This window comes from Notolepis coatsorum (assembly GCF_963971535.1).
Source record: "Notolepis coatsorum genome assembly, chromosome: 18".
In the NCBI taxonomy this organism is placed as follows: domain Eukaryota; kingdom Metazoa; phylum Chordata; class Actinopteri; order Aulopiformes; family Paralepididae; genus Notolepis; species Notolepis coatsorum.
Window position 1 is genome coordinate 39,967,700 of NC_140182.1, and position 144,179 is coordinate 40,111,878.

The 144,179-nt window shown below is 43.6% G+C and overlaps 7 protein-coding genes across 13 annotated transcripts in view; 3 read left to right on the top strand and 4 right to left on the bottom strand.

Moving 5' to 3' along the window:
- Positions 1 to 9,731: 9,731 nt before the first annotated feature.
- LOC311245335 (uncharacterized protein) lies at positions 9,732 to 28,602 on the top strand (the record flags this gene model as incomplete). Its single annotated transcript, XM_084335178.1, has 5 exons — positions 9,732 to 9,863; positions 24,020 to 24,718; positions 24,896 to 25,066; positions 28,283 to 28,384; positions 28,468 to 28,602. 5 exons carry the CDS (start codon positions 9,732 to 9,734, stop codon positions 28,600 to 28,602), a joined length of 1,239 nt encoding a protein of 412 aa, XP_084191304.1.
- Positions 28,603 to 30,468: 1,866 nt separating this feature from the next.
- Positions 30,469 to 41,649, bottom strand: LOC311244709 (protein regulator of cytokinesis 1-like). Of its 2 annotated transcripts, none has more exons than XM_084334361.1 (15): positions 41,506 to 41,649; positions 41,021 to 41,153; positions 40,811 to 40,933; positions 40,457 to 40,696; positions 38,717 to 38,887; positions 38,206 to 38,355; positions 37,506 to 37,653; positions 37,257 to 37,393; positions 34,866 to 34,961; positions 33,911 to 34,057; positions 33,311 to 33,421; positions 33,101 to 33,208; positions 32,411 to 32,578; positions 31,658 to 31,695; positions 30,469 to 31,057 (listed from the first exon to the last, which is right to left on the bottom strand). In XM_084334361.1, exons 1-15 carry the CDS (start codon positions 41,514 to 41,516, stop codon positions 31,024 to 31,026), a joined length of 1,815 nt encoding a protein of 604 aa, XP_084190487.1. In that variant the 5' UTR covers positions 41,517 to 41,649; the 3' UTR covers positions 30,469 to 31,023. The 2 variants fall into 2 exon arrangements, with proteins under 2 accessions (XP_084190487.1, XP_084190486.1); XM_084334360.1 differs by having other exon boundaries at positions 32,411 to 32,593.
- A 168-nt stretch (positions 41,650 to 41,817) lies between these two features.
- On the top strand, positions 41,818 to 67,882 carry tmem276a (transmembrane protein 276a). Of its 2 annotated transcripts, XM_084334882.1 has the most exons (5): positions 41,818 to 41,897; positions 47,616 to 47,712; positions 65,694 to 65,807; positions 65,899 to 66,036; positions 67,067 to 67,882. In XM_084334882.1, the coding sequence occupies exons 2-5, from the start codon at positions 47,676 to 47,678 to the stop codon at positions 67,312 to 67,314; spliced, it is 537 nt and encodes a 178-aa protein (XP_084191008.1). In that variant the 5' UTR covers positions 41,818 to 41,897; positions 47,616 to 47,675; the 3' UTR covers positions 67,315 to 67,882. The 2 variants fall into 2 exon arrangements, with proteins under 2 accessions (XP_084191008.1, XP_084191007.1); XM_084334881.1 differs by lacking the exons at positions 41,818 to 41,897; positions 47,616 to 47,712 and adding an exon at positions 64,782 to 65,184.
- On the bottom strand, positions 46,895 to 57,621 carry spi1a (Spi-1 proto-oncogene a). Of its 3 annotated transcripts, XM_084334886.1 has the most exons (5): positions 57,433 to 57,621; positions 55,967 to 56,060; positions 55,719 to 55,900; positions 53,231 to 53,411; positions 46,895 to 47,965 (listed from the first exon to the last, which is right to left on the bottom strand). In XM_084334886.1, the coding sequence occupies exons 1-5, from the start codon at positions 57,454 to 57,456 to the stop codon at positions 47,646 to 47,648; spliced, it is 801 nt and encodes a 266-aa protein (XP_084191012.1). In that variant the 5' UTR covers positions 57,457 to 57,621; the 3' UTR covers positions 46,895 to 47,645. The 3 variants fall into 3 exon arrangements, with proteins under 3 accessions (XP_084191012.1, XP_084191011.1, XP_084191010.1); XM_084334885.1 differs by having other exon boundaries at positions 53,240 to 53,411; positions 55,719 to 56,060; XM_084334884.1 differs by having other exon boundaries at positions 55,719 to 56,060.
- Positions 67,883 to 75,265: 7,383 nt separating the features above from the next.
- fibina (fin bud initiation factor a) lies at positions 75,266 to 76,916 on the bottom strand. Its single transcript, XM_084334660.1, has one exon. It carries the CDS (start codon positions 76,844 to 76,846, stop codon positions 76,226 to 76,228), a length of 621 nt encoding a protein of 206 aa, XP_084190786.1. The 5' UTR covers positions 76,847 to 76,916; the 3' UTR covers positions 75,266 to 76,225.
- Positions 76,917 to 77,702: 786 nt separating this feature from the next.
- Positions 77,703 to 103,189, top strand: slc5a12 (solute carrier family 5 member 12; the record flags this gene model as incomplete). Its single annotated transcript, XM_084335179.1, has 14 exons — positions 77,703 to 78,056; positions 80,455 to 80,520; positions 80,685 to 80,736; positions 82,408 to 82,475; positions 82,779 to 82,933; positions 85,117 to 85,257; positions 85,756 to 85,885; positions 86,006 to 86,094; positions 89,626 to 89,738; positions 100,043 to 100,110; positions 100,222 to 100,308; positions 101,043 to 101,224; positions 102,551 to 102,654; positions 103,044 to 103,189. The coding sequence occupies 14 exons, from the start codon at positions 77,703 to 77,705 to the stop codon at positions 103,187 to 103,189; spliced, it is 1,755 nt and encodes a 584-aa protein (XP_084191305.1).
- Positions 103,190 to 114,892: 11,703 nt separating this feature from the next.
- ano3 (anoctamin 3) overlaps positions 114,893 to 144,179 on the bottom strand; it is a gene marked incomplete at both ends in the record, with an annotated part of 99,535 nt that continues 70,248 nt past the window's right edge. For all 3 annotated transcript variants that reach the window (XM_084335321.1, XM_084335320.1, XM_084335319.1), the window contains 18 exons: positions 114,893 to 115,075; positions 116,813 to 116,918; positions 117,706 to 117,795; positions 118,104 to 118,251; positions 118,531 to 118,683; positions 118,857 to 119,011; positions 122,453 to 122,550; positions 122,850 to 122,907; positions 123,227 to 123,338; positions 123,443 to 123,479; positions 124,132 to 124,296; positions 125,307 to 125,447; positions 127,214 to 127,296; positions 132,891 to 132,951; positions 133,489 to 133,585; positions 137,185 to 137,319; positions 138,699 to 138,820; positions 138,959 to 139,014. In XM_084335321.1, coding sequence (XP_084191447.1) covers positions 114,893 to 115,075; positions 116,813 to 116,918; positions 117,706 to 117,795; positions 118,104 to 118,251; positions 118,531 to 118,683; positions 118,857 to 119,011; positions 122,453 to 122,550; positions 122,850 to 122,907; positions 123,227 to 123,338; positions 123,443 to 123,479; positions 124,132 to 124,296; positions 125,307 to 125,447; positions 127,214 to 127,296; positions 132,891 to 132,951; positions 133,489 to 133,585; positions 137,185 to 137,319; positions 138,699 to 138,820; positions 138,959 to 139,014 — 2,000 coding nt within the window. The remainder of the gene's footprint in view (positions 115,076 to 116,812; positions 116,919 to 117,705; positions 117,796 to 118,103; positions 118,252 to 118,530; positions 118,684 to 118,856; positions 119,012 to 122,452; positions 122,551 to 122,849; positions 122,908 to 123,226; positions 123,339 to 123,442; positions 123,480 to 124,131; positions 124,297 to 125,306; positions 125,448 to 127,213; positions 127,297 to 132,890; positions 132,952 to 133,488; positions 133,586 to 137,184; positions 137,320 to 138,698; positions 138,821 to 138,958; positions 139,015 to 144,179) is intronic.

Genomic DNA, 144,179 nt, shown 5'->3' on the forward strand with positions numbered 1-144,179 from the left:
TTATCACCAGTGAGGGTAGGAACTAGAAGCATTATCACTAGTGAGGGTAGGAACTAGAAGCCGGTATCACCAGTGAGGGTAGGAACTAGAAGCCGTTATCACCAGTGAGGGTAGGAACTAGAAGCCGTTATCACCAGTGAGGGTAGGAACTAGAAGCCTTTATCACCAGTGAGGGTAGGAACTAGAAGCCTTTATCACCAGTGAGGGTAGGTGTAACTGAGGGGTACAATTCCCTGACTGTATTGAATAAGTATGGTATCATTAAACCACTACTGCGTTATGTACATTACTACTGGCCATACAGTACACAGGTATATGTGATGAACACCCCCACAATAACACGGCTTCACAAGAAATACTATTTGGAATATTTATTATTATAGCAACGGTAGGTTACAGAATGATAATTATGAATTGCGCTTGTAAGGCGAAGAATGTGCATGAATAGGTCAATAGCGTAAAACCATAAGTATATTACGAAGGGGATAATTAATACCACCTGTAGCATAAGAATTATATATGGTACACTAGTAGGTCAGCTGGAGATACTAAGGGGTTCCCTCCGGTTGTAAGCCAGCAGGGGGGAGGAATGTTCGAATGCAAAGTCTGGATCAACGGGGAATCAATAAGCTCCAGCTATGGGAGGCGGTACATTACTCCCTTGATCGGCAGACGAAAGCAGCAGCTATAATCCAAGTATGCGCGACAGCATAGGTGAAAGCCAGCCAGCCTCTCCTAGAGACGGGCTCGAGTGATGCTCCTCACGGGTAAATCCCACACAGCAGCGGGGTAGACGGTTCTCTGCTCCAGCAGCCACAGTACCAAAGCAATAATCCAGCCGGAAAGGGCTCTGCATTCACCGGTGTAGATTCTCCGGTGCACGGTACTTCACATTAACTAGGTCGAACTTGACGTTATTTCACTAAGCTCTGACACTTTTACTATCCTATTCGCACGCGGTTATAAGTGCTCTATTTAGACGCAACGTTGCTCACTTCACTTGGTCGTTGACTCGTGATGAAGGTTTTTACGTTTGAGGGTAACTCGTTTCTAGGTTAACTTGACTTTTGGCTAAGTCCTGCTGTATCCACCTGCGACGTATTTATACGTACGGTGAATAATCTAGTACCAACCGCATTTCTGTCTCGTATTCCTGCGCAAACCTGGGCATGTTCAGGCATGTCTTAGCGGTGACTTTGAACTAGACATTGGGGGTATGGCCGTGGCGCCTAGGGGATCGCTTCCAATAGGAGAACGAATATTATGGTCTGTCCTGTACCAGGTAAAGGGATATTCCGTGTATATGTACAAAGAATATACAAGGGATATCAAACGATATACAAATAGTATACATGGGATCTCAGGCAATAAATATATATATTCGGTTTAATCTGACCCTTTGTAACAGTAGGAACTAGAAGCCGTTATCACCAGTGAGGGTAGGAACTAGAAGCCTTTATCACCAGTGAGGGTAGGAACTAGGAAGCCTTTATCACCAGTGAGGGTAGGAACTAGAAGCCTTTATCACCAGTGAGGGTAGGAACTAGAAGCCTTTATCACCAGTGAGGGTAGGAACTAGAAGCCTTTATCACCAGTGAGGGTAGGAACTAGAAGCATCACCAGTGAGGGTAGGAACTAGAAGCCTTTGTCACCAGTGAGGGTAGGAACTAGAAGCCTTTATCACCAGTGAGGGTAGGAACTAGAAGCCTTTATCACCGGTGAGGGTAGGAACTAGAAGCCGTTATCACCGGTGAGGGTAGGAACTAGAAGCCGTTATCACCGGTGAGGGTAGGAACTAGAAGCCTTTATCACCGGTGAGGGTAGGAACTAGAAGCCTTTATCACCAGTGAGGGTAGGAACTAGAAGCTTTATCACCAGTGAGTGAGGGTAGGAACTAGAAGCCTTTGTCACCAGTGAGGGTAGGAACTAGAAGCCTTTATCACCAGTGAGGGTAGGAACTAGAAGCCTTTATCACTAGTGAGGGTAGGAACTAGAAGCCTTTGTCACCAGTGAGGGTAGGAACTAGAAGCCTTTATCACCAGTGAGGGTAGGAACTAGAAGCCTTTGTCACCAGTGAGGGTAGGAACTAGAAGCCTTTATCACCAGTGAGGGTAGGAACTAGAAGCCTTTATCACCAGTGAGGGTAGGAACTAGAAGCCTTTATCACCAGTGAGGGTAGGAACTAGAAGCCGTTATCACCAGTGAGGGTAGGAACTAGAAGCCTTTATCACCAGTGAGGGTAGGAACTAGAAGCCTTTATCACCAGTGAGGGTAGGAACTAGAAGCCTTTATCACTAGTGAGGGTAGGAACTAGAAGCCGTTATCACCAGTGAGGGTAGGAACTAGAAGCCTTTATCACCAGTGAGGGTAGGAACTAGGAAGCCTTTATCACCAGTGAGGGTAGGAACTAGAAGCCTTTATCACCAGTGAGGGTAGGAACTAGAAGCCTTTATCACCAGTGAGGGTAGGAACTAGAAGCATTATCACCAGTGAGGGTAGGAACTAGAAGCCTTTGTCACCAGTGAGGGTAGGAACTAGAAGCCTTTATCACCAGTGAGGGTAGGAACTAGAAGCCGTTATCACCGGTGAGGGTAGGAACTAGAAGCCTTTATCACCAGTGAGGGTAGGAACTAGAAGCCTTTATCACCAGTGAGGGTAGGAACTAGAAGCTTTATCACCAGTGAGTGAGGGTAGGAACTAGAAGCCTTTGTCACCAGTGAGGGTAGGAACTAGAAGCCTTTATCACCAGTGAGGGTAGGAACTAGAAGCTTTATCACCAGTGAGTGAGGGTAGGAACTAGAAGCCTTTGTCACCAGTGAGGGTAGGAACTAGAAGCCTTTATCACCAGTGAGGGTAGGAACTAGAAGCCTTTATCACTAGTGAGGGTAGGAACTAGAAGCCTTTATCACCAGTGAGGGTAGGAACTAGAAGCCTTTATCACCAGTGAGGGTAGGAACTAGAAGCCTTTATCACCAGTGAGGGTAGGAACTAGAAGCCTTTGTCACCAGTGAGGGTAGGAACTAGAAGCCTTTATCACCAGTGAGGGTAGGAACTAGAAGCATCACCAGTGAGGGTAGGAACTAGAAGCCGTTATCACCAGTGAGGGTAGGAACTAGAAGCATTATCACCAGTGAGGGTAGGAACTAGAAGCCGTTATCACCAGTGAGGGTAGGAACTAGAAGCCTTTATCACCAGTGAGGGTAGTGTGGTATAATATAATGTCCTCATGTAAATATACTCCCCTCCCCTGTGTCCCCCTTACCTGTGCCCCCCCCCCTCTCTGTGGAATAAGACATTCCCCTCCCCTTTCTCCCCAAACCTGTACCCCCCCCCCCCCCCCCATTTGACCTATCAAATGGGACCACACACCCCCCCTTGTTGAACTATATAGGGCTCCTCCCGACCACAATCGGGGTCTTCTCACCTGGGTCATTTCAGCTGATCACCTGGGGGAAGCCCTCAGCCATTCTCTCTAAATATTCTATCTGTTTGGTTAATAAACCTTTGTTATTATCCAAACCTCGGTTGACTGAGAACATTCTTCATCTGGATATATATGACATACATGACATACAGATAGTCAGTACTGCTACATCTATACATTTATGACATACCAGATTTGCAAATTCAGTACTGTTTGTGATACAAAAGGAGTCAAGAAAAGGGAGTATATACATTTGACGTAGAAACTGTACATACACAACTATCATCTCAGTTACAGTAAATTACAACTATCTCAGATCACTTGAGTGTTTATGTTGCTTTAATTTAGAAGCCTTTGTCACCAGTGAGGGTAGGAACTAGAAGCCTTTGTCACCAGTGAGGGTAGGAACTAGAATCCTTTGTCACTAGTGAGGGTAGGAACTAGAAGCCTTTGTCACCAGTGAGGGTAGGAACTAGAAGCCTTTGTCACCAGTGAGGGTAGGAACTAGAAGCCTTTATCACCGGTGAGGGTAGGAACTAGAAGCCTTTATCACCGGTGAGGGTAGGAACTAGAAGCCGTTATCACCAGTGAGGGTAGGAACTAGAAGCCTTTATCACCAGTGAGGGTAGGAACTAGAAGCCGTTATCACCAGTGAGGGTAGGAACTAGAAGCCGTTATCACTAGTGAGGGTAGGAACTAGAAGCCTTTATCACCGGTGAGGGTAGGAACTAGAAGCCTTTATCACCGGTGAGGGTAGGAACTAGAAGCCTTTATCACCAGTGAGGGTAGGAACTAGAAGCCGTTATCACCAGTGAGGGTAGGAACTAGAAGCCGTTATCACTAGTGAGGGTAGGAACTAGGAAGCCTTTATCACCGGTGAGGGTAGGAACTAGAAGCCTTTATCACTAGTGAGGGTAGGAACTAGAAGCCTTTATCACCAGTGAGGGTAGGAACTAGAAGCCTTTATCACTAGTGAGGGTAGGAACTAGAAGCCGTTATCACTAGTGAGGGTAGGAACTAGAAGCCTTTATCACTGGTGGGGGTAGGAACTAGAAGCCTTTGTCACCGGTGAGGGTAGGAACTAGAAGCCTTTGTCACCGGTGAGGGTAGGAACTAGAAGCCTTTATCACCGGTGAGGGTAGGAACTAGAAGCCTTTATCACCAGTGAGGGTAGGAACTAGAAGCCGTTATCACCAGTGAGGGTAGGAACTAGAAGCCGTTATCACTAGTGAGGGTAGGAACTAGGAAGCCTTTATCACCGGTGAGGGTAGGAACTAGAAGCCTTTATCACTAGTGAGGGTAGGAACTAGAAGCCTTTATCACCAGTGAGGGTAGGAACTAGAAGCCTTTATCACTAGTGAGGGTAGGAACTAGAAGCCGTTATCACTAGTGAGGGTAGGAACTAGAAGCCTTTATCACTGGTGGGGGTAGGAACTAGAAGCCTTTGTCACCGGTGAGGGTAGGAACTAGAAGCCTTTGTCACCGGTGAGGGTAGGAACTAGAAGCCGTTATCACCGGTGAGGGTAGGAACTAGAAGCCGTTATCACCAGTGAGGGTAGGAACTAGAAGCCTTTATCACCAGTGAGGGTAGGAACTAGAAGCCTTTATCACTAGTGAGGGTAGGAACTAGAAGCCTTTGTCACTAGTGAGGGTAGGAACTAGAAGCCTTTATCACCGGTGAGGGTAGGAACTAGAAGCCTTTGTCACCGGTGAGGGTAGGAACTAGAAGCATCACCAGTGAGGGTAGGAACTAGAAGCCGTTATCACCAGTGAGAGTAGGAACTAGAAGCCTTTATCACCAGTGAGGGTAGGAACTAGAAGCCGTTATCACCAGTGAGGGTAGGAACTAGAAGCCTTTATCACCAGTGAGGGTAGGAACTAGAAGCCTTTGTCACCAGTGAGGGTAGGAACTAGAAGCCTTTGTCACCGGTGAGGGTAGGAACTAGAAGCATCACCAGTGAGGGTAGGAACTAGAAGCCGTTATCACCAGTGAGAGTAGGAACTAGAAGCCTTTATCACTAGTGAGGGTAGGAACTAGAAGCCTGTGTCACTAGTGAGAGTAGGAACTAGAAGCCTTTGTCACCAGTGAGGGTAGGAACTAGAAGCCTTATCACTAGTGAGGGTAGGAACTAGAAGCATTATCACCAGTGAGGGTAGGAACTAGAAGCCTTTATCACCAGTGAGGGTAGGAACTAGAAGCCGTTATCACCAGTGAGGGTAGGAACTAGAAGCTTTATCACCAGTGAGGGTAGGAACTAGAAGCCTTATCACCAGTGAGGGTAGGAACTAGAAGCCGTTATCACCAGTGAGGGTAGGAACTAGAAGCCTTTGTCACTAGTGAGGGTAGGAACTAGAAGCCGTTATCACCAGTGAGGGTAGGAACTAGAAGCCTTTATCACCAGTGAGAATAGGAACTAGAAGCCTTTGTCACTAGTGAGAGTAGGAACTAGAAGCCTTTATCACCAGTGAGGGTAGGAACTAGAAGCCTTTATCACTAGTGAGGGTAGGAACTAGAAGCCTTTATCACCAGTGAGGGTAGGAACTAGAAGCCTTTATCACTAGTGAGGGTAGGAACTAGAAGCCGTTATCACCAGTGAGGGTAGGAACTAGAAGCCTTTATCACCAGTGAGAGTAGGAACTAGAAGCCTTTATCACCAGTGAGGGTAGGAACTAGAAACCTTTATCACCGGTGAGGGTAGGAACTAGAAGCCTTTATCACCAGTGAGAGTAGGAACTAGAAGCCGTTATCACCAGTGAGGGTAGGAACTAGAAGCCTTTATCACCAGTGAGGGTAGGAACTAGAAGCCTTTATCACCAGTGAGAGTAGGAACTAGAAGCCTTTATCACTAGTGAGGGTAGGAACTAGAAGCATTATCACTAGTGAGGGTAGGAACTAGAAGCATTATCACTAGTGAGGGTAGGAAGGCACATCACATCCAATGCTAATATATTCACAAACCACTGCTTCAGTTTGTTCCTGCTTTCTTCTTGACTGTGTTTTGTCTTTTTTAGTCAAACTTGTCTAACTTGACAAATGTAAATGGTTCTTGGGAGTTTAAATAAAGGTGTGTGTGTGGGGGTAGGACACATGCTCAAATTGTGCTGGTGGACTGTGGTAATAATGGTAATATTGAGAAACTGTATACATGATGCCCCCATTTCTCACATGATGAGGCCTGTGTCGTCCTCCAATTAGTCTCCTTGGTTGCATCCATAATGTCATTAGTGCTGCTGATGCAATCAACAGGTTGTTTATATAGAGCTCTATGCAATTTATGCCATCAAGGCATATAATAATAATGATGAACTTTAGTTGTATATCACCTTTCATACAGGACTTGCAGCCCAAAGTGCTTTACAGCAGTAAGAATAGACATACAAATTTACAGAATGAAAATAGTGCAATAAAATAGCTCTAATTTACAATACAATAACACAGTGGATTTAATGAGTATTAAGTGGCAGAATGCATTAAAAGTACTGGCCACTCCACAGAGACGGCCCTCATAGCGGTCACAGAGGCTCTTCACTTAGCAAAAGCGAAAAGACTCCTCTGTCCTGATTCTCCTAGACCTGTCTGCAGCCTTCGACACAGTCAACCATCAGATCAGATCCGCCTCGCAGGAATAGGAGTGGCTGGCTCTGCGCTGACATGGCTGACATCTTACCTCAACGACCGCTCCTACCAAGTGTCATCTAGCTGTGGCCGTGTCCCTGACTGCCAAGAACCTTGGTGTTGTCATTGACGACCAGCTGAACTTCTCCGCTCACATCGCAGCGACAACCAGAACCTGCAGATTCCTCCTAACCTCGTTCCCAGCTTTATCTCCTCCTGAGCAACGTCAGAAGGATCCGCCCCTTCCTGACAAAAGAAGCCACCCAACTCCTCGTCCAATCAACAGTCATCTCCCGCCTCAACTACTGCAATGCACTGCTTGCTGGCCTTTCCGACCACCGCCACCAAGCCTCTTCAACTCATTCAGAATGCCTACCGAAGTCAGCTCAAACCTACCGAAGTCGGCCCATGTCACCCCACTTCTTAGAGACCTGCACTGGCTCCCCATTGCCACACGAATCCGCTTCAAGGCCCTGGACCTGGCATATCGTGCAACGAAAGGAGTGGCTCCCGCCTACCTCCGGTCAATGGTCTCTAACTACACACCCTCAAGACCCCTACGCTCTGCATCCTCTGGCCTCCTCAGACCCGCTCCGGGAGGGTCATCAAAGAGAAGCCGCCTATTCTCGGTCCTTGCCCCACAATGGTGGAACAAACTTTCCACCACAATTAGGACAGCCGAAACCCGACCAATCTTTCGCCGTCGACTGAAGACACACTTCTTCAATCAATATCTGAAATGAAAAATAAAATAAATAAATTACCTTCTTACTGTCATGCACTCTTCCTAATATACTAACATACACTCAACACTGTAGCACTCAAGTCTCAACACGTTGATGAACATTGTTACTCAGCAGAGTTGTACCCTTCCTACTGACTTGTCGTAGTAGTAGTGTAAGTCGCTTTGGATAAAAGCGTCAGCTAAATGACTAAATGTAAATGTAAAAGGCTAAGATGGCGAGATACGCTTTTAGCTTACTTTTGAAAATATTTAGTGAGCTAGCCTCCCTAATGTCTAGTGTTCCATAGCTTTGGTGCGTAATTAGCACCAAAGGCTTGGAATTATCCCCATTATCTTTGCAAAAAAGATTATTTAGTTTTTGCACCGATATATCTCAGCTAGAAGACATATTAAAGCATTGCAACATGTTAAATCAGGATATTGCCAAAACAGCCACACCTCTATAGCCATCATATTTTATGTTGCTGGACTACCGTATTTACAATACTGTTGTCAATGTTACTGTTATATTTAATCTAACCAGATAAATTGCATATTGAAGCAGTATTTGCCATGGCAATTGGATGAGAATAGACTATTTTAAATGAAAGCCACATAATTGTGTAACCAAAAACAAAACTCAAATCTGTCATATGAATCTAATTCATATAATGAAGAACCATACTGTCCAAACATGTTTTAAATATTGTGATATGTTTTGTCATATAACCTAAGACCTACATGTTGCTATTTGAAAACGGCTCATCAGATGATGTCAGAGGCTTAGTGATGAAGAGAATTAACCTGCCTGATTACATTTATGCATTAGCCATTCACTCTGTCTACACACCTGCTTCCAAAGGCTGTGGACTTGTGGGCAACACAAAGGTAAGTGCCTATATGAAATGCAATAGAAGTCTGTTCAAAATTCACCTTCAAAGCTGTCTAGTATATGATTTATTCTTTTGTTCCTGACGGCCCTTTCATGTGTAATTCTGTCGCCATGAACCCCTCCCTCCCTCCCCTACTGTATCTGTGACATTGAGATGGTCATTTGGGCTGAGACTGGTCTAAGAACCAGGTAAAACTAGAAGGGATGGTTTTTGATTCTCTGGAAATAATCACTAAATTGTCTAAAACGTGAAGACATTCACCATGTCTGTTTGTGTGGCGTTTACCAGGGAACCAGTTTAAGATCAGATATTCCTTTAGTGATCCCCTTGTGGAAATTTGGGACATAAATATAGGCAATACAATTAAATCTGAATATAGAAATATGAGAAAAATAAATAGTGTAAACAGTACAAGGGTCTGAATATATATTATGATAAAGTAAGCAGTAGACACAAGGTGCAGGTGAGGGTCTGAATATATACTACGAGTAAAATAAGCATTAGACACAAGATGCAGGTGAGGGTCTGTACCCTAACTGGCATAATATAAGTTCTAGTCCATGCAAGTTTCCACCTGGTTCTTAGATTACTTTCAGCCCAAGGAACAATTTCTTTATCATGTGAAGACAAATGTAAAAGACCAGTGGTACTCTCTGAAGCCAGTTACCCTAGACCAGTGGTACTCTCTGAAGCCAGTTACCCTAGACCAGTGGTACTCTCTGAAGCCAGTTACCCTAGACCAGTGGTACTCTCTGAAGCCAGTTACCCTAGACCAGTGGTACTCTCTCAAGCCAGTTACCCTAAACCAGTGGTACTCTCTCAAGCCAGTTACCCTAGACCAGTGGTACTCTCTCAAGCCAGTTACCCTAGACCAGTGGTACCCTCCCAAGCCAGTTACCCTAGACCAGTGGTACTCTCTCAAGCCAGTTACCCTAGACCAGTGGCAATCGCTCAAGCCAGTTACACTAGACCAGTGGTACCCTCTCAAGCCAGTTACCCTAGACCAGTGGTACTCTTTCAAGCCAGTTATCCTAGACCAGTGGTACTCTCTGTATTTCTGGTGGCAGCGTGAACATGAACAATCTGGAGGAGGTTCCATTCCAGACTCCGCTGGGCTCCCTGGAGGAGCCTCTGAGAGAGAGAGACCTTGTGACAGCTCCTGACATCATCGTCCCAGATTGCCTCCAGATACTGCGAGACACTCAGGTCATCATAATATCATTGTTACCACCATTACATTTTATTTACAATGCTTTGCTTAAAAACCCAATTTTGTGTTGTAATATTTATATAATATACTATATCAGTGCCTTGCAAAGGTATTGAGACCTTCTTCTTGAGGCAGATTCTTACATCTGTACAGAAAAGAAAGCATTACCTCTACAATAACTAGTTACAAATGCTTGAACGTTGTTATATTTCATTATACTGACATCGCGTCTCGCTCTGCCATAATGAGATATCGTCTCCATGCACCTATTGTGCACATGAAAAAGTTGACACATGCATGTCACTTGCACGTGACCACGCCTACGCCCATGTGTTCCTTCAAAACACAGGAAGTGGTTTGATTGATTGATTGAAAACTTTATTAACAGATTGCAGAATGGGTACAATACAGTACAGCTCAATACACACAATTGTTAAGGGGATGCAGACCAGAGAAAGACTTTCGTCTTGTTTCCACCAGGGTCCCCCATTTTCAATTCATCAGGACATATATGACATACATGACATACAGATAGTCAGTACTGCTACATCTATACATTTATGACATACCAGATTTGCAAATACAGTACTGTTTGTGATACAGAAGGAGTCAAGAAAAGGGAGTATATACATTTGACGTAGAAACTGTACATTGGAGGAGGTTGGGTGGGGGGGGTTGGGTACACTGGGATATTGACAACCATACTGGGTAATTTACATTGGAGGTGGTTGGGGGGGGGGGGGGGGGCACACTGTATAAACAAGCAAAACTGTACATTGAGGGGGGGGAGACTCTGTACAAACAAACAAAATTGTACATTGGACTATTGACAAAACCATACTAGGTAAATGACTGTACATTGGAGGGGGTTGGGTTAGGATATTTACAGGGGCCAGTGTTGAATTGCAGTCTCCCGTAGGTGTCTCTTGAGAGAGGTTTTGAAAGTGGGTAGTGATCCACATTCCTTTACAGCTTTGGGTAGGGCGTTCCACATTGATGTGGCATAATTGCGAAACGTGTTTAGTCCCTTATTTGAGCCGAATCTGGGTTTAACATGATTTGTGGAGCTCCCTCTGGTGTTGTGATCGTGGTATTCACTGACCTTTGGGAAGTATTTTGCCATGTACATGGGTACCTTGGTCGTGTAGTGTATCTTGTAGACCAGGCCCATTGCAAGTTGCTGTACTCTGTCATCTACTCTAAGCCATCCTAGGTTGTCAAAGTGGGCAGGGGTGAGGTGGGTTCTAGGAGTAAGGTCAAGCAGTAGTCTGACCAGTTTGTTTTGAGATGTTTGTAATTTTGTTTTTAGCGCCTTTGAGGTGCTTTGGTACCATGAGGTGCAAGCATAGTCGTAGTACCCCTGAATGAGTCACGCTCATGCCCTTCTTCGTCTTTTTCCAGCGTGAGATTGTTCATAATGCATTTCAACCAGTGGAAGTTATTATGAAGCGAAAGGAGAAATTACACAATGTTGGACTTTCGCCGGAGATTCGCCAGCCCCCGGACCCTTCTCGGCGTATCCAGACGGAACGGCGGCCCTATTCTGGTTTGTCCTCGATTGGCAGTGGACCGACGGACTTCGCACGACGGTCGAGCCACGTCGTGCTCAGGTAGGGCAGACACCGGCAGGTTTTGGTACTAGCATGTTCACTACTGCTCGTTGTCCCGTGAGACGACCGGGTGGTGTGATGAATGAATGAATGAATGAATGAATGAATGAATGAATGAAAACTTTATTTAACAGATTGCAGAATGGGTACAATACAGTACGGCTCAATACATACAATTGTTAAGGGGATGCAGACCTGAGAAAGACGTTTGTCTTGTTTCCATCAGGGTCCCCCATTTTCAATTCATATAGACATATATGACATACATGACATACAGATAGTCAGTACTGCTACATCTATACATTTATGACATACCAGATTTGCAAATACAGTACTGTTTGTGATACAGAAGGAGTCAAGAAAAGGGAGTATATACATTTGACGTAGAAACTGTACATTGGAGGTTGGGTGGGGGGGGTTGGGTACATTGGGATATTGACAACCATACTGGGTAATTTACATTGGAGGTGGTTGGGGGGGGGGGGGGGGCGGGGGGCATACTGTATAAACAAGTAACACTGTACATTGAGGGGGGGGGGGGAGGAGACACTGTACAAACAAACACAATTGTACATTGAACTATTGACAAAACCATACTAGGCAAATGACTGTACATTGGAGGGGGTTGGAATGATTGGGTTAGGATATTTACAGGGGCCAGTGTTGAATTGCAGTCTCCCGTAGGTGTCCCTTGAGAGAGGTTTTGAAAGTGGGTAGTGATCCACATTCCTTTACAGCTTTGGGTAGGGCGTTCCACATTGATGTGGCATAATTGCGAAACGTGTTTAGTCCCTTATTTGAGCCGAATCTGGGTTTGACATGATTTGTGGAGCTCCCTCTGGTGTTGTGATCGTGGTATTCACTGACCTTTGGGAAGTATTTTGACATGTACATGGGTACCTTGGTCGTGTAGTGTATCTTGTAGACCAGGCCCATTGCAAGTTGTTGTACTCTGTCGTCTACTCTAAGCCATCCTAGGTTGTCGAAGTGGGCAGGGGTGAGGTGGGTTCTAGGAGTAAGGTCAAGCAGTAGTCTGACCAGTTTGTTTTGAGATGTTTGTAATTTTGTTTTTAGCGCCTTTGAGGTGCTTTGGTACCATGAGGTGCAAGCATAGTCGTAGTACCCCTGAATGAGTGCTCCTGCCAGAGTCTTCAGGGTGTTCTTGTTTACCAGAGAGGAGATCCGGTACAAGAATCGAGTTCGTTGGTTGACTTTTTTTATTACATTGGATGCCATTTTGTCACAGGAGAGATTAGCCTCTAGGATGGACCCCAGGTAGGTAATTTCATCTTTCCTTGTGACAATATTGTCACCCACTGTAACTGAGAAGCCGTCGGTCTTGCTGAGTTTGTTATTTGAACCGAAGAGAATGGACTCTGTTTTGCCCATGTGTAATGATAGTTTGTTATCAGCGAGCCATATGCAGATTCTGCCTAGTTCCGAGCTGAGGGTTTTTTCAACCTGTAACTTGTTCTTGTCAGAGACCAGCAGGGCTGAGTCGTCCGCAAACAGGAACAAGTTGCAGTCACAAGCTGACGACATGTCATTTGCATAAATTAGGAACAGTAGCGGTCCTAGTATGCTTCCTTGTGGAACACCACAGCTCACTGTGAGGGGGGGGGATAGGGTACCGTTTACCTCCACCATCTGTTCCCTCCCCTCAAGGTAGGATTGCATCCAGCTCACTGATAGACTATCAAAACCAATTGCTTTTAGCTTGTCAATCAGAATGGAGTGATTGACCGTGTCAAAGGCCTTTTGTAGGTCCAGCATGACCATGCCGCAGTATTTGCCTGCGTCCACCTCTTGTTTGATGTGGTCATTCAAATAGAGAAGGCATGTGTCAGTGGAGTGGGATGTTCTGAAGCCAGATTGGAATTCGTAGATTAGATTTTTTTCCGCTAGGTACTTTTCGACCTGTTCGTAGACTATTTTTTCCATGACTTTCGAGATGGAGGTGAGAATAGAAACAGGGCGGTAGTTGCCTGGGTCTAATTTGCTGCCCTTTTTGTGCAGAGGGGTCACCCTCGCAATTTTGAAGTCCTTGGGGACGTGTCCCTGTTTTATGGAGAGGTTTATTATGTGTGTGATGATTGGTGTGATGGCGGCTGCTGAGTCTCTGAGGAATTTGGAGGGGATGTTGTCATGGCCAGTGGCCTTGTTAGGTTGGAGGGCGCTCAGTTTATTGAGTACCTCATCTGTTGTTACCGTTTCCAGCTTGAAGTCGTCCTTGCGGACCCCTAGGTTTTTGTAGAAAGCTACTATGTGTTCTACCCCATAAAGCCCTGAGTGGGAGGGTAGTTTGTTTACCAGTGTTGTGGCTATGTTTGTGAAGAAAATGTTTAAGTAATTGGCTACATCCAGCTTGTCTGTGATGAGCGTGTTGTCAGTTTTTATGTTTATGTTTGAGAATCTGGTTTTAAGTTTTTTACTGCATCCTAGTTGATTATTGAGTAATTTCCAAAGTTCACGTGGTTTGTTTTTGTTTTCCTCAGTTTTGTCATTGATGAAATTCTTTTTTGCAGTTTTGATCATGGAGTTTACGTCGTTTCTTAGTCTGTTTCTTTCTAGTTTGAGTTCAGTCACGTGGGCTTGGAGTTCACTGCTCGTGCTTTTAGTAAGCTTTGACTGACTTTTACGAAACTCAGAGCATTTTTTGTCTCTGGTTTTCATAGCGGCCAGTATTTCGGAGTGCATCCACGGCTCAGCGCGATTTTTTACCCTGGTGGTTCTTAGGGGGGCCATGTCGTTTAGTATTGCTGAGAATTTGGTTTTGAAACCAAGCCATGTTTCGTCAACCAGTGTACCATTGAGTTCATCTGACCAGTCCAGACTCTCCAGTTCAAGGTTGAAGGCCTCGCTAGAGTAGGTTTTGAGGTCTCTAGATGTGACTGTTTTGTGGCAGCCAGCCTTTTGTTTTAGTTTTTTTCGGGTACAGAATATCATATAATGATCACTTAACCCACATGCTATAACCCCTTTATTTGAGATCTTGGACTTGTCGGAGGTCAGAATGAGGTCAATGGTAGTCTGAGTTGATTCACATACACGTGTGGGTTGGGTGATTAGCTGGCTGAGGCCATGCAGATCACAAAACCTACTGAAGGCCTTGAAGACGGGTGCATCTTTTCGTTGCATATCCGTGTTCCAGTCTCCAATAAGAATTTTGTCTACATCCTCAACTCCAGCTAAACACCCATCCATTGTATCATAAAAGCCACTATGATCTGGCGGCCTGTAGACTGTGCCAACCAGTAGGGATTTCGCCCTTTCGAATAGGATTTCCACCCATACAGTTTCAATTGATTTATGATTCAGGTCATTTCTGTTGATGAATTTGGTGTCCTTGTGTATGTACATACAGACACCACCTCCATGTTTGTTCCTATCATTCCTGATTATTGAGTAGTTCTCAATCTCTATCTCTGGATCTTTTACAGAATCGTCGAGCTTAGTTTCTGTGTTTGCTACTTAGTTTAGTGATGGCGTGGGGGGCTGTGTATTTGGATGAATGTGGTCAACATGACACGTTGTTAAATGTTTTTCCAATTATCATGGCGCGCGCAGCTACTGCTAATGCTAATGCCTTCGGGATGCCGCTCCCATGCGTTTCGCGGGGACTATTTCCAGTTTCCCCCCGCTTAACCCTTACATTACTGAAGGTCATCTGTCGGGGTCCCTCCTTGGGTGCGATTGCCTCGTTGGTAGAGTCAGGGTGCGATATCCCGACTCCGCGAGACGCCTTGCTCGCGCGGTTGGTGAGACCAGGCGATGCACAGCGGGAGGGACCGGGCCACCTATCTACGATTCCTAGCGGACCAGCGCCAGTTGGCGGCGGGGGGGCGCTTTGGGATTTTTACCACGTATGGCTACAGAAGTGCCATATGTCGGCGTGGATGGAGAGAACGCTGAGGGCGGGGCTTGTGTTACAGTTTGCACACCCCCACCCTCCGTTTTTGGGTTTGGTACAGACTCTATTGTCAGAGTCCGCGGCAGTGACAGCCCTGGCCGAAGAGCTTCGTTCTCTGGTGGCGAAGCAGGCCATCAAGGATCCCATGGGAGGACGCGATGAGTGGCATTTACTCCCGATATTTTCTGGTGCCCAAGAAATCGGGAGGTGTCAGACCCATACTGGACCTGTCTGCGTTCAATCGGTTGATTGTGGCAAGAAGGTTCAGAATGTTGACCGTCAAACAACTGTCAAGCGCTGTCAGAGTGGGAGACCTCCATAGACCTGAAGGATGCGTATTTTCACATCTCGATCTTCCCTCCTCACAGGAAATACCTACGCTTCCTGTTTCAGGGCATAGCGTACGAGTACCAGAGGCTGCCGTTCGGCTACTCTCTGGCTCCTCGTACCTTCACCAAGTGCGTGGAGACCGCGCTGGGACCTCTGCGTCGTCAGGGGATACGCATTTTATTCTACCTAGACGACATTCTGGTCCTCAGCCGGTTAGAGGAGATCGCCAGGTCAGACTACTACTTGCTACTAGGATACTAGGCTAATAGCAGGCTACTAGGCTACTGGCTACTTTGCTACTAGGCTACTAGGATACTAGGCTAATAGTAGGCTAATAGGCTACTAGGCTACTGGCTACTTTGCTACTAGGATACTAGGCTAATAGTAGGCTAAGAGGCTGCTAGGCTACTGGCTACTTTGCTACTAGGCTACTAGACTATTAGGCTACTGGCTACTTTGCTACTAGGATACTAGGCTAATAGCAGGCTAGGAGGCTACTAGGCTACTGGCTACTTTGCTACTAGGCTACTAGGATACTAGGCTAATAGTAGGCTAATAGGCTACTAGGCTACTGGCTACTTTGCTACTAGGATACTAGGCTAATAGTAGACTAAGAGGCTACTAGGCTACTGGCTACTTTGCCACTAGGCTACTAGACTATTAGGCTACTGGCTACTTTGCTACTAGGATACTAGGCTAATAGTAGGCTAAGAGGCTACTAGGCTACTGGCTACTTTGCTACTAGACTATTAGGCTACTGGCTACTTTGCTACTAGGATACTAGGCTAATAGCAGGCTACTAGGCTACTGGCTACTTTGCTACTAGGCTACTAGGCTAATAGTAGGCTAATAGGCTACTAGGCTACTGGCTACTTTGCTACTAGGATACTAGGCTAATAGTAGGCTAAGAGGCTACTAGGCTACTGGCTACTTTGCTACTAGGCTACTAGACTATTAGGCTACTGGCTACTTTGCTACTAGGATACTAGGCTAATAGCAGGCTAGGAGGCTACTAGGCTACTGGCTACTTTGCTACTAGGATACTAGGCTAATAGTAGGCTAATAGGCTACTAGGCTACTGGCTACTTTGCTACTAGGATACTAGGCTAATAGTAGGCTAAGAGGCTACTAGGCTACTGGCTACTTTGCTACTAGGCTACTAGACTATTAGGCTACTGGCTACTTTGCTACTAGGATACTAGGCTAATAGTAGGCTAAGAGGCTACTAGGCTACTGGCTACTTTGCTACTAGGCTACTAGACTATTAGGCTACTGGCTACTTTGCTACTAGGATACTAGGCTAATAGCAGGCTAGGAGGCTACTAGGCTACTGGCTACTTTGCTACTAGGCTACTAGGATACTAGGCTAATAGTAGGCTAATAGGCTACTAGGCTACTGGCTACTTTGCTACTAGGATACTAGGCTAATAGTAGACTAAGAGGCTACTAGGCTACTGGCTACTTTGCCACTAGGCTACTAGACTATTAGGCTACTGGCTACTTTGCTACTAGGATACTAGGCTAATAGTAGGCTAAGAGGCTACTAGGCTACTGGCTACTTTGCTACTAGGCTACTAGACTATTAGGCTACTGGCTACTTTGCTACTAGGATACTAGGCTAATAGCAGGCTACTAGGCTACTGGCTACTTTGCTACTAGGCTACTAGGATACTAGGCTAATAGTAGGCTAATAGGCTACTAGGCTACTGGCTACTTTGCTACTAGGATACTAGGCTAATAGTAGGCTAAGAGGCTACTAGGCTACTGGCTACTTTGCTACTAGGCTACTAGACTATTAGGCTACTGGCTACTTTGCTACTAGGATACTAGGCTAATAGCAGGCTAGGAGGCTACTAGGCTACTGGCTACTTTGCTACTAGGATACTAGGCTAATAGTAGGCTAATAGGCTACTAGGCTACTGGCTACTTTGCTACTAGGATACTAGGCTAATAGTAGGCTAAGAGGCTACTAGGCTACTGGCTACTTTGCTACTAGGCTACTAGACTATTAGGCTACTGGCTACTTTGCTACTAGGATACTAGGCTAATAGTAGGCTAAGAGGCTACTAGGCTACTGGCTACTTTGCTACTAGGCTACTAGACTATTAGGCTACTGGCTACTTTGCTACTAGGATACTAGGCTAATAGCAGGCTAGGAGGCTACTAGGCTACTGGCTACTTTGCTACTAGGCTACTAGGATACTAGGCTAATAGTAGACTAATAGGCTACTAGGCTACTGGCTACTTTGCTACTAGGATACTAGGCTAATAGTAGGCTACTGGGATACTAGGCTACTGGCTACTTTGCTACTAAGACACTAGGCTAATAGCAGGTTAAGAGGCTACTAGGCTACTGGCTACTTTGCTACTAGGCTACTAGGCTAATAGTAGGCTAATAGGCTACTAGGCTACTGGCTACTAGGATACTAGGCTACTAGTAGGCTAATAGGCTACTAGGCTACTAGCTACTTTGCTACTAGGCTAATAGTAGGCTAATAGACTACTAGGCTACTGGCTACTTTGCTACTAGGACACTAGGCTAATAGCAGGCTAAGAGGCTACTAGGCTACTGGCTACTTTGCTACTAGGCTACTAGGATACTAGGCTAATAGTAGGCTAATAGGCTACTAGGCTACTGGCTACTTTGCTACTAGGACGCTAGGCTAATAGCAGGCTAAGAGGCTACTAGGCTACTGGCTACTTTGATACTAAGACACTAGGCTAATAGCAGGCTAAGAGGCTACTAGGCTACTGGCTACTTTGCTACTAAGACACTAGGCTAATAGCAAGCTAAGAGGCTACTAGGCTACTGGCTACTTTGCTACTAAGACACTAGGCTAATAGCAGGCTAAGAGGCTACTGGCTACTTTGCTACTAGGCTACTAGGCTACTGGCTACTTTGCTACTAGGCTACTAGGCTAATAGCAGGCTAAGAGGCTATTAGGCTACTGGCTACTTTGCTACTAGGCACTAGGATACTAGGCTAATAGTAGGCTAATAGGCTACTAGGCTACTGGCTACTTTGCTACTAGGACGCTAGGCTAATAGCAGGCTAAGAGGCTACTAGGCTACTGGCTACTTTGCTACTAGGATACTAGGCTAATAGTAGGCTAATAGGCTACTAGGCTACTGGCTACTTTGCTACTAGGCTACTGAGCTATCTGCACATCTATCATGTGCTACTATGATCTGTAGATAGCCCATGTATACCATATAAATATTGTCATTTAATAAAGAATTATTAAATCAAAGGTATCTGTATGTATGTTATTCCCACTAAGAGTCCTCTACCGTTAAGTGAACACACAGCCACAACATCTATCATGTGCTATTATGATGTGTAAATAGCCCATGTATATCCATGTAAGATAATCGTACCTATTTAATGTCATGAACTAAGCATCACGTCAGACACAATCTATAAATCAGAGTCACTACAGACAGATATCATTCTCTGTCATCGAGAGAGAGAGAGAGAGAGACAGAGAGAGAGAGCGTCAAATGACACGATACAACGAAACCCCACTAAGCCATGAACCCTAGCCCGTTCTGTAGAGGACCCTGGCGTGGTGGCTCCCTGACCTCTCTCTCTCTCTCTCTCTCTCTCTCTCTCTCTCTCTCTCTCTCTCTCTCTCTCTCTCTCTCTCTCTCTCTCTCTCTCTCTCTCTCTCGTGTGTGTGTGTGTATTTGCAGATCCTCCACACACACACACACACACACACACACACACACTCGCGCTCACACACATAGGGGGGCATCTCCGGTGCCATGGCCGGTGGCCGGCCGCCAGCCCCCGGGAGAATGCCCCTCCGGCAGGACACCGGACTCCGGCCCTCTGGAGGTTCCGTCCTGGCAGGGCGGTTACGGCGCTGTCCGTGATGCGCCTGCTCGGTATGATGGCATCTGCTCAAACTGTGGTCCCTCTTGGCCTCCCCTTCATGAGGAGGATACAGAGGTGGTTTTTCAGTATGGTCTTGCCCGCTGCCCCCTACTGCGTCGGTCCGACACGTCCCCCCCATCCCCTGTGAGAGGCAAGTGGAAGCAGCTGAAGGTTCCCGTGTCAGTACCGGGGTCCCCATGGGCAGCAGGCCATCACACGTCACGGTCTTCACCGACGCCTCCCTCATGGGATGGGGGGGACGTGTCGGACCGACGCAGTAGGGGGCAGCGGGCAAGACCATGCTGCCCGGTCTGCACTACATATCAATGTGTTGGAATTGAAGGCAGTGCTTCTAGTCCTCAAGCAGCTCGGCCACCAAGGACAACGCAGGATCTCAGGGCTACCGATCAACTGTTTGTTTGTTACGGTGGCTCTCGCGCGGGTAAGGCGCTGTCCAAGCAACACCTGTCACATTGGTTATGCGAGGGAATTGCCCTCTGCTACACTTTGGCCAGACAGGTTCCCCCCGCAGGCGTCAGGGCACACTCCACTTGTGGAGTGGCGGCCTCCGCTCCCCTGTTTGGGGGGGGCCTCGGTGGAGGACGGTGGAGGCTTCTTGGTCCTCCCCGGGTCCTTTTGTTAGGTTTTACCTCATGGACATGACTGGGGGCTCTGTCTCCCAGGCAGTCCTAAGGGCCGGGACCTCTCCTGCTCCCCGCCATTAGGTGGGCTAGCAGGTGTGTGTGGGTGTGGACCATGGAGTGCTCTGTCACACATGGTCCTGCTTGCACTGTGCGTTCTAGGGTGACTGGTCCCTTTTTCCGCACATTGGTTGTAGTTGACTGCCCCCCCCCCCCTCGTTAGTGAGTAAAAGGTTTTTAATCACACTGGGATGTTCTGTAGAAGTAGACCAAGAATAATATTTGTATATTGGAATAAACCAAAGATTAATTCAAGTGGATTTGGACCTAAATTACAAAATATGGAGCAAGGCAAAAGTTGAGAAAAGGGGCAGGTTCAAATCGTCATTGTGTGTTTTACTTACTTACTTACTTACGCCTTTTACCCCGTTTGGGGCATAGGCCGTCAACAAGGGTTCTCCAAGCATCCCGATCCTGAGCCAACCTCTCAAGCTGGCCCCAGGTGTGTCCCATCTTCTTGGCATCGTCTTCCAAGTCTCTGCGCCAGGTGTTTCGTGGTCGGCCTCGCTTTCTTTTCCCTTGGGGGTTCCACCTGAGAGATTGTCTTGTGATGCTCAGGGATGGTTTACGGAGTGTATGGCCAATCCATCTCCAACGCCGTTGGAGAATCTCTTTCTCTGCTGGCTGTTGTTGTGTTCGTTGCCACAGGTCTTTATTGCTGATGGTGTTAGGCCAGCGAATCTGGAGGATTCGGCGCAGACAGGTGTTTAGGAAAACTTGTAATTTATTGGTTGTTGTGACAGTGGTCCTCCAGGTCTCAGCGCCATAGAGTAGGACTGACTTCACGTTGGTGTTAAATATCCTGATCTTGGTTGTGATGGAAATGTCTCTTGAGCTCCAGATGTTTTTTAGTTGGAGAAAGGCTCCTCTGGCCTTGCCAATCCTGGCTCTCACATCAGCATCTGTTCCACCTTGCTTGTTAACCATGCTGCCCAGGTAGGTGAAGTTGTCTACCTCTTCCAACGCTTCTCCTTCCAGAATGATGGGTGATGTGTTGTCAGAATTGATTCTCATGACCTTGCTCTTCCCTCTGTGGATGTTAAGCCCAAGCCGAGTAGAGTTGTCAGCGATGGTACTGGTCTTTTCCTGCATCTGCTGCTGGGTGTGAGAGAGAAGGGCCAGGTCATCTGCAAAGTCGAGGTCTTCTAACTGCGTCCATAATGTCCATTGTATGCCATTTCGTTTCTCTGCCGTGGATTGCTTCATGACCCAGTCTATTGCCAGCAGGAACAGAAATGGTGACAACAAACAGCCCTGTCTCACTCCAGTTTTTATCTGGAAGGCGTCGGTGGGTTGACCGCCATGAATTACCCTGCAGGTCATCCCCTCATAGGAGTTCCTGATGATATTTCTGTACTTCTCTGGCACTCCGTAGTGTCTGAGTAGCTTCCAGAGGGTCTCTCTATTTACGCTGTCGAAAGCCTTTTCATAGTCAATGAAATTAATGAATAGGGGTGAATTCCACTCTAATGACTGCTCCAGTATTATCCGCAGTGTTGCAATCTGGTCTGTGCAGGATCTGTTTTTGCGGAAGCCCGCCTGGTGGTCTCGTAGCTGTGGGTCGACTGCGTCCTTCATCCGGTCCAGTAAAATCCTGTTGAATACTTTTCCTGGGATGGAGAGTAATGTGATCCCTCTGTAGTTTGCACATTGCACATTGTGTGTTTGAATCTCCCTAAAGCTCAACGCCCATTGGATCCGGATAGTAAGGTTGATTTGGACATGACGTCACTAGGCGGATCCAGTGTTTCATTATAAATATGGGGCCACAAGACTGGGAGATCAGATCAGAGAGAAAGGCGAAAGAAGACGACAAAAGAAGACAAGACTGGACACCTCGTCGATTGAGGACGAATCATATTCCCGCTGCCATAGAAGTGATCACGGAAGACTTTGGCTGATAAGATCAGCAGACATTTAAGTTTGGATGCCGAGAAGAACTTGAACTGTTGTACACTATACATCAAGTGTTTTTGAGAAGCTACTATTGATTGCTTTTTGTGGTCAATAAATCAAGAAGACGTTGAGCGAATGTGTGGACATCCATTCTTAACAAGAATACTACATTTGGTTTGACAACAACGCAAGTATAGTGTATCAGAAGAAGATACGATAGCGCCTTATAAATAAAATGCATTATTATTATCATCCAGGAGGGAAAAGACACTTTGGATAGTAGGGACCGCATCTCTGCCTGTCCTGGCCAGGAAACACTTTGCAACTGTGATCTCCTCTGGCGAGGGATTGCAGCAATTCCACTGAGAGAAACTGGTCTGAGGCTGGATAACATGCCTGTATGCCTCTCATAAGTTGTTCTCCAACTCATGAGAACCTGCTCTCAAGCTCTTGCAGCATTCTGTCGAGGACTGGATAGAACATGTCTCAGCTGATCTCCTGAGCTGAGGTCTGAGCTTGTGCCACAAGATGACTCAACTACATACTCGTCCATCCCTTTCTACTTCCTCCTTTGGCTGGTAGTATGTTCCTCAATCCCAAGGCCATTACATATGGCCTTTTTTCCTGTCATACATGTCCACTGCCATCTCTGAGGTGCGATAACCTTTGAGTGTGTCCTGCACTGTGCTTTTAAATAGTACAGAACTAGAGCTAGGTGGTCTGTAGGTACTGTATATTTATTTCATAAATAGTGTTATTTATTTCATTAATAGTGTTAATATTTATTTCCTGACTTTTTTTTCTGTGAAGATCCCAGAAAGGGTTATTAATATTTGGTTATGTGTGGCTTTCTGGAAAACAATAAATGTTTACGTTTAGGCACCCCTGCGATCGTCACACTTTTTCTGTTACAAACTGACCCCGGCCCCCACCAGAGAAGGAAAAAGTTATGTGGCCCTCACAGGAAAAGGTTTGGGGACCCCTGCCTAACTGCTCCCGATGAGAAGGTTGGCACCTTTGCATGATCGCCTTCGCTGTCGGTGTGTGAATGTGTGAGTGAATGTGAGAATGTGACGCATAAGTTGTAAAGCACTTTGGGATAAAAGCAGTCCATTTACCAGGTCACTGAGTTCAAGTTCCTGGGTCTCAGTGTGAGTGAGACCCTGTCCTGGAGCACCAACACCGCCTCAGTGATCGGAAAAGCTCAGCAACGCCTATACTACCTAAGGAAGCTGAAGCAAGCTGGCCTGCCACGAAATCTCCTTGTCAACTTCTACCATTGTGCGGTTGAGAGTGTGCTGACCTACGTTGTGTGTCTGTGTGGTTCTCCAGCTGCACAAAGGCAGAGCAAGAGGCTCTACAGAGGGTGGCGAAGGCGGCAGGCAGGATCGTCGGGACTCCTCTACCAAACATCACCTTCGTCTTCACCTCCCGCTGCCTCCACCGCTCCAAGTGTATTATCAAGGACCAGTCTCACCCAACACATCACCTCTTTCAGCTCCTTCCCTCAGGGAGGAGATACCGGTCCATACATGTGAAGAGTTCAAGATTTATGAACAGCTTTTTCCCCCAAGCAGTCAGACTGTTAAACTCTCACTGACTGTCCCCTCACGTGCACCATGCACTTTACCTGGACTTGATAACCACTATGTTTACCGCTCATCATGCACTTTATTATTTAAAATATTCTGTTATATGTACAGTGTTATGTGTTACATGTATATATGTATACTACGGTCTGTGGGAGCTCCCCTGAAATTTCGTTGTATACTTGTGTGCAATGACAATTAAAAGTCTATTCTATTCTATGTGGTTTTTATTGCAGTATGAGTTCACCCTGGAGAACTGGGTCTTGACTGGGCTGCAGTATGATTACCACACGGGAACACAGCCAGTCCCTCATGGCCGTGGCGTTCCCCCATCCTGCCCTCCATACTGGTTGACCTTCAACACTCCTCAGCAGAGTCGCTGGGCCAGCTGGAAGAGCAGTGACCTGTGGGAACCCGACCCTCGACCCCGGAGCTACAGCCTGACCCCTGTGGATGCCCGCCGTCTGCGCCACCGCACCGCCAAGCCCTTCAACTCTGACGTGGAGGACGATGCCAGTTATTCTGAGGATGGCGCCGGTTATTCCGAGGACGACGAAGGCGCCGTCTCTGAGGATAAGCCGTGTCAACCTTCCAGGGGCAGAGAGAGGCTACGGAACGTTGCGTCAAAAGACCCGCTGTCCAGAGTGAAAGAGCTCCACAACCTCGGCCCCTCCCCTCACTGCTCTCCTCGGAGCCTTGGCCGCCAGAGCGGAACCTCCTCGGGAGAATGCGGACGAGCGCCGCTCTCCGCGCCGGAGCAGACAAGCCCTCTGCGCCATGGGCGGAGACGCGGCAGGAAAAGGCAGAAGTTGTTAGGCTCCGCGGGCAGAAAGACCACCCTCGCGTCGCAGCAGGCATCCCATCCCGCACCTCCACCCAGGCCTCAGCAGGCACGACCCTCCTCAGCAGGACCCGTCAGGAGCCACAGGCAGCAGGTGAGCCGGTTCCGACCCGCTGCCCCCCCCCCCCCCCCCACACTTCTCTCAAACGGTAATTCCATGCTTACTGTCCTCACGCTATAATCACTATCAGACAGTAGGTGGCGCTCCCCCACTACACCGTTGGTGATTTAGCCTATCCTGACTCCATGTTGCTTTGTTCCCCTTTTACAGACGCGACGGACTGCCAGCTCCCATGGGCTTTTCTGTGACTCATCTGCAGAGCTGCTGTCGGCTCTCAGCGAGGAGGAACGGGAGATACTTGAAGCCATCACTGAGCAGGGCTACCTTCTAGGAACAGCTCTTTGGGCGTTACAGAAGACAGGGTATCGGTGTCCAGAGAAGGTAGGTACTCTGACAGGGAGCATGTCTATGTTCCCCGCTTGATTGATTGAACATTTTAGACCACCAGCCCTGATTCCAAACTCTAACCGTAACCAACTTCAAAAGAGGGCCTAAGCTTAACCAGTTCGAAACAAGGCGGACATTAATAATTAATAAAATTGTAAAAATGTATAAAATGTTCAATCAATTAAGCAGGGAACATGGGACCCGGGGAACATCCCTTCCTCCCCTCTCCTGTGTGGCGCGGCAGGCCCCCCCCCCCCCAAGTGCTCCCTCCCTCTGTCTCTCCCTCTCTCTGTCTCTCCCTCTCTATCTCTCTCTCTCTCCCTCCAGAGCAGTGGTTCCCAACCTTTTTCCCCCCAGGGACCCCCAAACATCTCTGATGAAATTCGCGGACCCCCTCCTAATAAGATACCATACATTTTTTTTTTTTTTTCATTTTAATAACAAACTGCTTATACACAGGCATATGCATCACAATTAGACCCACTATGCTTCTTTGACTTGTGCCTTCAATCAACAAATCTCATCTTGCACCATATGCATTTCAAAATGTTTGGCCAATATTCAAATGCTGTATTCATCCTCTCAAATCAGGCCCTAATGGTGAACGGTTTGCATTTATGGAACAAATCAATGCAACAAATTAAACTAAATATGAGACAGGAAATTCCAATCAGTAGCAGAGAGAATCTGTCCTAGCTGGGTTTAATACCTTTTTTTTGTCATTTTAATAACAAACTGCTTATACACAGGCATATGCATCACAATTAGACCCACTATGCTTCTTTAACTTGTGCCTTCAATCAACAAATCTCATCTTGCACCATATGCATTTCAAAATGTTTGGCCAATATTCAAATCCTGTATTCATCCTCTCAAATCAGTCCCTAATGGTGAACGGTTTGCATTTATGGAACAAATCAATGCAACAAATTAAACTAAATATGAGACAGGAAATTCCAATCAGTAGCAGAGAGAATCTGTCCTAGCTGGGTTTAATACCTTTTTTTGTCATTTTAATAACAAACTGCTTATACACAAGCATATGCATCATAATTAGACCCACTATGCTTCTTTGACTTGTGCCTTCAATCAACAAATCTAATCTTGCACCTTATGTATTTCAAAATTTTGGCCAATATTCAAATCCTGTATTCATCCTCTCAAATCAGGCCCTAATGGTGAACGGTTTGCATTTATGTTGAATGAAGTAAGAATCCACTGCAGTAAAAATATCCTCACCTCGAGTGGTGGTAGTAAGGTTGACTGACATGAGAATGTCCTGCTTCAGATCCTCATTTTCAATATATTGCACATAAACGATGAGCACAGCCTCGTCTGCGACAGTTGTAGTTTCATCAAGTTGTATGGCAAATGGACCCTTTCTAAGCTTTTCTGACAGCTGCTGCTCGCAATCACTTGACATCTTATCAATTCGGTATTTCACTACATTGTTCGAGAGTGGTACTGATTTTAGTTTATCCGCCACCTGTGGGCCGCACAGTTTCTAAACCATTTTGATGCAGGCTGGTTTGATGAGCTGCTCGCCAATATTGTGCGGTTTCTTTGCTTTTGCAATTAAAAGCGAACACTCAAAGGAGGCTTCGGTAGCCTTCTGTAAATCACTGCCACCCCTGCTCCACGCTACTCTAACATCAACAGGCTTGTTCGCCTTGAGAGACTGTTCTTTCCTCCGAAAAAAGTCTGGATCCTTCCCAACGGTTTCTGGGTGCTTAGACGCCTGATGTCTCTTCAGCTTGCTGGGCTTCAGGCTCGAGTTTGCCAACTTTTCTCCACAAATCACACACTCAGGTCGTTTGTCTGGTCCCTCAGTGAAGCCCATGGTGATGTAATTTTCGCGATTGCTGTAGGTCCTAACTTTTTTTGCAGATGAGCTGCCATCATCTCCTTTTCGTTTGTCACACATTTTCGCCTCTGGTGGCTGACTGCAGACGAGCCGAGAAAGTTAACTAGCGTGCTAGGCTAGCTACAGAAAGTGATACAGTCAACTGATTCGCGTTTTAGCGGCTACCCGGTAGCCTTACTGTTAACATTCAAAAATCATGTCTAGATGTTTATTTATTTATCTTTATTTTTTTATTGTAGTGGAGAGACTATTCATGCTTCTGATGATAAAAAAAAAAAAAAAAACGACCTCAAATCATCTGTGGTCTGGCGGACCCCCTGCGCGGACCCTTTTAGGTCCGCGGACCCCAGGTTGGGAATCACTGCTCCAGAGTATGCAGAGGTGTCAGGTTTCAATCTGCCTCGCAATCTATTGATTGTGGGGACCTTTCCTCTAGCATCACCATCACACCAAACTTATATTTTCAAATGAGGGAAACTCTTTGAACGTTAGCCTAGTTCCACACTTTTGGTCACCCCATGACCTGGCCTTTCCTCTAGTACCACCCTCAGGCCAAAAGCAATATCAGGATATCTCCAAAAGCAATGGCCAGATTACCATAACATTTTTGTTTTGTACATTCATGACCCCAAGATGAAAATCATCAAGGTAAAACCTTCCATTTTCAAATAAGCACATTTCCTGACCCGTTAGTCGTCCCAAAACATGCTATGAATATTCATGATCCCCTGGGAGAAACAAGTTGATTTGAGCCGTGACCTTCTCCAGCACCTCCATGTGGTTTTAAAGTTTGAGACTGGCAATAATAAATCAAATTTAAAAAATCTTGTTTCTGTCAACTATCCAGTAAAATGCATGTGAAAGTAACAGCAAAGTGTGGAGATTGTAGCCTTGGCAGAGGTTTGCACTCTACTGAGCGCATTCTTCTAGTTGACATGTGAAACTAAATCTAGAGCAAAAACATCCTAAACATGCCTAACTTGTGTTATTGATCTTTATCTAGGCCCAATATCAGGGCTTTCCCTCAACAATGGTATAAGGGAGCGAGCAGCGCTACCATGTGGTTTCTTTTATATATTACATTTGTTTGCAGTGAAAGCTTGGTCCTGTGTGCAAGCGTGCATGTGTTTGTCTTCAACATTAAACTATTGTGCAACTGTATGACACTGTACTTCAATAAATAACTTATTTGGAACTTAGCCTTGTTTGCTATTTGATTGAAATTATGTTTTTAAGTTGCAGGATGCAGGAAATGACAGCAAATGGCTTTCATTATGTTTTCGCCTCCCCGGTAGGGGGCACAGCCACCCTCCACATCCTAATGTAGGTGTCCTCTTCCCCCACAGATCTTGAGTTACTTGGCTGCAAGTGATCGCCTGTGTGAGTCCGGCTACGACGAGGCACTGGTGGAAGAGGCCCTGGAGATGTTCCAAAACTGTGAGAGCAAGGTGACGAGTCTCTTCAAAAACACCAAACAAGAACATGTTCATATTTAGTACTGTGCCAATAACACTTGCTTCTTACATTTCAGGCTGTGGAGTTTCTGCGCCTCCTGACACAGTTCAATGAGATGGGCTTCCAGCAGAGTGCAATCAAAGAGGTGCTGCTCATCCACGAGAACCACAGAGAGAGGGCTCTTGAAGAGCTCATGACACGCATGACTTAGATCAGGGGTTCCCAAAGTGGGGGTCGCGAGCCGCCGTTTTTTTTTTTATGCAGTCAGGCCACTGAATTTAGATGCAGGCCAGGCCAGTGTTTCTAGTTGCAGCAGCGCAATAGTTAGATAACCTAGGTGGGGAACAACCAGGAGATCACTGCAACTCACACAAGTTGGAGAACTATCTCTCTCTCTCTCACACACACACAAAGGGAGCCGCACTTACAAAAAACTGTTGTTGCTAATCATTGACACATGCTAGCCTGTAATAATCCCCCCCAGAAAAATCTACTTTGCATTTGATACATTGCAAATATATGCCATTACACACACTGGCATTTAAAGGGTTAGAATTATAAAATGAATATGTGGTGTTATGATCAGGGCTAAAGTTGAATAAAAGATTGCATTTTTTTTTCAATCAGACATTACAAAAAAAAACAGAAAATCCATCAAAATCAGTGTTGTTGTTGCGGTTTAACAATAATTTGTGATGCCATCACAAACACTGGCAACAAAAATGTCCTGGTGGGGGACCCCCAGCTTAAAAGTGGCCTAACTGGGGCTATATTTTGCACTATTTCCTGGCCTGAATGATTTCCCCAGTCCGGCCCTGGTTAAAAGCCTCCAATGCTTATTAGTGTGTGCGTTTGAACATTTGCATGTTTTAACCATGCATTTCAATTTTTTTTACCCCCTATAATAGTGGGGGTTGTGGCTCTCCGACACCGTTATTTGGGGGTTGTGGCCTGAAAAGTTTGGGAACCCCTGACTTAGATGAGTTAAAAGTGCTATAGATAACAATCTAATGTAGAGTAATACTTTAATACAAAATAATGCATCCAGAGCTTTTAGAAAAGGTGCAAGAAAAAAAAGTGATTTATTAATTTATCATTTTTTTTGCGAGTCCAAAATGTGTGCCGTTTACATTTGTAAATGCATAGACGCATCCCGCATCTACTTCGTTTCCCCATGTGCAATGCAGCTGTTTGGATGAATGACATGCTGGTGCTCTAGTGCAACATCTAGTGGCTGAATGTTATCCAGGGGCACAGCGCCACCATGCGTTTAAAAGTGCAGTGAAAGCTTGGGGCCAGTTTAGAAACTTGACACACCATTGTCTAGTCTATTGAAAATTGTATTAATAGATTGGGAATTCAATACACACAATTGTTAAGGGGATGCAGACCAGAGAAAGACTTAGTCTTGTTTACATCAGGGTCCCCCATTTTCAATGAATAATGAATTGTAAGTAAGGGTGCAATTAGCACTGCGCAAATCCATTCTTTGTGGATCCCACCCTAAGTGTGTTATTATCAATACTTAGAGCTATTTTGTTTCACTTGTCTTAGACGGAAGATTTACCTGTTAAATACACGATTGCTCGGCCCCGTCTTTTCGTGTTCAACGTTGAACTATTGTGCAACCTTATACACTGTACTTAAATAAATAACTTACCCATGTGTTCCATTTAATTGAAAATCGTTTAAGTTGCAGGAAATTACTTTTATTGCACAGCCCCCCTCCAGATCTCCCCCTAGTTGTGACTCAGCACCATACATACCAATGGTTACAAGCAGCCATGCTGAAAGACAAACGTTCTGTGGCCTCTTATTGGTGAAAAAGTTGATTCCCAGCTCAACCCATCCTGAAAAATTTATGTTCATTCCACTGTAGGTGAAAGCGCTGTCAGTCTTAGAAAAGGGCTTAGAGTTATTCAAACATGAACAAACATAACCAGAATTATATATCAGTCCAGTTTCTCTCAAGTGAACTGCAGCAAAGAAACATTTCGAGGTTGCCACCTGCCAACAGACGTTAATAAATGAAATACATTTAACATATTACTTGCCCAAAAATTATACAGTCAAGACCTCCATTTTTAAAACTTGTATTTGAAAACATTTACATAAAAATTACATTATCATAAAAACAACAAATCATTCCAGCCGAATATATGGCAGATCTTGGTGCACAGATCTTTAGCTTCCCTATCCCTAATAGATTAAAATAGTGCTAGCCATTATGGCTAATTTAGAAATGGCTAAATGTCGCCTAGTAAAGTGGAAAAATTTACTTTTATAGATCCAGTGTTATTAAATAGTACTTGTAAATTGCTTGCCGTTGTATCTAGCGAAGAAAATTGCCCTTTCACCAACCTGGAAGAACAAAACCATGGAGTATAATGAAAACTGTATGCCCAGTACTAAAACCAGTTACGTAACATGATTCTCAAAGGCTCAGCAACTTACAATTCTTAATATATTTACAAAGATTTACAAAACATCTTTCACACTGAAGTTATATGCAAAAAAGGTACAGGAATGTCCTAAAAAGGAGACTATAAAAAAATTACAACTAAACACAACGAGCTGGACGACTGTGCAAATCCTCTGACCAGTCAAAGGTGAGTGACAGTGGAGTTAAGCTTCAAATGAGATTTTGATGCCTTGGAGAGATCGCGCTGTAGAGGGAAAAAAACACTTTATTAATATATTGTTTGTTTAATACACTTAATCCATTATCTATTGCAGTTTGTGGTTGCAATTATTCACAAGATCAACTGTAATATATATATATATAATTATTAGGGATGGCCGATATTATATATATATTATGTGTTATCGGAAAATATCGGTAAAAAAAAACAAAAAAAAACACAACAATATTGCATCCAGTGAAATTATTAGTTACCTGAAATTATTCCGTTTTTTTGGGGGGGAAACCCTGCATATATCGGTATCGGTTGATATCGGTAATTAAGAGTTGGACAATATCGGAATATCGGTAAAAAAGCCAATATCGAGCATCCCTAATAATTATACACACAATATTCTTGTGAAACCATAGACAGAGTCGAGGTAATAGCCATGCTGAATGCGTTTGTGGCAGCAATCAAACATTTTCATGGTGCACAATCTTTGTGAGGGTCTGAAAATCCCAGCGTAAAACACAGCCCAGATCAAAGAGGTGTTAGTTGAAAACAAAAACTCCGAAGCAGTCATACCATTGACATGCAAATTTGGTTAGCTTGGTGAGCCTATTAAGATATATTCATACAAACCTTGATATACCGGTAGATTCAATGTTGCCAAAATCTTTCTAGAAATAAGAATATAAACAAGGATTGTTAACAGTCAAATCAGAGGCTCCATCATGAAATACAATAAAAAAGGTTTAAAAGAACAGACCTTTTGGTATATAATATTTATAACCACAGTTATCAATGTCACCTCTGTAAATCCAGTATTAAGGCCACTATGGTGCATAATGTAGACTAAAGCTTCAGCACACTACTTATTCAGTGGAACATTAAGTTAGTCAACATCTTAAATGTCCACCTCAAACAAAGTTAGGCCAGGCACTAATACTTTATTTTAGTGAATCACCAGTTGCTATACCTTGGTATAATTACAGTAAACAAATGAGACCTGGGTACGAGTTAAAACAAATCCCTGCATCCAACCTAGTGATATATATTTTGTTGAAACTTAACTGAAGCTATATATTTTATATTTGTGTACTTACAAAAATAAAATACAATTCTGCAGAAAGTTTTAGCTTTCAAGTCTCTTTGTGTAAGTAAAACTAAACATTGAACAAACCCCCTAGAAACCACGCTGAAAACAAACTCAAAATGATAATATCCCCGATACAGAGGTGAAATTGGTGCAATTGTAATTCAGGCAAAAACCTTACTTGCCAAGTTGTCAGTATATTCCTAAACAGTGGTGCAAACTAGCAACCAGCAGCCTGACACCATTTGACTGGATTGTGTTTTGCTGGGTTTTCTAGCAGCCAAATACCAGATCATTACCTCAAATTCCGAATAGGTGCTGGCGACTGAGTTGATGCTGTAGGTGCGGTTGGACTGGGGCGGCTTCTGCAGGCCACGCAGGGGAGTTCTGCGGCTGCCCATGTGAGAGATGTTCTCCTTGTTGCGGTCCAGCGCATGGGGCGTCTTTGGGGTTCGCAGTCCAGGACCCTGGAATGGAACAGACTACTAACGTTTCTTTTGATAGAAGTCTTATCGTATAAGTCAGCTGTGAAGCTTTTAAAAATGGGAGGGGAAGAGAGTGAACTATAGGGCTGTGCAATATGGACAAAAGCTATCACAATATGGGATGTTTCACATCTCAATAACGATATACATCATGATATAGTACATTTTCTGTAAATTCAATGAAACATTTGTCTTTACAAAATAACCACACAAAACATCTGACCTCAGCATCTTTCTACCACAGCTTTCACTTATCTTGTGCAAAACCAATCATTTCAGAGTAGGTATGATTAATTGGAATTAATCCACTTGATAAAGTAAAATCAGATGCAACCAAATAATTCGTCTGTTATTCCAGCACATGTGTGCGGGGTCGGGAATTAAGTCAACTAGTGACGTAAAGCCATTCCGATGTTTTTCTTTCTCTCTTAGTGATAGAATAGAAAATTCTCTTTCATCCCACGATATATTTAGTCATCTGGAACAACCTTCGAGTGAACTAACCTTGCTGATAGACAAGGGTGGTCTGAGGACTGGGGACTGGCAGACCGTTCCTCCCAATCCGGAACGAAAGGTGGTGTTTGGGGTGGAGATGCATGTGCTGGCATTGACCTGAGGGGTTTCAGGAGGAGAGGGGACAGCTTTCATACCCATGACTCACAGAATGTAAAACGACTTTAAAACAGTGACATAACAGACACCGTATCGTCTTACCTTTCTGACTTTGCCAGACGTGGGAGTCACTGCCATCCTCCTTTTGGACGGTGTGCGTAAAGACGTTCCATAAAGCATGTCCACCTCAGTCTGTTTGCTTTTTTTCACTTGCTATTTTACAAAAACAAAAATAATAAAAGTGAGTCCCAAATAGACGCTGGACCCAAACAGGTGTTTTTTTAGAAGCTGGTCTAGGTTCAGCGTTTATCTGGTTGCCATTGATCCAGGTTTTAATCACTGCATTAAGGGAAAGTCTCTTCAGCCATCTTCTCCTAAATACCACTGGGGATCTGGTGCAGTTAAGTGTTATTAACTAAATAATCCATAGGATTATTTTGATGTGTACATGCTGGTACATGTCATACAAGTAATATTCATACATGCTGGTACATGTCATACAAGTAATATTCATACAATTTGATATTTCACATCTTTGCCGACCTTATAGACAGCCGTCCTAAATAAAGGACGAGTGAGTTCAGTGATTGAGGCAAATAAAAGCCTGGGCTATCAATTTACGTTTTACGGTAACAGTCTAAGGCTCCATTTCATGGTAAGAAAATGTAGACTTAAATATTAGTCTAAAAGTAGTTAAGTTACCCTTTCCAGTTTCTCCCTCTCCTTCTCCACCTGGAGTAAATCCCATTGCTGGCACACGTAGTCGAGGAACTTCTGTCCGTTAACCAGGAACTCTCTGCCATGCTCCTCCTCCCACTGGTCAATCTGGACCTTCAAAGTTTTCTCCAGCTGGAACACGGAGAGCAACACTCGGGTCAACACAAACTAAACTAATTGAAGCAACAATAGCTCTCGATTTTCCATAATAATTTTAAACTATTGCCAGTGGTGGGTTGCTTTCTTTTGTTGTGCATTCCTTGCGTCGGTTGACAAATTCAAATAAAGATGGGAGACTAATTTGAGAAATAAAAAAATAAAGAAACCAAACACCCCCACCTGCAGGCTAGTCCTGCTTCCTGCACTGCTCCACTCCTTGGCTTGATTTCCCACCCCCCTACTTGCTCTAATGTGTCACATACGTGCACTGCACACAGCCATGGTTTTCTATGAACAGGTGTCCACTCTGTGCTGAGAAGGGCGCTATACAAATAAAGTTTTACTAACTCATGTAGCCTGCTCATCTTAACCCTTTCACTGCCACACGACAGAAGGTTAACCCTTTACTATCACACAACCGACGGTCGGCAGTGAAAGGGTTAATGTTATACCAATGCCCATGTTTTTGTCCTATAGTTGTGCTTCTGCTTCTTCCGATTTGTCCATCATAACCTTTTCTTGGTGTATGCATTTTATCCTACGTCCCTGAGATAGATAGGTACTGTACTTTATTTGATGTCCCCGTCTAGATAAGACTGCCCTCTGGGATGATTAAAGTATCTACCTGTCCCTCATGTGAAAGAGGGGGGGCAATGTCCTCACATGATGTCATTGGATGCCTTCTGATTATATTTATTTACCCCCCCCCCCCCCCCCCCCCCCCAGACCTACGCATCTCTAAACCGATATCAACAAAGGACTTCTAGAAACATCAGCTCACCTTAGGCAAACTTTTCTGCATCTCAATTCTCTGCTTTTCCTCTCTAAGAAGGTGTCCGCCTCTGTTGTTGTACCTAGCGGGATCGTTGGCCTTTTTCTGTGGTGTAAATATACATGCAGTAAAGACGTTACAATAAAGCATTACTAGCCTATTTAAATATGTGCATCCGGTAAGGAGTTACTATAAACATTACTAGCTTATTTAAATATGTGCATCCGGTAAGGTTCAAGTTCCTTTAATAGTTGTCATACAGAAGTACAGAATACTTTTATACAAAATGCTTCTTACCGTTACGCTCCAGAGACTGTGCAAGACAAGATAAGTATGAAATAAAAGATAAGTATGAAATAAAACATAGTATAGCATGTAAATTAGAAGTTAAAAAAAATGAGGTCACAGTGTTCAGTTTAGACATATGTACAATGTTCGATGCAGAATTGACGTAACCGAGTTACCATATAATATACAATACTGTGCAGTGTACTAATATACATTATACAACGGCATGCAAATTTCTCTATTCTGATTGGCTGAAACAGTCCATTTACACGTATGTATCCTTCATAATCCACGCTCCTGGTCCCAGGACCCGCCCACCACCGAATCACATCACTCCGCCGGATCACTCCGTCGGAAAAAACAAGATGGCGGACAATAATCTTTAACAAATGGATATGTTGATAGCGTCATAACGACTAAATATAAAGCGATTCTGTCAAGGGGAACGTGTTAGTATTTTAAACAATGTTGGATGATGTAATTGATGGGTCTTGACTCAATCTAGAACAAAAGAAAAATCGCGGATTGATTGATAGATTAATTGATTGATTTAAATTTCTTCCTTCCTACTTTCCGACTGCAGCGTTCTCTCTCACACTCCGACGCTGGCGTACCCACAAACACACACATACACACACACACATACGCAGACACACACTGTGACACACACACACACACACACACACACACACGCACACACACACACACTCCTGTCTGCAACAGCGGGGGAGACAGACTGAGAGAGAAGCAGCGCTGTTTTAAGTGAGCATGGTCTATTGAATTGATTGATTGGTTGATTGCTAATTTTATTACTGTACCCCTGGTTTCCAACTGGTTAAGTTTAGGCTAAAAGAAATAAATAAAAAAATAGGGCGAAGAAAACGTTTTTTTCCTATAGGGCAAAGAAAACGTTTTAATAAATTTTCAATCAATCATTCCAATAATACACAGTTGGATGTGTTAGTTGGTTGGATGCACTTCAAGCTGCTTCCACATGAGGCAACTTCTCTCAATCATTCCAATAATACACAGTTGGATGTGTTAGTTTGGTTGGATGCACTTCAAGCTGCTTCCACATGGAGTTGTGGGAACTACTTTTTCTGGCGGATGGTTTTTTCAATAAATCTTCGATTAATGTGTGTTTATTGTATAGAAATAAGGTTGGATGAATCTGGCAGTTGTATAAAAGCTTTACACCACGTGCAGTCGTGATTTGTGACCAATAAACCATGCCTAGGGGGGTCTAACGACCCTCGGCTGCGCCTCGGGCCTAACAACCACCCCTAGGCATGGTTTATTGGTCACAAACCACTCCTGCGTGTGATGTAATGCTTAAATACTATATAGTGCAAGGCAGAAATGGGATGAGGTGCAATTTAGGTACAATTTACAGTAGGTGTAAGAGTTGTAGTGCAAATCCTTTATCAATAAATATAAAGTGTGTTTGTGTGATCTAAAGTGTGGAGAGTGGGTGCTGCAGTGTGTTGTTTGTTTAAGTGAGTGTGTGCGTGTGGGTGTGTGGGTGTGTGTGCTGTGTGCATTTGATGGTTGTTGCATAGTGTTTATTGTTCGTTTAGCAGCCTGATGGCCTGGGGATAGAAGCTTCTTCTGAGTCTTTCTGTGCTCGCCTTAAGACTCCGGTATCACTTGCCTGACCGCAGCAGTTCAAAGAGGCAGTTGTTCGGGTGGCTCGAGTCCTTAATAATTCTCTTAGCCTTAAACATTACTAGCTATTTTAAATATGTGCATCCAGTAAGGAGTTACTATAATCACTGGCTTATTTAAATATGTGCATCCGGTAAAATAAATAAGTGTATTTATATATCGCTTTTCAATTTGTTCCTCACATTTTTACCCACTCACACACTGATGGTGGAGGCAACCAATGCGAGGTGCCAACCTGCTCAGCGGGAGCAGTTAGGGGTGAAGTGTCTTGCTCAAGGACACTTCGACACGCTGCCCGGGAATTGAACCGGGAACCTCGGGATTACCAGACGACTGCTAAATTTTGTGTTTTCCAGAATAAGTATTGGAGTAGTTTTACGAGTAGTTTTATGAGCACCGGTATCGGGACATCCCTAGTTCAATATGCATTATGTAGATAGTACTCACATCAAGTTCCAAGAACAAGGTCCAGCTCTCTTGCCATCTTGTGACACCCTCAAAGAGCTCTCTGTGCTCCTCATAATACTTCTTGAGATCCAACACCTCAGCCTCATGCAGGTTCAGAAGCTCCTCTGTGAAATCATCTTGGGGAGGAAAGCAAAACATGCATTAAGATCCTCCCCACTCTGTCAGACAAACTGCATATTTCAGAGCGGATGAGGTTAAATGTAACGCTGCAGTAAAAAAGCCACTCACCACTGTAATAGGGGATGAAGGCCTGGCGCTGCTGCGTGCTGTAGAAGCCCTTCTCCCAGAAGAGGGCCAGCTCTGCTCTGATGGCCTCCACCACGTTCTTCATGTTCTTCATCTTAAGCACCTCTAGGCGCTGGGCCTCGGCTTGTAGCTGATGAGACAAAATGACACATACGTGTGTGATGAGCAATGGCCTCCCCTTCTCGTGAATAATTTGGATGCATGCGGTGAAAGAAAATACACCGTTACCCCAACAGAAGCGACTCCCATTAGTCTCTGCCCGCTGGCTCAAAAGCTCCTATACTGAAGATAGTGATATTTTGCAATATAATTAAAAATATTGACCTAGCGAAGCCTTTTGGCATTTATACTGTAGGTGAAACCATGACCATAAATAACATTTCAGACTGAAGCCAGAGCCACACCAAGACTAGGCAAAACATTCAATAATAGAAATAAATAATAAATAGAAGGCATTTTGAACCAGGTAGCATGACTACTTCGGCAGTCTTTATATTCCAACTGCTCTATGCCAAGACAAAGACGACGTTATTACAGAACCTGTAACTATGTATTATTTACAACCGATGGGGCATACAGACCCTCATATTACCCTGCTCATACTACCTCCCCCATGCTGCTACAACTCCTGAATTTCCCCAAAGGGGATCGATAAGGAATATCTTATCTTATTCTTCCTTACCGTCTCCATGTTCTTCTTCTTTGACTTGTCCATGTGTTCATACATGGCCTCTCTCTCCTCCTGGGGAATCTTGAGTCTCTCCCACAGCTCCCGGATCTTCGTGCAGTACGCTGAACAAAGCAGATCATTCTCAGCCTTGCGTTCTTCAAGCTGGGGAAATAATAGGAAAGTATAATAAAGACTGCATGGCGCTTTGGCAGTTACAGTATATGTAATTTTAATTGGTGTTAACGGTGTAATGCCGTCAAACAGTGAGACAAAAGAGCCCCTCTTGGTAATTCACTTTGGGTTGGAGTTTGCTATTAAACTTAGACTGAATTTCTCCAGACCTCGACAGAACCTGAGGTGTGACCAGCAATTGCAACCCCTCCCCCTGTCACTCAACTCCAACATCAGATCAAAACATGTAGACAAAGTGCAAAACCAAGAGGGGCTCTTTTGGCCAGAGGTCACCGTTTGACGGCATTATAGATTTGACCTGTTAAGCAATGCCTTTGTAAGGAGACCACACCTGAGAGAGAAGCAGTTTGAGGGCAGCGATGTTGACATTAGAGAGGCAGAAAGCCTCCTCGTCCTCACACACAACATCCTTCTCAAAGCTGGTGTCTGGAAGCTGGTCCAGATCATGCATACACAAGACAATCCGCTTCTTTATGTCCACAAACTCACAATGACGATGCTCCTGAGAAGATCATGAAAACAAACAAGTATTATTAACCACTGTAGTTTCTATAAAACAGTATGTGCTTAACAGGCCTAGCAGGACCCCCTCACCATACAGTCAGAGATAAATCCATAGGGAAATCTTTAGGTCCAGAGGCACCTTGTTTTTTTTTATATATATATATTTTTCCCCCTCTATTTTTCCTCCGATTTTCTCCCATCCCAATGTTAGTCGTATGCCTATTCCCAATCCCCTTCCTGGTCGCTGCGCACTTACCCCCCACAGTCAGATCATCTGGGAGAGTGGAGGCTATCACGTGCTTCCCCCGACACACGTCCAGCCAATCAACCGCTTCTTTTCACCTGGCAGCGCGGATCCTCCCTGAGAGGGCGTAGCGTGTGGAAGGATCACACTATCCCACTCAGGTCCTATCCGCGCTTAGCAGGCGCCCCGACCGAACTGTAGGAGTCGCTGTTTACAACGACCCGGACCCACCCCGCAAGCTTCTCCCACCCTCTAATACAGCCAATTGTATTAGTGTGAACGGCCAGCCAAGCTGGTGACAACCCCGGAGCTGTGAGCTGGATTCGAACAGGCGAATCCAGCTCACAGCTCCGGGGTTGGTGACGAACGCAATCTCCGCTACGCCACCTAACCGCCCTCAGAGGCACCTTGTAAATTATAGATGCACTGTTTAGATATCCCTAAGAATCTAGGTGTGGCCCGTGACGAGCGGACTCTTGAAATTCCATTTGATCACTTGTATTCTTGTTCCTTTGAAAGTACCACTGTAGACTATAGCCGTTCTGTCAATACACCACTGGTACATTGATTATTCATGGGATGAGAATCTGCAAGGGTAAATTCATAACCTCATGCACCCGGAGACCTAAACAAAGTGCATCTACAGGGCGGCGCAGCGGTCTAAGCACTCGTCACCAACGTGTGAGACACCGGTATCGAATCCGGCTGTCAGCGTTGCCTCCGGCTCGGGCCGGCCGTCATACTGACTCAATTGACAGTCAGCGGGAGGGAAGTCAATGGGTGGTAATCTGGTCGTTGTAAACAGCGACTCCTACAGGTCGGTCAAGGCGCCTGCACAGCAAGGACAGGAGATGTCGAGGGTAGTGTGTGAGCCTCCCACACGTTACACCTCGCCAATGAGAGTCCGCACTGGCAGGTGAAAAGAAGTGGCTGGCTGACCCCGCATGTATCAGAGGGGACATGCGATGGATTTTTCCACCCTCCCTACGACCGACCAGTGGGGGGCACAACATGCGAGCAACGATCAAGACAGGGGAGGGGGGAATTGGCACGACTCAATTGGGATGGGAGAAAAACAGAAAAAGTGCATCAAAAAAAATAAAGTGAATCTACGCTGCAAGGTGCCTTCGACTTCAGCACCTAAAGATCTCCCTATGGACTTATCCCCGGCTGTGTAAAGGCCAGGGTCTATACCGGCTAGAACAGGCCCAGTCAGAAGAGTTTCCATTGACAACATGTAATGCATCATCAAATCACAGAACAGTCTCCAGCTAAAGACGTTGCGGGCTAGACATGTGGAGAGAACAGACTGAACAGTGTCACCTTCTCTTTGGTTTGATTGTCGAGGTAGGTGCGATAATTCTCCAGTTGCTCCAGTGACGGGACTGCGTCTGCGTCGATGCAGAAGGGGGCGGCGCACATTATGTCACACAGCTCATGGTCCTGATTCACGAAGTCTTTGAGCTCCTGCATCCGCTGGTTCTTATGCTTCATCATCTCCTCCAGGTGTGTGCGTATGTTTTTCTCCAGCTGCAGCATGGTGGTGCCCGCCTCCTCCTCCTCCTGTACACAACGTTGCAGAGACATTGGCAAGAAGAACAGCAGAAAAGGTTAGAGCAAACATCCTGGCGGCCTTCCTATAACCAGAACCAAGGTTAGAACGGATACATGCCTTACCTCAGGGTGAGGCATCTGAAGTTCACCGCACAGTTTATCAAGTTCCTTCCGACAGGCATCTATGCTGTCTGTCATTCGCTTCCTGAGACCCTCCTCTTCGGATATCATCATGTCCAATAAACCCTGCAACACAAACAACAGTTAAAGTGCCGATTAACTAGTTTAACCCGAGACGAACAACAAAAAGACAAGTCGAAGAGGCACACTCACTTTAATGTGTTTATACACAACATCGGTTCTCTGCATTCGTTGGTCCTCTGGAATTCCTATTTCCTCCCAAATGTGCTTCAGTCTAGTCAGTGCTCTGTTGAGACAGGCCACGGACTCTGTGGCGTGGACTTCACTGGAACACAAGGCGAGAACAAGCGAGTCAGTGAAGCAGCTCGACTCAATTTCAAATACCGGAAGTGAAAACGTTCAAAGAACCAGTCGGACTGGCTGGACAATGCGAAGTTAGCTAACGTTAGCTGCCCCTCATTTGCAATTGTTACTGCCAGCACGGAAAAATAGCTAAAGTTATAAAAGGTAACCTCGCGAACACAAACGTTGAGCTTTCGGTTTCTTAGTTTTATCTCGTTACTAATCCCATAGTGAATGTAGCATATTCCCCACAGACAGCCACGTTAGCAAGCAACGACACAGCGTAATGTTAAACAACAAAGCAATAACGACGTTAGTTTGATGTTTTTACTAACCTTCTCCGCATGGTCAGGCGAGACAATTCAAAACGTATACGGTCCTTGGGTTAAAACGTTAAACGTGGTCTTTCAACGCAAGAAAAAACACCACAGTATCAGTTCGCTAACCGGATCGCGACTAAACGGTGCTTGCTGACTGGAGGCTCCTCGCTTCTGTCGGCTCCTCGGACTGTTTTCAAAATGTGCAGCGAGACGTCTGCTGGCTTCTCATTGGTCGAGTAGATGAACGTCACCGAAACTTGTTATGATGAAAGGGGCTGGGCTACTTGGGATCTACTGGCTGATCTGTTATCATTCACCAATCATCATTCTGCCTGTAGCTGAAAGGAAACGTCGATATACTCTTATTATTATTAAATTATGTATTTTTTCCCATTCCAAAACCCCTGGTAAGTGAGAAAGGAGGTCAAGGCAATATTGCATTTCAAATCATTCTCTCTCTCTCTCTCTCTCTCTCTCTCCTCTCTCTCTCTCATCTCTCTCTCTCTCTCTCTCTCTCTCTCTCTCTCTCTCTCTCTCTCTCTCTCTCTCTCTCTCTCTCTCTCTCTCTCTCTCTCTCTTTTATTTATCCATTTGATTGACATGTCTTACTTATTTAGTTTCAGTTTCAGTTATTTTCCACCAGTCATGGCTGTGTTGAAATGTGTTGTATGTACGGAATAATGCATTTGAATGGTGCATTTAGCTACCCTAACAACTTACCAGCTACCAGCAGATGAGGGGATCAGGAAAAGATAATTAGAGAAAATCACAGCTAAATCATACCTTTGTACAAAACTGCATGGTTTTGACAATAAACTGCATGGAATTGCATTCAGATATCTAGAGGTGAGAGGCCAAGGGTCATGGTGTAAATGATTAATTAACTTTTTTACTTTGGAGCAGCATTTAATTTCTTTTCTTATCTCTAGTTTCATGTGATACCATTATCTTCACTCTATCTTTAAAACTGAACCCTCTAAGGCCTCTGAAAGACATTCATGTGAACCCTTTTGCTGGTGGGTGTGGTCGCTTTCATGTTTTGTTCAGGCTATAGTTTCATAAGGTTAATATAAAATGAACACGTGACCATTGGCCGGTAGGGTTTCAACCTTGTTTTCAGATTTTGAATGGCCTTTCCCTGGTTTCCAAAGACCTTGGTTTCAACTTCTTCTATAGACACACGGGATACTAGAAGATCTAGAGGAAGTACAATATGTTGAGACTAGGGATGCATCGATACCTCTTTTTCACTGAGTCCCAAATCTTCAGTATCGCCTGACACCTAATAAGGCCTATTGATTGATTGATTGATTGAAAACTTTATTAACAGATTGCAGAATGGGTACAATACAGTACAGCTCAATACACACAATTGTTAAGGGGATGCAGACCAGAGAAAGACTTTCGTCTTGTTTACATCAGGGTCCCCCATTTTCAATTCATCAGGACATATATGACATACATGACATACAGATAGACAGTACTGCTACATCTATACATTTATGACATACCAGATTGCAAATACAGTACTGTTTGTGATACAAAAAGAGTCCAGAAAAGAGTATACATTTGACGTAAAAACTGTACATTGGGGAGGTTGGTTAGGTGGGGGGGGGGGGGGGGGGGGGGGGGGGGGGGGGCTGTACATTGGAGGTGGTTCGGTGGGTGGGGGGGGGGGGGGGGGGGGACACTGTACAACTGTACAAGCAAAACTGTACATTGGAATATTGACAACCATAGTTGGTCATTTACTGTACATTGGAGGGGGTTGGGTTAGGACATTTACATGGGCCAGTTTCGAATTGCAGTCTCCCGTAGGTGTTCTTTGAGAGTGTTTTTGAAAGTGGGTAGTGATTCACATTCCTTTACAGCTTTGGGTAGGGCGTTCCACATTGATGTTGTGGCATAATTGCGAAACGTGTTTAGTCCCTTGTTTGAGCCGAATCTGGGTTTAACATGATTTGTGGAGCTCCCTCTGGTGTTGTGATCGTGGTTTTCACTGACCTTTGGGAAGTATTTTGACATGTACTGTACATGGGTACCTTGGTCGTGTAGTGTATCTTGTAGACCAGGCCCATTGCCGTCTACTCTAAGCCATCCTAGGTTGTCAAAGTGGGCAGGGGTGAGGTGGGTTCTAGGAGTAAGGTCAAGTAGTCTGACCAGTTTGTTTTGAGATGTTTGTAATTTTGTTTTTAGCGCCTTTGAGGTGCTTTGGTACCATGAGGTGCAAGCATAGTCGTAGTACCCTTGTATGAGTGCTCCTGCCAGAGTCTTCAGGGTGTTCTTGTTTACCAGAGAGGAGATCCGGTACAAGAATCGAGTTCGTTGGTTGACTTTTTTTTATTACATTGGATGCCATTTTGTCACAGGAAAGATTAGCCTCTAGGATGGAGCCCAGGTAGGTAATTTCATCTTTCCTTGTGACAATATTGTCACCCACTGTAACTGAGAAGCCGTCGGTCTTGCTGAGTTTGTTATTTGAACCGAAGAGAATGGACTCTGTTTTGCCCATGTGTAATGATAGTTTGTTATCAGCGAGCCATATGCAGATTTTGCCTAGTTCCGAGCTGAGGGTTTTTTCAACCTGTAACTTGTTCTTGTCAGAGACCAGCAGGGCTGAGTCGTCTGCGAACAAGAACAAGTTGCAGTCACAAGCTGACGACATGTCATTTGCATAAATTAGGAACAGTAGCGGTCCTAGTATGCTTCCTTGTGGAACACCACAGCTCACTGTGAGGGGGGGGGATAGGGTACCGTTTACCTCCACCATCTGTTCTCTCCCCTCCAGGTAGGATTGCATCCATCTCACTGATAGACTATCAAAACCCATTGCTTTTATCTTGTCAATCAGAATGGAGTGATTGACAGTGTCGAAGGCTTTTTGTAGGTCCAGCATGACCATGCCGCAGTATTTGCCCGCGTCCACATCTTGTTTGATGTGGTCGTTCAAATAGAGAAGGCATGTGTCAGTGGAGTGGGATGTTCCGAAGCCAGATTGGAATTCGTAGATTTGATTTTTTTCCGCTAGGTACTTTTCAACCTGTTCGTAGAAATTTTTTTCCATGACTTTCGAGATGGAGGTAAGAATAGAAACAGGGCGGTAGTTGCCTGGGTCTAATTTACTGCCCTTTTTGTGCAGAGGGGTCACTCTCGCAATTTTGAAGTCCTTGGGGACGTGTCCCTGTTTTATGGAGAGGTTTATTATGTGTGTGACACTGATGACTGGGGTGATGGCGGCTGCTGAGTCTCTGAGGAATTTGGAGGGGATGTTGTCATGGCCAGTGGCCTTAGGTTGGAGGGCGCTCAGTTTTTTGAGTACCTCATCTGTTGTTACCATTTCCAGTTTGAAGTCGTCTTTGCGGACCCCTAGGTTTTTGTAGTAAGCTACTATGTGTTCTACCCCATAATGCCCTGAGTGGGAGGGTAGTTTGTTTACCAGTGTTGTGGCTATGTTTTTTTTTTCTTTTTTATTATATTTTTTTTATTATTGCAAAACAAAAATTATTAAAAGTCAGTACTCAACACATAATGCATAATGAAATTAACAGTCAAGGTGGTTAAAATTACATGCAAGTACAGAAACAAGACAAAAAAAAAAGTCTATAATAACATTTTAACCGTATACAGTGTATATCCAGCGAAATTAACAATTATATAAATGTTTATATAGGACATACCCCTAATACCTATTTTCTAAAACCCTACACACATATGCTCCAGCTCGAACCCCCCCCTCCCGGACCCCTCCTTGGATAGTACCTCCATTATCCCTCACTCCTAACCAGACACTACCATTATAAGCTAGCTTTTATTCTCTCCACCACTTCTACCCACATTGACATTTTGGATTCGTTGAGACCCAGAATTCTTGCAGTAGATATTTCTTGATATATCACATCGAGATATGTAAGAGACCAAACTTTCCGGCAAATTTTTTCCGGTTGAAACCAGCGTGATGCGATCAGTTTTTTAGCTACTGTTGTGGCTATGTTTGTGAAGAAAATGTTTAAGTAATTCGCTACATCCAGCTTGTCTGTGATGAGTGTGTTGTCCGTCTTTATGTTTATGTTTGAGAATCTGGTTTTAAGTTTTTTATTGCAGCCTAGTTGATTGTTGAGTAATTTCCAAAGTTCACATGGTTTGTTTTTGTTTTCCTCAGTTTTGTCATTGATGAAGTTCTTTTTTGCCGTTTTGATCATGGAGTTTACGTCGTTTCTTAGTCTGTTTCTTTCCAGTTTGAGTTCAGTCACGTGGGCTTGGAGTTCACTGCTCGTGCTGCTCGTTCACTGCTCGTGCCTATCAATCCGATACATTGCTTTAACTTAAAGGAACACGCCAACATTATGGGAAATGTGCTTAACGTCTTCTCCAGAGTCAGACAAGAAGATAGATAACAATTTCCTCTCTTAAGTTGTACAAATGAATGGAAGCGTATACAGACCGGCTAGCCCAGTTTAAAACTCTGGGAGATGTGTTTTTGGCCAACAGCTAGGCTAGTGGTCCATATCTGCTTCTATTCATTTGTACAACTTAGACCATTGTTTGAGGTTAATAGACAAAAATTATAATATACAATTACAGAAATCAGAATCACTTTGAATTACAAGCACAGGGGTCCAAGGAATTTGTCTTGGTAACATGGAGTATGTGGCAGTAGGCCTATATGGACAATACAGGACATCACACATAGTGTAAGGGACATACTACATACACATACTATAATGTCAGACATAACTTTGACAGTACACAAATAGATGCATGTTTCTTTCTGCCATAAATGCTTTGTTTCTAACGTGGTACAGTGTGTCTCTTGGTGTCCGATTTTCAGGGAAATTCTCTGATGCTGACGCCCTATTTTAGCTTCATATCAGCCTGATATCCCATGCTAGTATTTTAGCTTCATATCAGCCTGATATCCCATGCCAGTATTTTAGCTTCATATCAGCCTGATATCCCATGCCAGTATTTTAGCTTCATATCAGCCTGATATCCCATGCCAGTATTTTAGCTTCATATCAGCCTAATATCCCATGCCAGTATTTTAGCTTCATATCAGCCTAATATCCCATGCCAGTATTTTAGCTTCATATCAGCCTAATATCCCATGCCAGTATTTTAGCTTCATATCAGCCTAATAGCCCATGCCAGTATTTTAGCTTCATATCAGCCTGATATCCCATGCCAGTATTTTAGCTTCATATCAGCCTAATATCCCATGCCAGTATTGGGATAGTGTGCCTGCCCCCTCTCTGGTTCATTCAAAGCATTTTATCGGACATAGCCTCACCCTTGTGGGCAAAGATTTAGATCATGGTTTGAAAATCCAGAAGAACCCACACACCAAGGTATGATTTAAACTTTTTTTATTGATCAAATAACAAACAATGTTTTGATCCACGGTGGAGCTTCATCGGGTCAATTCGACTAATTTGAAATTTAAAAATTAAGATCAGCCACATTAACTTGGACCATGGGTTTCTATGTTGCTTAATAAAATATTATTGTGGCTAATATACATTTTGGCCAGAGAGAAAATACCTCTGGAAAAAGACAGAGGGCACTGCAGAGCTATTTTGGAAATATAATAAACATAAACTATAAGTGATTGATTATCAGTTTTGTTTATTTCAGTTTTGCAGGAAATTATTTTAGCTTAATTTCTTATTTTCACACATGTAGCTTTTCTTTCAGTTTGGTACAGTGTTATTTATTTTTATATTTATATAGATAACATTCAGTCACTACTAGTGCAACCAGCATGTCATTTATCAAATCAGGTGCATTCCAGGTGGGGAAATGGGAAGTAGGGAGGGGACACAACATGTAAACATTAATCAAAAAATATATTTAGAGGGAAAAGCAATACTTTTATTCCACATAATTTTAAAGGTTCTGTGGATGCATTATTTGTAAAAAATTATGACTCTACATGAAAATGTTATCTAGCACCTTTATCTCTCAGCTTTAGAACACAGGCATGTTTGCATTTACTTGCACATTTGCAAGTAAAACATTTAAAAGTTAGAAAATGTACACTGGAGTTATAAATAAATAAGAAATATAGTCAAGCGAGCATACAAAACCTGATGAACAAATGTCCATCGTGACCAATTCTATTATTTCAGATGGGATCAAGAAGGTGATTTGTTTTCTCATCAGTGAGGGAACTGCCTCCCACCATCTCCATGGACCTTTCTCAACACCTCCTCGCTGAACTCATATGTGAGTTTCTTCTTGATTTTCTTTATCTCCCCGGTTTTGCCATAATTCCTCAGCGCTCTGGCCATCTTCTGATAGGTCATTTGTTTGCGGTTACCTTTCTGCAAGCCCCAGCGGCTGGCCAGAGCTTCTTTGTGTTTCGTAGAGAACTGGAAGATACCTTTGTCTTTTTCCAGCCACCAGATACTGTCACTCATGTCACCGTTCCTGAGCAAGTCCAGTAGGAACTGGTAGAGGCGGATCTTCTTCTTGTGACCTGGAGGGGAAACACAAGAAATAGTTCATGGGACTTTAATTGGCGGAATGTTGTTGTTGTTGTTGTTGTTGTACAGATACGATACTTACATCAAATAGTGAGTTCAAGTTTCAAGTTTATTAGTCACATCCCTGTCCTTTTAGTAGAGGAGTGACATTTTTGTTTCTTGTCTCCTCAGTCTAGCAGCAACATCAACACAGTAGTACAGACAATGGGTCTCATTCTCCAACGGACTTAAGACAAAAAATTAAAGAATGCAGGTTATATATAAAACGACAAATGTCTGTCCCATTGTACCAATCAATGGGATATATTGCATGTTGGCTATAACCTGCATTCTAGGACCGCTACTGTTCCTAATTTATGCAAATGACATGTCGTCAGCTTGTGACTGCAACTTGTTCCTGTTTGCGGACGACTCAGCCCTGCTGGTCTCTGACAAGAACAAGTTACAGGTTGAAAAAACCCTCAGCTCGGAACTAGGCAGAATCTGCATATGGCTCGCTGATAACAAACTATCATTACACATGGGCAAAACAGAGTCCATTCTCTTCGGTTCAAATAACAAACTCAGCAAGACCGACGGCTTCTCAGTTACAGTGGGTGACAATATTGTCACAAGGAAAGATGAAATTACCTACCTGGGGTCCATCCTAGAGGCTAATCTCTCCTGTGACAAAATGGCATCCAATGTAATAAAAAAAGTCAACCAACGAACTCGATTCTTGTACCGGATCTCCTCTCTGGTAAACAAGAACACCCTGAAGACTCTGGCAGGAGCACTCATTCAGGGGTACTACGACTATGCTTGCACCTCATGGTACCAAAGCACCTCAAAGGCGCTAAAAACAAAATTACAAACATCTCAAAACAAACTGGTCAGACTACTGCTTGACCTTACTCCTAGAACCCACCTCACCCCTGCCCACTTCGACAACCTAGGATGGCTTAGAGTAGACGACAGAGTACAACAACTTGCAATGGGCCTGGTCTACAAGATACACTACACGACCAAGGTACCCATGTACATGTCAAAATACTTCCCAAAGGTCAGTGAATACCACGATCACAACACCAGAGGGAGCTCCACAAATCATGTCAAACCCAGATTCGGCTCAAATAAGGGACTAAACACGTTTCGCAATTATGCCACATCAATGTGGAACGCCCTACCCAAAGCTGTAAAGGAATGTGGATCACTACCCACTTTCAAAACCTCTCTCAAGGGACACCTACGGGAGACTGCAATTCAACACTGGCCCCTGTAAATATCCTAACCCAATCATTCCAACCCCCTCCAATGTACAGTCATTTACCTAGTATGGTTTTGTCAATAGTTCAATGTACAATTGTGTTTGTTTGTACAGTGTCTCCTCCCCCCCCCCCCTCAATGTACAGTGTTACTTGTTTATACAGTGTGCCCCCCGCCCCCCCCCCCCCCCCCAACCACCTCCAATGTAAATTACCCAGTATGGTTGTCAATATCCCAATGTACCCGACCCCCCCCACCCAACCTCCAATGTACAGTTTCTACGTCAAATGTATATACTCCCTTTTCTTGACTCCTTCTGTATCACAAACAGTACTGTATTTGCAAATCTGGTATGTCATAAATGTATAGATGTAGCAGTACTGACTATCTGTATGTCATGTATGTCATATATGTCTATATGAATTGAAAATGGGGGACCCTGATGGAAACAAGACAAACGTCTTTCTCAGGTCTGCATCCCCTTAACAATTGTATGTATTGAGCCGTACTGTATTGTACCCATTCTGCAATCTGTTAAATAAAGTTTTCATTCATTCATTCATTCATTCTTTCTTATATAATTAATCAATAAAACTGATATTTAACAAATAAGAAATACAAATGCCACAGAAGGCATTAAATTATTATTATTTTCAATCATTTCACAATAATTGATATGATATGATATGATACATTTATTTATATTGCGCCCATCAACCAATAGTTACATCGGCCCGGGGCGCATCCCGGGAGAGAACGAGAAAACAAACAAAAAAGACAGGAACAAAACGAAAAACAGAAAAATACAGGCAGTCCAACCAATCAGATAGAGAACAGACATACATAGTACACCACACATACAACAATACAAAAAACTAGCTCATGGATTGTTTATGGCGAATAGGTGGGTTTTGAGCATGGCCTTAAAGGTCCGTATAGGGTGCTTGCAGATTTCAGGTTGAGTGGGAGCTTGTTCCAGAGGGTCGGTGCTGCGACTGCGAAAGCCCGGTTTCCCTTTGTCACCAGTCTTGTGTGGGGGATTTTTAGGCAGATTTGGTTGTTTGAATGGAGGGATCTGGAGCTGGTTGATTGGACCAGGAGTTATTTTATGTAGGCTGGGGCGAGACCGTTTATGGCTTTGTATGTGAACATGAGGATTTTGAAATGTATTTGCTGTTTTACCAGGAGCCAGTGTAGGGATACAAGGACTGGGGAAATGTGGTCCCTCATCTTGGTGCCCGTCACGAGCCTGGCGGCTGCGTTCTCTGGACGAGTTGGAGGCGGTTTAAGTATTTGTCTGCGACACCAGAGTAGAGGGCGTTGCAGTAGTCCAGTCTTGAGAAAATGAGGGTGAGGATGACCCTTTGAAGGTCGCTGGGGGAGAGGAATGTTTTTATTTTTGTGATGGTGTGCAGCTGGAGGAAGCAGGACTGAGCCACTGCTCGCAGGTTTTTGACCTGGGGTTTTATCAGGGTGGACAGAGTGCCCATGTTGTTGGTGATCTAATTGTGTTTGAATATCTGAGTAATTAAGTAATTATATTTGTCCAAAATAGCTGGTTCAGATATGGTTAATTCAGCTGCCCTGTGATCAGATGAATCCATATTATTTATTTTTCTGACATCAAATGCGTAATTTTTTATCATACAAATATTGTCATATTTATTTAAATTATGATTAGTTAATTCCAAGGAGGCCTATAGAGTTGACATGAAGGAATCACTATGATCCCTCCCAATTAAAGCCGAATCCAAGCTTAGGGACGGTTGGGGAATCCCAAAATCTATGATGTCTTAAATGGCCCTAAGAGCAAATTTTTTGTCTTAAGTCCGTTGGAGAATGAGACCCATTAAGAACAGTGTTACCAATAAAAACGATTTAAAATAGCAGCATAGTAATAAGAAATAAGTGTAGCAAATATAGCAAATGTCAAATATCAATTATATGTGTACTGTATGCAAATCAGTGGTAGTGCAAGTCAATATTGTGTGTAAGTCAGTAATGTGTGCAGATCAGTAGCAGTGACAGCTATAAGGTGAGTTATAACTAAGTACTGCTATAAACACTGTTTCCCCTCAGTCACAGGTCCTTAGTGCTATTTGTTCATGAGTCTGTCCAGCAGTAGAACTGTCCAGGAGTCTGCTGGTCCGGGGCTTGAGGCTGAGGTATCGTTTGCCAGATGGTAGCAGCTGAAACAATTTGTGGTTGGCGTGGCTGGGGTCTTTTAATAATTCTGTGGGCTTTGCTGATACTGTATATATCCTGGATGGAGGGGAGCTCTCAGCCACAGATCTTCTGGGCTGTTCGCACAACGCTCTGTGCCGCTTTGTGGTTGTGGGCAAAGCTGTGCCCATACCAGGTGGTGATGCATCTAGTCAGGATGCTCTCTGTCGTGCCTCTGTAGAAGGCCTGTAGGATCGGGGGCCCCATGTCAAAGAGGCCTTGTTGTGCTTTCTTCACCACCTGGCCAGTGTGCACATCCCAGGCGAGGTCCTCTGTGATGTGAACACAGAGGAACTTGAAGCTGCTGACTCTCTCCACAGCAGACCTGTTGATGTTGATGGGGTCCGGCCTTTCTCCCCCTCTCCTGTAGTCCACGACCAGCTCATTTGTCATTGAGGCTAACATAGGCTATCAGTACTGGAGAATTACAATACTGAAATAGCCGGTAATAAATGGCTCTGGTTTACCCTCCGGGAAGCAGATGTCACCACCCATCAAAGCATTCTGTCTGTATCAGAGCCTTCATTATACTCCGTATGAGAGCCTTCATTATACTCTATCAGAGCCTTCATTATACTCTGTATCACAGCCTTCATTATACTCTGTATGAGAGCCTTCATTATACTCTGTATCAGAGCCTTCATTATACTCTGTATCACAGCCTTCATTATACTCTGTATGAGAGCCTTCATTATACTCTGTATCAGAGCCTTCATTATACTCTGTATCAGAGCCTTCATTATACTCTGTATCAGAGCCTTCATTATACTCTGTATCAGAGCCTTCATTATACTCTGTATCAGAGCCTTCATTATACTCTATCAGAGCCTTCATTATACTCTATCAGAGCCTTCATTATACTCTGTATCACAACCTTCATTATACTCTATCAGAGCCTTCATTATACTCTGTATCACAACCTTCATTATACTCTCTATCAGAGCCTTCATTATACTCTGTATCAGAGCCTTCATTATACTCTGTATCATAGCCTTCATTATACTCTATCAGAGCCTTCATTATACTCTGTATCAGAGCCTTCATTATACTCTGTATCAGAGCCTTCATTATACTCTGTATCAGAGCCTTCATTATACTCTGTATCAGAGCCTTCATTATACTCTGTATCAGAGCCTTCATTATACTCTATCAGAGCCTTCATTATACTCTGTATGAGAGCCTTCATTATACTCTGTATCAGAGCCTTCATTATACTCTGTATCAGAGCCTTCATTATACTCTATCAGAGCCTTCATTATACTCTGTATCAGAGCCTTCATTATACTCTATCAGAGCCTTCATTATACTCTGTATCACAACCTTCATTATACTCTATCAGAGCCTTCATTATACTCTGTATCACAACCTTCATTATACTCTCTATCAGAGCCTTCATTATACTCTGTATCAGAGCCTTCATTATACTCTGTATCATAGCCTTCATTATACTCTATCAGAGCCTTCATTATACTCTGTATCAGAGCCTTCATTATATTATGTACCAGAGCTTTCATTATACTCTGTATCAGAGCCTTCATTATACTCTGTATCAGAGCCATCATTATACTCTGTATCACAGCCTTCATTATACTCTGTATCAGAGCCATCATTATACTCTGTATCAGAGCCATCATTATACTCTATCAGAGCCTTCATTATACTCTGTATCACAGCCTTCATTATACTCTGTATCAGATTATTCTTAACATTTAATATTCAGAATCGGCATCAGCATTACATATTAAACCTTTAACCTAATGTTACAAGCTAGTGAGCCTTACTGTACTTACTGTACTTACTGGTGTCTTCCCGTGTGGAGAGGGGCATATGGTCTCCATAATTATCCTCCCCTTCTGATACCTCAAGAGAGGGACTCTGGGCCCTCTGTTCCTCCTCTTCAGAGCAGTAGTGGGCAGGTGATACAGGGGGCTGGTACTGGTAGCACAAGGCATGGGTGGTATAATATGGAATCTATGGAGGAGGATTACAGAATGCTATGATTCACACATTTGCACTTGTGGTAGAAGGAAGGGACAGAGCTGTATGTTGTGTTTACGATGTTGCAACATTGTCTCTAGTAATAGAGGAAGTAGCATGTTTAAAGATCATTGAGCATGTGGCTTGGATGACAATTCAGTGAAAATAACTGACCCCAAGGCAGCATTGGAAGAGACACAGTTCCTTTACTTTAGTAAAAGTATAAATATCCAGATAAAATAGTACTCTGGTAAAAGTAAAAGTCCCTCCATTCAAATTCCACTTAAGTAAAGGTATTATTTTGATATTGGATGTACTTAAAGCTGCAGTAGGCAGAGTGAGTTTACCTGCCCAGCAGAAAAACAATAAATGTTCAAGCTCATGCACACGCAACAAATGTTTTGCACAGACTCCCAGAGGCACCAGCAGCTCTTTGGATGCCCAACCCGAGTTTTCTCGGGTTTACCCCCTGCGGGTTGAATGCCCATAACGAGAATTAATTTTTTATTTTTATTAGCGATCTGAATTCATATTTCATCAACCGAGTCTACCGTTGAAAAATCAGCCACCCCAGGCGCTCAGATGTGAAAAAAGCGCCCCCTATCGTCTCCCAGATGGTAATTCACCCTTTTGGATTGGACTCAATGAAAAGGCATGAGAAAAAAAGACCCGGACTCCACATTTTACTTCTCACTCATGTAACCGGGGTCGATCAGCTTCATGCTGGACCCTCAGAGCAGCGGGGATTATGTGTTTTTACAGTATACGCGGTGGATCAATAAAATGATTGATTTTCGGAATGGCGATCAGGAATTGGAATAATCCATTTGGATACCATCTGATCTCAGGTAAGGAATCTATTTTACCAGTATTAGGATAATCAGACCAGTTTAAATGCTATGAAACGGAAATGAACCGATAAAAAAACAATCTGCTTTGACAATGTTGACTGGAAATAGGTCATTGATAATCTGACGGGCAGATTAGACACATAGCTATAATTTAAAACATAGATTAGGCGATATTAATGCTAACATTGAAGTGGATGTGGGCATTCAAGCACTAAATGTGCGCCCCCTGCTGGGCATTCAAAGTGCTGAATTAAAAAAAAGTTAATAATAACAATGGTCTTAGTTTTCCGAGGCGACCATGGGAAGACCACTTGTCAGGCCAAAGCATCTGATCGGTTATTGATGCAGGGAGCTGTTGTCTTTGGACAATCAAATGTTTTTGGCCTGCCACAATTTCTCTGAAGTTGCCTATGTGGTGGAACCAGAGAGGTTAATTATGCACATGGTCAAATCTTCATGGTTGATAAAATGTTATTGATAAAGCGTGGCTAATCAAATACAATTAGGTTAGGAGTTCAGTAGAGGACTTGACTTTCTCTGACCAGGAGACGGGGTCAAGCACCCCCCTCATTCTGTTAGTTTCTCTTTTACACCATAATATGTGAGAAACAAAATTACAAACATCTCAAAACAAACTGGTCAGACTACTGCTTGACCTTACTCCTAGAACCCACCTCACCCCTGCCCACTTTGACAACCTAGGATGGCTTAGAGTAGACGACAGAGTACAGCAACTTGCAATGGGCCTGGTCTACAAGATACATTACACGACCAAGGTACCCATGTACATGTCAAAATACTTCCCAAAGGTCAGTGAATACCACGATCACAACAACAGAGGGAGCTCCACAAATCATGTAAAACCCAGATTCGGCTCAAACAAGGGACTAAACACGTTTAGCAATTATGCCACATCAATGTGGAACGCCCTACCCAAAGCTGTAAAGGAATGTGAATCAATACCCACTTTCAAAAACACTCTCAAAGAACACCTACGGGAGACTGCAATTCGAAACTGGCCCCTGTAAATGTCCTAACACAACCCCCTCCAATGTATAGTAAATGACCAAGTATGGTTTTGTCAATATTCCAATGTACAGTTTTGCTTGTACAGTTGTACAGTCTTTATACCTGTATCACTGTACATAATAATACTATAACACTGCACATACATTTGATTAGCACTATTACTCAGTAGTACTAATTTATATATTTCATATCCGGTTTAATCACCTGTGCATTGTATTTTGCTATTGTACTTTACTGTTACATTTGCACTCTGGTTGGATGACAAAATTATTTTAGTTGTACTGTACTTAGGCTGTATGATGACAATGCATTTGAATCTAATCTAATCTAATCTTTCTATAGTCAAATGTGGATGCAAACAATAATTGTATACCCTATAAGTGAAGACCATGTGTATTCACACTGCTGACCAGATACTCACTTGTGGTGAGACAGAGAGGGCCCCAACTGCTGCGTCTATGGGAAGTTGAAGAGTCTCATCGCCATAGCGATAGGAGTGTAGGAATGGCTGAGACGGAACACTCTGAAGCTCCGTGAAATTATTTCCCGGAGGATTCTCAAAGCCACTCTGTTGAGCGCGTTCTGGATAGTCCCATCTATGGTCTGAGGAATTAAACAAGTAAGCCAGTAATTCATGATTTAATCTGCAACTTGCTTCAGTCGACTCACCTTCGTGAATCTCTCCCAAATGAGTGACGTAGGGGTACAACTCCGCTGGTGGCCGATAAATCTCTGGTTCATATGGAATGATTCCCTCTGAAACCTTTTGGAAAGACAAGGAAACGCAAGGAGATGTTTGCCGGTGGGCTACTTTTTCAGACAAAATTAGGTGAAATCAAATGCAACGATGCATAGTTGTAGCTGGCTCAGTTTTGCACCGTAAGAGTGACATCAGAAATCCAGTGGTACCAACCACGTCATGCTAGTTTGCAGTGGCGGACTTAGGCATGGGCAACATGGGTAACATGGGCAGCCGCACTTCTTTTCCCCCTGAATGGTGACATTTGTGCGGCCGGTTTTCTATCGCTCACTGCATGTCATCAGGTCAATTAACCTTGTCGGAGTTGGCGCCCTGTTTGTGACTGTGAGCTAGGCAGGCAACTGCCTGGGAATGTCCCACTCACTCAGTACGACATGGGGAGGGGGGCGGGAATCAAAATAGCACACCTCTATAATACAATTTGTAAAATGAAAACAGTCAATTTGAGCAATTTCCATAACAGTAATGCTCACCATCCAATCACCGGAAAATGCTATTCTTACTAACTTTTTTGACACCAAATCACTGCATGCATTTTTCTAGGGTGTTCCTTGAGGTCTTGGTGTCTCAATGTGGCATTACAGAGGGATTTCTGGCAGTGTTTATCAATTCTCAATTGGTCAGAAATAGTTACATTTTGCCACAAAATCTGTGTAACAAATGGTACAGAATTGCTGAATTGCAGAATTGCTGCAACAACCTATGAGACATGATTGAGCATGAGAATGACCATCATATACTGTACTCCCATCATAATGTTCTAAGCGCTTATACACTCTAGTCTAAACCGTCACAGCGCCTAACCAAAACACAATGTGACTACAGATGACTAGAAGAAATTGTCACATAGTGCTGAGCTGCATCTCAGTTTAATCTGCAGGTCAACCATGCAGATGATGCAGATGATGATCTACTGTTGACCTGTTAAACTGTTGACAGATCCCCTGTCCCCCACTAAAAAGACAAAAACAGGTCTATGGTGGGTCTGTAAGGGTTACATTTATTGTTGTTGGAAATGTAATTTATTAGGATAGACCCCTTGAGATGTACTATCTCGACAGCAAAATGTAATTAAATGTAATTAAATACTACAGTATTTACCTAGATTCACCGGACCTTGATGTATTAGTTAGTGTGTAAAACAACTCATAATTAGCTATTTAGTATTTTGTAACTATTTAGCATTTTGACACTGTAAAATGATGGAGCTGTAATTTAAAAAGGTTCACCAGATTTGTTTCATCTTCCCGCAACAGAAATTCCTTAATTATTATAAAATAATCTCACAATCAGAAAATATGTCGTCTAAAAGCTACAGTTTCGTTTCACACACGAAAATCACATGTGATATAATAACCCAACAAGAAATACTTACAGGTGATATGATATAGCTCTCCATTGTGTGAGCAAGGCAATATGGTGATCTTGTTCTTAAATGATGGTTCTATTATGGTCCCTTTTTCTCATTGCTTTATCGTGGAATATATGTATCCAGAGCAACACGGACTAGACAAGTAGGAACTGAAAGTGTCCTAATAAGAGAAACAGCAACAGTCTTTAGTCACACCATCCTTCTGTGAGCTTCAGAGTGACTCGTTAGTTCCTGCCTGTGTTGACCAAGTGTCGTACATCAGCCAATCATATTTAAATACCTATGCATTTCTTTTCTCTTTTTTTTTTGTTGGTATGATTTTAGCATATGATTTCCATAGCTACACAACTACGGTACACCAAGTAGACATACTGTGACTTCTTATGGAAGAAACATGTATGTACTCTGTGTGATGACATGTACAATAATGCTGTATATACTGTATATATATATTTACTGCATAGTGCATACATATATATATCCATATCTGTCTGAATATACCTGCATATAATAATTTATATATACCTATTTATACACCTATTTATACAGTTATACATATAACTCTGTATGATAGCATGTACAATAATGCTGTATGCCATATATATATATATAGTATACATTATACTTACTGTATATATGTATGTCTATCCACATCTGTCGGTATATACCTGCATATAACGCTTTTACATATCTGTGTAGATACTTTATTTATATCTGTACATATCCTTTACTTACTCTTACTAGTTATACTGCTGGCCAATATGACTTACTATCATAGTGTCTTTATCATACATAATAGTACTACTGTACATACATCTGATTAGCACTATTACTCAGTAGTACTAATTTATATATTTTATACCCAGTTTAATCACATGTACATTGTATATTGCTATTGCACTTTACTGTTACATTTGCTCTCTGGTTGGATGCCAAAACGTATTTTTGTTGTACTGTACTTGTGCTGTATGATGACGATACATTTTAATCTAATCTAATGTAGCCTACTCAAAATTTGTACTGTACAGGTAGATTTGGTTCACGTTTAACTTGATTTCTGAGTACACTGTCACATCCCTGGAAATGTGTTCATGTTTTCAAAAGTTAACTCAAAACCAAAAGTGAAGTTGGGAATAGGACCTGTTCCCCTTTTCTGTCAAAGTTCAGTATTATGGTTCCATTTGAGGAAGTAACAACTACCAGAGTATATTACAGTATATGCCTGAAAACGAAGTAGGCCAAAAGAAAGATGTTCAAACCGTTGTATCCTCAACATGTTGTTTAGATGTTCTTTAACCTTTATGTAAGCTAATTAAACCTGTTCAATAGACTTCACACATATCAATGCACGCATGTATGTGTGTGTGTGTGTGTGTTTATGTGTGTGTGTATGTGTGTGTGTGTATGTATGTGTGTGTGTTTGTGTACATATGTATGTATGTATATATTATGTACATATGTATGTATGTATGTGTGTGTGTGTGTGTGTGTGTGTGTGTGTGTGTGTGTGTGTGTGTGTGTGTGTGTGTGTGTGTGTGTGTGTGTGTGAGGTACACACATGGACTGGATTTGGTCCCTGGAGGACGGACTATAGACGTCCGCTGCTCCTGAATAGCTAGAATGGGTTTAATACGGAGGACAAACAGCAGTGGTTAGAGTGATGGGGCTAGATAGCACCCAGTGATGTCATGATATTTTCACTGTGTCACCCCTTTGAGAGAATAGGCATATTGTGGTTTTGCTGTTGTGGCTCATGTCACTGTAACTTCTTTCAACTAAACAGCTATAGAGAGACCTAAACAGTTATAGAGAGACCTAAACAGTTATAGAGAGACCTAAACAGTTATAGAGACATAAACAGTTATAGAGAGACCTAAACAGTTATAGAGAGACATAAACGCAGCGGCCCGCCTGATCTCAAACCTACCGAAGTCGGCCCATGTCACCCCACTTCTTAGGGACCTGCACTGGCTCCCCATTGCTGCACGAATCCGCTTCAAGGCCCTCGACCTAGCATACCGTGCGGCAAAGGGAACTGCTCCCGCCTACCTCCGGTCAATGGTCTCTAACTACACACCCTCAAGACCCCTACGCTCTGCATCTTCTGGCCGCCTCAGACCTACTCCTATCCAAGCTCCGGGAGGGTCATCAAAGAGAAGTCGCCTATTCTCAATCCTTGCCCCACAATGGTGGAATGAACTACCCACCCCAGTTAGGACAGCCGAAACACGTCCAATCTTTCGCCGTCGACTAAAGACGCACTTCTTCAACCATTATCTGAATTAAAAAAAGAAAAGAAAAAAGAAAAATTATCTAACCCTAACTAACCATACTGTCATGGTTTTGTATGAAAGTATTCTGTACTTCTGTATGACAACTATTAAAGAACTTAAAGAACTTGAACTCATGCACTTGTCCTAATAAACTAACCTACACTGTAGCACTCAACACTTTGATGAACATTGTTACTCAGCTGATAGAGTTGTGCCCTTCCTGATGGCTTGTCGTACAGAACTTGTAAGTCGCTTTGGATAAAAGCGTCAGCTAAATGACTAAATGTAAATGTCAATAAACAGTTATAGAGACATAAACAGTTATATAGAGACCTAAACATTTTTTTTTATTTTTATTATTATCTTTTCCCCCCTCCTTTTTTCCGATTTTTCTCCCATCCCACTGTTAGTCGTTATGCCAATTCCCAACCCCCTTCCTGGTTGTTGCGCACCCCCCCTCTATACTGTTGGTCCGGGAGGCCGGAGACTGTCACATGCTTTCCTCCGACACATGTGCAGCCAGCCGGCAGCCAGCCGGCAGCCAGCCTGGCAGCGCAGATTCTCACCGGGAGAGTGTAACGTGTGGAAGGTCACACTACCTTTCTCCAGATCCTACCCTTGCTGTGCAGGCGCCCCGACCGAACTGTAGGGGTCGCTGTCCATAACGCCCAGGACCCACCCACGGCTTCCCTCCCCCTAACTTAGCCAAACGAGTTAGTATAGCGATCAGCCCAAGCCAAGGCAATGCTGACTCTCCGGGAGTCGAGACCGCAGCCTCTTGCATTGGTGACGAGCACAATCTCCGCTAGACCTAAACAGTTATAGAGAGACATAAACAGTTATAGAGACCTAAACAGTTATAGAGACATAAACAGTTATAGAGACATAAACAGTTATAGAGACATAAACAGTTATAGAGAGACCTAAACAGTTATAGAGACCTAAACAGTTATAGAGAGACATAAACAGTTATAGAGACATAAACAGTTATAGAGACATAAACAGTTATAGAGAGACATAAACAGTTATAGAGACATAAACAGTTATAGAGAGACATAAACAGTTATATAGAGACCTAAACAGTTATATAGAGACCTAAACAGTTATAGAGACATAAACAGTTATATAGAGACTAAACAGTTATAGAGATATAAACAGTTATATAGAGACTAAACAGTTATAGAGAGACATAAATTGTTATAGAGATACCTAAACAGTTATAGAGACATAAACTGTTATATAGAGACTAAACAGTTATAGAGATATAAACAGTTATATAGAGACTAAACAGTTATAGAGAGACCTAAACAGAATAGAGAGACCTAAACAGAATAGAGAGACCTAAACAGAATGTGTGGAAACGTTTCACTTTTCCCAATTGTGTTGTTGGAGTGTCTTCTGTCACCACAGGAAGTCTGTTAGATCTGCTGAAACACTTCTTACACAACTGCCTGAAAAACCACTACTTGCACTGCTTGTATCTTACGGCACTTCAACTCCTACAGAACGCAGCGGCCCGCCTGATCTCCAACCTCTCAGAGAGCCGCACTGGCTTCCCATTGCCACACAAACCCGCTTCAAGGTCCTTGTGCGAGGGGAGCGGCTTCCTCCTATACCCCTGATCAATGGTCTCTAATTACACACCCTCAAGACCCCTGCACTCTGCATCTTCTGGCTGCCTGAGACCCACTCCTATTCAAGCTCCTACTAACTAGGGATGCACCGATCCGACTTTTTCAGTACCAATACCGATACCTGTATGCCTCACTGTGTGGAAGAGACTGGGATCATTATTTTGTGCAAGGCAACATCAGGCTTGACTTAAAACATTACTTTCCTGGGCGGCCGGGTAGCGTCTGTCTACCACCACAGAGACAATCGGATCGAATCCAGCTGTGGTGCCTCCGGCTTGGCCGACCGTCCATACTAACACAATTGGCAGTGTTAGCGGTTGGAAAGCTGGTGAGGGTGGGTCCTGGTCGTTGTAAAAACAGCGACTCCTACAGATCGGTCGGGGCGCCTGCACAGCAAGGTCGGGTCCTGGGAGAGGTAGTGTGATCCTTCCACACGTTACACTCCCCCAGTGAGAGTCTGCGCTGCCATGTGAAAAGAAGTGGGGATTGGCTACACATGTGTCGGAGGAAGCATGTGATAGTCTCCACCCTCCAGACCGACGGTAGGGGGCAGAGCACACAACGACCAGGTAGGGGATTGGGAAAAAGATGGAAAAAGAGAAAGTAAAAAAAAAAACATTACTTTCCTAACTTAGTGAAATAAAATTTAACAAATTAACACATAGATATAAATTTACTGAATTGTTATTTATTATTCAAATGAAATAACACATATCTTTTTTCAAATTGTCTCCGATACCCGATCTAGCTATTCTAGTCATATCGGGGCGATATCCGATATCAATATCAGATCGGTGCATCCCTACTACTAACCTTATATTACCCTAGCTGTCAGAGTTGTACCCTCCCTGCTAACTTGTTGTACACAACTTGTAAGTCGCTTTGGATAAAAGCGTCAGCTAAATGACTAAACGTAAATGTAAAACGGCCCTAACATCAACGTCTCATATTATAGAAGAATCACATGTTCACCCTCTTAAAGGGGAACTATCTTATAAATGGCCTTTTTCAGTGTTTAGCATTGTTTCCTAGCTATATGGACTTATATTAATATGATCTATGTCTCTAATTCTCATATTGGCGCATTCTTCCAATTCTCCTCTCACAATATTCACCCTCACTGAACTGAGTCATCTGAAAATGTGCTGATTTGTGATGTCAGAGAGACTCAGCTGCATGTTGAGACTCACACACTCAGCACAGTTACCATTGTGGTTGGAGCCCAGGCTCAAAACGGCTTAAGATCTTGAGGTAGAAAAATGCTGTTTTTGAGTACTTCATTAGAAATACAAAACAATGAATAAAAGAAAAGAAAAAATTACAGAGGTGTTCCATAGACTCACAGGGATTGTGTAAAAGTGCCCAAATAGTGAAAGAAATAGTAAAATAGTTCCCCTTTAATTCTTTGTACCCTTTAAGCAATATGTCTTGCTATACTATCCCTTTACTCCATTTAAGACAAACCAGCGTAGGAGTAAACGCTCTAGTGTACAGAGAACATGTTTAGTCTGAAACCACTCTAACAACCAACTTTCTCATAAGGTTACTAGGGACCCGAGGTCCTGCTAACAGGCGCAGTTTATCAGTATTCATCCCACGCTGTTTTCTAATGAGAACTGCCTGACTTTTTCTACATGCAAAACCTTGATTTCTTTTACTATGAGTATACTTCTCAGATTGTCTTCCGCTCTCTGTATTGAACTGAGAAAATCCTTTCTTTTCTATTCCTTGATTTAGCTCACCGGACTTGGTAAAATCATTTCCCACAACACTCTACACACACTCACACTCTGCCACTTTGACTATGGTAGCGTATCGTGGTTCGAGGGCCTGTCAGTGAACATAAAAAAGAAGCTTCAGGTTTCCCAAAATAAGCTAGTACGGGTGGTAATGGGTCTTGGCCCTCGCACCCACATAGGGAGGAGTCACTTCCAGGAGCTAAACTGGCTTCCTATAGAGGCCAGAGTTACCCAGCTCAGACTGAACATAGTGCACAATATTATAAACCAAAGGTCCCCTAGATACCTCCAAAACTACTTCACCCCGGTCAACGAATCCCACAACCACAGAACTAGAGCAAGCATAGCAAACCTGAAGCCTGCTTCTTTCCGATCGAAACTGGGCCAATGCTCCCTTACTTTCTCTGGAGCCCAGGATTGGAACAAGCTGCCTCTCCCCATCAAGCAGAGCTTGAGCCTCCACAGCTTCAAGAGAAGCGTCAGGAAGTGGCTCATGGACAGAATAGAAGAATAGCCCCCTATAGTTTGAATGGGTTTCCAATCAGTTTTTAGTTATTGTGGGGTATACAATTTTAGCAATAGGTTAGTCTTTTAATGTTTTAAATGTATGAGTTTTGTGTTATTGTCAGTTTTTAGTTATTGTGGGGTATACAATTTTAGCGTTAGGTTAGTCTTATAATGTTTTAAATGTATGAGTGTTGTGTTATTGTCGTGTTTTTTTGTTGTGGCCTAACAGCCCTGGGACCATGACGGAAATAAGGGTTTTACTCTTTCTCATGTTATCCTTTGGATCCTTGTTGTGTGTTTTTAATCCATCAATAAAATCAAATCAATAAAATCAAATCACACTACAGTATAGTACATGGTTGAAATAAAAGAGAAAACATATTTTCCTAGAACCTATTTTAGTGTTAATATTGAATCTGTTACATTACCAATTCTATTGTAAGTGTCTATTTCTATGTCTTCCAATGACATTTCCATTACTCATAACACAAAAGAGGATATTAATGGGGTATTGATGATGATGTTTAAGAGTTCCTTTATGCCCTAAACCCAAAAACAAATTAAAATGGAACCTTTCTTGTGAGGTATGGGTTTTATCCCCTCAGTATTTGAGTCATCACATTTCCCACTGCCATAACGGAATTCTAAGAGGAGCGTAGGCTTACTATGGAGGTGGACATCAATCATATCTATGCACATATTAATCATATATAGCCTAGATATTGTTTGACTTCCATTATCAAATTGCTTTCAAACGTATGAACCATCATTAAAAGAACGGGTAAAATCTCGCGGAATATCTCATTCTGGCAGCACTTTGTCAAATATGGGCAATCTAGATATTATATAGTTCAGATGGGGCCTTGTTTTGCTTTCAAATATCAGCTCTGTCTCCATCTACTGGACAGAAATATTGGACCGGTAACTAGGCTATACTGAGTTCAGTTTCTAAGAGGAGAGAGACTAAATAAATAGGCTATCTAGGCCCAAATAAATTAAACCCATGACTCACAATTTTATACTTTTCGGTGTCGTTCGAAAAAACAAGAGATGTGGGCTTTCAGAATTCATCTGCATTTTAGAATGCCATTCACTGAAGTATATAATCATTTCAGACGGTAATACCGGAGGGACGAGATCTTGCGCGAGCTAAGGCTGCTGTCCCGTGGAATCATCACGGCACTGAGGCAAGATACGCCTGGAACATGGCTGCTATGAGGACTTTAACGGTTGCAGGTCTCTTTTTGGCATTCTGTGCTTTAGGGTTGATTGCAATAGCAATGAGCACTGACAGTTGGTACGAGACCGATGCGAGGAGGCACCGGGAACGTTGCAAGAATTATTCGAACAAAAGAAATTACCCGGGATACATTTATATTTCCAACAACAATCTCCCGCTACGCATGCTACCAAAGGAGAACAATGTTGAGAGAAAGGGGTCTAGTGGGGGGTTGCTCCTGCGGGCCAAACGGCACTTCTTGCCTCCTGCCCCGGCGATGGAGTCCCTCTGCAGTCGGCAATTCAACTCAACCATTACCGGACTCTGGAGAAAGTGTCATCGGGAGGGATTCGATTTAGAAATAGAGGATCTGATCTTTAAAGGTAGATTATGATATTGTTATTATTTGATTTTTTTTGCCAATATGTCTATCTTTTGGTTTGGCATGCCTGTTTACGGTGCTGTGTGTGGCGCTATGTATATATGTATGTCATGATGTATGTATATGGGGTAATCGCAATGGTGTGCGCTATCCAAGGTGCTGATGTTGCCCGCGGTGCATTCACAGCCTACGCAGCCACACAGTAGTCATTTCAACGATCTGCATCTGAGTGATGTTTTTCTCAGCCATAATTGGAAAGCTACAATATTCTAAGTATCTTATAATAAGACTCCAATGTTCTGATAGGCTGTGGTGTGTGTGTTTGTGTGTGTGTGTGTGTGTGTGTGTGTGTGTGTGTGTGTTTATGTGTGTGTGTGTGTGTGCGTGTGTGTGTGTGTGAGTGAGTGAGTGAGTGAGAGAGAGAGAGTGCAGAGAATATAGCATAGTTATGTGGTATCAAAGCATCGGATGTCGATGCTGACATCCTCTTTGTGTTGTTTACATCCACAGGGCTGGTTCAGCGCTGCACCCCAATAAAATATTACTACACTTCGTCATCTCTGCCCAGGAATCTTCCCATCGACCTGACCAAGACAATACGGCAGGATGAGTGGCATGCACTTCGTAAGTTCCCACTTCCCCTCGGCGCATTGATAGTGACACACTGACATACATGTAAACAAATAAAAAAGGCTGTCGTGTTGTGTCCTTACAGACCTACAGAGGATGACGGCCAGCTTCGTCAGCATGGCCATATCCATCATTCTCTTTGGTTGGATCATAGGTGTGCTGGGCTGCTGTAAGGAGCATGATCTGATGCAGTACGTTGCTGGACTCCTTTTTCTCATGGGAGGTAAGGGTTGCTTTACATAGTCAGAGTAGTACTCTCAAGCACCACAGAGGGGCAGTAGAGCGTTTGTTATGGAGTGAGGAATTGACCAGGCAAACAAGCCTTTAGAAAAATCAAAAACGAAAAAAAGACAAAAAAGACAGCCTTGATGGATGCATTCAGTGAGATTTTACATTTAGTATTTGAGGAGTCAGGAACTTATGCACACTGTCTTCACTTGCTCCATAAAGTCTTCTATTATACACAACGTTTTGGTCTCTGACCATATCTGATATGCCGGAAGAGGGTCAGTGACCAAAACATTGTGTATAATAAAATACTTTATTGGGCAAATGAAAACAGTGTGTGTGGGTGTTCTTGACTCCTCAAAGTATATATATATTTTTTTATTGTATTTATTTTTGGGCTTTCTGTATTTTTCACCCATCCAAATTTAGTTGTTATGCCAATTCCCTTTCTGGCCATTGCGCGCATTGCCCCACTGTCAGCCTGGGGAGGGTGTAGAACTACCACATGTCTCCTCCGATACATGTGGAGTCGCCAGCCGCTTCTTGACACCTGACAGCGAGGAGTTTCACTGGGGGAACGTAACACGTGCAGAGGTTCACGCTATTTCCCCCAGATCCCCTCCCTGCTGAACAGGCGCCCGACCGACCAGTAGGAGTCGCAGTTTACAACGACCAGGACACATATCCCACCGGCTTCCCACCCGCTAACACTGGCAATTGTGTTAGTAGGGACGACTGACCAAGCCGGAGGTACCGCTGTGGGGAAGGGGGGAAGGGGGGAAAGGGAGCGTGTGAATGAATATTGATTAGAGCCTTGACGTAAGTTGTAGCTACGGCTAGCTACAACCACTTACGTCAAGGCTCTAATCAACAGTCATTCACACGCTCCCTTTACCCCCCCCCCCCCCCCCCCCCCCCGCTCTCTCCCATGAGCTCAAAATACCAGAAGTGTTGCGGTGGTCTATTGCGTCACGCGGTCATTAGGGCCCATTACCGCCTCGACTGACGTGTTTCTCCTCCAACAGGGACGTGCTGTATCATCTCCCTGTGCACGTGTGTGGCCGGGATCAACTTTGAACTCTCCCGTTATCCACGCTACATGTACGGAATACCAGAGGACATTAGTCACGGATACGGTTGGTCCATGTTCTGTGCCTGGGGAGGCCTGGGCCTCACACTGCTGGCCGGGTTCCTGTGCACGCTGGCCCCCTCCCTCTACCCTCCGCACGCCCCGATGGCGCACAAGCCCAGACAGGAGAACGGATGCGTGTGACAGGTGTGACAAAGAGCCAAGGAGGCACCTGTCTCATCTCTCTCTCTCTCTGAAACAGTGAGAACACAGAGCCTGGTTCCAGGGACGTCGCCCAGGGGACTCGACACGGAGAGCCTTCACACAGGAAAGAAAAGCACAGGACACATGGCTCTCTCACTCACACGGATTCAAACGTTTTACTGAAGAGGATCTCACTTCTTCCGGTGCTCTTTTTTCTGTCCCTCGCTATCGATGACCTGTTCAGTGTTGCTTGCTCTTTAAGAGATGAATAGTTATATGACATTTCTTCCTATAAATCTGCTAGTTTGGAGAAAAAAAAGAAAGAAAGAAAGAAAGAAAGAAAGGAAATAAATAAAGTAACAAGGAAACACAGGCAGAAGATCAACAGCACAACTTTGAGGTCTATATTGACGATGGAATATGGATGTGTATTCTCACATTTCAAAGGGCAATTGTGTTCTATTATGTACCCATCGAAAACAAAATATGTAAATGTACTTTTTTTTTAATGTATGTATGCAGATGCATCTGTGTTTATTTGAGGAAAACGTGACCTAACTGTATCTGAGGGAGATGTTTTGATGTTCTTGAGGTCATAATAACCTTAATCAAAATATTTTTGAAAAATAAAATGGTCTTGCAAATTATATTATTGGGCATCTATTGTATATTTAAACCCCTTTCAGTTGTATTTTCTTGACAATGAGACACAACACATCTCCTGTATAGGGGAAAAGGACTGCTAAATGGACTGCAGATAAAGATAACTTTATATCATCATTTTTTATTACTTATTTTTTTTAAATGCGTTGCAGTTGGTATTACAATAGAGTGGTGATTACAGTATTTTACTGAACCACATCTGAAGACTCTAGAGCAGGGGTGGGCAATTATTTTTCCCGGGGGGCCGAATGAGCAACTGAAAATATGTTGGGGGGCCGGGCCAAAATTCCAAACTCAATTATGCATAATATAAATTTTATTTCTATATAAAAAGCAGTAAATGGCATTGTTTTGACCCCTGGTAAGAGTGTATGTTATTATTTGGCAATTAAAAGGTGAGGTTAGCTTTCAAAAATATAATTTATTCAAATAGAATTTATTTCCAAAATGATAAACAAAATGTGAAACATTAATAACAAAGGGCATTTTGAGTTTCATATACTATTGAAACAAGGATTTTCTTAGCTTTCTAAAGACATCACATCATCTTATAGCAAAAATAAACAAGACATGTCACTGAACTGTGTAAAGAAAAGTGTCCCAGTTTTGTAGCCTTTTTTACTTTACATGCCTATATTAAACATTTAATGTTTTCAGAACTGTGCAAAAAAAAGAAAAAAAAATATCAAGTGTCCCATTTCACTTGTTATATTTCCACATTTTAGTGTTCTTCAGTTCTTTTTTTTTCATTCAGTGTGAGAAATCCAGTCTCTGTTGAGCTTTAACAAGTCCATCAAAGTCAGGTTGCATGTCTGAGGTGGAGATGCGAAGCACAGCTGCCAGATGTTCATCAGTGAGAGAGGATCTGTACCTGGACTTGGTAAACGTCATGACTGAGAATGTCTGTTCACATATGTAGGTGGATCCAAAGAGAACCAACATCTTCTGAGCATGTCTCCTAAGCGTATACTGTGCGTGTGAACGTTGACAAAAAAAAAAAAAGTAAAAAAAAAAAAAAAAAAAATATTAAAAAAATTTTTTATTTTTATTTTTTTTTTTATTTTTTTTTATTATCATGTAATCTTTCGCGGGCCGGTCAGAATCATCCCGCGGGCCGGATCCGGCCCGCGGGCCGTACAATGCCCAGGTCTGCTCTAGAGTGTATTAAAGCCCAACACCCCATTGTATTATGTCTTGAATGAGAGCTGTCAAACTGAGAACTAAATGAAACTATTAAAAACATACATAAAATACAGTACAACAGGAAAATATTTCTCAGCTGCAGTTAAAGGTGCACTATGTAGTTTTGTGAGCGCCAGAGAACTGAATACTTTCTAAGGTATATTTTCATAAATGGTAAATGGCTGCATTTATATAGCGGAATCTAACCGGGAACCTCCGTTTTACCAGACGACTGCTCTACCTCCCGAGCCACTGTCGCCCCCAATGACTGAATAAACACACTGTCCTCAGAGGATTCCTGAAACACTTTGAAGAAAACATATTCTAGGCTTACATTTGGTTCATAGATTATTTCATTTGAATTTATGATAACATGAGATAGAATAATTCTAAGAATTACAGTAAATGTATTTAGCAGGCTCAACAAACAAACCCCCTCCTCTGAAACTGCGTAGTGCACCTTTAAGATAGAAATAACCAAAAAAACTAATTGAGAAAATAAGTGGAAATCAAATTATTACAAATGCTATAAGCTCACATCAATCACATACGTTTCCTCTTGATCTTTTCATTCTTACTACTTGTTAGTTATTCTACAGTGTGGGGCAAGATTACATTTAGGAGAACATTCAACACAATGCATGTCTGTGTGAGCGGCAATTACTTTCCCATAAAGTCTCCATGAAATCTTTCTGACTTCTAAACCAAACACAGCTGCTTCACTCATTTCCTGAAGTTTTCGTGCTCGACCTTTAAGCTGGTCCTTGCTTCACAGTTGGGTATTGCATTCCTCCAGGGCTGCGCTTATTCGATTCCTCCATCGTGGTAGTGCACCCTTCACGCTGTATCTTTCCACCATTACATTAGTCCTACATCGTGAGCACCGCCGCAGCCTGTTGTTTCTCAAGTGACGTTAAGTCAAATCAAAGGGTCACCTAGTAATTCAAAACGTGTGTCTTTCACTCAACCCGGCAGCCAGATCTTACGTTATGTCTACAGACATGAGATACTCTGCCAAGAATCCCTCTTTGACTATTGATCAGTAGTACAATTGTTTACAGGCGCATACAGCACATTCAAAAAAGGGACGTATAATGATACAACTACAAAATGACCGGACTAAGATACACACGTTTAGAGTAGAATATTACATCTATATCACATACATTGGGAACCTTCTCCCTTTGCAACATTAACATTGCATTTTCATAGTGTGAGTATTAACTATCTGGAATAATTAAATTGTCCCAGAAGATAAACAATACAATACAAAAACATTACCTTTCTAATCGCATAGTAGGTGTCTTCAATACTCAAGGATACTCTTGTAAACATGTTATTTATCAGGGAGAGGCATCAGGGATTTGGTCCAAAGTAGAACACGGATGTAAGCAGTGGTGGAAGAAGTACACAGTTCCTTTACTTAAGTAAAAGTAGAAATACCCAGATAAATGAGTACTCTGGTAGTAAAAGTCTCCCATTCAAATTCTACTTAAGTAAAAGTAGAGAAGTATTTTCTATTGAATTTACTTAAGTATCTAAAGTAAAATTCTACATAATGTGTGTGTATTCCAGTGCTTGGGAGCGTTCTATCCTCAGTCCATTGACCTCTAAAAGTTATGTTAAAGTGGTATGTGGTCCAGTTATGCTGCTCTGATTAAAGGTTATGTTAAAGTGGTATGTGGTCCAGTTATGCTGCTCTGATTAAAGGTTATGTTAAAGTGGTATGTGGTCCAGTTATGCTGCTCTGATTAAAGGTTATGTTAAAGTGGTATGTGGTCCAGTTATGCTGCTCTGATTACATCCTCTTGAAGTTGACTGAACTGAAATGTAGTGGAGTAAAAGTATAAAGTTCCCTAAAATGAAAATACTCACGTAAAGTACAAGTAGCTCGAAATTGTACTGAAGTACAGTAAAAGTACTTTGTTACTTTCCACCACTGGATCTGAGGCCAATACACTTTATTTTAAGATAACGTTTCGACACAAGTCAAACTTTTTATTTAATTATGTATTTGTTCTTTTTTTATGGCTGTTCACATAACACTTTTTTATTTTTAATATAAAAATCACTATTCCTTCACAGGCATGAGGTCTTTCCCCAGTGAGAAGTCTCGGCTTGGTCTTTGGCAGTCAGGAGACGGGGAGAGGTGAACGGACTGAGAAGTCTCAGGACATTCCCTGGCTCCAGTCTTTGAGAGCAGTGCTATTTATTTGTTCTAAATCACGTCGGTGAGGACAATCGATTCTAACATAGGTATGATTGATTCTCTTTTACACCTGCCTTAAATCATTTGGTTATAGGCTTCTGGAAGTATCCAACACAGATTTAAACCCTTCACTGACCTCTGGTTCATCCTACAGGGATGTGAGTTGGGTCAAAATGAAAGATAAATGAAAGGTAAAATTACCTTTCCAACAATACAATAAATAATTAAAAATAATAATAATAATAAAAAACAGCTCCCTCTGCCACAATACCTTTGTGGTTAAAGTCCCTGCTGCCTTTTATATTCCAGTGGTCAAGGAGCTCTTCCCGCTCTCTAGGTTTCTGACGGGGTCAGACAGCGTAGCTCTGCGGTAGAAAGGAGTGTTTTGAAAAGGGGGTCCCTCAGGGGGAACTGGGCTACGAGGCGAACCAGACGGAGAGGAGGAAATCACGCCCGGTCGCACCCATGGCAACCCATCTGGCTCGCTCGCTTCAGACTGGGGCATTATCTTTGTAAAAGGGAAAAAATTGTCACGCTTAGCAGTTACTTTGTGGTTGTTCCAGCGGTCGGAAGAAAATGGGAGAAAATACGGCTCCTCCAGTTCTTAACCAGTGAGTCACTTCAGAGAAATAAGCAAGCTTGCATCAACATGCCACACAAAATGGGGCTTTGCTTGTTAGACTTAGTGTGCGAGTCCATGTCTCTGAGGGATTTGAAAAGTGAAAAAAGAACATGAACATAAATATGTGAACAGAACCACGGGCACAAGGACGATATTGTTGGGAAACCATCCTGTTGGAGAAAAGAAAACATTCAACCACAAAACAAAAAAACACGTCCATGTCAATCTCTGTGAAGTCTGTCAGCAGTGACATTAAAGAGAGTCGATAATGATGATGGTTGATTGCCATCAGACATGAAATGTTTCATACTAAAGTAGATGACTTCCAGATGGAAGCGGGAGGCAATGACAGACCCTTCAGACATCACTTCACCAAGGCCAGCTGAAGGGATATTCAATTATGGATTGTAATGTTGAGTCATATACAGCTCAGATTACAATTCAAGCACTTTGATTCCACAGTTTTAACAACACATCAAACACACTGAGCCAACAAAAAGGACATTGGATGGTCACTTTTCACAGGTGAAGACACTTTTAAAGGTGTTTTTGTTTTCTGTAGATTTTAGGATTAGAAGGAAACAAGAGGTAAAATATTGCCCATGGAAATGGATGATATGTATGTTTATACACTGCAGTATGATATTTCCATATGTCTGTGGCTGGGAAGCTAGGGAGGCTAAATCATGTAGACATTTATATCATGCAGAGGTCTCAGTCTCAACAGACCCAACCTCCCCCTCTGGCCCCTGGGAGGCACTACAGGAGCCTCAGAACCCGCGGTACCAGGCGCAGAAACAGCTTCTTCCCCCAAGCTGTTACCCATCTGAGTCTGGCCACCCCGCTGAACTCTACTCTCACTTTACACACACCACCCCCCCTTTAAGCTGAACCCTACACCATATAACTATATAAAACCATACACACACACTCCCCTCCATGTTCTTTCACCTCCACACACTCTGACCCCCCCAATGCCCTCATCCCTTTTCTGCGCTTTAATGACTCTCACTTCTGCCATGTTTACTAGGCCATTTACACAGCTCTATTACAAATAGAGTACTTCAGATATACTACCTCATTCAATGCAAGTTTGTAAATATGTTGATATTCTTGTGTTTTTATCTGTATTCATATGATGCTATGTATATTCCTATGTGCCCCCCACACCATTTGGTGACACATTTGGCTTACACATTAAAGGTGCTATAGATAACGTTCAGCCACCAGATGTCACACTAGAGCACCGGCATGTCATTTACTTAATACTTAACCCCTTAAGCCCGATGGGACCGGTATGGGTCCGGAATTAATATCACGTCAGAAATAGATCAATACATAGACCCTAACCTTATCAAAAACAGCAGTCAAAGTGTATATTTCCAGCACTACGTTTGTTTATCAATGATCTTAAGTGTCATTGGATGAATTAGACGTGAGGAAATAACGTGTCATGAAACCATTGTAGTCCTAAAACAGAGGAGACTCAGGGCTTTCAATGGACATTGAAATTTCATAAAACTACACTACCCAGCTCACACCAGCCTCTGTGAAAGCTGCTGAAAATATTCGTTGCGAAAAATTCTGACGTTATTTTCATGATTATATCTTACGGGTCAAACAAACCTGAACGTTATTGCCATGAAATACAATGGGCTAAATCCACAAAGAATGGATTGCACGGAGCAAGTTGCACCCTTACTTACAATGCATTATGAATTGAAAATGGAGGACCCTGATGTAAACAAGTCGAAAGTCTTTCTCTGGTCTGCATCCCCTTAACAATAAAACTCATTCAATCAATCAATCTGCACGGTGATTGATTGAATGAAAATTTTATAAACAGATTGCAGAATGGGTACAATACAGTACGGCTCAATACACACAATTGTTAAGGGGATGCAGACCAGAGAAAGACTTTCGTCTTGTTTACATCAGGGTCCTCCATTTTCAATTCATAATGCATCGTAAGTAAGGGTGTAATTTGCTCCGTGCAATCCATTCTTTGTGGATTTAGCCCAATGTATTTGTTACCTTTCTGTGAATGTCTAGAAAAAAAAACGTGTCTCAATCTGATGAAAAATGGCGGAGCTATTTACATTATAAAAAAGTAACTGTACTTACAGTAGATTTCATTCACGGTCTTTGCTGCCCTATACCAGGCGCCTGGTGGTACTAAATCCAGATTGAACTCTGCCATTGGAAAGAGGAGATTTGGCCCGATACATAGATGTATGACTTGGCCATAATAAGGTAATGTATAGGCCTGGTATTCTATATTCTATATTCATATTTCAAATAGCATGTGACGGGATGGCAAAATTCAGTACTGTATCTACAAAAAAACCTGCAAATCATCTGTTCTTTATTAATTCGCTTAGCTATTTTGTACACTTGATCTCAAGAAGGTGCTGAATCAGCTCAGTGGCAATCTTTCACGTGTGGTCAATGTTAGCATGGTGTTATTCACCGTCAAAAATAAATAAATAATAATAATAAGTATATTCTCCTTTGGTTCATTACAATTTACTCAAGCATAGTAACAGACACAATATTTCTGACACTGGGAATACATTTCCCGAGGTCCACAGATGTCCCTAGATACCAAGAACATGCAATGTAGAAGTGGAGCAATCTTCCATTTACTTGGGTATGTAATTTTCCGAAAATAAGAGGTTAATATTCCGCACCTTTCCAAAAGCTCTGTGGATGTATTTTCTTTTTATTATTATTATTATTATTATTATTATTATTATTATTATTATTATTATTATTATTATTATTATTATTATTATTATTATTATTATTATTATTATTATTATTATTATTATTATTATTATTATTATTATTATTATTATTATTATTATTATTATTATTATTATTATTATTATTATTATTATTATTATTATTATTATTATTATTATTATTATTATTATTATTATTATTATTATTATTATTATTATTATTATTATTATTATTATTATTATTATTATTATTATTATTATTATTATTATTATTTATTTAGAAATATTACTCTACATAAACATTTTATCTATAGCAACTTTAAGGACAATTAAATGAAATAGAATTGAGCACTTGTGAGGAGAAAACTCATTTTGCCTGATGTATTAGATTATAACGTTGCCTCACACCATCTTGCTTGTAATAAAAGTAAAGGAATTGAATTTGAGTAAAGCCTGAATTTGATCAGTAATAAAAAAAAAAAATCCCTTTGGAAACAAGGAGCACCAAGATGTTAGAAAAGAAACAGCATACAGGTTTATAACAGAACATTCTGTGTTTTTAATGATTCATTGACACATTCTCTTTTGAAGAGCCTTATCATACGTCATCCTCTCTGCTAATATGGATCATGTTAAGTCAAAATACCTTCCTCGGAGGTGGGTGGGGCGGGAGGGGCCCTCGCGGGCGAAAGCCTCAGTTTCAACTTTTCACCTCCCTGCTGCGCGTCAGAGGAATGTGTTGATGTTTTCATTAGAGTTCATGTCCAAATCGTACATTTACAAGGCAAGAGGACAAAGGTCAGAGAGATACTTTAGAATAGAGGGTAGACACGAAATAAATGAGCAAGAGTGCATTAATAGTCTTCAATCACAATTCATTTCACAAGTGTTTATTGGATTGGAGTCTCCCTCACCACCACTACCAGACACACACACACACACACACGCACGCACGCACGCACGCACGCACGCACGCACGCACACACGCAGGCACGCACACACACACACACACACACACACACACACACACACACACACACACACACACACACACACACACACACACACACACACACACACACACACACACACACATACTTGTTTAAGTGAAATATGGGGACATTACACTTAAATGCATTCTGTAACTAACCATAATCTTAACCCTAAACCTAACCTTAACCCTTAACCCCTAACCTTAGCCTTAGCCTTAACCTTAACCTTAACCCTAACCCTAACCTTAACCATCACAGTATAATAGCTCGGCAAACAAAATCAGGATGTAAAAAGAATTCCTTATTATTTTGCTTGTGTGTCCTGATTTCGCAAGCGTGGAGTCTTGAAATTGTCCTGATTTTTCACATAAACAAAGTGTATACACACACACACCACACACACACACACACGCACGCACACACACACACACACACACACACACACACACACACACACACACACACACACACACACACACACGCAAGGCTTACTAGCCTGCTATACGTTCAGATACTCTGTTTTAAGACGGCTCAATCTACTGCCATGGCTTCGGATAATGAGGGAGAGGAGCTCATGCTTATCCTTTAGTCCCAGAGAGATGTCCGTGGTCTCCCTCAGGGTGTCTCTCACTTCATTGATAGGCTTCAGCACGTTGTCGGTGAGTTGGTGCTCCTCTCTGAGATCAGTATCCTGACTCTGTTTGAACTTCACCTCCAGCTCCACGAGAGACTTGTCCACGTTTGTAAAGGCCTCGCCTATCTGACTTATCTCTCGTGTGAGAAACTTGCCGTAGCTGTCCTCTCCGTCCAGATCATAGGATATAGTTCTGCCGATGCTCTCCAGCAGCCTCGCCGCGTCCTCAATGTGATGCTTCATGATCATGAAATCCTCACGCACCACAGAGTCCATGTCCTCAGCCGCTCCGCACGCCCGCGCGTCCGAGAATTTGAACAGCATTTGGCACTTTTCGGGGTCTTCAGTCTCTTCATAATCACCATCCGGAACAAAGAAGTGATGGAAAGTGCCGTTGGAAATCTCCGCCTGCAAGGGCCCGGTGTAGCTGGCCCTGTGGAACGGCAGATACATGAACAAAAGCAGCACCAGGGGAACAGAATCCATTATTCCCACACTCACATGAATGGCTCTGCTGGAACTGTGAGCTGCTTATGACCTCCTCTCTCTGGTAAAGAACATCTGCAATGACAGTCTAGCCCACCACACAGTTTTCATTCCTCCTCAAGTTACACAGTGCCCCGTCACCTAAAAGGCACAGCCCATCTGTAGCGGAGGCCCCTGCCGCTGCCCTGTGTGTGTGAAGCAACAGCAGGCGTTGAGGGATGATTTGTTATGTGGCTAAGAAGAGCTGCTGTTTTGAAGGAGGAAACAATTAGAATTGGGATAGTGTTGTTATCTTGTTCTCTAAGACTATTTTCTAATAGGTCATTCATGTCAGGAAACCCATTCAAGTGTTGATAAGTAAACTTATCAGCATCCAGTGCAAATGTGTTTTAACTTTTAACCAATATGAATTCCTCTGCAATCTGCAATGTAAATAAAGGTGAATCCTAAAGGCCCAATCTGTGTTTTTTGGATGCATTCCCGAAGAGTTTGATCTGTAGATGTAAAATATGTAAATAAACATTCTATAGCCACATAATCCTGTTGTCTAATGTTCGTCATATCAAGAGCTCAGTCAATCAACAAGAGAATGAAAACATGTCCCCATACTAAGAACTAAACGCGTGGACACACTCAAGTTAATGGTTAATTTGTGTTTATTAATTATCCGAATAGCCTGTTCGCCAGCAAACTTCGCCTATAGTCAACACAACGTGCGCCTCCCTAAATCATCAACCCACCTAGAGAACTTTGATTTTTCCTCATGTGAAAAGCGGTTCCACTCAGAGGAGACAGATTAGAGAAGGTGAGCATAAGCAAGGTTTCCCTCGGTCATCTTGTCTAGTGGTCTATAACCATGACACCCGTGGAGAACAGAGCTGGGACGTTCACGGCGTGGGACTACGTGGTGTTCGCCTCTCTGTTCGTGGTGTCGTCCGGCATTGGCGTGTTCTTTGCGGTGAAGGAGAGGAAGAAGGCCTCGTCCAGAGACTTCCTGGTGGGAGGGAGGCAGATGAGCTGTGGCCCTGTGGCTCTGTCCCTCACCGCCAGCTTCATGTCAGCCGTCACCGTCCTGGGAGCCCCGTCCGACGTCTACCGCTTCGGAGCCTCTTACGTGCTCTACGGGGTGGCCTACACCCTGATGATACTGGCCACCGCCGAGATCTTCCTGCCTGTGTTCTACAGGTCAGGGATCACAAGCACCTATGAGGTAATATTAACATGCATCACTCTAAACCTAAACCTAAACCTGAAGAAGACATGAATTTGTTTACACCCTATTAAATATGTTTCTAAAGATGATCCGTGTGCTCCAGTACCTTCCTTTCTAATGACTATGTGGTCCTTATCTGCCTAGCACTTTCCAGTAGAAAGCTATCTGTCTGAAAGCTAGCCTATCTTAACACAAATTAAACGAAGTGGATACGGACCACTGTTGGCCAAAAACACTGCTCCTGAAGTTTTAAGCTAGGCTAGTGGTCCGTATCAGCTTACATTAATTCGTGCTAAACTAGCTTTCTACTGAACGCACAGAGAGAAAATTGGTATCTATCTTCTTGTCTGACTCTGGAGAAGACGGAAAGCAGCATTTCCTATAATGTCAATGTGTTCCTCTTTACTGCCATTTTTATGGATGCACACTTCAGTGCTGTGGTGAAGTGGATGTGATAAAGGCACAATCCGTGATTGCAGTATGGCAGCCCTCTCTTCAAACGTTGCAGCTCAGCTATTTGAGCCTGTAAGACTTGTTTACAGTGTAATGTTTGTAAATATTACAGTAAAACAGAGATGAACACATCCTGGTATTTCCAGCATTTGGTGTGGTCACTACCAATCCGTATCATGGATTAAATTAGACCATACCATGGTATTACCACAGAATTGGTACCATGGTGATACATAACCTTCACCATGGCAGTACCATGGTAGACTATAATATTCAATGTTCAAATTAAAATGACCATCAAACTAACCATGATCATTTCTTTCATAAGGGATGATGTCTTGAGAATAAAAAAGAAAAAAAAATACTGTATGTTCCAACAAGCCAAAATCCTCAAGAACATTATGCACATATTCCCATAGTTTAGCCGGTCTAATCCCAGACTGTACCTTTAATGCTTCATTGCAGAGGAGTATTGAGTTTCTTTATGACTTGGTCGCAGGGCTGTTTCTTGCCAGTTTAGGGCCCCCGAAGCCACCCCCCTAAACTGCCATAAAAAAAAATATTAAAGGGGACATGTCTTGCTATTCCTTTCACTATTTGGGCAACTTTACACAATTCCTGTGAGTCTATGGAACACATCTGTAAAGTTTAAAAAAAAAAAAAAATGTATTTCTAATCAAGTATTCAAAAGCAGCATTTTTCCACTTCAAGATTTCAAGCAGTTTTTGGCTTGGCTCCGCCCATAAGCACTATAAGCGAGTCAAATCAGAATGACCTAGTTCACTGGGGGAGGAGATTGTCTCAACTGAATTAGAGCAATCCGCCAAAATGAGGATTAGAGACCCATTGATACAAACCCCCATTGCTATAAAACAATGCTAAACACTGGAAAAGGCCATTTATAAGCAGGGGTGCGTTGGTGATTTCAAAGCTGGTTGCACTGTGTTTTAATGACGCCACGTGCACGCACGCTCCCGCACGTGTGCACGCGCTCCCACGCATGCGCATAAATGTTCCCTCGCGTGCGCACAGACCAAAGACAATGCCTAATTGCCTCTAGGAATGGAATGTAACACATTCATCATTTTAAGTTTTGTGTGAATGTATCTGAGAACATATTTGAACACACCTGACGACCTGAGCTATTGTTATGCAAAGTAGCCAGGTGGGTACTTGGCGAGTTGGCGCATCAGTCGAGTGCAGCGCATTCCTGTGTGCACGCGTGTGCACATCCGTGCATGTGCGTGTGCGTGCTTCTGCTCACAGAGCCGGTTGCTCGCCATGCAACCCCGTCCCATGAGCAACGCACCCCTGTTTATAAGACACAGGACCTTTAAAAAAATATGATAATCTTTTTTATAAATTTTTTTTGTATTCACTCAATACACTGTAGGGATATAACAAATCATCAGCTTAACATTTTTTACCGATAGGCCACTGCTTATGACCGCAAGTGGGCGTTTCTTTATATAAAAAATAATAACATAAGTAGCTTACTGACAAGAATGTAGTTGCATTTTCAAACTTTATTTAACTTTAACTTGATCTTAAATAGTTCCATTTAAATCTTTATATTGTAAGTCAGAAAATTGGGGCCCCCAAACAACATTTTGCATAGGGCCCCTAAAAAGCTAGAATTGGCCCTGCTTGGTCATAGCGACGCTCTCTCTTTAGGGTTGTATGGCCAGGTGGGGGTAATGCTGATGATGACTAGTCTCAGGTGATTACATTGCTGCATGAGGGATGAGTCTGTCGGGTGCCTCTAGATTGCACATCCTGTTTCAGGTAATTACACCGCTGGGTGGTCTCTGATAGAGGCCCGGTCTGCCACTGGTACAGTTAAAATGAGAAACACATGCTGAGCAGAAAGACCCAGGAATGGGAGAAATGCCCCCTGTCTTCATCTTGTGTTTGATACACAGTGTTCTATTGTTCTCAATAGTATCTGGAGCTGCGCTTCTGCCGCGGGGTTCGTGTTGCTGCGACGTGCATCTACATGGTGCAAACAGTAGGTTTAGCAAACAAACACAAAAACAAACATAAACACAAACACACAGTATCCATCTGAATGACAGGAGGACATCATCCGCTTCTAAACAAAATACAGACAGAGGAACAGAAAACAGAGACATGCTTGATTGCATTGCTTTAATTCTTTTGCCATCATTTCAGATTCTATACACAGGGGTTGTGGTCTACGCTCCTGCTCTTGCCTTAAATCAAGGTAAATCATTCCATACTTAAAGGTGCTGTAAGTGGTATTATTTTGTTCAAAAAAGCTCTACAGTCTTTACAAATGTTTTTTTTGGGGGGGGGGGGGGTTATGCCAATTCCCTTCCTGGTCGTTGCGCACATTGCCCCACTGTCGGCCTGGGGAGAGTGTAGAACTACCACATGCCTCCTCTGATACATGTGGAGTCGCCAGCCGCTTCTTCTCACCTGACAGCAAGGAGTTTCACTGGGGGAACGTAACATGTGCAGAGGTTCACGCTATTTCCCTCAGATCCCCTCACTGCTGAACAGGCACCCCGACCGACCACCAGTAGGAGTTTCAGTTTACAACAACCAGGACACATACCACCGGCTTCCCACCCGCTAACACTGCCAATTGTGCTAGTTACAGTAGGGATGACTGACCAAGCCGGAGGTACTGCTGACAGCTGGATTCGATCCCAGAGTCTCTGTGGTGGTAGGAGAGTGCTTAGTCCTCTACGCTACCCAGCCGCACCTAAATAGCTCTACAGTCTTGACAGTCATCACTGATATAGAGGGTTTGGTCAGTAACATGGGTCTCCCAGTCCCTCAGCTCTGCAGTAAACAGAAAATACACTTTATCCAATCAGGAGAGGGAACTCCACACTGGGTTCTGAGAACTTCCGACAGCCATGTAGTGATGTAGAGCTATTATTTTAACATGCAGACCACTTATTTTAACAAATAAATACCACTTACAGCTCATTCTATGTTATATGTTCTATGTTCTATGTTGGAACTATGCTATAACATGCTGCACTGAAACCAAATTCCACCAGCCTGGCTGGGTGGTCATTAAAGATAATTGATTGATAATTGATTGAATTGATTGATTATTGGTCGACAAAAAAAAAGAAAAAAAGTAGATAACATTTTATATATATATATATGTTTTTTTTTTATCATTCCATTTGGGCTGTGGGGGGTGCTTAATGTCTGAAGGAGTCGACTGAAGGCTTCTTGTCCTCTGCAAAAGCATGCAATTGGTCCACTGATGGATACATCTTGATATTTGTCTAGTCTATAGTGTGTTCATTAGATGGGTGAAATCCTCTTTCAGTGCCTCTGTGCCTGTTTTCTTAGGCAGTTAGCTTCTGGTATGCGTGCCATTAGCGTTAGCCACGCTTCTAGGCCTCTTTTCTTTTGGAAAGAATGAGAATAAAAAAAATATATATATTAAATTTTTTTTAGATATTTTTTTATATATTCGACTAAGAGGTTGGCTGGTCGACTACGGCTCCTTTCGACCGATTAGTCGAATACTACAACTCTGTACATCTGATTAGCACTATTACTCAGTATATACTCTTTATATATTTATAGTAGTAGTATATATATATATATATATATATATATATATATATATATATATATATATATATATATATATATATATATATATATATATATATATATATATATATATATATATATATAGTAGTACTACTTTATATATTTTATATCCAGTTTAATCACCTGTACATTGTATAATACTATTGCACTTTACTGTTACATTTGCACTCTGGTTGGATGCCAAACCTCTTTTAGTTGTACTGTACTTGTGCTGTATGATCACAATACATTTCAATGTAATGTAATGTAATCTATTGTGTTATACTTAAACCTGATGGTCTCTCTGCAGTGACCGGCTTCAGTCTCTGGGGCTCTATCGTGGCTACCGGCGTGGTTTGCACCTTCTACTGCACCCTGGTGAGTGGAGAGAGGATGCGGTTAATCATCCCTGGCATGCGGTGGGGCCTCTGCTGCTCCTTTCCAAGAGAAAAACACCTGAATAAATAGTCCCTCTCTCAACGTAAACACGGCTGGGGTCACAGCCGACCCTCTCTCAAGACAGGACATCGCTGTCATGGAGAATCGCTGCTTCAGACAATGCAGGAGGAGGGAGGGGGGGACGGATGTCCTTGTTGATAATCTCCCATTGTGTGTGTGTGTGTGTGTGTGTGTGTGTGTGTGTGTGTGTGTGTGTGTGTGTGTGTGTGTGTGTGTGTGTAGGGTGGACTGAAGGCAGTCGTGTGGACAGATTCCTTTCAGATGGTGGTGATGGTGGTGGGTTTCCTGACTGTTCTTGTCCAGGGCGCCAGGAGAACAGGAGGGCTGGAGGCTATGTGGGAGACAGCTCACACAGGAGGCAGGCTCTCTGTCTTTGAGTAAGTTCAGCTGGAGGCGTGTTTGTGTGTGTGTGAGTGTGAATATATATACAGTATATGTATCATTCTTCTCACATAAAGGAAAAGCAACCCCAATAAGGCAACATAAACCACAGAAAACGTACAAGAAAGGTAGAAATTAAAGTAACAAAGACCTTTCTTTCCCCCTCTGATTCTTATCCCACTCCGTCCTCCTCCGTCCAAATGCAGCCTGTTGATAACATTGATGATGTAAAACCAAAGGAATTCACATTATTCAGGTCATTCTAATAATGTCATCACACCAACAGTTCATTTCAGACCCTTAAATTTAAAGGGATAGTCCACATGGACCATATTCACATGGCGGGCCATTTACATTTTACATTTACATTTAGCTGACGCTTTTATCCAAAGCGACTTACAAGTTGTGTACAACAAGTCATCAGGAAGGGTACAACTCTGGCAGCTAAGGGTCAGTGATATTGTTCGTCAAACAGTGTCAAACTTGAGTGCTACACACAGTTTAGACATATTAGTAGTAGGTAGTAGTATAATGATAGTAACAGTACATAGTCGTAAGGTACATAATAGTAAAAGACAGTAAGAAGGTTAGTAGTTAAAACATACCCAAAAAAAGTATAATTAAAAAATAATAATAATGAATAGAATACTTCAGATATTGATTAAAGAAGTGTGTTTTTAGTTGACAGTGGGAAATTGGGCAGGTTTCAGCTGTCCTGACTGTAGTGGGAAGTTCGTTCCACCATTTTGCTCTTATGTCATGCTCAGGTTGGGATTCCTGTGGAAAGAACCTGCATGCAACATGGAAACAACAACATTAATTTTGGACCCGCCAAAAATTATAAAATCATTAATCAATCATCTTTTGGGGGAAAAAGCAATACCTTTATTCTGCCCCTTTCTAAAATCTATGTGGATGTCTTATTAAAGATCTAAAAAAGGTATCTATAGCACCTTTAATACTGGAATATGTGACATCATAATGACATCACACATTCCAACATTATAATGACATCATACATTCCAACTCTTTTAACTCACAATAACTCTAAAACCAATTTAATCTGTACAAGACAGGTTTGTAGTTTTGGGATAGTTTATAGTCTAATATCAATACTCCCCGTTTGCAACAAATCACAAGATACTTAAAATGTAGACCATCCCCGTCTAGTTTTGGGATAGTTTATCGTCTAATATCAATACTCCCCGTTTGCAACAAATCATAAGATACTTAAAATGTGGACCATCCCTATTAACGTGCAGGGGGCTGTATACGGGCCGTCACGCACGTCGTGAGCACTCGTGGCACTTTGCGAGCGTCTACCGGCTCAGGGCTGCATTTTTCGCAGATCATATAATATACCGTTCGAAAGTTGAATTTGCCACCTTTCGAACGCCACCTCACTCGACCAATTGTGTGCCTCGAGTTACATGACGATATGTCAGGCGAGCGTCTTTTTACAGGCCGCGCATCAAATTACCACGTCTGACTGTATACGCTCTCGAACTGACCAATCACAGCTGATGGCGAGAACGAGTGGTCAGCCTTGTAGCCAACGAGCGTCTGCTTCCAACGATACCCCACGTGGGGGGGTGCAAGCGGGGGAAGTAGGTGAAAGTTGACGAGTGAAAATGTGTTGTGACTGAAGCTTCAGAACGCACAGAGGTGGATAGCCATTTTGGATTTTAAGTAACGCTTTTTTCTTTTGGTACACGGTTTACTAAAACCTTTCTCAAGCACTCATATACAATTTTGACCTGGACTACATAAGACTTCAGGCTATGGAACCACAGTGTTTTCCAGATCATACATCTATGCTGTAACTTAAAAATAGGAATCTGGCAACCACTAAAGAGAAATGTGAGTACACAAGTTCAAGTTCAACTCAAGTTAAAATCTCTGTTACTCTATTTCATTAGCACTAAAAGTGATTATCCTTTTTTGCTTCAGTAACTTCAGAATGTTACCTTTCAAAAGAAACCAGGCTCATGCATGTACTATAAGTATAAAGTATAAAGCTATGCTTTGCGAAAAAAGTATGCAGTCCTCAAAAACAAAAACAAAAATGCCCACTTTTTGGCCCACCTGTTAAGAAGCACCGCTAATATGAAATTGTATCTCAGGTATTTAGTAGGATCCATATAATTGTTTTTACAAGAAGTGACCTTTGACCCCTCAGCTTCGACCCTGACCCTCTGAGGCGACACACATTTTGGACCCTTTCCATTGGGGGCACCTTTACTTGGCTTGGGGTGTACGGGGTCAACCAGTCGACTATTCAGAGATGCATATCCTGCAAGACAGAGACCCACGCCCGACTGTAAGCAACTCCTCTTGCACTGATGTTAAATTAATGTAGAAAAGCTTTTTAGTGCCCATCTTGTCTACAAATGTAATTGAGATATGGTCAGAATCAGAATTTGTAGCTATAGTGTTGTAATGTAATACATGTAAACGTGAGTGTTGCTTTAAGAGAGCTGTTCAGGGGGATGCGTTTTGGGGTCTCAGTGAGAATGCTAGTTAGTTCGTTTTTGGGGGTGTTCTGGAGTAACAGAAGAGAGAAGGAGCTAATTTCCTACTTTTAAGATTTGTACCAAAGTATCCCAGCTGACGGTACAGATATCATTACCGTGAACTGAACACTCACCGTTGTAATTGTAATCGGTGTGGAGGAATAAATCCCCAGAACAAAGTTATAATGGATCTCCCTTTGGCTTTCTTGTAGCTCAGCTAAACTAATCCAGGAGTAGATAACAAGTGTTTTTGTTATCAATCGGTGGGTCGGAGGTCTGTAATCTGTCTGTTATTCATGATTTAGAGCTCTGTACCTCAACCTCCTGGGCCTCCTGGTGATCCTGGTTTGTGCCGTGTTGTCTGGCCTGATGATGTACGCTTTTTACTCCAACTGTGACCCCTGGACGACACAGGTCGTATCTGCTCCTGACCAGGTCTGACCCCTTCACTCGTCTCCAGAGCTGTTTCTGTCATTTCCTTCACAGCCCTTGTTCATGTCACATGTTCTGACCAAACGTCAAACTCTCATGAAACATCCTGCCTTTCCTCAACAGCTGATGCCTTATTTTGTGATGGAAATCTTGGGGGAATTCCCAGGTCTTCCGGGACTCTTCGTGGCCTGCGCGTTCAGTGGAACTCTCAGGTTGGGAGTATTCAGCTATTGTTGGGACAATTCACCTTTTACAATGAGGAGCCGGGATTCTGATGATTAAAGGTGCTATAGATAACATTCAGCCACTAGATGTTGCACTAGAGCACCATCATTTCATTTATCCAATCAGGTGCATTCCACATGGTGGAAATGGGAAGTTGGGAGGGGATGAATGTAAACAACATTCATTTTGGAGATGCCAATTCCCTTTATTGATAAATTCATTAATCAATCATTTCTTTTGGGGAAAAGCAATACTTTTATTCTGCACCATTCTAAGAGCTCTGTGGATGTATTATTATAAAAAAATATATATATGTATATATATATAGATTACTCGACATAGAAATTGTATCTATAGCACCTTTAAATTAATACTGTTAGAATGTCCGTATACATTGCCACAATCCAGAATCATTTTTGACAACTTAAATGTTGTAAATTAGTTTAGACAACAGGTAGCGTAGGTCCGACCACGCATTGTGATTGGTCGAGAGCGTTCTAAACAGTGAGTATATTCATGATTAAATCACCATGAATATACCACTGCACTGGCTTTAGAATGTTGTACAACGTTTCAACTGCCATTCATCAAACTGTGTCAACATGATCTACTCCGCGTACAACGTTACGTTTGATTTAACGTACCCATTAACCATAAACAAGTGGATAGATAAAGAGGACGGGCCTACATCTACCGGTATTCAGAAAAACAGCATTATTAGACATGCCAATCCAACGAAAGACGAGTTGGACTCGCTGGTGGAGAACTGCTGCAATAAAATCAACACCACCAAGTCGACGGCCTGGGCATTGAACTGGCCCAACTCCCGGAACTGTCCAAGGTGCTGATCCCCCAAGGTACCGATGACTTTCTCCGACTTTCGCTTGCATTAGACTAATACATTCGTTTGCGTTGACAAGCTTGTTGATAGCCTACTCCATTTGAAATTCTATAGCAACGAGACATCTTTAGGAAAAAAAATTCTACCCCAAGTTCACTGAAATCGATATAAAATACCCTAGAATTGTCTGTATTCATCCTATATTTTTCCCGACGCAACCTGCTGTATAAAACTTTATACAACGGCATGCACATTTCTCGATTCTGATTGGCTGAAACAGTCCATTTACACGTATGTATTGCGATCAGTCCACGCTTGCTGGCCCAGGACCCGCCCACAACCGAATCACATCACATCAATCCGCCGGATCACAAGAAGGTGGACAATAATCTTTACAAATGGATATGTTGATAGCGACTAAACGACTAAATATCAAGCGATTCTGTCACAGCGAATGTCTTAGTCGTTTAAACAATGTTGGATGATGTAATTGATGGGTCTTGAATCATTCTGTAACAAAAGAAAAATCGCGGATTGATTGATTGATTAATTTTCAATTTTTTTTTCAATTTTTTTTTCCTTTCGACTGTCAGCGCTCGCTCTAGTCTCCACCCACCGCCAACCCCCCCCCTCCCCCCCCCCCCCCCCCACACACACACACACACGCACACACACACACACACACACTCTGCCTGCAACGCGGGGGATAGTCAGACTGAGAGAGAGCTGGGTGCTGCGCTGTTCTAAGTGAGCATGGCCTATTGAGTTGATTGATTGATTGATTGCTAATTTTATTACTGTACGCTTGGTTTCCAACTGGTTAAGTTTAGGCCCTCTACAGTAGGTTTAAAAAAATAAATAAAAGAATAGGGCGAAGAAAACGTTTTTTTCCTATAGGGCAAAGAAAACTTTTTAATTTGTTTTACCTACTTTCTATAGAAGCATCTAAGAATGAAGTTCTATGGAAAGTAGGTCTGCATTCCCTTAACAATTGTGTGTATTGAGCCGTACTGTATTGTACCCATTCTGCATCCGGTAATACAATTTTCAATCAATCATTCCAATAATACACAGTTGGATGTGTTAGTTGGTTGGATGCACTTCAAGCTGCTTCCACATGAGGCAACTTCTCTCAATCATTCCAATAATACACAGTTGGATGTGTTAGTTGGTTGGATGCACTTCCGATCTGCTTCCACATGGAGGCAAATTGTCTTTTTTGTAGTTGTGGGAACTACTTTTTCTGGCGGATGGTTTTTTCAATAAATCTTCGATTAATGTGTGTTTATTGTATAGAAATAAGGTTGGATGAATGTGGCAGTTGTATAAAAGCTTTACACCACTTGCAGTCGTGATTTGTGAACAATAAACCATGCCTAGGGGGGTCTAACGACCCTCGGCTGCGCCTCGGGCCTAACGACCACCCCTAGGCATGGTTTATTGTTCACAAACCACTCCTGCGCGTGATGTAATGCTTAAATAATACACTCGAGCTTCGCTCTCTCGTGCCTGTGGGCGCATCACAGCCGTGGCAATATTCATTACATACCTTCTTGTGTATTATTGCTTAAATATTCACATTAGAAAAAAACTCACCACAACTTTGTAAAAATCCACTTTTAGAACTCCATCCATAGTTAAAATATTTACTTCTGCTATCATCTTCATCTCTACATGTTTATTATTATTATTATTTTGTATCTATAGCATCTTTAACTCATTCAGCGCCGGGGATTAGTCTGGGCCCTGTGGTCACATTGCCACACGTTAAAATATAGGACTGAGTCACCTTGTTTGTAGAGCTATAAGTATATTCTATATTATAGCTATGGATACAATACTATGGCCCATTTGACACCACCTATCTATCGTTCAGTATGTGAGAAAGAATACATTTTTCCATCTATACGTTCCCATGTTATACCGTGGTGAATATAAGTATGGTTTTTGAGCGGTCTAGGGTAATTCATGAAATCCTGAGTTAAAGCCCTATACGTCGATATAGACGTTGCCATGTCTTGCCTGTATACGTAGAAATTAAATCTACATCATAGCTATTATGTTCCATCATGAATGCATGAAAGGGGGGGGGGGGGGGGGGGTTGTTTCTGATTATTTGATTGTCAGTAACGGCATTCGCATTGAACACTAAAAACGGTTCGGTCGGTATGAAAGCATTGCAGGATCAAGCTAAAATTGACGTCAAATCGCCCTTACCTGTGGCTGGGAGTATTCCAAAAATAATATTCCAATTGTTTGATCGCCATCTGGTATATACAATGTCCATTTAGTCTACGGCATAATTCACATATGGATCGGAGATATTTGATGCGCTACAATGGAACCGGGAGAACCGCTCCACTCGGCCGACAAGGAAAAGTGAAACCGGAGACCTGGGGCCATCCCACAGAGAAAGATACAAGGGTAGAAAGGGTGCTCGATACCGCCGTCTAGCGTGATGCGGCCGGTATTGCACTTTTACGTTCTCATGAGGATTCCCCATGTTAACCCCTGTGCGCCTGTAATGAATAGAAATATCTAATAAAATAAATAACGATAAAATAACGTATATATACTGTACGTGGTTGGCGTTCAACGGTTGTCGGACAAACACGTATATAATCGTTGCTGGCGGCCAATGTGTTAAGCAAACCGGTCTCTTTGTTATGGTCCTCAGCACCGTGGCGGCCAGCATCAATGCTCTGGCAACAGTGACCTACGAGGACTTTGTCAAGCAGTGCTGTGCAAACCTTTCCAACACAGCCAGCGCCTGGACCAGTAAAGGACTGTGTAAATACAACACACACACACACACACACACACACACACACACACACACACACACACACACGCACGCACGCACACACACATGACACACGCACGCACGCACACACGCATGCACGCACGCACGCACGCACACACACACACACACACACACACACACACACACACACACACACACACACACACACACACACACACACACACACACACCAAGATGCCTACTTAGATATTGTAGACCACTCATTCATCCAATCTTTATTTAATCTGGAAGGATCATTGAGAGCAAGCTTGAAATGTTGAGGAACACAACACATAATAAATACAAAAAAGAAAGCAATATAGAAACAGAAAGTCAACCAATTAAACATTTAAAATAGTTAGAAACAACTGCAGACTGTGGTGAAGTGGTTTGCTATTAATCGTAAGTCAGAGCAAGTATGATAAGGTCCAGAGCTCCTGTCCAGCAATGACGTGATGTAGGGTGGGAGATCACCAATAATGGCCTCATACAGAAACAGATGCCAATACAAGTCACATCTGTGCCAGAGAGGACCACACAACTTTATCATATAGGATACAATGATGGGTACATTTTCACCTCATGGGCAAGTAGCAGGCGTTCATTCTGCATATTGAAACTGTGTTTTGGATGATACTGAGACACAAAGCCATGTGTTCTGCATATTGAAACTGTGTTTTGGATGATACTGAGACACAAAGCCATGTGTTCTGCATATTGAAACTGTGTTTTGGATGATACTGAGACACAAAGCCATGCGTTCTGCATATCGCTGCTGGCGGGACAAAACCTCCTAACTCCATATATATATTTTTTTTATCAACTCAGTAGATCATCCTCCATGTGTGTGTGGTTTTACAAAGTCTACACAATGGGAAAGCATTGAACCAATCATCTGTCTAAACCTCGTAACTCTATTCGCCCTCAAATCTGTGTTCGTTTTTTTCATCTGCTGAAAAGTTGGGTTTTTGGAGTTATGAGGTTTTTTCCCGCCAGCAGCGATATTGAAACTGTGTTTTGGATGATACTGAGACACAAAGCCATGCGTTCTGCATATTGAAACTGCATGTGTATACTTCTTCATACTCCTTTTCGAACATGCAGATTGAGTTGTTTTGCTTTTTGTAATTGTTTGTTGTATTCATTGTGTAACTGAGGGGTACAATTCCCTGACTGTATTGATAAGTATGGTATCATTAAACCACTACCGCTTTATGTACTTTAATTACTGGCCATACAGTACATGATATATAAATATAATGAACACTTCCCACAATGAACCGGTTCTACACAAAGTTGTCTTTAAGTATTTATTGCAGCAAAAGGTACATAATACTTCTCTATTATACTTTGAATGCACTTGTAAGGCAAAGGAATGTGCGTAGGCAAATCAACAATGAATGTCCATTCTCTGGTTACGCAGGAGGTAATTATACAACCTGAATCTTAGGGAATTATATCTATGGTACACTAGTAATATATAGCGGGAGATACTGGAAGGGTCCCCCCGGTCGTAAGCCGGCAGGGGCAGAGGATCTGTCGGTAGTAGAGAGTCTGGTCAACGATGACTAAGGAGACTCCAAGTACAGGAGACGGTGCAATAGCCTCTTGATCCACAGACGAATACAGCTGTTCTCCGTAGACTGTAGCTCCACAGTGAAGAAAGCTAGCCGGCCTCAGGCTCTCTGAGGCGCCGACTCGACTTGGCTCCTCGCGGGGTAAATCCAACACGTGCAGGCGTCGGCGATTCTCCGCTCCATAAATCACAGGACCAAAGCAAATATAATCCAGCCGCAAAGGGCTATGTAGTCGTCGGGTAGATTAATCCAGTGTACATGTCCACACGGTTCTCGTCTAGGTCTCCTCGGGTGAAAGCGCCATGAAAGCAGCCCAGCCTGGATAAGAACTCTAGCTAATACGAGGAAGCGTTGGTGATGCTGGTCACTGTAGAACTTTAGCCGCACGATACACTATACACAAATAGACTATTACTGACTTAATAGAAATATGTCGCACTCGACGGTATAGCGCCAAACTCTGACAATTCAGTTATTAATTCGCACGCGGTCTCAATGCTCTATTCTGGGGCCAAACAGGCCATACTTCACCGCACGTTGTATCGTGGGTGAGGCTTCAACTTATTGGGTAACTCTTGACTTCTGACTAAGTAAGACTAAGACTAAGTGCTTCTGTATTCACCTGCGCCGTATTTATATGCACGGTGAACAAACTAGTGCCAACGACATTTCTGTCTCGTATCCCTGGGCAAGGCCGGGCATGCACAGACATGTCTTGACGGTGGCTTGAACCTGACTCTGGAGGCTGGTCCCTGGCGCCGGTGGACCGCTGTCCAATAGGAGAATGAAATATTATGGTCTGGGCTAAAGGGATATTCCGTGTATATGTACAAGGAATATACAAGGGATATCAAACGATATACAAATACTATGCAATATATATCAATAAATAAATATATATATTCGGTTTAATCTGATCCTTTGTAACAGCCGCCCCCTAATTAGTCCCACCTAATTAGCTAAGCAGAGACAGATTAACCGCACTGTCCACTACTCAATGTCTGTTGTGAGGGGTCGGTCAGTTCACAAAGTCATGGGGTCATGGTCGTCATCGATAGTATCGGGGAGCCTTGGCAGTTCTATTAGCCTCGCGACGGGTCGGGTGTAGATCCGCCCTTGGACGAGCACTTCGGCTGCTCGGACCTTTCCGTCGGCACCGGTGATCACTTTGCTTACGCGGCCAGCCGGCCACATAGCTCGGGGTAGTGACTGGTCGATAATCATGACGACTGTTCCTTCTGTCAAATTGTCTCTCTCTTTCACCCATTTCTGGCGGGTCTGTAGAGACGGTAGATAGTGGAGTAGGAAGCTGTTCCAAAACTTGTCAGCCAATACTTGACTGTACCTCCACATTCTTCGGCCGTTCGCTTCTTCAGGCCTGTACATTGTCTGTGGTAGCGCGGGGTCCAGCCGCCCCATCAAGAGTGTGTTGGGGGTGACTGGGTCGACATCTGCTACATCACTTGAGACGTAACCGAGGGGCTTTGAGTTCAATACTCCCTCGATCTCCGTGAGGACTGTCATTAAGACTTCTTCCGCCACGGTCTGGGCCCCAAGCACGGCGTACAGGGCTGTCTTTATTGAACGTACTTCTCGTTCCCAAGTTCCACCGAAGTGAGGTGCGTTCGGGGGATTAAACTGGAAGTCAATCTGGGATGGAGCGAGGTGGGTCTTAAGTTCTGGGCCCATAGCTTGGAAGCTCTCTCTCAGCTCTCTTTCTCCGCCTTTGAAGTTTGTCCCATGATCAGACAATAATATAGACGGTTTGCCTTTCCGCGATGTGAATCTTCGGAAGGCCATAAGGAATGAGTCTGTGCTCATGGTTGGAAGGAGTTCTATATGCATCGCTCGGGTGGTCATGCATTTGAATACAATACCCCACCGGTTCTCGGTACCTCTTCCTTTCTTTATATACAGCGGGCCGAAACAGTCCATACCGGTGGAGTGAAAAGGCTTGTCGCCGAGTCGGAGGCGACAGGGAGGTAGGTCAGCCATCCGGGGTATACTGGGCTGCGCTCGCCACTTACGACAGTCTAGACAGGTTCGCTGGAAGCGCCGCACTGCTTCTCTCCCTTGCAGTATCCAATAACGACGTCTGATCTCCGCGAAGACTCTCTCTGCCCCTGCGTGATGCACATCCTCGTCGTATTTCTTTATGATCAGCTCTGTGACCTTGTGTCGGCTGTTTAAGACTATCGGGTACTTGACGTCATCCGGTAAGTCTGGAGCTCTCCGCAGACGACCACCCACTCTGATGAGACCATGGGCGTCTCTCTCGGGGGCTAGGTGGAGCAGTCTGCTGTCTGATGGGACGGGCTTTGCTCCCTGTAGACAGTCTAGCTCATCGGGGAACGAGTCTCTCTGGGCTCGTTGTAGTCGAAGAAGTTCTGCTTCTTCGTAGTCAGCTGCTGTAATGTCAGTAGTGAGCTGAACCTCTGGGTGGTGCCACAGGAATGTCTTTAGCTGCGCACTCTCTAGGGTGAGGCAATCGTCTATGTCGGGGTCTGTGGAGACGAGTGTGTTCAATCCACAGAACATAGATTTCTTGTTTTCGGCCTCCTCTTTACTTGCTTCCCGTGGGGTGGGTGTAGGCCACTCTTCTTCCGGGAGCTTGAGGAACTCTGGCCCGTCACTGTATAGGTTGTGACGGGTGAGGTCATCCAGGGACATTCCCCGGGTGATGACGTCAGCTGGGTTGTGTTTTGTGTCCACATACCTCCAGCTTGCTACTTCTGTTAAATCTTGAATCTCTGTGACTCTGACTCCCACGAAGACCTTGTATCTGCACGAATCAGACCGGATCCATGTGAGTACTGTCGTGGAGTCTGACCACAAGATTGTTCTTTGCACCGGAATGGTGAGTTCACGTTGGATTAACGTGGCGAGTTGCACTCCTGCTAGGGCTGCGCAGAGCTCTAGACGCGGGATAGATTGTTGCTTGCGTGGGGCTATTCTTGAGCGAGCCAGGATGAAAACAGTATGTATTTCTCCTCCCTCCTCTCGGGCACGCAAGTAGGCCACCGAACCGTAGGCTACTTCGGAGGCGTCGCTGAAGACGTGCAGGTCCATCTGGCACGTCTCCGGCCTCACTGTGGGTGGGAAGTAGCTGCGGCGTATGTTGACACCTGGGAGTGAGCTGAGTTCCGTCTCCCACTCTCTCCATGTGGATGCAAGGTGTTCGGGTATGGGGTCGTCCCAGCCCTGGTCCTTGTCCCATAACGCTCTTACAATCATCTTTGCCCTGGTGGTGTAAGGTAGAATACATCCCAACGGGTCATATTGTCTGGCGAGTGTTCTGTATACACTCCGTCTGGTGGTCGGTAGTGCAGTCGACCTTCCCTGCTCCTTGGTCAGGGGTGTGTGTTTATAATGGAGCGAGTCTGTTTTGAAGCGCCAGACTAGTCCTAATGTCATTTCTTGGGCTTCTCCTGGGATGGTCGCCATCCAGGTCTCGCTGCTTGCTGCCTTGTCCTCGGGGGAGAGGCTGCGCAATACTTGCGGGTCGCTGCTGGCCCACTGCCTGAGATCAAAGCCGCCTTTGATCAGGGAGGCGCGGAGCTTGAGTAGAAGGGCCTCGGCTTCTTCTGGCGTCGAGACGCTTTGCAGACAGTTGTCCACGTAGAAACTATTTCCTACACTTTGTCGGACCTCTTCATCAGCTGCTGGGTCCTCTGCGACGTGTTTTTGCAGTGCAAACGTAGCACAGCATGGGCTGCATGTGGTTCCGAAAGGGAGGACTTCCCATTGATAGATGGCTGGTTGCTCATCCCCGATCCTCTCTCTCCATAGGGACCGCAGCAGGGGCTTGTCTTCTGGGGAGAGGCTGCGCAATACTGGGGGGTCGCTGCTGGCCCGCTGCCGGAGATCAAAGCCGCCTTTGATCAGGGAGGCGCGGAGCAGCGCACGACGTCGCCAGTCAGTTTTCTTTATGTGTCCCGCTGTGATTCGCTTGTTAATCTCAGCGCGGTACACAGTCTCTTGAGCGGGGTCTCTGGCTAGGCGCCGCTCTGTGTTCAATAGATACCGTTCCGTCGCTTCTTTTGGGGCGTGGAAGGTAGGCATACCCTCTCGCCTCAGGAGTGGAGTTGCGTATCTCATCACTCCGTTGACTTTGACTCTCTTTGTCCCTTGCTCGAGGAGGGCTATAGCGTAAATGTCCTCCTTGGAACGAATGTCTTTCTTTTCGTTCTTAAAGGGCATTGTCTCTAGTGTCCATAGCCTCTCGACATGCTGTAGGAGGGTGGTGTCTTCTTCTGTCACTCTGGAGTGGAGGCAGCTAGTGGCTGCTGTTCGGTTAAGAGACTTAGCGAGGGGGCCTTGTAATGTCCATCCTAGGCGGGTCTCGACTGCTGCAGGACAGCCTCTGGGCCCTGTGTGGACCCGGTCAATCGGGACGATGAGGTCTGCATGGTCGGAGCCTATCAGCAGGGTCGGGGTGGCACCGTCTATGAGCGGTATAGGTAGTTGACGCAGGTGCACATATTTATCCATCAGCTTGGCGATGGGGTAGGTGTACTGCGACAGGCCTATTTCTTGGCTGGTGAAAGCATTAGTAATCCTATACCGTCTCTCTGGCTGCCCGCTTGCTGCGATAGTGAAGGAGACATTCTCGCCCTTTATCGTCCTTAGATCTCTTCTTATTGTCCGAATCGTCATCTGGTTTTCGCTCCCCCGCAGCCCCAGCTGGGCCGCAGCGGACGCGAGGAGAAGGGTCTTCTCTGACCCGTCGTCAAGGACGGCGTAAGTGTCCATGACCTTATCTTGGTAACTCAGTGTTACGCGGACCACCTTTAAGAGCACCCGGGCGCCCCCGCTGCTGGCGGGGTCAATGTACATAACACTTGCCTTTGTGCTGCTTGAGGGTGCAGGCTTTCTTCTGTTACTGTCGTGTAGGACATCTAGGTGGGCTCCGTCACACCGACTACACCTCTTCTTTAAGCGGCAATCGGCTGCCATGTGACTGCGCGCACATCGGTAACAGCGTCGGTTGGACTTTATCCATTGACTCACCTCGTCGGCGGTCATCTTCTTGAACGTGTCACATTGTGACAACTAGTGTTCCTTTTCGCAGTACGGGCACACCATCTTCCACTTCTCTTTCATCGAGGGGGTACTGTGGTTCTTGCTGCTCGGTACTGATTCTGATTGGTGCATGACGGTCACCAATCTTCGGCCATCGTTTGCTCTCCTAGGTCCCTCTCTGGAGCTTGGGGTGCTCCGCATGAACGTATCCAACCGTAGGCTGTTGACTTCTCTCGCCAGGAAGTCGGCTAGGTCTAGGAGGGATGGCTCGGGACCGTTAGGATCACGGTGGTCTCTTTGCCGCCTGAAGCGCTCTTGTCGGGCGGGCGGAAGCTTCTCTAAAATCCTCTCGACATTAGAGTTTGCGTACAGTTCGTGCATACCCTTTTCTCTTTGCGCCCCCAGCATCCCTACCAGGGATTGTACCTTGATAGACAGGTCATCTAGTGAGCGATTGTCTGTGGCTGGGGGTAGGCGGTCAATATGCCTTATCTCTTGTATTACGTAGTCCCATATGCGTCCATATCTTTGGTCGAGTGCTGCTAGAGCCGCTGTGTATGGGGTAGTAGAGGTGGCATAGGCCAGCGCTATATTGTGCGCTCGGGGCACCTTGAGGTGCTTCAGTAGGATAGCATACTTGTACGGTTCATCAGCTACATCGGACATCATTGTCTCTAAGCACATTCGTAGCTCCGTGTACTGTGCTCTGTTCTCGTGGGTGAAGTCCGGAAACGTCGGTGTGCCAATGTATGATGCCATGGATGGCTGGCACATCGGTGAGCGTTGGAAGAGAGGCCTCCCAGGCGAGTCTCCTCTTACGCCTCTTGGTGGGCTGGTACCTGCTGGGTACCATGGCCCGCGTATCCAGGTGCTATTCCTCGGGGCTGGTCGTGCGTCAAGCTCACCCGTGAATTGAGTCGGGGGTCTGTAGCGCAGAGCCGCGGGGGTAGAGCCTGGGCTGTACTGGACCTCCTGGTCCTGTGGAGTACTGTGCTGCTGTCGGGCTTGACTCTCCTCCTCTCCCTCTTCTTCTTCCTCTGGCAGGTCCTCTAGATCCTGTAGTCGTCTATTTAGCCTCTCCGCGGTGTAGACCGTTTCTTCCTTGTAGCTGGGTCTCACTTGGACCGGTCGGGGAAGAGTTCGGAGGGGGGTATAGGCTCTCTCTGGTGGTCGGGCTCAGGGTCGCTTGATCGGGTAGGGGAGGGTGCCCTTGACCCTTGTCTTGACGAGGCCCTGGAACCCCGTGCGGAGGGAGGGGGTGTTGCCCTGGTGATCAGCTGCTCCATTATCTGCGCTTGTAATCGGTCGCGCTCGGCTTCGCGCTTGGTGAGAGCGAGGTCGCGCTCTGCTTCTCTTTGGGCACCGGCAGCGGCGCGCTGGGCTTCGGCGGCGGCGCGCTGGGCTTCGGCCCGGTCCCTTACCATATTCTCTTCCGTCTGAAGGCGTCTAATCTCTAGACGTATACGATCTTCTTCGCTCCGTTGCTGCGCCTGAAGGCGTTCTCTTTCCATGGAAGAATGTTCGCGCTCACTAAGCGTCTGTGCTTGGAGTCGATCGCGCTCTGTTGAGGCTGCTAGGCTGGCGAGGAATGCCTGTGCCAGCATCTTGTCCGCCTCGCTGGGGGAAGACGCTGGTTGAGGTGATCCGCTCCTGGCAGTACTCGTTGGAGATCTGTTCTCCTGTGGCGAGTCCTGGAGATCCATCTCCGGGGTGCTCTCCTCTTCTTGTAGCGGGTAGAGTTCCATCCCTGGAGAGCTGTCTTTATCCTGGAGCTCTCCGGGGACTACTTCTTCGGTCTTGGCGGGGGGTAAAGTCGTGTCGGGTCCCTCCTGGTCCCTACCGTGAGCTTGGTCAGTTACGTTAGAACCCACTAGGGCCTCTATTGGCGGGGTAGCCTGGTCGATAGGGTCGGACATAATTTTACTATCTACTTTTTCCGCGTTTACCGTCTGTAGAAAGCTAGGTAGTATATTGGCAACGTAATCCTCTAAGTACTGAGGTGTCTGCCGTCTACGCTGCGGGCGATCTACTTTAGGAGAACCATTTTGTGGAGTGTTCATCATAGGCCATGTCAATATTAATACCACTATATTAATATTACACTAGTTACCCTCCGGCTCGAAGGACCAATTGTAACTGAGGGGTACAATTCCCTGACTGTATTGATAAGTATGGTATCATTAAACCACTACCGCTTTATGTACTTTAATTACTGGCCATACAGTACATGATATATAAATATAATGAACACTTCCCACAATGAACCGGTTCTACACAAAGTTGTCTTTAAGTATTTATTGCAGCAAAAGGTACATAATACTTCTCTATTATACTTTGAATGCACTTGTAAGGCAAAGGAATGTGCGTAGGCAAATCAACAATGAATGTCCATTCTCTGGTTACGCAGGAGGTAATTATACAACCTGAATCTTAGGGAATTATATCTATGGTACACTAGTAATATATAGCGGGAGATACTGGAAGGGTCCCCCCGGTCTTAAGCCGGCAGGGGCAGAGGATCTGTCGGTAGTAGAGAGTCTGGTCAACGATGACTAAGGAGACTCCAAGTACAGGAGACGGTGCAATAGCCTCTTGATCCACAGACGAATACAGCTGTTCTCCGTAGACTGTAGCTCCACAGTGAAGAAAGCTAGCCGGCCTCAGGCTCTCTGAGGCGCCGACTCGACTTGGCTCCTCGCGGGGTAAATCCAACACGTGCAGGCGTCGGCGATTCTCCGCTCCATAAATCACAGGACCAAAGCAAATATAATCCAGCCGCAAAGGGCTATGTAGTCGTCGGGTAGATTAATCCAGTGTACATGTCCACACGGTTCTCGTCTAGGTCTCCTCGGGTGAAAGCGCCATGAAAGCAGCCCAGCCTGGATAAGAACTCTAGCTAATACGAGGAAGCGTTGGTGATGCTGGTCACTGTAGAACTTTAGCCGCACGATACACTATACACAAATAGACTATTACTGACTTAATAGAAATATGTCGCACTCGACGGTATAGCGCCAAACTCTGACAATTCAGTTATTAATTCGCACGCGGTCTCAATGCTCTATTCTGGGGCCAAACAGGCCATACTTCACCGCACGTTGTATCGTGGGTGAGGCTTCAACTTATTGGGTAACTCTTGACTTCTGACTAAGTAAGACTAAGACTAAGTGCTTCTGTATTCACCTGCGCCGTATTTATATGCACAGTGAACAAACTAGTGCCAACGACATTTCTGTCTCGTATCCCTGGGCAAGGCCGGGCATGCACAGACATGTCTTGACGGTGGCTTTGAACCTGACTCTGGAGGCTGGTCCCTGGCGCCGGTGGACCGCTGTCCAATAGGAGAATGAAATATTATGGTCTGGGCTAAAGGGATATTCCGTGTATATGTACAAGGAATATACAAGGGATATCAAACAATATACAAATACTATGCAATATATATCAATAAATAAATATATATATTCGGTTTAATCTGATCCTTTGTAACACATTGCATGTTCGAAATAAAGACTTCAAATCAATTCAAATCATGTGTTTTGGATGATACTGAGACACGAAGCTGTCGTTCTGCATATTGAAACTGTGTTTTGGATGATACTGAGACACAAAGCTGTCGTTCTGCATATTGAAACTGTGTTTTGGATGATACTGAGACACAAAGATGTCGTTGAGCCACTACCTTCTTGCAGGTGTTGTGTTTGGGGTAGCCTGCACGTCAATGGCCGTTGCTGCGTCCTACATGGGAGCGGTCGTACAGGTAAATGGCTGGAGGTGCATTCATGGGTTACAAATGCATTGATTTAAAATGTGGAAATGATTCGGATAGTGTGAAGAATCTGTCTGGTTTCTCTCCCACCCTTCTGGCAAGGCTGCTCTGAGTATCCACGGTATGTGTGGGGGTCCCATGCTGGGCGTTTTCACCCTGGGTATCGTCTTTCCCTGGACCAACTCCAAGGTCAGTCAAATACCATCCCAGCCCAACTCACTTCTCACTCACAGACGTTTTATTGGTAAGTTTAAACAACAACAACAACAACAACAACAACAACAACAACAACAACAACAACAACAACAACAACAACAACAACAACAACAATAATAATAATGATCATCATCATCAGCATTATTTGTATTATTATTATTATTATTATTATTATTATTATTATTATTATTATTATTATTATTATTATTATTATTATTATTATTATTATTATTATTATTATTATTAGCACCTTTATTATTATTATTATTATTATTATTATTATTATTATTATTATTATTATTATTATTATTATTATTATTATTATTATTATTATTATTATTATTATTATTATTATTATTATTATTATTATTATTATTATTATTATTATTATTATTATTATTATTATTATTATTATTATTATTATTAATAATAATAATATTAATAATAATTATAATTATAATAATAATAAAGGTGCTATAGATAACATTCAGCCACTAGATGTTGCACTAGAGCACCAGCATGTAATTTATCCAACCAGATCCATTCCACATGGGTAAATGGGAAGTAGGGAGGGGATACATGCCTGCAACAACAACATTCATTTTGGACCCACACATTTTTTTTTATTAATCAATCATAAAAAAAAAAAATTACTTAAAAGAAAAAAGTAGTTTGTTTGGAATGACACAGTGCTCTTGTGTCTGCAGGGAGCTGCAGGGGGTCTGATGGCGGGCATTGCCTTGTCCTTCTGGGTTGGAATTGGCTCCTTCATATTTCCTGCTCAGCCCGACCACACCAGACCCCTGCCTCTCAGCACACAATGTCCTTGGCTCAACTCATCTGCCAGCTATATTAATGACACTCTGAGCCTCAACTCTCCCCTGCCCAGGTAGACGTCCTAACCGTGTCTAGTGATGTTAGAGCGCCATCTGTACTGACCTAGTTGTGTACAAAATATAACCCACCTTCCATCCAACGCATTGTGTCATGATATCTTGGATGTCGGGCAATTTTAAAGGGAATGAACTCGACTAGCATTAAGCTGAATGAACCTGATTAGCATTCATCTGAATGAACTCGACTAGCATTAACCTGAATGAACCCGACTAGCATTAATCTGAATGAATTTGACTAGCATTAACCTGAATGAACCCGACTAGCATTAATCTGAATGAATTTGACTAGCATTAAACTGAATGAACCCGATTAGCATTAATCTGAATCAATTTGACTAGCATTAATCTGAATGAACCCGATTAGCAGTAATCTGAATGAACCCGACTAGCATTAATCTGAATGAACCCGACTAGCATTAAACTAAATGAACCCGATTAGCATTAATCTGAATGAACTCGACTAGCATTAAACTGAATGAGCCTGACTAGCATTAATCTGAATGAACCCGACTAGCATTAACCGAATGAACCCGACTAGCATTAAGCTGAATGAACTCGACTAGCATTAACTGGAATGAATCCGACTAGTCAAACAGAAAAAGACCTACAGCATCCTCCCTCTATGGACCATACTCACATGTTGTCCATTTTGCTCTTGTGTCTTGCTGTAGCAAGACATGTAAATGTGAGTGTTGCTTTAAGAGAGCTGTTCAGGACGGAGGGTTTTGGGGTCTCACGCAAGAATGCTGGAGAGTTTTTAGTTTTGTTAGTTTAGTTTAGTTCGTTTTTGGTGGAGTTCTGGAATAACAGAAGAGAGAAGGAGCTAATTTCCTACATATATGTGCCAAAGTATCGCAGCTGACGTTAATGATATCTTTACCCTGGCCGCTCGCCATTGTAATTGTGTATCGTGTGGAGGAATAAATACCCAGAACAAAGTCATAATGGATCTCCCTTTGGCTTTCTTGTAGCTCAGCTCAGCTAATCAAGGAATAGATAACGAGTGTGGTTATAATGTGGTTATAACGACATAAGAGCAAAACGGCCGCCGTGTGAATATGGTCAATAACTGAACCCTTGAGATGAAGTTCCACATAAATCTGCTTTGGACCCCCCCCCACCCAATTGGAAAGACGATCCAAATGTCTTGGGAGTGTGACTGTGATACATCACCCAAAATAAAGACTATAAAATGGGCCGATGCGGTTCCTCGTCTCAAGGATTCAATTTGTAGGCCAGGAGATAGCGTCACGACGCCGGCCGTGTTCTGGTGATTTGTGGCCCGGATACCAGTGTTGTGACTCCTTCGTCCTCTCCAGGTCATCCTTGGCTGAGTCCTGGTATTCACTGTCCTATCTGTACATCAGCGCCGTTGGATTTATAGCCGCCGTTGCCGTGGGCCTACTGATTACCTCTCTAACCGGTACTGATCCGTCTGGGCCGGGCGAATAACATTAGTCACCTGGGCAGACTCACAGAGGCCAGCGTGTAATCAATGGCTATTGTCCAAGTGGCAGGGAACTTAGTTGGAAAATACTTTATTTATCACACCGTGGTTGGAGATGTGGCTGGAGAGAGTGCCCTGGGCTGTTCCATTTCACCACGTTAGATTTAACCGTTTCATCAAAATCCAAAACCACAGAATCCTCTACACAAAAAACCCTTACTTCAGTATGCTGCAGAAAATCCTAGTTGATTATTTTGTATGTTTAGTATATACTGATGAGTTGAAGGACAGAACGCTCTGTATTAATTCAGGATACATTTTTTTTGGTGTGAATCCATTTAGTTAAGTGCTACTTCTCTTAACAGGATTAAATAGGGGCGAGGATGTGAAGCCACTGCTAATCCAACCGGTGTGCAACCTCTGCTGCTTCTGGTCGGGGAAGTACAAGCAGATGTGCTGGTGTGGCGTCCACCACGGCGAGGAGAAGCGGGTGAGAGAGTTTTACAAATGATGATGACAGACACCTCTGTTATCAGAGGCCATCGTAAACAACAGCATTGATTGATTGATTGATTGAAAAGTTTATTAACAGATTGCAGAATGGGTACAGTACAGTACAGCTCAATACATACAATTGTTAAGGGGATGCAGACCAGAGAAAGACTTTCGTCTTGTTTACATCAGGGTCCCCCATTTTCAATTCATCATAACATATATGACATACATGACATACAGATAGACAGTACTGCTACATCTATACATTTATGACATATCAGATTTGCAAATACAGTACTGTTTGTGATACAAAAAGTGTCCAGAAAAAGAGTGTATATACATTTGACGTAGAAGCTGTACATTGGAGGAGGTTGGGTGGGTGGGGTGGGGTTGGGTGGGTGGGTGGGGGCTGTACATTGGAGGTGGGGGGGGGGGTTGGGTAGGGGGGTTGGGGGACACTGTACACTGTACATTGGAATACTGACAAAGCATCCCTCTCATCTCCTTCAAGGCACTGGTGAGTCTAGAGACCCGGCTGTAACAAGAGGCCACCAGGACACGAGCAAGAAGGCAGTCGGGAGGAAAGGGCTACGGAACAGCTACAACCCTGAGATACTACTAAAATAAACTGCAGGTTGCACAGAACAATGGGTCTCATTCCCGAAAATGTTTCAAAGATATATTCTGGAAGACTTATCTTGGAACCACTGAGACATAATCTATGACAAGTACACTCTGAGTCCTGAACGTGCTGGTAATATGTCTTAAGTGGCTGAAAAGGTCGCACAAATTATATTATCTGATATCTGCTTGGAGAATGGCATTCTGTCTTAAACTCGAAAGCGCGTTCCCGTTCAGCTCATTTGCATACAAAACAACGCCTCCATAGCTCCTTATAAGGCAACTGGTGACGCAGCTGTGTGAAATGGAATGGCGGAAGTGCTTTGCGAGCCGCGTGATTACGAAACCTAGCGTCAGTCAGTGCCAATCAGAGAGCGTCTCCGAGAAATGCGGCTAAGTTTCGTAATCACGCTTGCGCCCATCAAAACTAGATTAGATTAATGTATTGGCATCATATACAGCTCGCGGTACACACCTGCCGCAGTGCGCGCGCACACACACACACACACACGCGCGCGCGCAGTACTGTATATGAATAAATGAATGACATATAATATATATAGCCTACGGCGGGCGTAATGAATGAACGCAGTATGGCTTATTATTCCATAATTAAGCCTATAGGCTACTGTTCATTCGTAGGCGCACACAATACTTGTTATGGAATATTAATGCAGTCTATTTCCACCGATTAGCTTTAGTTCTTATTTATTTATCGACTGTCATTTCAGTGTTGGTGTATAGGCTATATAGTGTATTTCAATATACGTTTAATTGATTAATGATATATTCGAAGGAATGCAGGTTTATAGCTATATCAACCCCCTCCAATGTACAGTAAATGACCAAGTATGGTTTTGTCAATATTCCAATGTACAGTTTTGCTTGTACAGTGTAAGTCTATCCCCCACCCACCCCTCCTACCCAACCTCCTCCAACAGTTTCTACATCAAATGTACTCTCTTTTCTGGACTCTTTTTGTATCACAAACAGTACTGTATTTGCAAATCTGGTATGTCATAAATGTATAGATGTAGCAGTACTGTCTATCTGTGTCGTGTGTGTCATATATGTTATGATGAATTGAAAATGTGGGACCCTGATGTAAACAAGACGAAATTCTTTCTCTGGTCTGCATCCCCTTATGTAATTGAGCTGTACTGTACTGTACCCATTCTGCAATCTGTTAATAAAGTTTTCAATCAATCAAACAAAGGTCTGTCCCATTGTATACCAATCAATGGGATACATTGCATGTTGACCTGCATTCTTTCAAATGTATATAATTAATCATTAAAACAGATGTGTAACAAATAAGAAATACAAATTCCACAGAAGGCATTAAATTATTATTATTTTCAATAATTTCACAATAATTGCATAATTGTGTTTGAATATCTGAGTAATTAAAGTAATTATACATTTGTCCAAAATAGCTGGTTCAGATATGGTTAAGCAGCTGCCCTGTGATCAGATGAATCCATATTATTTATCTTTCCGACATCAAATGCGTAATTTCTTATCGTACAAATATTGTCATATTTATTTTAATTATGATTAAGTAATTAATTCCAAGGAGGCCTGTAGTTGACGTGAAGGAATCACTATGAGAACACAGTCTGTCAAGTTATAATAACATTTTAAATTAGTCAATCAATCATGAGATTTGATCGTGGGCTGAGAGCATATTTAAGTGTGCTCCTCAGCACTCTTAAATCTGCTCTCAGCCACGTTCAAATAAGATCTCAGGAAAGTTTGGGGACTCCCACTCCCAGCCCTAATATGTCTTAAATGGGCCGAAATCTGGCTAAGACGAAATATTTTGTCGCTCATTCTCCAACGGACTTACGACAAGAAATTTTCTCTCAGGGCCATTTGAGACATCTTAGGGCCGGTTGTGGGATTCCCCAACCATCCCTAAGATTGGATTCGGCCGTGACTGAGAGCAGGATTTACGAGTGCTGAGGAGCACACTTAACTTGACAGACTGTGTGCTCCATGTTCTTAATGGCTTTATTTGGGAGGAATCATAGTGATTCATTCATGTCAACCCTACAGGCCTCCTTGGAATTAATGAATTAATCACAATTTAAATAAATATGACAATATTTGTACGATAAAGAATTACACGTTTGATGTCTGAAAAATAAATAATATGGATTAATCTGATCACAGGGCAGCTGGATTAAACATATCTGAACCAGCTATTTTGGACAAATGTATAATTACTTGATTACTCAGATATTCAAACACAATTATGCAATTATTGTGAAATGATTGAAAATAATAATGATTGAATGCCTTCTGTGGCATTTGTATTTCTTATTTGTTACATCTGTTTTATTGATTAATTATACATTTGAAAGAATGCAGGTTATAGCCAACATGCAATATATCCCATTGATTGGTACAATGGGACAGACATTTGTTTTATATAGCTATATAACCTGCATTATTTCAAATATATCATTAATCAATTAAACAGATATTGAAATACAGTATGTAGCCTACTACACCAACACTGCAAATGCCAGTGGATAAATAAATAAGAAAGCTAATCGTGTGGAAATAGACTGCATTAATATTCCATAAGTCTTGTTGTGTGCGCCACACACACGCACACTGTATAGCCTACTTGTCTAATGAATGAACAGTGGGGCTTATATTATTCGAATTACTTGTTTCATTAGGATTTAGTAGATACTATATATGCTCTGCCCTATCAAGTCAAGTCAAGTCAAGAGTTTTAATTGTCACGGCATACAGGTATACAATGAAATGCGGGTGGTCTTGCCCGCAACGATGTGCAATACAGTGGTACAACATATAATAGAATCAAAAAATTGAAAACAACATTGTGCAGTAACAGGTAACAGGTAACATGGAGTGACATCTCGGTATCTGTACATAGTTATTTACAGAGCATATGGGACATGCTAGTTAGCTTTTGTAGTGCAATACACTGTTCCTGTTATTCTAATTCTAATTTAAAGTGTCCTTTCCTTTGGCCATAAGTGTGCGTGTGTGCGACATGAGTGTGTGCCCGCTCATGTTAAAGTGTTAAGTGGCTGCTCGTGTGTGAGCGTGCACAGCGTGCGTGTCGTGTGTGTGTTCATGTGTGCTTGTGTGTGGATAGTTCAATGTTCTGAGCACTCAATGTTCATTGTTCATGGCTCTGATGGCCTGGGGGAAGAAGCTGAGCCTAAGCCACTCTGTCCTAGTAGCTGGGGTTCGCAGGCGTCTGCCTGACCTCAGCAGCTGAAACAGGCTGTTATTGGGGTGGTGAGGGTCTTTCATTATCCTGCAGGCTCTGGATTTGCACCTCTTGTTGTATAGAACCTGCAGGGGGGGTAGTGCAATACCCGTGGTACGCTCGGCTGAGCGCACCACTCTCTGTAGGGCCTTCTTGTCCTGTGCCGTGCTATTTCCATACCAGGCAGTGATGTTTCCGGTCAGGATGCTCTCTACAGCTCCTGAGTAGAAGGACTGGAGTATCTTCCCCGATACTCTGAACTTCCTTAACTGTCTCAGGTGGTAGAGGCGCTGTTTCGCCTTCTTTACTACTGTGTCTATGTGTGTTGACCATGTCAGGTCCTCTGAGATGTGGACCCCCAGGTACTTAAAGCTGCTCACCCTGTCCACGGTAGCCCCGTTAATCATCAGTGGTGTGTGCGTCTCCTGCTGTCCTCTCCTATAATCCACGATAAGCTCCTTGGTTTTACCAATGTTCAGGAGCAGGCTGTTGTCCTGGCACCAGCGTTCCAGTACCTCAACCTCCTCCCGGTAGGCCTTCTCGTCGTTGTCCGAGATCAGCCCCACCACCACCGTGTCGTCTGCGAACTTCACTATGGAGTTGGAGCTGAACTTGGCCACACAGTCGTGTGTGTAGAGTGAGTACAGTAGGGGGCTCAGAACACAGCCCTGGGGGGACCCGATGCTCAGGGTGATGGTGTTGGAGGTCTGACCCCCCACCCTGACCGCCTGGGGTCTTTCGCTCAGAAAGTCCAGTACCCAGGCGCTCAGGGCGGAGCTCAGACCTAGCTCGATCAGCTTGTCCACCAGTCTGGTGGGGACTATGGTGTTGAACGCTGAGCTGTAGTCAATGAACAACAGTCTCACGTAGCCCCCCTTCTGACGGTCAAGGTGCGAGAGGGTGCTGTGCAGTACCTGGGAGACCGCGTCGTCGGTGGACCTGTTTGTCCTGTATGCAAATTGCATAGGGTCCATATCACTGGGGAGGGAGGCACAAATGTGGTCCTTGACCAGCCTCTCGAAACATTTCATGACCACAGAGGTGAGTGCCACCGGTCTGTAGTCATTTGGACTATACATAAAGTACAGTACACATAAGGCCGCCAGAGTTGGGCGTACCATCAGCGGACTGGTGGCCTGTACTATGGGCAGCGCAGTATGTGCTCTCCTAATAAAACAAGTCATTAGAATAATATAAGCCTATACTGCGTTCATTCATTACGCACATAGAGTATACAGTACTGCGCGCATGTGTGCGTGTGTGTGTGCGCGCGCGCGCTGCGGGCGGCAGGTGCACCACGAGCTGTATTATACATGTAAGGATGACAATACATTCATCTAATCTCATTTTGATCAGTCGCAAAGCGCTTCTGCATATCGGCCACCATTTTCACACGGCTGCATCATCAGTTGCATTCTAATGAGCTGGACAGGTGTGTCTAACTATTGACTTTTTGCGATTTCATTTGCACACTGCCCTATTGGCTGTGCTAGGAGCTTCGGAGACCTGGTTTGTATGCAAATGACCTGGACGGGGACGCGCGTTCACATTTCAGAATGGTGACATTCTCCTTTTTTTTTTTTTTTTACACAGGAGCAGTACTCTGGAATTAACTACCTCTGCCTACCAAGCAAAGTCAAACAAAAAGCATTTTAAAAACAAAGGTAAAGGCTAAATTATGGGAAGAGCAAATGGCTCAGCAGCCATAGGGCAGAAAATCTGATTCCAGGGCTAGAGTAGACACGGGGTACTGAAACTCTAGTTCTTCCTAGTAGGCTATAGGTGCTGTGTTTTTATGTTTTACATTTTTTATGTCTTCCATCGAGGACCATCTTGGAAATAAGTATTTTAATTAATGCTTTTAGGTGATATCCTCAGGAATACAAATTGGTCATGATCATTTGTTTTTATGATGTGTTTGTAATTTCCAAATAAAAATACAATCAAATAAAATACAGACGCTGAGTCTAGTGTAGAAACACAGTCTTGTTAAACTAAACAGTAAATCTCTGGCAGACAATAAACGTCGATTCAACGGTTTCTAGATGATAGAGAAAGATAATTCCCATGCATTGCCTTGTTTTTGCTACAAGGACAATTGACTCAAAGACCCTTTGATACCAAAGAAACCCACAATGAAAGGGCTTTGTCTCCTGTGGTTTAGCATTATAACCTACAATTAGCACAAATGAGAAGAGTATTCATGTTTGATTTAAAAGATACAATCCATGATTTATTACAGAAAAGGGTGATATCCAAATTATTCTTTTTTGTTACATCCTTTTTTATACATTTCAGTATGTTTTACATGTAAACAGGAAAGTAAACAATATTACACTTCATGTCACAACCGATAACATCCTAGATAGAATTATTAATCTATGGTTTTAAAGGGGCACTTCACCAAAAAGCATTGCTGCTTTATTTTGCACATAATCTCACACACATCCAAAAACTCTAAACTATTTTGCACACATTCATTTAGTTTGACAGTTATATGAGAGTAAATTAGTTTAAATATGGCCACTGGTGATGTTATCTGGGACATTGAATCGCGAATTGTAAGTCGCTTTGGATAAAAGCGTCAGCTAAATGACTAAATGTAAATGTAATGAATCCTTGAAATTATGTAAATGAAAAAATAGCAATACCTCGTCTTATAGGGACAGGTTCATTGAGCTGTAATTAACACAAGGATTCAACGTCCCTGACGACATCACTGGTGGCCATATTCAGACTAATTTACTCTCAATAACTGTCTAAATTAAACTAAATTAATGTGTGCAAAAACCGTTTAGAGTTTTGGGTGTGTGTGTGAGATTATGTGCCAAATAAATCAGCATTGTTCTTTTTGGTGAAGTGTCCCTTTTAACGTTACCATGCCTTCCTGTCAAGTACTCCACTCGCTCAAACGTGACTTCCTGTCAAGTACTCCACTCGCTCAAACGTGACTTCCTGTCAAGTACTCCACTCGCTCAAACGTGACTTCCTGTCAAGTACTCCACTCGCTCAAACGTGACTTATCATGGAGAGGACTCACTGAGAGGAATAGCATAGAATAGTGTGCTTGACCCCCCCCCCCCTCCTCCCACCCCCTTTATATCACTGTGTTCTCAGAGAGGTGCAGGTCACACCATTATTACAATACAATACTACTACAATACAATACAGTAGGAAGTGTGAGAATTGCCTCTCCAGCACTGTGCAGCATTGACCACATTCACACAGCTGCCACTTTGCTTTCATGTCATGCTCAGGTTGGGATTCCTTTCCACCCTGCTCCCAACCATGGCTGGACTGGGAAAATCATTCGGGCTGAAAAATATAGCACGAAACGCCACCTTTTAAGCGGGGGTCTGGGGGTTCCCCACTAGGAAAACGTTAAGTTACACAAAATGTATTTCCTGCATTCTGGTGAATTCTAGTGCATGAGAAGCACAAACTAATGAGCAAACAACTGCTTAGTACAGTCTACTGTTATAAACCTAAAATAAAACTGGAAAATGTAGCAGGCCAGGCCAACTGCCCAATGGCTAGTCCAGGCCTGCTGAGAGGTCCTCCAACTCATCTTAAAAATCTTTTTTGGAGGCATGCAGGCCACCAGGTGCTCCCGATGACCAGTCTGGGCCTGGTCCCAACAGAGCATGACATAAGAGCTCAATGTGCCACTGTGTGAATATGGTCAATTGTATTAGTGAAAAGCTGAACAGATACCCTTCAAGAGACACAGGTGGAGAGAATAACAGGACATAGTTTCATCCTAAAGTGATTTGTGGTGTGCAGGCAAATTAAATTCAGCTCACTGATTAAATATTCAAGGTGACATTGTTACTCGTTGTTTACGTCAATATGGCAATGAATCGCCCATTTGGTAAAACATTACAGTTGTTCAATGTAAACATGAATCTCACTTTCTGTGCGTTTCCTCACAGGACGAGTGTTTGTGTGTGTGGGAGTGTGTTGTTGTTGTAGTAACCCTTGTGGAACTTCACTTCAGGACATATTCTAGAATTACTTTATCTGCGACTCAATTTGAGTACAAAGCCATTGTTAAGAAAACACTCAACAACAATGTAAAATAATATAGTTTGAATCCAAAGTCAACTGAATTCTGAAATACAGAAGAATTTATTTTTTACATTTACATAGTACAATGGGCTTTATCCATAATCTATCAAAACTCTCTATATCTATCAAACTTTTATCTTCATCCATAATCTATAAAACATCTATCTTTATCCACAATCTATCAAATCTCTCTATATTTATCCATCATTTATCAAATCTATCTGTATTTGTATCCATAATCTATCAAACCTTTCTCTATATTTACCCATAATCTATCAAACTTCAATGAAAAAGAAGTCTGTAATGAAAAAGAGACATGACATGTTGACGTGTGATTCTACAGCAAAAAGCTCTGTTGATAGCCGGTGGAAGTCATGCATACTATATCCCACAGTAAAGGTGCACCAAGACATCTACATCATCTGCATAACACTGCTGGAGATGAACACAGCTCTCAGCTCTAACATGCATAGATTTTCCAGTGGTGACGATGACCTGAATCTGGACTAAATGAATAAAATATTACGTACAAATAAATAAATAAATAAATAAATAAATAAATAAGTAATAATGATAAGAATACAAAATATTTGTAAGTGAATGAGAGGGAAACAAAGGACTTGTTCTGTAAATAATGGTTGAAATTAATCCTTGAGTTGAGCGCTGTGATCTGAAAATATAACTGACGTGTGTCAGCCTAAATAGTTCTGACGCTACAGGACTTTATACATTTTTTGTACGATGATTAGATGATCAAAGATTCCAATACGGTTCATAGTTTGTTGTGAGATGTGGCTTTGATGCAGGAAAATAAATCATACTTTTAATTAGGACTGGGTAAAAAAAAGAAAAAAAACAAAGATCCTGATTCTAATCTAAATTCATTTGCATAATCCGATATCGATTAATACAATCCCAGGTCAATCTAAAAAAAGAAAATATTATTATTATTAATTTCTATTTTATAGTATTTTGCCTGCTGTAGTGTGTTGGTCATGTTACATACAAAGTACATTAATTGTGTAAACATTCATATTTTTTATAATGCATCAGGTTAGAGGGTTCCTTGTACGATTTACAGCATTAGTTCTCTGCAAAGCTCTTTCATATTCAAGCAGATTGGTATTGTAACTGAAACGTCACTAACAGAATGGGAAATCGAATTGAATTGGGACCTTGTGAATCGGAATCGAATCGAATCAGGAAAAATTGGTGGCGATACCCAGCCCCTACTTTTAATGTATTTAATTGTCTCAACTATTATGAGGGTTGCATTACAGTCATGCAAAAAGCACTGCATGGTGCAAAAAGCAGGACGCCTTTGATTGTTTCTTAGAAAATATGATAGAAAGTTGATCATTTGGACACATTCAGAGGACACCTGAGGAATGATGACGTTACATTAGCCGTTGTGTGCGGGTGGAGGAAGGTGAACACGTGCTGGCAGCATTCAGAAAACTCCCTACAAAAAACATTACATTACATTTGAAAAGTATATACATAGAAAAGTCCAACAAAATGAATGATTTCTTGGAACACAAAAAAGTTAAATGATGTAATAAATAAGATGACGTGGGAGTAAGAAAACATGTTTTTCTGGCTTCTATTAACCTTTACATTGTTCAACCTGTGTAAACCTTCAGACTACTGCTGTGCATTAGACGGGGAGCTTTTAAATCTCCCCAAAACTATCACTGTACAATGAATGCAGCCTATAACCCCGGTGCCTCGGCCAAAGCTCCAATCAACCACAAAGTAACAAAACGACTCCATTATTCACACCGCATCATCCATACACACAAAATCACCAATATCATCAATAAATCTATTGGGAGAAATATATTAATCCTTCAGACCAAGAACCACCTAAGTCTGTTACAGATGAAAGATGTTTTCAAATCCCACAAGCTAAAGATTGTGAGTTGGAGTGATATGTAAATCGACTGTAAACGATAAAGAAGAGTTGTGTACTTCTGGGACGGGTAACACACGCACAGTCCAAATGGAATGGAATGACTCCACAACTTCAAGCACATCAACCGCTCTGTTCACAGATTTAAGTGGTTCTTCGTCCTAACAGTTATTACATAAGAGACAGTGATCCTGACTTTGCCTCGCAGCTGCCTGGGTCTCAGACGTTGCCTTGCTTTGCTTTTCCTGAGCTAAACCTTCTGCTGTAATCCACTAGATCTGAACAGATCACAATGAAAGGCAGTGTCATGGCTGTGTATTTAACTAGATCCTTCTCACTCAAACCTTCCCACCGGCAGAAGAGAGGGTGCGTTCGGTTGTTGTGCCCCATGGAAGATGAAGTTGGTAAGAATGAGTTACAATGAGAGCGTCTGAATGTTGCTGTGCAAGTATGAGTACTGTATGTATGAGTATCTTCTGTCGAAGCACAACATCCAAGCCACAGGTATGTCCAATCACACTCTGGGCTTCCAGTAGCAAATGGAAAACAGACTCTCGAGTGCAGAGAGGAAGAACAGATTTGTGGCCTCTGCACTGGAGTGTATACATTGTTCACCATACAGGAGTCCCATTATGGTGCGTGTTTCCTGTGTTGCTCTTCGGAGAGCCATCGGCGGAGGCCAGAGTAGGTCCTGTGGTGCGACTCACGTTTCAAATGAATCCTCGCAGCAGAGTTGAGAGCTTACAGTACGGGGCGTACGACGGAACGAGGAGCAATGGTATTTCTTGCACTTAGAAGCATGTGCAGCATGAACAGGCACACGTGACGTCGGTGACACGATTTGTGGTTTTTGCGAAAAACTGTAGGCACAATCAAATCACACTAAATTCACATTTCCCCCAAACTCAGGACAGTCAAGCTCAGCGGTAGTATAAACAAAGTCGAACATACAGCTCACACCGAGTACAAACGTGAACCAGGCATCAAGACAAGGGGGGTCTATCAAAAGATACAAAACAATATTATCATGCATCGTCATAGAGACTCCTCTATTTTTTCTCTTTTTCTCTTTATGAATTAACAAATATAAACATCATGCTTCAAGGGCAAATATACAGTCATTTTTGCATAAACACCATCCATTATTTTTGGCAGCCACGTCGCCAGAATCACTTTTGTAACAAGAGGTGCCGCGGTTAACTCAGTTACACGCAGGAGGCTGGCAGCTACTGTCCCTGTCCACGGCAGACAAACACAACCATGCTGAGAGCTGCACTGGACTGGACCTCGTTAGCAGGGTGCTTAGCTGCCACACAGAGAGAGAGTGCAGGGTGAGTGAGAGTGAGTGAGAGAGAGAGAGAGAGAGAGAGAGAGAGAGAGAGAGAGAGAGAGAGAGAGAGAGAGAGAGAGAGAGAGAGAGAGAGAGAGAGAGAGAGAGAGAGAGAGAGAGAGAGAGAGAGAGAGAGAGAGAGAGGGACAAACAGACAGTAGTGAACTGCAGCCCATGATCTGCATAGTAAACATTACAATTGCACAGGTTTTCCCCGCCGAAGCCACGACACACAGCACCGGGCCAAGGGCTACCCTTATTAGAGGAAGCTGAGGGGGAGGGGTGGGCGCTGGAGCCCAGAGAGAGAACAAGCAGCTGGACACGGACCAGGTGGCTCAGGGGGCCGGCCGGGGCAGGGGGCCTGGGCTGAAGCCAGACGAGGACTGGGGGAGGATCTAACAGAGAGGTGGGGCCTCTTTGGTGTGCAGAGTCAGCTAGACTCTCAAAGCTAATGTGTATAGAGAAGCAGAGGGGGGGGGGGGGGGTGTAGGTTGTGGCTGGGTGTGTGTGCGTGTGTGTGTGGGGGTGGGTTAAGCTAAGGCCACTCGTGGTTGTATCGCCTCCCATTCTTCTTCCTCTCCTTCTGCAGGTGCTCCAGCTCCGCCTCGTACATCATCTCCTGCATCAGGAACTTCTCCCGCCTCATGCGCTCACACAGGCCCTTGGGCATGTCCGGAATCATGTACGCGATGAAGGACTTGATCCCATACACCAGGTGCTGTTGGGAGTTAATTCATATTCACACATTGTATATGGTCAATGGACTACATTTTATCCAAGGCGCTTTACAACTTGTGCCTCACATTCAGCCATTCACTCACACAGTCACACACCGACGGCGGAGGCGACCATGCAAGGTGCCGACCTGCTCATCAGGAGCAGTTAAGTGTCTTGCTCAAGGACACTTCGACTCACTACCCGGGAGGAGCCGGAATCGAACCTGTAACCTTCCGATTACCAGATGACCGCTTTACCTCCGGAGCCACCAACGCCCCAGACATTCAACTGACCTATCTCAAACCCTGCCCCTTTTTTTCTTGATCCTCCGATTGCAACCGTCGCTTCCCTTTGACAAACAAGAAAAGGGTGCAGGGTTTGAAATAGGTCCGCTACCTTCCTGAGCACCACACTGAGTGCCACACTCAGGAAGGTAGCGCCACACTGAGCGCCACACTCAGGAAGGTAGCGCCACACTGAGCGACACACTCAGGAAGGTAGCGCCACACTGAGCGACACACTCAGGAAGGTAGCGCCACACTGAGCGACACACTCAGGAAGGTAGCACCACACTGAGCGCCACACTCAGGAAGGTAGCGCCACACTGAGCGGCACACTCATGAAGGTAGCACCACACTGAGCGCCACACTCATGAAGGTAGCACCACACTGAGCGCCACACTCAGGAAGGTAGCGTCACACTGAGCGACACACTCAGGAAGGTAGCGCCACACTGAGCGGCACACTCATGAAGGTAGCACCACACTGAGCGCCACACTCATGAAGGTAGCGCCACACTGAGCGCCACACTCAGGAAGGTAGCGCCACACTGAGCGCCACACTCAGGAAGGTAGCGCCACACTCAGGAAGGTAGCGCCACACTCAGGAAGGTAGCGCCACACTCAGGAAGGTAGCGCCACACTCAGGAAGGTAGCACCACACTCAGGAAGGTAGCGCCACACTCAGGAAGGTAGCACCACACTCAGGAAGGTAGCGCCACACTCAGGAAGGTAGCGTCACACTGAGCGACACACTCAGGAAGGTAGCGTCACACTGAGCGACACACTCAGGAAGGTAGCGCCACACTGAGCGACACACTCAGGAAGGTAGCGCCACACTCAGGAAGGTAGCGCCACACTGAGCGACACACTCAGGAAGGTAGCGCCACACTCAGGAAGGTAGCGCCACACTCAGGAAGGTAGCGTCACACTGAGCGACACACTCAGGAAGGTAGCGTCACACTGAGCGACACACTCAGGAAGGTAGCGCCACACTGAGCGACACACTCAGGAAGGTAGCGCCACACTGAGCGACACACTCAGGAAGGTAGCGCCACACTGAGCGACACACTCAGGAAGGTAGCGCCACACTCAGGAAGGTAGCGCCACACTGAGCGACACACTCAGGAAGGTAGCGCCACACTCAGGAAGGTAGCGCCACACTGAGCGACACACTCAGGAAGGTAGCGCCACACTCAGGAAGGTAGCGCCACACTCAGGAAGGTAGCGCCACACTCAGGAAGGTAGCGCCACACTCAGGAAGGTAGCGCCACACTCAGGAAGGTAGTGCCACACTCAGGAAGGTAGCGCCACACTCAGGAAAGTAGCGGACCTATTTCAAACCCGACCTCTTTTCTTGTACCCGTTTTCTTAATTATTTAGCAAGCAACATTGTGCAGATCACGTTGCCGCAGAGATTTGATTCAAATAATGTGAATAACCAAAGCAAGGGAGACAGACCTCGAAGACGATGATGAAGGCCAGCCTGGCAGCCAGGACGTGCCAGAACTGCAGGGTGAAGTCGTAGGGAACAGGGCTCCAGGGCGGTGCTCTGTAATCTCTGTACCTGCATATAACCAAACATTTCACATGTTAGGCAACTGACCTGTGACCAGCAAATACAATAAGAATAAGTAGCTAAGAATAAAAGTTAAGTACAAAATAAGGGCAAAGAATGAGATGCCCATTATTTACAATTAACAACAATAGTTGCTATTGTAACCGGTGTCGTATTGCTCTGCGTTGTGTTTCGATTCGACCCCTGTTAAGGGATCGCCCTGAGTGGGAGTTGAACCCCGGTCTCCCGCGCCGCGGCCGGCATCACAGACCACTATACCAAGAGGTGAATTCACTTCTTGGTAATGTGTCTGGACGCCTCTGGGGAGTGAGTTTTACTTGCAGTACCACTTAACATCCACAGCCACTTCACTACACTGTCCATCGTGACTGTGGATAGACACGCGGTACCTCCGTTACACTATTTTGATTGTTAGCAACTTTTTTTCTACTGACCCTACCGGCAGTGTTCTTATTGTTAAGCATGTCCATATCTAAAGGTCAAGACATCTATGCTCCTTACATTATGGATTTCTGTTTTTCGGACAAAATGCTTATACGTTTTGTTTATGTGCATATACATGTAATATGCATATAGGCGGATACCATGTGTATGTAAGTATAATTATGCTCACACTCATCTACCTGCTCATTATTCATTCACGTTTTTCTTCTCTCCTTTATTCTCGTTGTTTTTGTCCATACAAACATCCCTTTGTGACCCTATCTGTTTTTTTTTATGAAATCAAAGCAATTGTTCACAAAAAAAACAACAAGGGAAAAGAAGAGATGAGCACCTGCAGTATCTGGACTGAACAGAGCTGCCGTTCTTCGGCTCCCCCATGTCGAACACTGACAGGCTGCTGTTCATGTAGCCGCGCAAACACCTGAGGAGGACAGGGACGACTGTTGGAACCAATGAGGTTTACATTCACATTTACTCATTTAGCTGAACGCTTCTGTTCAAGTTCTGTTCAACAAGTGAGCAGGAAGGGTACAACTCTGCCAGCTAAGGGTCAGTGATACACTCTTGAGTGCATAGTAGTATAGACATATTACCATAGTAATATAAGCACAATAGACTACTTAGTAAAGTGCATAATAGTAAAAGACAAGGAAGTTAGTCGTTTATTTGTTAATTGGTCACGCCACTCTGTCAAGACATTGTGCTTATAATGTGCGCAGATTCGCATACTTCTCGTTACGGTAACCCTTGTCCACACAGGGGCCATATTTGAAGGCGTAGACGAAGCGGGGGATGTAGTCGGAGGTGATGGCGATGACAAAGGCGTTGGTGATGACAGCCAGCACGCCGATACCTTCCAGGATCCCGTGCCAGATACCTGGACACCAGGACAGAGGCTGGTCAGAGGCAGATCATGTTAAATATAGACCAAGATCATGTTAGATATAAGGTATCTTCACCAAATCTACAAAAGAAATTGCCTATCTGTTTAAAAGAAGACAATTAGCTAAGGGTGATGGGTGCTCAGAGTCATAAGCTGGTTGATAAACCGGTGTGACACGATCCAAGACAATCCAAGAAGTCTTTTCTCTACACAGGTATCTAGACATAGACATTGTACTGTAGGAGTGTGCAGGTGGTCGGGGTGCCGGCTGACCAATATCTGTGGCTCGGGCGGGCATGGGTCTCCGCCACTGAGTGACAAACTTGTAGGCATCCAGACGGATCTCTATGATGTTGTTGAGCAGGGCCAGGAGGGGAGCCAGGGGGAACGCTGCCACGAAGATGGTGGTGAAACCGAACTGGAGAACTGAAGGGAAAAGAAGGGTTTAAGCCAAGATGTGGCTCAGTGAACACCGGGTGTAAACAAAGTTAATGATTCAGCAAGAACCACATTTTTTTTTATTCCTATCCTCAAAGACAAAGGTCAACTGTATCGCAAAAAAAAGAAGAAAAAAAAGAATAAACTGCATAATGTTTTACCCATTTCCAGATACTCGTCCACCAGGCCGTGGGCGTTCATAGGCTGCAGATTCCAGTCTTTGTCCCACTGTGTAAGCTGGATTTTATTCTCTACGTTTTGGCCTCCACCGCCTAATTTCTTCATCTTCCTCCGAGCCCACCAGTTATGTAGCAGACTAAAGGGGGGAGGGGGAGAAACACACCGTAAAATGCTGGCTGTCAACTCGGAGCAATTATTTCGGACAATGCGCTGAGCACGGCGGGAAACTGTCACTAAGCCCATTGAGGAGGATTTGAGGAGATTTCTGCAGGAGAAAAGAAAGACTTTTCATACGGTCTGTGAGAACTGCTCGATTTGAAAATGGCATGTAAAGCACACGAAACATGAAACCAGACATTACCCGCGGTTTGTAAAAATGTCACTTGCGCACACATTCCCCGGCACCAGTAATAATATAGTTTATTATCACTCTAAGTCATAGGTCTAGACCACGGACTAGGGATCCCATAGGAAAATTAACTATAGTAAAACTACAGCATTCCTGTGTTTTCCTATAGTAATTCTCACCAGGTACTGGACAGACATTTTTAATACATACATTTTTAATACATTCAAAGACATATTTGATAGAAACTGACCCTGTCTTTGGACTTCTGCCTGAAATGGGAACTTCTCAAACTTGGCTAACGTTCCTTTCAATGAGAACCTTGTTTTTTCTAGTTTTAGAGCCTGTGGGAGCCAACTTCTGTGTGCAGGTGGGGAGACATGCTTCCTCTTCAGCAATAATAAATGAGCTGAGACTCAGAGAGAGGAGAAGACACTACAGTTCAATATTAAACATCTAGCTAAGAGAGAGGAGAAGCCACTACAGTTCACTATTAAACATCTAGCTAAGAGAGAGAGAAGCCACTACAGTTAAATATTAAACATCTAGCTAAGAGAGAGGAGAAGATACTAGTTCAATATTAAACATCTAGCTAAGAGAGAGGAGAAGATACTAGTTCAATATTAAACATCTAGCTAAAAGAGGAGAATACACTACAATTCAATATTAAACATCTAGCTAAGAGAGAGGAGAAGACACTACAGTTCAATATTAAACATCTAGCTAAGAGAGAGGAGAACACACTACAGTTCAATATTAAACATCTAGCTAAGAGAGAGGAGAAGACACTACAGTTCAATATTAAACATCGAGCTAAGAGAGAGGAGACACTACAGTTCAATATTAAACATCTAGCTAAGAGAGAGGAGAAGATACAGTTCAATATTAAACATCTAGCTAAGAGAGAGTAGAAGATACTAGTTCATTATTAAACATCTAGCTAAGAGAGAGGAGAAGATACTAGTTCAATATGAAACATCTAGCTAAGAGAGAGGAGAATACACTACAGTTCAATATTAAACATCTAGCTAAGAGAGAGGAGAAGACACTACAGTTCACTATTAAACATCTAGCTAAGAGAGAGAAGCCACTACAGTTCAATATTAAACATCTAGCTAAGAGAGAGAAGCCACTACAATTCAATATTAAACATCTAGCTAAGAGAGAGGAGAAGATACAGTTCAATATTAAACATCTAGCTAAGAGAGAGGAGAATACACTACAGTTCAATATTAAACATCTAGCTAAGAGAGAGGAGAAGACACTACAGTTCAATATTAAACATCTAGCTAAGAGAGAGGAGAAGATACTAGTTCATTATTAAACATCTAGCTAAGAGAGAGGAGAAGATACTAGTTCAATATTAAACATCTAGCTAAGAGAGAGGAGAATACACTACAGTTCAATATTAAACATCTAGCTAAGAGAGAGGAGAAGACACTACAGTTCAATATTAAACATCGAGCTAAGAGAGAGGAGACACTACAGTTCAATATTAAACATCTAGCTAAGAGAGAGGAGAAGATACAGTTCAATATTAAACATCTAGCTAAGAGAGAGTAGAAGATACTAGTTCATTATTAAACATCTAGCTAAGAGAGAGGAGAAGATACTAGTTCAATATGAAACATCTAGCTAAGAGAGAGGATAATACACTACAGTTCAATATTAAACATCTAGCTAAGAGAGAGGAGAAGCCACTACAGTTCAATATTAAACATCTAGTTAAGAGAGAGGAGAAGACACTACAGTTCAATATTAAACATCTAGCTAAGAGAGAGGAGAAGCCACTACAGTTCAATATTAAACACTGTTTTGGCTGGGCTCCGCCCATAAGCGCTTTGAGTCACAGTCACCCACAGTCTGCGACTGGCAGACAGAGAGAGAGATATAAATATTGAGGGGGATACTAATTAATTTCACGGCAGGGGGCATAATCCCACGGGGACAATGCATTGCTAACTTGTTTCAAATGACAATATACCGCTGTGAATATTATTGCACGGATCGGAATATGGGCGTGCACGTGGTAGTCAAAGATATTTCGACAGTGATATGAGAGTGCTCCTAGGAAGAAGACCCTCCCTGTGCGCCGGTCAGGTTGTGTGTAAAATGTGTGTGTGTTTCCCCGCACACCGGTCAGGTTGTGTGTAAAATGTGTGTGTGTTTCCCTGTGCGCCGGTCAGGTTGTGTGTAAAATGCGTGTGTGTTTCCCCGCACGCCGGTCAGGTTGTGTGTAAAATGCGTGTGTGTTTCCCTGTGCGCCGGTCAGGTTGTGTGTAAAATGCGTGTGTGTTTGTTTCCCCGACAGAAGCTCCTGTCCCTCTCTATCACTCTCTCTCTCTCTCTCTCTCTCTCTCTCTCTCTCTCTCTCTCTATCTCTCTCTCTCTCTCTCTCTCTCTCTCTCTCACTCGCTCGTTCTCTGCCTCTCTCTGTCGGCACCCACCTGTTTGAGGAAGTGAAGGTATTTCCACTCGCTCTGCTGTTGAGCGAATGGTTGCGCTACAACCATAGAGGGGGCGTTAGTTATGCAAATCAGTGCCTTATTCACATCAGCAAAACAGTCAAATCAGAATGGCTTAGTTGAGTGAGGAAAGATCTCGTGAACTCGAGACTAGACTGAGTCAATATGATAATTAGAGACACAGACCACATTGATATAATCCCCCATTGCTAGGAAACAATGCTAAACACTGGAAAAGGCCATTTATAAGACACAGGACCTTTAAACATCTAGCTAAGAGAGAGCAGAAGACACTACAGTTCAATATTAATTTGTTTGTTTTCTTGCTTGTTTTTGCTTTGTTTGTTCATACTGTAATGTTATTTGTTCATTTGTAATGATGGATGTGGGGGAGGTTGGTGTCCTGGCGTTGGGAGGGGGTGGGTGGAGGATCTTGGGTAGGGAGGGCAGTTGAGCTGGGGCAATGGGGGGGGGGGGGGGGGGGGGCGGGGGTGGGGTTGGATGGGAGGGGCGGGGCGGGAGTATTGTGGGTGTTTATGTTTAATTTTCTATATTTTTATAGTTTGTAAATGCAAACATTTTAAATAAACAGATAATAAAAAAATATATATAATATATAGATATACTATAGTAATATAGTATTTATAAGGTAAAACCACAGGAATACTATAGTGATTCACCTTAAATTGCTATAATATTCCAGTATAGATACATCACTACAGTATTTGTGTGGTAAATCTAATACTATACAGCAGGTTTGACTCACGGATAACCCAGCTCCATGAAGTTGTTCCACATTTGCTTGAAGACCATGATGACTCCCATTTGCAGGCAAAGATCAATCAAACAGCCACTCGGGTGACACTGAAATAAATAATAAAATAAATGACGTGTGAAATTCCATTTTCCAATCGCTCAATAATAAACACCAGCAACCATTAACATCATTAGCCACGCCTGGAAATCTGAAGTCATTCTGTGTTTTGAATCATTCCGTCATGATTATTTTCATTGAGAATAACATTCGGTTCTCTTGTGTCATCATTTTACAGTCCTATCATCACAATTATACAGAATGATGAATCACTGGGATATAGTATATAACAGCTCCGACAGGGACTTAAGTAACAAGACGGTTATTCTGGCGCATGATTGCAACTCACCTCCTCCAGCCTCCACCTACTGAAGAGTTTATTGTATTTCCCAGGCCTGCCAGCAAACCTGAACAGATTCAGATTGACAACGTTAGCTGGGAAATTTAATTATAGGAATGGTAATAAACTCTAAGCAGAGGAAGGTGGACGAAAGGTGCTAATTATGTCAACTAAACAGCTGCCTGGCTTCTCCTCTTGGCCCTGGTTTACTGCTGAAATGGGAGTTCTGAAAAAGCACATCAGAGAGAACAAAGACACAAAGTCCCCAGCGGGAGTCACAACCCCGGCGGTATTTAATCATGTTTCTGTGCTTGTAGCTCATAACCCACCTCATTATATTCCCCTGTGTGAATGTGAACTAGTGAGGTTATGGCTGACCGGCATACCTTCCAAGAAAGAAGGCGATGTAGAACGTGGAACTGTTCAGGTTGACGAACTGGAAGAGAAACATCTTGAGAGCGAAGCTGTTTTCCCATTCTGACTCTGTCCGTGGGTGCTCTGGCAGGAGGGGGGGGGGTTTAAATGTTTGACAGTCTTAAAAGCATGACATCATCAACACACAGTAGGCTATACATGCACAACACAACATCGATAATGCTTACCTAGATTGGTGAGCAGATACGCAACCTTTTCATAGACCTGACAGGAGAAATAATACCAGCCATAAGATATTACAGGGAAAACTATGGATTGTCAGAATATGTGACAAGATAAATAAGAAATCTTGAAATCTAAAATAAATAAATGCAATTCATATTAATATTAACATTCCTATTAATATTAAGATAAACATCACAATTTATATTAATAACAATAACAACTATAATAATTACAATTATTATCATGGTGTTTGATGACCATGTAATTGACCATAATTCGAACAGGGTGGAAAGGAATCCCAACCTGAACATGACATAAGAGCAAAATGGCCGCCATGTGAATTATGGTCAACGTGCAGCATGTGGTGCTGGTCATCCGGACACACCCACCACGTTGAGAGACATGATGGTCATTAAGACACACCCACCACACTGAGACATGATGGTCATTAAGACACACCCACCACGTTGAGAGACATGATGGTCATTAAGACACACCCACCACGTTGAGAGACATGATGGTCATTAAGACACACCCACCACGTTGAGAGACATGATGGTCATTAAGACACACCCACCACGTTGAGGGACATGATGATCATTAAGACACACCCACCACGTTGAGGGACATGATGATCATTAAGACACACCCACCACGTTGAGGGACATGATGATCATTAAGACACACCCACCACGTTGAGAGACATGATGATCATGAAGTTGATGCAGACGCCGGTGCCAGAGGTGGCAAACTGCCAGTTCTTCTTCACAAACTGCCAGTCGAAGGAGGCAAACTTCTCCATGACGATGAGACGGAAAACCACCACCGCGAACACAGCGGTCAGAACCAGAGAGATCTACCCATGAGACGATGAGAAGGAGATGATGAGAAGGAGAGGATCAGTGAGTTAGGTCAATCTGCAGTCTCTGCACCCCTGACAGACTTCATAACATGATGAACATGTGCTTCAGTTTGAGAAGATACATCTATCCCTATCTTGACCCGTACTTAGAGCTGACCTCTAAGTGTCCAAGTGACTCTTAATCACCAAAACCTGCACAGACTATAACTTATATTAATATGCCAGTTAGGGTACAGACCCTCACCTGCATCTTGTGTCTTTAAAAAAAAGTGTTTACTTTTACTCATAGTATATATTCAGATACATTTATTTTAATCTATTGCCTATATTTATCTTATTGTAATGTATATTATATTTTTATATTCAGATTAAATTGTATCGCCTATATTTACGTCTTTCTTTATGACCTCTAATCAAGAAAAACATATTACCCTATTACCCTGCCCATACCTGTACCTCCCCCCTCCGCCATGCTGCTATGACACCCCCACATTTCCCCATGGGGATCAATAAAGGAATATCTTATCTCATCTAATCTTAAAACCAACATCATCATAACACTGTGTAATAGGACACCATAACACTGTAATATGAGACAACACCTATACGATTAGGAATCAATTACTGTCTGTAACCCCCCCCCCCCCACAGGCCACACACACACACACACACACACACACACACACACACACACACACACACACACACACACACACACACACACACACACACACACACACACACACACACACACACACACACACACACACACACACACACACACACACACACACACACACACACACACACACACACACACACGCACACACACGCACACACAGTGAACATGCGAGGCCTATAACATCCTCTCATGAGAGCAATGTCCAGCAGGGGGAGGTGTTGAGCTACGACTGGCACATTATGTCACAGGAACCATCCTCATTTCACCCCGGAGCCTGAATCATGACAGACGGATTACTGGGAATGGGATGAAAGGGTTTTACCATGAAGAAGATCCCGGACACGGACACCATCAGCCTGCTGAGTTTGTCTGTGACGGGCTGGAAGGGCTCTGGCTTCCCGGAGATGGGGTTGACTCTCTCCACTCGGGAGTACTTGGCTTCAAACTGGGGCCTCAGCTCCTCCTAGTGCACCCAACACATTCCACCACGAAACGTCAGCGCACAGCACAGCATGGGTCTCATATATAGATTAATCCGTATCGATGCTTTTCTACATCACGTCGAATCATGCGTGAGAGCACATTAACAAGACAAGGCATGTTGTGGTCGTGGCGTGTGGTTTGGGCCAGGGGCGTCGTTTTGGTATGGCAAGGTATGGCACTCGCCATACCTTGGCAAATACAAATGTAAATTTTTTTTAATTTTAATTTTTTTTATGTTGATTTAGAATTCGAACGTCAACATTATGAACGAAGCTTCGAACTATTCGGTACAGCCCTAGCATGTTTTGATATTGTCAATTATCTCACTTTTACTAGGTGACTTTTACTGTGACTAACTATGCCCAAAAAAAGGAAAATGGACATACAGAAGTTTTTTTTACTTTTATTTTTTTTATCTTTTCCCCCCTCCTTTTTCCTCCGTTTTTCTCCCATCCCAATGTTAGTCGTTATGCCAATTCCCAATCCCCTTCCTGGTCGCTGCGCACCTACCCCCTACGGTCGGTCTGGGAGAGTGGAGGCTATCACATGCTTCCTCCGACACATGTGTAGCCAATCAACCGCTTCTTTTCACCTGGCAGCGCGGACTCTCACTGAGAGGGTGTAACGTGTGGAAGGATCACACTATCCCCTTTAGATCCTTTCCTCGCTGAGCAGGCGCCCCGACCGAACTGTAGGAGTCGCTGTTAACAACGACCAGGACCCACCCACCAGCTTTCCCACCCCTAACACTGCCAATTGTGTTAGTATGAACGACCAGCCAAGCTGGTAGCAATGCCGAGAGCTGGGCTCAAACCCAGCATCTCCTGCACTAGTGGCGAGCGCCTTGCCCACTGCGCCACTTAGCCGCCCTCATACAGATGTTTTTTAATCAAAGGGCAGCAGAGACAAGTGATACAGGGACACAGGTAAGGTCTTACAATGGCTTAGTGATTATTACACTGCAGTTCAGCATTCAGTAACCCATACTTTTTGTGAATGTGTTTTTGATACTACATTCTGTTGAACACACACATCAAAACCGTACCTAAGGAAAATTGGCTCGATTGCAAGAAAAATAATAGACAGTTATGATATTACATTCTGCATAATTTGTATGCAAAATATTGTGGTTCCCTGCTTTAGTCTGTTGACACATTTCTATACTAAAAATGCTTATAGTCCTGTGTCATACCTAAATGTCATATAAGTGAATTGTATAGAAACAACTCACCAAAAGTGACTATTGCACAACTGATTTGACAAAAAAAATCACAAGCCGTGCGTTGTTATTTATTGTGTCTGCGCATAAAACACAAGCCGTGCGTTGTTATATATTGTGTGTTCACGTAAAATACAAGCTGTGCGTTGTTATATATTGTGTCTGCGAGTAAAATACAAGCTGTGCGTTGTTATATATTGTGTCTGCGCGTAAAATACAAGCCGTGCGTTGTTATATATTGTGTGTGCAGCACTGTGCGTGTAAAATACCAGCTGTGCGTGCGTTGTTATATATTGTGTGTGCGCGTAAAACACAAGCCTTGCGTTGCTTGCTATATATTGTCTGTGCGCGTAAAACACAAGCCTTTATATTGTGTGTGCGCCTAAGATAACACATCAGTTTATTTGAGAAGCAAAACTGTCTCCACCGTGCTGTTGGGTAACGAACCCGGGGGCAACAAACTGCTACACATCTATGTGAGGTGGAGAAAAGGACATCTGATCCGTCCCAGGATATCGCTGTCTTACCTCTTCGTCTTCCCAATCGATGAGATCCCAGTCATAGGTCAGCTCCGCCCTCCTCCTCTTCCAGAACTCAAGGAATACCGTGGCTGAAATGGAACATACAGGACAGGGATCCATTACATCATCGATCTACTCTCGTATCGAACGGAATGATTTGTGTGATCGCGACACGCGGCTCAAGAAATGGGAGTGAACGGAGTGGATCAATATCCTGTTGTGTTCAGACATTCTGACATAAAATGATGCTTCCGAGTCAAGTGATGTGCATTCGATGAACGGGAATTCGTGATTATTGTCATGGGATCATAGAGCGATCTGGTTTCTGGTTATTTATTTGGAGGCTTAAACAGTACATGTCCTGGTGACACATTCAGGGCACACAGAGGAAACAAAGCTCTAGAAAGCACCGAGAGGAGAGACTTCCCAGTCACTACAACTTGGACTGCTGTTGAAGATGTTGGACTAGTTTTATATAGCTTGACCCACTTCTGTTTAAAGAGGGGGTGAGAGAGAGAGAGAGAGAGAGAGAGAGAGAGAGAGAGAGAGAGAGAGAGAGAGAGAGAGAGAGAGAGAGAGAGAGAGAGAGAGAGAGAGAGAGAGAGAGAGAGAGAGAGAGAGAGCGCAGATGCTTGTGTTCTGCCCCTTGGGCCAACGGGTTCTTCCTCTCCATCTCTCACACAGCAGCCCTGGAGTACATTAACAGCAGCACTGCTGCCTTTGGTCTTGAAGCTGGATTTAGGTGCCACTGACACCCAAGCAGAGTGGCTGGGCAACCCCCCTCCATCCTGCTGACTCCCCTCCATCCTGCTGACTCCCCTCCATCCTGCTGACCCCCCTCCATCCTGCTGACTCCCCTCCATCCTGCTGACCCCCCTCCATCCTGCTGACCCCCCTCCATCCTGCTGACCCCCTCCATCCTGCTGACCCCCCTCCATCCTGCTGACTCCCCTCCATCCTGCTGACTCCCCTCCATCCTGCTGACCCCCCTCCATCCTGCTGACTCCCCTCCATCCTGCTGACCCCCCTCCATCCTGCTGACCCCCTCCATCCTGCTGATGACTCCCCTCCACCCTGCTGACTCCCCTCCATCCTGCTGACCCCCCTCCATCCTGCTGATGACTCCCCTCCATCCTGCTGATGACTCCCCTCCATCCTGCTGACCCCCCTCCATCCTGCTGACTCCCCCCCCTCCATCCTGCTGATGACTCCCCTCCATCCTGCTGACTCCCCTCTGACTCCCCTCCATCCTGCTGACTCCCCTCCATCCTGCTGATGACTCCCCTCCATCCTGCTGACTCCCCTCTGACTCCCCTCCATCCTGCTGACTCCCCTCCATCCTGCTGATGACTCCCCTCCATCCTGCTGATGACTCCCCTCCATCCTGCTGACTCCCCTCTGACTCCCCTCCATCCTGCTGACTCCCCTCCCTCCTGCTGACTCCCCTCCATCCTGCTGACTCCCCTCCATCCTGCTGACTCCCCTCCCTCCTGCTGACTCCCCTCCATCCTGCTGACTCCCCTCCATCCTGCTGACTCCCCTCCATCCTGCTGACCCCCCTCTGACTCCCCTCCATCCTGCTGACTCCCCTCCACCCTGCTGACCCCCCTCTGACTCCCCATCCATCCTGCTGACTCCCCTCCATCCTGCTGATGACTCCCCTCCATCCTGCTGACTCCCCTCCATCCTGCTGACCCCCCTCTGACTCCCCTCCATCCTGCTGACTCTCCTCCATCCTGCTGACCCCCCTCTGACTCCCCTCCATCCTGCTGACTCCCCTCGGCTCTCATTAAGTCCAACACATGCAGAACACAATGGGCCAGCCGTCCCCTCTGGACACGGGACTGTAATTATTTAACAGGCCGGGTTGATAGATGGATCTAGGCCAGACACTGCACAGTGCGCTTCCCGTCTACAGTGCCCCAGTGCTGGATAACATGACTGTATGAGCATAGAGTCGCTGTGGTGCATTCCTTCAGCCCTGACAGCAGTGTGATCCTGACAGCAGTGTGATCCTGACAGCAGTGTGATCCTGACAGCAGCCTCCACCTCCTAGGGAAGTGGTTAATTACATGAGCTAATTATTAGAGTTAATGTGGAATTATGGACAGAATTTATCAGGGTTTAAAGGCCTAATCCACAATCCAAACGTGAACAAACGGGTAGCCCCATCAACCTAAAATAGAAATAAAGAGGCGCAGACATTATTTTCATTCTCTAGTTTGATTGTCTGAGCTCTTGATATACAGCTATCTCATCCACGTCACACTTGGTGTGCGCACGCATCAAGGAAGCAATGGTTTCTCCATAGAGATCCATTATACTTTTAGTCAGGGGAGTGCCATGGTTTCTCCATAGAGCTCTATTATACTTTTAGTCAGGGGAGTGCCATGGTTTCTCCATAGAGCTCTATTATACTTTTAGTCAGGGGAGTGCCATGGTTTCTCCATAGAGATCCATTATACTTTTAGTCAGGGGAGTGTCATGGTTTCTCCATAGAGCTCCACTATACTTTTAGTCAGGGGAGTGCCATGGTTTCTCCATAGAGCTCCATTATACTTTTAGTCAGGGGAGTGCCATGGTTTCTCCATAGAGCTCCATTATACTTCTAGTCAGGGGAGTGCCATGGTTTCTCCACAGAGCTCCATTATACCTTTAGTCAGGGGAGTGCCATGGTTTCTCCACAGAGCTCCATTATACCTTTAGTCAGGGGAGTGCCATGGTTTCTCCATAGAGCCCTGTTAGCGCAGCACGCAGATTGAGCAGGTAGGGGGCAACTCAGTCACATGATTAAGCAGGTATTGCTGATTGGCTCGAACACAGTATAAACAAGAAACCCGTCTATAATAGAGATTTCTTTTTCAATTAAATATGCTTTATTTTGGGGCTGTAAAACTCCTCAAGAATGTATGTGAATGTATAGAATATATCATATAAACTCACCACAACTTCGTAAAAATCTACTCCATCTGTAGTTATAACGCTTACGTGTTCTTCTTCTCCTGTTCTTCTTCTGTTATTCTTCTTCTGTTGTTCCTCTTCTCCTGTACTTCTTCTGGTGTTCTTCTCATGTTCTTCTTCTGTTCTTCGTCTTCCCCTGTTCTTCTTCTGGTGTTTCTCTTCTCCTCTTCCTCTTCTCCTGTACGTCTTCTGGTGTTCTTCTTCTGGTGTTCTTCTCATATTCTTCTGGTGTTATTCTTCTGTTCTTCTGGTGTTCTTCTTCTGTTCTTCGTCTCCTGTTCTTCTTCTGGTGTTCTTCTTCTGGTGTTCTTCTTCTGGTGTTCATCTTCTCCTGTTCTTCTTCTCATGTTCTTCTGGTGTTCCTCTTCTCCTGTTCTTCTTCTCCTGTTCTTCTTCTGGTGTTCTTCTTGTGTTATTCTTCTGGTGTTCGCATTCTTGTGTTATTTTGGTGTTCTTCTTCTGGTGTTCTTCTGGTGTTCTTCTTTTCATGTTCTTCTTCTCCTGTTCTTCTTCTCCTGTTCTTCTTATCCTATTCTTATTCTGTTCTTCTTCTCCTGTTCTTCTTCTGTTCTTCTTCTTCTGTTCTTCTTCTGGTGTTCTTCTTCTCCTGTTCTTCTTCTCCTGTTCTTCTTATCCTATTCTTATTCTGTTCTTCTTCTGTTCTTCTTCTTCTGTTCTTCTTCTGTTCTTCTTCTTCTCCTATTCTTCTTCTCCTGTTCTTCATATTTGATGAAGCTGCTGTAGAAGATTAGATGGTTGTTTCCATGGCAGCACATTTGATGAAAATGTATCAGAAGTAGATGATAGCGGATGTGAGCGTTCTACAGACCGTGGATTTTTACAAAGTTGGGTGAGTTTACTTGTTCATATTTCCTACCAGACTGTATATAATATTACAACAACAATCAAGCAGCTGTGCTTGGTGTGCATGTTTGAGCAGATATGATAACATCTTAACTGTGTAGGGAAACTGTCTTATCTGTGACCCAGATATGCGCTAGCAAAACAGTATTAAAGGTGCTATAGATACACTTTTTATGTAGAGTAATCTTTTATTTATTTATTATTTCATCTTTTACAATACATCCACAGAGCTTTTACAAAGGTAATACAAGAAAGGAATTGTTGCTTTTCCACCAAATAGATTATTGATGAATGGATTTTTCATTTAAAAATCGTTTTATGTTGTTGTTTACATGCATGTATTCCCTCCCTACTTCCCATTTCCCCACGTGGAATGCACCTGATTGGATAAATGACATCTAGTGACTGAACGTTATCTATGCCGGCACCTTTAACTCACTACACTTTATTAGTTGACAAATTGATTGGTGTATTTGGTGATCTCCTGTAGGGGCACTGTATCGGGTTTACGGGTGGGAATGTTTGGGAATCTCATCAATTCAATTTCTATTCTCGGGATCACGATTCGATTAAGAATCGATTCTTTATTTGTCACCTAGGCAATGCGATAGATTAGATTCTCGATTGCTATTAACCCTTGTGTCATGAAGCTTGTATATTGTGTGAGTCTTTCTGCTTGGCTAATCTTGGCAATCTGTAGGATTTAGCAAACTAACCATTAATACTCTTGTTCTTGTTTAATTGACACGAACATTAAAGGAACACGCCAACATTTTGGGAAATTAGCTTACCGTCTTCTCCAGAGAGAGACAAGAAGATAGATACCAGTTTCCTCTCTGTGCGTTCAGTAGAAAGGTATCTGGCTGCATGTTAGCCTAGCTTAGCACAATGAATGGAAGCGGACAGTGCCGGTTAGCCTAGGCATTGTCCAACTAACACCTTTACGAAGGCTAACCGGCACTGTCCGCTTCAATTCATTGCTAAGCTAACGTGCAGCCAGATAGCTTTCTACTGAACGCACAGAAAGGAAACTGGTATCTATCTTCTTATCTCTCTCTGGAAAATATGATAAGCTAATTTCCAAAAATGTTGTCATAACTGTATTGCACGTTGATTTGAGAGATGCCATTAAAGGTTTGGTTTGAAAATACCACCAGCAACTACTGCAACATGAAGGGCTCATTCCAATTCCAGGAAATCGATGTGGCGCACATTGATGTACTGTAACCTGAGCGCCCCCTACTGGTTGAGTATCGTTATTGTGCGCGCAACCCGGTGACCAACATGCTGAAAGGGCCACACTGTCCTTCACTGCATCTGTAGTTCTACGGCATTGAGAAAGTTGGAACCATATCAAAAGAGTGAGAACTGACATTTTTTAAATTTGTGAATCTATTACTAATCTTGGAAGACAAGAGTGTAGTTTCCTTCTCGTTCCTCTCACCTCTGATCGGTTTTGCAGTGTTGTTTTTACTGCAGCAATAATAAATTCTGTGGGGAAAAACACCTCAATGTTTTTAGAGTCTATTAGAGAAACAGAACCATGATCCACTACTACGTTCCGCTTCCAGCAGCTGTGTTTGTATGAGGCTAAGCACAAGTGATTGATTAGATACAACCAATCTATTAGATACTTAAAGGGGCACGCCAACATTATGGGAAATGTGCTTACCATCAGACAAGAAGATAGATACCAATTTCCTCTCTATGCGTTTAGTGCATTGGTATCCTCTTGTCTGACTCTAGGAGAAGACGGTAAGCACATTTCCCATAATGATGGCGTGTTCCTTTAAGCTCAGACTTTTAGATTCTTAATTGTAATCACTGAACACCACACCACAAGAGACTCACCACCTACCCCATATAGCCATGAAAATAGCGAAGAACACAGTTCCCCCGTTGTCAAACAGATGGGTCACCTGAAACGCGTACACACCACACACACACACACACACACACACACACACACACACACACACACACACACACACACACACACACACACACCCACACACACACACACACACACACACGCATTATATAACATTACTGAGGACTATACTCACCTTATAGATACAGCAGTAATATAACATTACCGAGGACTATACTGACCTTATAGACACAGTAATATAACATTACTGAGGACTATATTGACCTTATAGACACAGTAATATAACATTACTGAGGACTATATTGACCTTATAGACACAGTAATATAACATTACTGAGGACTATACTGACCTTATAGACACAGTAATATAACATTACTGAGGACTATACTGACCTTATAGACACAGTAATATAACATTACTGAGGACTATACTGACCTTATAGACACAGTAATATAACATTACTGAGGACTATACTGACCTTATAGACACAGTAATATAACATTACTGAGGACTATACTGACCTTATAGACACAGTAATATAACATTACTGAGGACTATACTGACCTTGGCAAAGACACAGCTGTCACTCAGGGTCCAGGGGTTGCAGTTCTCTTCACACATGGGACACATAATGGTGGTGTTGGCCTCACAGATCTCTTTACTAAAAAGACAGTGAGCAAGACAATCAAGAACATTAACGTCTTATTATATATAATATATTACACTGATACAACTAAGATACTTTGTATCACACTGATTTATACTGTGTATCAGCACGGCACAAAGCCACCAGGCCAAGATGAAATACTGATGTATATATGAAATATAGTGTAAAACCATGAGATGTGATTTCGTACAACAGTTTCACTAGAACACTTTCATCAGGTAACTCTCATCTCATCACATCTCCCGGGTGCGTCTATACTTTCGACAACAAATGTTTGTTTCCGCGTTCGAGTTTTGCGCTCTGATTGGCCAGGTCATGTGACATGTGCGCCAATCGTGGGACGGCAAGTTCGGCGCCTATTTCCGGGTCTAACAGCCTGCAAACTACCTAACGCCTAGTTTATCACTGGTTAAGCTTAGGCGACTCTTTCGCAGTTGGTTAAGGTTAGAGTTTGGAATCAGGGCAGGCGTTCTATCGCCATGCTCTAAGACAAACTCTAACCTTAACCAACTTCGAAAGAGCGCCTAAGCTTAACCAGTGTAGAAACTTGCGGTCCCACGATTGGGCGTACATGTCACATGACCTGGCCAATCAGAGACGTGGAAACAAACATTTGTTGTCTAAAGTATTCAGGCGTCCCGGGTTGTTTTTTACACGTTTCCCGTGCGGTCAGCTAAACACGCCACCGCCGTGCGAGGATCATTTTAATGAACTCCTCCCACGTGCGTCCGCCGCATGCATGGTGAGTCACATCTAGTTTCATGAATCATTTAAACAGATTAGGGGATCAACCACCAAATGTTTCAGCGCGTGATCTCTGCTTTAGTTAGGCGTGACGTCTCCAGTGAGCTTAAGGTCAGGGTTAGGTTTATAAACAAATGTACGTACAAAGATGTGGCTCAGATTCGGATATAAACCATCAAGTGTTCACTGTATTAGAGCCTTATTAAAGGTTTTTATGTAGAGTAACCATCTTTAGAGCTTTTAGAAAGGTGCTCCCCCCCCCAAAGATTATTAATTAATGAAATTATTATAAAAAATAATTTGGCAAGTCCAAAATGAATGTTGTTGTTTACATGTATGTACAGACCTTGTCCTACATCAGCACTAATGGTGCCTATCTGGTGCTACAGACAGCAGCAATAATGGTGCCTCTCTGGTGCTACAGACAGCAGCACTAATGGTGCCTCTCTGGTGCTACAGACAGCAGCACTAATGGTGCCTCTCTGGTGCTACAGACAGCAGCACTAATGGTGCCTCTCTGGTGCTACAGACAGCAGCACTAATGGTGCCTCTCTGGTGCTACAGACAGCAGCACTAATGGTGCCTCTCTGGTGCTACAGACAGCAGCACTAATGGTGCCTCTCTGGTGCTACAGACAGCAGCACTAATGGTGCCTCTCTGGTGCTACAGACAGCAGCACTAATGGTGCCTCTCTGGTGCTGCAGACAGCAGCACTAATGGTGCCTCTCTGGTGCTACAGACAGCAGCACTAATGGTGCCTCTCTGACAGCAGCACTAATGGTGCCTCTCTGGTGCTACAGACAGCAGCACTAATGGTGCCTCTCTGGTGCTACAGACAGCAGCACTAATGGTGCCTCTCTGGTGCTACAGACAGCAGCACTAATGGTGCCTCTCTGGTGCTACATACAGCAGCACTAATGGTGCCTCTCTGGTGCTACAGACAGCAGCACTAATGGTGCCTCTCTGGTGCTGCAGACCTTGGACTTGGCTGATGGTGTCCAGGTGTACTGTTTGACTATAATTAATTTGGACAATTGCCAGTAACTGACATTTTGAACTAAGTGTAGGATGACATCAGCTGTTTTGGTATTAAAATTGGTATTAAATGTGGTATTAAAACCACATATTCAACTGGAACAACTATGTCGTTACCTAGCCAATTAAAATGTTGTTACCTAGCAATGTAAAATATTGTTACCTAGCCAATTTAAATGTTGTTACCTAGCAATGTAACGTGCCTTTGAAACAGTCTATAGTATAACAGTATACATTATCTAACAACTTAAAATGCCTTTGAAACAGTCTAGTATAACCATAACAGTATACATTACCTAGGAACTTAAAATGCCTTTGAAAGCGTATACAGCAGGGCTATTCAACTAAATTGTTCAGGGGGCCACATTGTCAGAAACCCAAGGGGCCAGGGGCCGGACTGCCACGGCGCCTCCCCGTGCTATGAATATATGTACACTTGACACAACACGCAACCACATTTTCACAACTTTTATTTAACTACATTGCAAAAGTAGTATACTTTTCAAAAAAAGTGCTTCATTTATGTGCCACATCTGCAACATCTCCTGCAAAAAGTGCTTCATTTATGACTGTGCAACAACTGCAACATCTCCTCTTCAACATTTCAATATAAAAATAAAATAAAATGATGTGTGCATGATGTGCATCTGAACATTCTAACATCAACACTTGAACAAAAAAACACATTTATAGTGCAGCTGAGCTTATGAAAAAGTGCTTCATGTCTGTGCAACAACAGCAAATCACAGCATCTTATTAGCACTTATTGTCCACTCTTAACTCTCAAACATCAGGGGGGGGCAGACAGGCCTAGCCTACATACACACATCTAATGAGAGAGATTGCACTTCTTTGACTGGGCAATGGCAGAGAAAGAGGGTTCATAGGAAGTGAGGGCTACCCGCAAACAGTGATGCAAATGCTCATTTGTCAAGGAGGCACGGTTGCTTGTTTTAATGGCATTCATGTGAAAGAAACTGGATTCACAGGTGTATGTTGAGCCAAACATTGTTAGCACAGATATTGCCAGCGTTTTTATTTTGGGGAATGTGTTGACATGAATACACTTTATCCAAAATGTTGTGGTGGATTCATTCTCAAGTGCCTGCTTCAGAGCAGATGATGCTTGCATGTCAATTATTTCAAGTTGCAGGAGACCTTCATCAATGTGAAGTGATGCAAGGAACTCTTGTCCTTTTGTGGAAATAGCAGCTACATTGGCAAATGGGTTGCTCACAAAATGCATCAATTCTCTGGGCATGTCAAATTCATCAAATCGACTTGCAAAGTTTTCCCTCAATTTATCAATGAAATCTGTCATTAATTGAGTGACTTTTGGCTCAATTGTGCATGTGAACGTTGACATGAAAAGAAAAAAGTAAAAAAAAAAAATATATATATATATATATTATTATTATTATTATTATTATTTTTTTATCATGTAATCTTTTGCGGGCCGGATCCGGCCCGCGGGCCGCCAGTTGAATAGCCCTGGTATACAGTGTGTGTGTGTGTGTGTGTGTGTGTGTGTGTGTGTGTGTGTGTGTGTGTGTGTGTGTGTGTGTGGTGTGTGTGTGTGTGTGTGTGTGTGTGTGTGTGTGTGTGTGTGTGTGTGTGTGTGTGTGTGTGTGTGTGTGTGTGTGTGTGTGTGTGTGTGTGTGTGTGTGTGTGTGTGTGTGTGTGTGTGTGTGTGTGTGTGTGTGTGTGTGTGTGTGTGTGTGTGTGTGTGTGTGTGTAGGTGTGTGTGTGTGTGTGTGTGTGTGTGTGTGTGTGTGTGTGTGTGTGTGGTGTGCGTGTGTGTGATCTGACCTGACCTGACTTGGCTGGAGTCCATGGTGAAGAGACCGTAGAGGAAGACAAAGAGGCCTACCAGGGCGGCAGGGATCAGCATGCCGGTGTACCAGCCGAGCCAAGCAAAGTACAGGCCGATCTTCTCCCCGAAGTACCGCCTGCAAGGAGACCACAGCGGGGGCACAGATCTGTAACAGCAGCTCACGACACGGCGGGTAGACTTTTAATTAGACCTCATCCAGACGACGTGGTGGAAAGAATTCATCAAGCCTGGTATGTGTGTGGCTTTGTTGTTGAGAGTTCTATACACTGTTGGAACGAGAACTTTATAAGAATTTCGTTTTTTTCTCAAGTGAGTGATGTACCAGTACCGTTGACTGGTGTCACCAAACCATGTTTTTGAGAAAATTGTCTTCAAAGTGCCATGGATTTACATTCACATTTAGTCATTTAGCTGACGCTTTCATCCAAAGCGACTTACAGGTTGTGTACAACAATTCAGCAGGAAGGGTACAACTGCGGCAGCTAAGGGTATGTAATATTGTTTGTCAAACAGTGTCGAACATACAGTAGAGGCACTGAGATGAGGCGATTGTCAAATGTTACCAACTACTGTATACCATATCAATTAGATAATTGTCCAAACAGTCCAAAATCTAACATTTTGACGAAAAACATCACTTACATGTACATCTAAGCCGTTGCAACTCCTAACTGAAAATTATAGAACATAATGTTGCATCCATAGTGACTCTGTGCGCTAAAGCCAATGCTACATACCCATAATGTCCTCCTCCCCATGTCACCCTTCACAGAGTACCATCTAACGAGGCTAAAAGGCTTTCATACTAAATAAACAAGAGAGCATTTGTGAGTGAGACAAATACTCCGCGAGAGGCAGCCAGAGGGATATAATTCCACACAGGTTTAGGAGTTCTATGGGGCAAAATAAATTTTTGTATATGGCAGGAGTTCTATGGAGTTCTATGGAACCAGTTACCTACCTCTTGCAAAGCACTAGCTATGGAAAGAAGCTTTAAGACCGCTTTGAAAAAGTGGTTAGCGTCTGCCTCTATTTGATTCTCATAGAAGCTAGGAAGGATAGGATGAGTTGTTAAAACTGATGTGTAATGTGTGTTTACAGATGGATCTTTGATTTTATTATTAATTAGACGGACTGAAGCTGAAGGCGAACGCTGTAGATTAATTGAATTTGATTGTGTATTTGGCGTTGACTTGTTTAATGTAGTGAAATTGTGTGGTTTGTTTAGTATTTTTGTATTTGGCCTTCAGAATAGCTATACTGTTTCTGCCAGCCAACTGCCCACCATACCCCACCCCAGCCCCTACCCCCAGAGGTCCACAATGGAAATAAGCCTTTTGGCTTTATTGTGTTTTTAACCTTGATGATTTTTTAAATGTATGCATTCCTGCTGGGCAGTTTTATATGTATCTTTTATGAATCAAATAAATTAAATCAATTCAATCAATCAACCAGCAGGTGTCAGGGAGGGAGTGTGTCCAGAGGGATTCTCACCTGATGAGGTCCAGAGGCTGGTACTTGTACCAGATTCCCCAGCGGGCCCACCGCTCATACAGCAGGTGTCGTTGGTTCTGGGCACCGTGGGTCTTGATGGAATGTCTGCTCTTGTAGGCACCCTGACAGAGCGAGTAACAGTCCGCATTACAGCAAGAGACGTGAAGGCCTGGACTAAGAGTGCTTATTAAATGTAAAAACAACATTCAAATGAAAAGGTCCACAGTGTTTGAGAATCCAAAGGAATCCTGGTTTCTCACCTCGTGTGGAGGAAACGCGGCTTCATATGTGTTGTTGCCGAGCAGACGATTTATACCTGCAACACAACGTTCAGTAGACTTCATGACAAAGGAATGACAATAGACACACGGTGGCCATTTTGTTCTTGTGTGAGAAGACCAGCGGGAGCACTGGGAGGTTTCCTGGTGGTCTGGCCTGCTAAGTGGCCTGCATGCCTAAAAACAACAGTGTTTCTAGTTGTGACGCATACAGTCTGGGTCTGTTGAGAGGTCCTCCAACTCATCTTCACTATCATGCCGCATGATAGTGAAGATGAGTTGGAGGACCTCTCAACAGACCCAGACTGGCCATTAGACCAGTGGCCTGCTCTGCTAAATGACCTGCAGAAATAAAATTACCTTCCTTCCCCTGCTTAAAAGGTGGCCTATTATGCTATATTTCGTGCTATATTTCCCGGCCTGAAAGATTTTCCCATTACGGCCCTGAAGGGAACCCAACCTGAGCATGACATAAGAGCAAAATGGCCGGCATGTGAATATGGTCAATGGGCAGAGAAGAAACTAGAGTAACATGTTCATACTCATATATATATTTATTTATACACTAATCACTCTGTGTTTTACACAAACAGAACAACAGACCAAATGTGGAAAAACACTTCAACGCACCCTGTTCATTGGTCGCTCAGGGAAGAAGTTCTACCTTACAACCTGGGTGATATCAGCAGAGAGCAAGTTATAAAGTAAAAAAAAAAACGAGGGCTTGTTTCTAGTCGACAAACAAAAAGGCCTTTTGAGTCAAACAATACCGTTCGGGGGATAAAATAATTGGTGTTAAAATGACCTACAATGTTTAAAAGGCTGCGGTGGACTAGAAACATCAAAAGGACAGAAGCTTAGATTCAGGAGAGCAGAGTGTTTGATAAGGCATGGAGACCAGTCTTAAGACATTTAAGGGGTCTGAAGGAGGGTGAAGGTGTGGATCAATCCACACCGAATTTCCCCAAGAGGATCAATAAAGGAATATCTTATCTTATCTTAATGCAACTCCTGTAACAGTAGAATAATCGTAGCTAAATGGCACTTTTTCTTTCTTACTCGTCAAATGTTAAAAATGACTAATGAGTGAGATCTATTTAAATCTACTGTCCTACAGTGATAATAATTTATTGCATTATGTAACGTAGCTTGGTGAACCAGCTAACGTGCTTGATGGCATTAAACCCCTTTGATGAGGAGACGTGAATTAGCTCCTGTTAGATAATACCACTCTAATTTTCTGCTGGATGATAAGCTCTTGGTGTCCATAGCAGCGTTTGTGCACAGCGGTGTCAAATACCAACTCATTACAACGAGGCACAATCATAATTACATAAATAAATTATCATTATTACTGTGATTATTATTGTGCGCTGCATTTGGCAGACTGGGCTAATTCTAATCATGAAATGGTTTAATAATGACTTTTAAATTAATTAAATGTTGAATGAATACAGCCGACAGCGAGAGAAGAACATGAAAACATATTCAACGAAACACAAAAAACATTATTCAAGACGGACGAGACAAAACGAGACAAGGCGGCACAAAACGAGACAAGACAAGACAAGACGAGACAAGATGGGACAAGATGAGACAAGACGAGACAAGACGAGACAAGACGGGACACACCGAGTTTTCCCTGGCCTGCTAAGTGGCCTGCATGCCTTTTTCTTCAGTCAGGCCAGTAGCCTGCAGAATACATTTTTTTATTCAACACCCTGCACCCACCACTGATGAACTGAAGTCCACACCGCATTAAAATATTTGTATGTAGGCCTATAGTTTTCTTATTATTATTTAATAAATATTGGTTAAACGTTAGTCCTTTTGTCCTATTTGAGGTTTATAACAGTAGATTGTACTAAGCAGTTGTTGGCTCATTAATTTGTGTAACTAACATGTTCCTAGAGGAGGACCCCCAGACCCCTGCTTAAAAAGTGGCCTGACTAGGGCTATATATTTCCCACTATATTTCCTGGCCTGAATGATTTCCCCAGTCCAGCCCTGACTGGATCAATTAATTTTCTTCAAGGGTTCGGCCAATTCTCATCATCATCATTTCTGAGATTATGATTTTGAGTGCTCGTTTGGACCATCGTCTGGCTTCCTGGACTGGATAATGTGATAACACTTAGTTACAGGAAAAATGTATCCTGTCAACACTAGAGAATCTAATTAATTATTTATGCAAATCCCTTTTAATGGTAGATATCTAATTTTGTACTGTATTAACTTAACTACTGTCTCTTGAATTGACTTGCTATTGTATTCTGTACTGAATTTCTTATGTGTTTGTGGCTTCCGCCCAGGGACTACAGATGAGAATTAGCCTTTGGCTGTATCTGGTGCAGTATAGATTCTATTGTGTGCTGTCCCTGTCAAACAAACAAGCAAACAAATAAATAAATAATAAATAACTGAGAGGGGAAGCTGAGAAGATTTATCAGGATAACTATCACGTAACATGCAGTTTCAGATAACAGCCGTTATCTGTATCTGTTATCTGAAATGATATATGTAAAATATATATGTGTGTGTGCGTGCACACAGATGCCAGCATGTGCTTTGTGATAGCAGTGTGGAAACCACCATCTCAGGACTCATCTCAAGCTGCTTATGGAGAAGGCATTAGCATATGGCTGACATCCCTTTTATTACATTATGTAGGGAGCCACGGTGGCACAGCGGTTAGTGCTGTTGCCTCACAGCAAGAAGGTCCTGGGTTCAAACCCCAGCAGGGGGGGGGGCTTTTTCTGTGTGCAGTTTACATGTTCTCTCCCCGTGGGTCTGTGTGGGTTTCCTCCGACACCATAAAAACACATGCATGCTGCTACAGTAGGTGTATCCTGCCGGTGCCCTTAGCCCAGGAGCTGCTGTGTGGCTGCTCTGCTGTGTGGCTTCTCTGCTGTGTGGCTGTTCTGCTGTGTGGCTCTGCTGTGTGGCTGCTCTGCTGTGTGGCTTCTCTGCTGTGTGGCTGCTCTGCTGTGTGGCTGCTCTGCTGTGTGGCTGTTCTGCTGTGTGGCTGCTCTGCTGTGTGGCTTCTCTGCTGTGTGGCTGCTCTGCTGTGTGGCTCTGCTGTGTGGCTGCTCTGCTGTGTGGCTGTGTGGCTGTTCTGCTGTGTGGCTCTGCTGTGTGGCTTCTCTGCTGTGTGGCTCTGCTGTGTGGCTGCTCTGCTGTGTGGCTCTGCTGTGTGGCTTCTCTGCTGTGTGGCTCTGCTGTGTGGCTGTGTGGCTGTTCTGCTGTGTGGCTGTGTGGCTGTTCTGCTGTGTGGCTCTGCTGTGTGGCTTCTCTGCTGTGTGGCTTCTCTGCTGTGTGGCTCTGCTGTGTGGCTGCTCTGCTGTGTGGCTCTGCTGTGTGGCTTCTCTGCTGTGTGGCTGTTCTGCTGTGTGGCTCTGCTGTGTGGCTTCTCTGCTGTGTGGCTTCTCTGCTGTGTGGCTCTGCTGTGTGGCTGTTCTGCTGTGTGGCTCTGCTGTGTGGCTTCTCTGCTGTGTGGCTGTTCTGCTGTGTGGCTCTGCTGTGTGGCTTCTCTGCTGTGTGGCTTCTCTGCTGTGTGGCTGTTCTGCTGTGTGGCTCTGCTGTGTGGCTTCTCTGCTGTGTGGCTTCTCTGCTGTGTGGCTCTGCTGTGTGGCTGCTCTGCTGTGTGGCTTCTCTGCTGTGTGGCTTCTCTGCTGTGTGGCTGTTCTGCTATGTGGCCACTCTGCTCCTGGATGGTTGGACGAATCTCCCCAAAGGGGTTAATAAAAGTATACATTACTATTATTATTCTCTTCATATTGGGGCACTCATGTGTTATGGACAGGGGCACTGACCACGCCCCCATCAAGAAAGAAATGCATCATGTGATAAAGGTGATGGCTCAGAGTTGTCATAGATGATTGGATTGGTTCTATGCTCCTCACATGTGTTCAGAACCACAACCAGAGGCCTTTCATGGTGCTGCTTCCCTTTTGTTGACCACAGCCTGTATGAACATACAGCATGTCAGTATCTGATTTACATACTGGCACCACTGCCTGCAAGAGGAACTTACAACATTTGGTTTGGAACAAGCATCCGTTTTTAATTAGTTTCAATCCTTCCAACAACAAAACATTTGCTCAAATACTTCCTGTCACTTCCCTTTGCTCAAATACTTCCTTTATATAAAGGAAGGAGGCTATAACATTAACTATTGCGTCTACCATTTGTCAATGTGCCGTTTGCTCAATTTCTTTGCAAATGTTATTGTTTCCATACCTGAAAAACTGTCAAAGTGAGCTATTTGCTTCAGCAAATTACCACAAGAAATTTAAATAACATTGCCCCCCAGGTGCTTCGGGTTAGTGTATGTCAGCATATCAAGCTCTTCAATAAAAATCAACACTTTTCTCCCTTAATTTACTTAACACATTGGACGCCAGAGGTCGCTATGGGCGTTAGGCCGTTTAAGCCAGTGCTTTGTTCAATGGAGAGAATGCTGTGTTTGTGAGTGCTAAAACTATATTAAATATTATAGCTATGGATCTAATAACGTAGTCGATTGTCAGTGAGTTTCTTCTGGTCAACATGCAAAAAACAGATTATTTTTTCATCCGTACATTTCCGTTTTATACCGTGGTGAATATGAGTATAGTTTGAGTGATTCTGAGTAATCCCAGGAAAAGACGCGAAAACAGCCCTTTAGTTAAATCCACTTATCACGTTGCCATTTTTCGCCTGATTATCAAATCATCCTGAAATAAATGCTAGATTATCGTTATTATGTTTCCTCATGCATGCATGAAAGGGGGTTTGGAACGGGGCGCCCATCCGTGCCGTGATGTGACCGGGACACAGTACACACACATTCCACACAGACAGCTTCGATCGCAGGAGAAAAAAATATCGGATCAATGCAAGATTGGATATATACTGTCCTTACCTTGTATCTGGTGTACTGCAAAAAGAATAATCCAATTATCTGATCACCATTCCAAATACTGGTCGCGGTAGTCTGTCCCACGTTATCCAGCATTGCACATGGACGAGCGGGCGGATGAACTCGTCGACGCATCCGTGGTGACCGCTTGTCTTGCCGGAGTATTTAGACCCAGCCCGCACGCTGCAGCTCGGCCGAGAAAACAAACTACATCATTTCAAATGGAGTGCAATAGTGGCCGCAAGGCGTTAGGCGGCGGTATTGACCGTCTGCGAGCTCAGACACATTCAGAACAGCACGCAC

Coding starts and splice junctions, on each gene's coding strand:
- LOC311244709 (XM_084334360.1), bottom strand. Junction 38,356..38,716: donor TCAAACTGCTTCTCTCTCAG/GTGTGGTCTCCT, acceptor TTATTTCCCCAG/CTTGAAGAACGCAAGGCTGA. Junction 37,394..37,505: donor CTTCATCCCCTATTACAGTG/GTGAGTGGCTTT, acceptor TTCCTCCCCAAG/ATGATTTCACAGAGGAGCTT.
- spi1a (XM_084334884.1), bottom strand. CDS start 57,456: ATGGAGAGCTATATCATATCACCT. Junction 56,061..57,432: donor AGAGCTATATCATATCACCT/GTAAGTATTTCT, acceptor TCTTTCCAAAAG/GTTTCAGAGGGAATCATTCC. Junction 47,966..53,230: donor GGAAGACACCAGTAAGTACA/GTAAGTACAGTA, acceptor TTTCCCCTCCAG/GTCACAAGAAGAAGATCCGC.
- tmem276a (XM_084334881.1), top strand. CDS start 64,788: ATGGCTGCTATGAGGACTTTAACGGTTGCAGGTCTCTTTTTGGCATTC. Junction 65,185..65,693: donor AGAGGATCTGATCTTTAAAG/GTAGATTATGAT, acceptor TTACATCCACAG/GGCTGGTTCAGCGCTGCACC. Junction 65,808..65,898: donor GGATGAGTGGCATGCACTTC/GTAAGTTCCCAC, acceptor GTGTCCTTACAG/ACCTACAGAGGATGACGGCC.
- fibina (XM_084334660.1), bottom strand. CDS start 76,846: ATGGATTCTGTTCCCCTGGTGCTGCTTTTGTTCATGTATCTGCCGTTC.